General features: G+C 42.9%; 2 protein-coding genes across 2 annotated transcripts in view; one reads left to right on the top strand and one right to left on the bottom strand.

The window, feature by feature from the left end:
* Nucleotides 1-24,607: 24,607 nt before the first annotated feature.
* Nucleotides 24,608-88,570, bottom strand: LOC145404402 (uncharacterized). Its single transcript, XM_080275918.1, has 10 exons — nucleotides 88,269-88,570; nucleotides 74,682-74,792; nucleotides 52,505-52,647; nucleotides 45,597-45,679; nucleotides 39,683-39,851; nucleotides 37,615-37,794; nucleotides 35,690-35,702; nucleotides 25,939-26,042; nucleotides 25,298-25,410; nucleotides 24,608-25,030 (listed from the first exon to the last, which is right to left on the bottom strand). The coding sequence occupies exons 2-10, from the start codon at nucleotides 74,780-74,782 to the stop codon at nucleotides 24,608-24,610; spliced, it is 1,329 nt and encodes a 442-aa protein (XP_080132044.1). The 5' UTR covers nucleotides 74,783-74,792; nucleotides 88,269-88,570.
* A 551-nt stretch (nucleotides 88,571-89,121) lies between these two features.
* The window catches only part of LOC145404401 (tyrosine-protein kinase CSK-like), a 402,657-nt gene continuing 347,599 nt past the window's right edge, over nucleotides 89,122-144,179 (top strand). The window contains exon 1 of the mRNA XM_080275917.1: nucleotides 89,122-89,503. The gene's annotated coding sequence lies outside the window, so the exon portion shown is untranslated. The remainder of the gene's footprint in view (nucleotides 89,504-144,179) is intronic.

The following is a 144,179-nucleotide window of genomic DNA, read 5'->3' as shown; positions in this document are numbered from 1 at the left end:
TGGTTCACAGCTGTGATTTTCAAAGACTGGTTTCACCATCACTTCGTCAAGGAGGTCATACATTACCAGACGAAGACACTGGGAATTCCTCGCGACCAGGTAAAGGCTCTCCTTCTCCTCGACAATGCACCTGCCCACCCGTGCGACAAGGACTTGGTTGCTGAGAATGGCCGTATTAGGTGCATGTTTCTGCCACCTAATACGACTGCTCTCATTCAACCAATGGACCAAGGAGTGATCGTGGCAACAAAGCGCCTGTACCGTCGGAAGTTCCTGGACGAGGTGATGGTGGTTCTCGAGGACGAGGACGAGCGCAGGGAAGGACGTGACACTCGAGGCAAGCGGACTTTGGAAAACCTTCGCCGCTACAACATCAAGTCTGCGCTGTACAACTGGGCTAGTGCATGGAAGGAAGTCCCTGTGAAAACTCTTGAAAATGGTTGGTCTCGTCTGCTTCTCGGAACAGATGTGGAGTACGATTTCCTAGGGTTTGACGTGGATGACTTCCATGCACGGCTACGTACGCACGGCGACGATGTTGATGTGGACGATGTTCGTGAGTGGTTGGACGACGACGAGGGCGATCCTGGGTATCAGACGTTGTCTGATATCGAGATCGCGTCTTCGGTTGCTGGTGTCAGTCCCGAACTTGAAGATTCCGACGATGAAGGCGATGATGATGCAGACTCCGCCCAGCAGGACACTACTCCAGCCATCCCCAAGCTGAGCGCACTCCGGGAACATCTAGAGTTCGTCCTAGACTACCTGGAACACCCGGACTGCGACAGGGAGATGGGGCCCTTGGGACTCGTGGAGGAAATGCGTGCTTTCCGGCAGCGCATCATCAATCGCCAGAATCGTCGGTCCTTGCGTCAGTCAACGATTGACAGTTTTTTCAGGCCCGTGACCCCCGCTGTGCCAAGCCCTGGTTCCACTCCGTTGCCTCCCCAAGACAGGCCCTCATGCTCCGAGCCACAGCCCAGCACATCAGCTACAGTGGAGTCACCGCTCGACGTGAGTTTGCGGCTGTCTTCAGAGTCTTCTGTAGTCGGTACGCCATCACCACTACCCACCGATGCACCCCTTGGACGCCTGCCAGTGATACTCTCGGGCTCTGACAGTGAATAAACAGCAAGAACTTCTCCACTAGACCACACGGGAATTTTGAGTGTTGTGCAGTGAAAAAAACGGTGTGTTGTGTTAAGGTTTTCAAGTTGGGAGAAAAGACTAAGTAGAAAAGAAATTTAACGTAACTAACCTTCTTTGTTTTGGCTTTGGAAACTTAAAAAAACTTGGGAAAAGTTAATGTGCAACACTTAAATTTAATGGAACATTATTTGGACTAAAGTGAACACTGTGAAAAGAACGGACTTCTGTGTGTTAGTGACTAAGTTCAGTGCAAGACTTCAGGAAGAGTGTAGTGCAAGTGCTTCAGGAAATCGTTCTTACTGTCAGAGTCCGAGAGGAGGCGGTTATTCATCGAGGTGGCCAGGGACTTGCTGTAAGTAGCCAAAATGTTTCATGTTGTACTATTTTCCATACTATATTTACCAGAATGTTTCATATTGTATTTTTTCCCATACTATACTTACCAGAAAGTGTCATACTGTACTTCTTTCCATACTAAACTTACCTCACGCATGTGCAGTAGGAATGTGTTTTTCAGAGTTCGGTTAGGTTCGGTTAGGTTAGGTTCGGTTAGAGTCCATAAGTACCAGAATGTTTATTAATGTATGAACATACTTCTAAACCCACATTTTGTGTGTCTATTGCATTTATTTCAGTCATTTATGTGCCTTATTGGTGTGATTTGGGTGTTAAATAGGTGCTATGCATGTTCGGAGGGAGTTGTATAGGTGTTTCTCTGTGTTAGGGTCCGTAAGTACAAGTCCATAAGCTGGGGCCCAATATCCGGACAAAACCAATATCCGAACCTACTGATGGCTCTATTGATCCGGATATTGGAGTGATTACTGTATATAGTTATATATAGAGTTACATAATTATATAGTTACATATATATATATATATATATATATATATATATATATACAGTACAACCTCGATATAACGGACTTCAATACAGCGGAATTTGCCTTAATTGGACTCAAGGAGCTACCAGACTAAATGCCTATATATCGGAAAAAGTCCGATAAAGCCAGAAGCAGTCCGGACTGCCTGACCACTGCAGCTATGTTCACCACATTAAGGTAAGTAAAAGACATGTTTATCAGTGTACAGTACAGTATTATTATATATATTGTGCCATGTGATTAATGCTGTGAAGTTATAATACATTACAGTACCGCAATGATAGTCAAAACAGTTTAAAAACCATTCCCACGATCCGGACTAATGTCTGATATATTGGAAAGACTACGGGTTAGCAGGGGGAAGTCCGGATATTGCTTTTATCAGACTTTTGCATTTTTCAGAATGATTAGGGCCCCAATTAGTCTGTTACAGTGAGGTCTTACTGTATGTATGTGTATATATATAAATTCCGGATGTTGCTTTTATCAGAATTTTGCATTTTTCGGAATCGTTTGGGCCCCAATTAGTCTGTTATAGTGAGGCCTTACTGTATGTATGTGTGTGTGTGTGTGTATATATATATATATATAGACCAGGTATATACACACACACACACACCAGGAAACTATTTACAATGCCAGGTGGTAACCATATATTCAAATTATGGCACCTGGTGATTTAGTGGATAATCAAGGCACTCCAGTCGGACTGAACCTGTGCAGGATTATATCCAAGGAGTGGTTGGGGTTTATTGCTTACATAATGCTACTCAGCGATGAGTGAGGCTGGTCAATTTCATCTTAAATGTCAGGACCAACTTGCCTAGCCCCTGGCCCCTAAGCTCCTCATGGGGCAGCATGAGAGTGGATGATGGAATGGAATGGAAATGCTGTATACAGTATATGTACATCTCATCTCATCAGCCGTTTGAGTGTCCACTGCAGGACCGGCCAATCTCGACCGAAGTGGGGACGATACAGCCAATGTATCTCTACCAAGTGGCTTAGGTTGTCTGGTAGAGATTGTATGTAAGGTGAGAAGTGCTTGTAAGTGTAATTGTTGTGTTGGAGTGGCTTTGGATGTGTGTGTAGTCTGTGAACCAAGTGTAATTGAGCCACGCAGGCTGACTGGGTGCAAGCATACATTACAGTATGCAACAATAGTTCAACCACAGCACCCCTTGTGTCCGCCAAAGCAGTACATGGCCAGAAGAACGCTCCCAAAGTTTATTACCATCGCGGAGCGCGAACCCTCGTTCTTCAGTGTACAAAAACGCACACTTCACCAATGTACCACAGAGACTCCATACACATATATATATATATACACAGTAGACCCTAGTTATCCGCGGGGATTAGGTTCTAGAGACCCCCGCGGATGGCAAATTCCGCAGATAATCAGATCTATCTATCTATCTATCTATTGCCAGATGCCATAATCCCGAAAGGGGTGGCCATTTGACTTTTGAGTTACTGTATTTGTTTTATGGGGAGGGGCAGTAACCCTCCACCAACCCAGTTGCTGACATGTAAGGAGCACGTATGGCTTGGTTATATGGTTACCACCCAGCATTGTAAATGGTTTCTTGGCTTACAGGAAACCATTTGGCTTGTCACTCAATGTAAAGCCACCTGTAAAGGAGAGAAAAACAATAAGATGTGACAGGAAAGATGGGAGAAATAGGAACAGAGGAGGGCAGGCACAGAAAAATAATGATAAAGGCTAAGGAAGAAGTATGCAGCAATGCCCAAGTCATCATCACAAAATGGCATATTATTTCCACATAAGCTAAGCACATCCCTGAAAAAATAAAAACATACCTTAAATACCTTAAATATTATTACAAATACATATTAACACTCACCAAAAGACTGTGTGTTCTCTTCGTAATCTTCGTACAATGATGACGATTGCTGTATGATGACGATGATTGCTGTATGACGATGACGATGATTGTAGTGCTGTTCCCACAGTGCCAATGTGGCGAGGTGACGAGATGTGTGTCGGCACTGCAGGTAAGCTGTGAGTCTAGTCTGACCCTTCCGACAGGACGCCAAGTAATGCTTTACGTTCTCTCTTTGGTTTAGAAAGATTGCTTTTATCCTTTACTTGTTTCTTGGGAGCCATTTTTCACTTACACAATGAAATACAGTAGAGTTGTAAACAAGAAAAGGGCGACAACGACGTAAGTAACAAACTGACTGGTGTTCACAATAAGACTGGTGGAGTGGCGGGAATGCCTGTGGGTGCGGATGTGTTAACTGTACCTACAGATGAAGTGCGAGCTGCGCGCCAATTTCAAATTAAATTACGGTGTATAGTACAGTATTATAATAAGTTTGATCCGCGGAAACTTAAATCTGCGGATGCAAATTCCGCGGATGAGAAGGGTCTACTGTATGTATGTATATATATATGTTTATATATACAGTATATATATATAAGGGCTGTGCGTGATGATAAAGTGGCAACAGATGAGAGGTGGGGTAGGCGGCTGACAGAGAATTTTCAACAGAATAAGAAAATGTTTTGGAAGGAGGTGAAAAGGGTGCGAAAGGGAGAGTCTGGGAAGGAAGAACGAGTAAAATCAGAGGATGGAAGGATGTTAATTGAAATGGATGCAGTAAGGAAGAGATGGGCAGAGTATTTTGAAAGATTGTTAAATGTAGAGGAGGAAAGGGTGGCTGAAATTGTGGCGGATGGAAGGGTGCAAGGAATAAATGTGTTGGGAGAGTTAAATGATTCTTTGATCACGAAGGAGGAAGTGGAGAAGGCAGTAAAGGAGATGAAAACAGGGAAAGCTGCAGGTATGGATGGGTGTGCTGTGGAATGCCTGAAGGGTGGTGGAGTGACTATTGTTGACTGGTTAGTAAGATTGTTGAATGTGTGCTTTGAGAAAGGTATGGTGCCAATTGACTGGGCAAGTGCTTGTGTGGTCCCATTGTGTAAAGGCAAGGGTGATAAGTATGAATGTTCTAGCTTTAGGGGTATAAGTCTGTTGAGTGTTGTAGGTAAGGTGTATGGTAGAGTGTTAATTACTCGTATGAGAGTTAGAGAGGGTACAGAGGGAGTGGTTGGTGATGAGCAGTGTGGCTTTAGGAGAGGGAGGGGATGCGTTGATCAGGTGTTTGCTGTGAGACAAGTGTGTGAAAAGTATTTTGCGAAAGGCAAGGATGTGTTTTGGGCATTTATGGATTTAGAGAAAGCGTATGATAGAATTGACAGGGAGCCTTTGTGGACTGTTTTAAGATTGTATGGACTTCATGGTAGGTTACTAAAAGGGGTGAAAAGTTTTTATGTAAATAGTAGAGCGTGTGTAAGAGTGGGAAATGCTGTGAGTGATTGGTTTCCCGTATGAGTGGGGCTGCGAGAGGGATGTGTGATGTCGCCTTGGTTGTTTAATATTTACATGGATGGTGTTGGAAGGGAGGTGAATGCAAGAGTTTTAGGTGGAGGTCTGAGTCTGGTGAATGTTGATGGTGGAGAGTGGAATCTGAAGCAGCTGCTGTTTGCAGATGATACTGCACTGGTGACTGATTCAGAGGAGAGATTGAGACAGATGGTAGAGGAGTTTGGAAGGGTGTGTGAAAGGAGGAAATTGAAAGTAAATGAGAATAAGAGTAAAGTGATGAAGTGTACGAGGTTGACAGATGGTAGGGGGATGAATATAGTTTTGAATGGTGAGTTGCTTGAGGAGGTAGATTGTTTTAAATATCTAGGGTCACATGTTGCTGTGGATGGAAGATAGATGCAGAAGTGAAGTTTAGAATAAATGAAGTAGGAAAGGTGCTGGGAGGAATGAAAAAAGTGTTTAAATGTCGTTTGCTTAGAATGGATGTAAAGAGAAGGCTGTATGAGGGTGTTGTGGTATATACCGACTGCGTTATATGGGGCTGAAACATGGAATATGGGTGTAGCAGAGAGGAAAAGTTTGAATGTAATGGAGATGAGGTGTCTGAGGAGTATGTGTGGAGTGACGCGTATGGATCGGGTGCGAAATGATGAAGTGCGAAGGAGAACTGGAGTTGTTCGGGAGATGGCTGGTAGAGTTGAGCAGAGGGTGTTGCGATGGTTTGGGCATATGGAGAGAATGGATAATGAGCGATTGGTGAAAAAGATAAATAGATCTGATGTGAGAGGTGTAAGGCTGAGAGGAAAACCACGAATAGGATGGATGGACAGTGTGAAGAGAGCGTTGGATGCGAGAGGGATGTCTGTTGAGCATGGAAGAGTGGCTGTGCGTGACAGAAATTAATGGAGAGAAATTGTGAATGAATAAGTGATGGCACAGCCCTGAGGGGATATTCTCCCGCATTTGGTCTGATTAGCTAGTCAGGTCAGGTGCGGGTAAGGGGATGGGTCTGTTATGATGTGGCAGGGGTAAACCAGTTCTGCTGTCGGGCCCTGCTGCGGATGTCACTGATTGCATTGCGCAGTTGACCCTTGTGCGGTGAGGATCTGTCAGTTCTCCCCTTTGGGGCTAAGATGCGAATGAATGTGTTTGAATGGATGAGTAAATGGGGAGTGTGTCGTCCTGTCTCGGCTACCTCCCTTTCCTTGGTGGAAGCAGCCTAGCTATATATATATATATATATTTTTATGTGTCCGAATCTGGGCATAGGCCTTCACAGCCTGCTCTCAAGGCCCAGCAGTCCTCCTACATACCAACACCTCTACATGTCACCACTTCGGCGCTAACGCTCACTGTCCATACTGAATACATGCTAGGGCTGTCTCATACAGTATATACAGTATATATATAATATATATATATATATACACTCAATCTTCGAGTACCGCAGGCAATAGGGACTGGACAAGGACCGTGGTACCCAAATCCGTGTGACTCAGACAATATGTTTGTGTATAATGGTACAATGTGTTCTGGTGACTTTTCATAACTCACTTTTACCCCTTTTTACAACCTAACCCCATGTAAATTAACCGTTACGTGCACCCACCATCAGGTAAAACAATGAGACGTAACTATTGTTATTTAAAAAATCAGTGGTATTAAAAATAGCATTAACAAAAACAGAAGTTGGGCTGGGTACCCTTTAATTGATACGTAGCTCCATGGTATTTTCCTCCCTCCCCTCAACCCCAATGTTGTTGTCAAAGTTTCACCATCTCTTGTATCATGTGGCCTTCAGGAGAGACGTTAGGCCATATGGTTAGATGAAAATTCATGGGTTTGACGGCTTTAGGGGACGAAACAGAACAAAAATGTGTGCTAACCAGAAAAAATTACATTCATCCTTGTGTTCTCTTGAGTTAGCGTTCCGTTTCACATTCTTCATTTGTTATCGCGCTTCCCTACACTTTTCTGACAGACTAAGTATATGGCTAAACTGCTCAGTCAGTCCGAAATGTGTTGGGAAAAGCGATGTCGAACGAAGAATGTGAAACGGAATGCTAACTCACAAGAACACATGGATGAAAGAGTACTTTTTTTTTGGTTTGCAAACATTTTCGTTCCATTTTGTCCTCTAAAACTGCCAGACCCATAAATTTTAGTCTAACCATATGGCCTAACGTCTCTCCCGAAGGCCACATGATACGAGAAGGCGAAACTTTGACAACATTATCGGTGGGGGGTGGGGAATGAATGCCGGTAAGCTACGTATCAACATAAGGGTACCTAGCCCGACTTTTTTGTTAATGCTATTTCTAATATCATTGGTGATCTTAATTACAATGATTATATCACTGTTTTGCCTGATGGTGCATATAAGTGGGGGTAATTTATGTGGGGTAAGGTGGTAAGGAGGAGTAAAAATGACAATTTCTCTGACGCTCCACATAACGCCCTATAGGCCTAAGCTTCTCAGTCAGCCTCAGGACAAATATAAACTTTCAGTGCTACAAGGTTTGCATCACTTCCTTCGCATGATCTTTATCTTTTCCTGGTCCTTCCAAATCGTTATGATGGTGCTTTCATGTACTCTACACCTTTTTGCCATTTCGGTAAACGTACGCTTTACTTAAAGCAATAGAAGGACCTTACTAATTCAATTCATATTCCTCCAGTTTGTTTTTGGTGTTTTTCTGACTATTTTAAGGGTGATAAATTACAACTTCCTACGGAAAAACTTCCCACACTTTATCATCACGTTCCTTAAGCCGTACCTATGATTGTCTTGACATACTCAAAGGTGGTTTTCATCTCCCAATTTCCCAACTGGATGCTAGGTTAGATTAGGTTAAATTATTAGGTATAGTTAGGCTAGGTTAGGTCAATTGTAGTTAAACATTTAGGACAGGCCCTTTCGCTGCAACCCTGACGAGTCAAACGAGTTGACACAGTGTAACACAGCTAAAGACAACGGGGAAACAGATTTAGCATGAAACGATTATTTACCTCCCATAAGTAATCTGAAAAATACAAGACTATCAGGAAGAAGATCGAAGAATGTGGAAATGAATGCTAACTTGTGAGAGAACATGGATGGAAGTAATTTTTTTTTTTCTGGTTAGCAAACATTTTCATTCAGTTTTGTCCCCTAAAACTGCGAAACTCATGATTGTGAGGTAAAGTCTGTGAGATGCGAGAAAGGATTTTATAGCCGTATGCTCAGTCGGTCCGAAACGTGTTGGGAAGCACAAATTCGAACGAAAATGTGGAACTGAACACTAACTGACGAGAACCCATGGATGAAAGTTTTTTTTTTTTTTTCTTTTTTTTTTTTTTTTTTTTTTTTTAAAGGAAACATTTTCGTTCTATTTTGTCCCCTAAAACTGTGAAACCCAGTATGAGCGTGGGGTAGAATTAGGCGAGGCGCGAGAAAGGACATAACCGTATGCTCAGTTAGTTGGAAATGTGTTGGGAAACACTAAATCGAACGAAGAATGTAGAACTGAACGCTAATTTACAAGAACACATGGATAAAAGAGTAACTTTTTGTCAAGCAAACATTTTCATTCCATTTCGTCCCTTAAAACTGCAAAACCCATTATGAGTGGGTAAGAACTAGGTGAGACATGAGAAAGGACTGATAACCATATTCCCAGTTGGTCCGAAATGTGTTGGGAAGCATGAAATCAAATGAAGAATGTGGAACTGAACCCTAACTCACGAGAATACATGGATTTTTTTTTTTTTTTCCTGATTAGCATACATTTTCGTTCCATTTCGTCCCCTGAAATTCCGAAACCCATAAATTTTGTCTAACCATTTCGCCTTGAGTGTGCCCATGAAGCATATTTCCATTCTGTATGCGTATTCATCTCACCACCAGGAACCCTCAGCCAGGAACGATGCTCACCCAGTTGTTTCAAAACTAACCATAGGTTTTTCTCAAAAATATGCTCAGTGTGTTTCCCAGGCAAAAATTTTTCAACCTAACACCTAACCTATCCCACTAGGGCTGCTTGGCTTAGGTGGCTGGGTCTGGTATTGAGATCAATACCCATACAGAATGGAACTATGCGCCCAGGAAAAGTACCCAGAGTTTAGAGGGTGACGTCATCACGCACGACTTTCAAATTTAGTCGCCAGGCCAGCTGACTTCCCGCGTGAGCTCGAGTTTTTCCATGTGTTGACATGACTTGTCTCATTATGCTGACCGTGTTATAACAAAAACGTGTTACTCAACCACGTGTTACTCAAGGATTGAGTGTATATACATATATATAGATAGATATATATATATATATATATATATATATATATATATATACTCAAACCTCGATTTAAGGGACCTCCATTTAAGGGATTCGGATTTTAAGGGACTCCATATTCTACCTTACAAACAGACAGGACCATTCAAAAAGTCCGCTGCTTGAAACATTAATATGCTTCTTTATTCAGTACCTGTAAAATAATATTCCTAATTGTATAATAAGTAAGATAAGTGAAACAATCACTGCATTTCATAATATGATTGTCTTTATATGTGGTAAAACAATGGACATTTTCAAGTAAGAGACAAGTTGATTCCCCATTTAGTCCCTTAAATCGAGGTTTGAGTGTGTGTGTGTGTATGTGTGTGTGTATATATATATATATATATATATATATATATATATATATATAAAATGATTAAGTGTAGTCGGGAAGGTGGAATGAAGTGCTTGTTGGAGATATATAAGATGGCAGGATGAGTAAAACTGTGCCAGCAGCGTGGAGAAAGGCTGTGATTGTACCCCTGTACAAAAATAAAGGTGAGCAAAGTGAGTGCAAGAATTATCATGGCATAAGTTTATTGTGTATGGTAAGGAGGGTATATGGAAGAATTATTAGAAAGTACGAGAGATATCAGAAGTCCTTTTCAGTGATAAACAGGGTGGCTTTAGGAGTGGCAGAGAATGTGTGGATCAAATATTTGCAGTAAGACAGATAGCAGAGAAGGCTTCTGAGAAGGACTGGGTGTTTATGGCATTTATGGATATGGAAAAAGCATACAACAATGTAGACAGAGAAGGATTGTGGAAAGTTTTGCACAAGTACGGTAAAGCTGTTAGGTGCCATCAAGAGTTTTTACAATGGTAGTGAAGCATGTGTATGGTTAAATGGGCATCTAAGCGAATGGTTCACGATCGGTGTGGGCGTGCGACAAGGTTGTGTGATGTCCCCATGGTTGTTACATATATATATATATATATATATATATATACAGTATATATATATAGTGAGTGTAGCCTATACACTGTATATACACTGTATATGGCTAGTGAGGGAGTGATCGCCCTCTACCTACACAGATCAAAAGCCCTCGGGAGCAGGGGGGTGGTTGCTTTCTCAGGCAGAGGAACTCCTTAAGAGTGAAATGGCTGGGAAGCATGCCGGCACGTGACTGGCTACAGCACAGCTGGGTCTTTCGGGTGTGGGCAATCAGGCAAGTTAGCTGCCTACTGCGACTGCAACACAATGGCGAGGTGTTCAGGAAGTTAGCCAAAGAAACCTTGATGGACTCTGAAAGAACAATAATGGCCCCCAGTCCCGTGCAGCCCTTAAATGGGCAGGGGGTGCTAAGAATCTCACGGTTGCCTCAATTACAATCTAATTCCTTTGTCAATGCAAAAAATACAATTAAAATTGGTAACTGGAAGGTGAGAACGCTAAATCATGACGGTAAAATCAATGAGTTAGTGAAGGTTTTTCAAAATTACGGACTTGATATTTGTGCTCTGACAGAAACTAGATTAACTGGAATCGATAAGTTGGATTTGGAGGATGGTATACGTTTATTGATATCTGGTCGACAGGACGGAATGCATTACCAGGGAGTTGGATTGTTGCTGGGTTGTAAGGCAAATAAGGCTTTATGTGAGTGGGATCCTATAGATGAGCGATTGTTATACGCACGGTTTAAATCAAATCATGGCAACATCAGTCAGTTTGTGTGTTATGCACCTACTAATGATGCACTCGATGAAAGGAAAGACACATTTTATGAAAAGTTGCAAGAAGGAGTAGGAAGGGTACCTAGACATGATGTTTTGATCTGCGTTGGAGACTTTAATGCAGTAATGGGCTGTTCAAATGAGGGATTTGAGGCATGTATGGGTAAGATGGGAGCTGGTAGTAGGATGAGTGAAAATGGAGTGAGGTTTGCAAGCTTCTGTCTAGCAAATGACTTAGTCATCGGGGGCACACTCTTTCAGCATTGCAATATACACAAGACAACTTGGGTGTCGCCGTGTGGAAAATATAAAAATCAGATTGATCACATCGCTATCAGTAGGAGGCATAGAAGTTCTCTGCTAGATGTTCATGTTAAACGGGGAGCGGATATTGGTAGTGACCATCAACTCAGCATTGCAAAAATAAGGTTTAAACTTAAAAATCAGAAGAAGGAAAAATCTGGTGTTGGTAGATACGATATTGTTAAGCTTAGAAGGGAAGGAAAAGAAAAGGAGGAATTCAGATTAGAATGCAGAAATAGGTTTTTGGTGTTGGAAACGTTGGAAGAGGGGGAGAGAAGTGTAGATGAGATGTGGGAGGATGTGAACAAAGTTTTGCATGAGACTGCTGAATGTACGATTGGAAGGAGACATAGATTCAGGAGAAAGAAATGGATATCAGAGGAAATGTGGGATATGATAAAAAAGAGAGGTGAGGCTAAATTGAGGAGTGAGATGCAATGCGTTGATGAACGAGAGATTGAATTAGCAAGAGCTGCGTACTGGAGTTTGAATTCAGAAGTAAGAAGGTTAGCTAGGAGAGATAAAAGAAGATGTGTGGATGAAAAGGTTGCAGAGACTGAAATCTTAATAAACAAAAATGATGGACAGGGTCAAAGAATAGCATATGAATCGATTAGAGAACTGAGTGGTAATGCAGGTAAACGCAAGGAAATACCAGTTAGAGACAGGGAAGGAAATTTATTGACCAAAGATGGAGATATTAAAAACAGATGGAAAGAGCATTTTGAGACAGTTCTTAATAGACCAATACCACCAGAAGAGGATATACCGTCTGCTCAGGAAGATTTAAATATAGAAACAGGAGAGTTGAGGCTTGCAGAAGTGAAGAAAGCAGTAAAACAGTTAAAGAATAATAAGGCACCAGGGGAGGATGGTTTATTTCCGGAAATGTTTAAAGTGGAGGGGGATAGATTAATAATGATCTTGACCAAGCTATTCAATAAGATATGGGTGACGGGGTTACTACCATCAGTTTGGAAGAATGGTGTAATTGTTAAAGTTCCGAAGAAGGGAAACCTTAGTGAATGTGGTAATTGGAGGGGAATCTCTTTGTCATCGATAGCTTTGAAAGTTTTCAGTAGAGTGTTGTTAAATAGGTTGGAGCCGGTGGTTGAGGGTATTCTGAGGGATGAACAGGCTGGTTTTAGAAAGGGACATGGTTGCAATGATCAGATCTTTATAGTTAGGCATTTGATGCAGCAAGTTAATGAAATGAGAGTACCGTAAAGTCTTTGTTTTGTTGATTTTGAAAAGGCTTTTGATAGTGTTTCGAGAGAGACTATGGGGAAGATCATGAGACATTATGGAATACCAGAGGAGTTTGTGAGGGTCATTATGAACATGCATGAGGACACATTTTGTAAAGTGATGGTTGATGGTTGTCTGAGTGATTCGTTTGAAGTCAAGTCCGGAGTAATTCAAGGTGGTGTTCTATCGCCTTTACTATTTATATTGGTCATTGATTACATTATGAAACGCGTTGGAACAGAAACCGGTGCAGGTATACTTTGGGGAGAGAACAAGAAACTTTTGGATTTAGATTATGCAGATGATATAGTTTTGATTTGTGATGGGCCAGAAGAGATGCAGAGAGTGTTGGACTGTTTGGTGAGTGAAGGTCGCAAGGTGGGTTTGGTTATTAATTGTGGAAAAACTGAAATAATCAATATGAATATGGAAAATGCGCAGGAATGTGTAATTGGAGGTATGGTTGTAAAGCAAGTTGATAGGTTTAAATATTTAGGTACTTATTTAACCAAGGATGGTTCTTTGAACTTTGAATTCGAGGAAAGGTTAAAGAAGGCTAATCAGGCAATGGGAATGCTTAAAAATATTTGGAATAATAACAATTTCTCTGTGCATACAAAAATCAAACTTTATAAGGTAATGGTTAGGAGTATCTTAATTTATGGACACGAGTCTTGGTACAGCACAGTGACTATGGAAAATAAATTCTTGGTGTTTGAAAATAAAGCACTTAGAAGAATATTAGGAGTTAAGTGGTGGGAAAGGATACCAAATAGTAGAATTAGAGAAATAACGGGAGTGCAGCCGATCGATGAATATGTTAGATTCTCACGATGGAAGTGGCTAGGACATGTGTATAGGAGACAGGGAATAGTACGAGGTACACCAGGGTGGGTGGCACTTGGTAGGAGAGGTAGAGGAAGGCCAAAAGAGACGTGGGTGAGGACAATGAGGCGGGAAGCTGGAGATGAGTGTTGGGGAGATCTTGAGGAGTTAGCACAAGATAGGATGTGGTGGTGTGAGTTCATCGAGGCCCTATGCATCCCCGAGGGTGCCACAGGAAATGATTGATTGATTGACTGATATATATATATATATATATATATAAATGGATGGGGTGATGAGAGAAGTAAAAACATGACCAATGGAGAGAGGGATCGCATTGATAATGAATGGTGATGGATGGAATATCTCTAATTTGTTGTATGCTGATGATGCAGTACAGCTTGCAAATATCGGAGAAGAACTTGGTAGACTAGTGCACAGTTTTGCTGATGTCTGTGAGCATCATGCATTGAGAGTAAATGTAGAAAAGAGTAAAGTGCTTGTAATTGAGATAGAAGGTGACTCCTAGTATGATGCTACAGTGAATGGAGAGAGACTAGAATTGGTGGGAGAGCTCAAATACCTGGGTACAGTGATGGAAAATGAGAGGAAAATGTGCAAAAGAAGTGGAAAGTAGAGTGACACAAGGAAGGAAAGTAGCTGGTGCTATGAAGGCCTTGATAAGAAACAAAGGCTTGAATGTTGCAGCTGCACGAGGATTACATGAAGGCATGTTAGTGCCAATTTTAACATAGGGATATGAGACATTGGTGTGACATGAAAATGAAACGTCAAGAGTAACAGCAGTGAAGATGGGACAGCTGAGGAATGGACGTGGAGTACAGAGAGTGGATAGGATTCGAAATAATGTGATTCATGAAAGATGTGGAGTGAGGAAGTCTGTGGACACCAGAATCGAAGAGAGTGTAGTGAGATGGTATGGTCATGTGGTGAAAATGGATAACAAAAGAGTGATGAAAAAGGTATATCTGAGTGAATTTGAAGGAGGGAGGAGGTGAGGTAGGCCAAGGAGAAGGTGGAGGGATATGGTGGATGAGTGTGTGAGGAAGAGAGGTATGGAAGTTAGTGAAGCTAGGGGACTGACTGATCAATCTGGCTGGATGAATGTTGTGAGAAGTGCATGATCTGGGATTTGGCACCCCTTTTTAATGTGACAGTGTTCAGATAGACTCTATCAGATTTTTTATTTTTTTAATTAACAGAACAGAGGAAGGAAAAACAATTGAACAAAAAAATAATCCATACACCAGATTACTGACATCCTCAACCTTACATACCACATTCTTCCTTTCGGCACTATTTAGGTTTTCCAGTAAAAGTCTCTGAGACTCAAATTTTGCTCCATATACCTCCTCTCTGGCCCTACACTTGACAGCCTATTTATAAATGCAAATACAGTGGAGTCTATGTATAACATGAGATAGGTTATGTGGAACTTCATGTTAAATTGATTTCATGTTAAATGGTGACATATATTTACATGTAAAATAGTGGGTTTGGTTCTGAAGACCACATATTTTCCCAAAAACATATGATATTCTTCAGGAAATGCCACTGGCATTGCATCCAAGTCCATGAAGTGAACTCTGACCATCAACTTTGTATTTATTAATGCCTTTAAACAGCTAATAAGTAAGTCAACGAAGCACTACAATTTGTGTGAAAACTTAATTTACCAGGACTCAACTATTAAAATCAACATGTAAACTCGTCTCATACTGTATGAGCCAAATTATTCTGATCCCGAGTCATCAGCAAATCACTATAGTCTTCACAAATGCTGTTCACACTTACTGCACTGAAGTTGGCTATATGTAAAAACTCTTGAATACTGCTGTTCCCTCATCACATAATTTGCACCGGAATTATAACAGCCACACTGTACCTCCCCAATATCTATCTCTTTGTGCTAAACCCTCACACCCATTACCACACCTGTCCAACCCAACCCTGATCCCATAATTACTACCAACGCAAAGTTCTTTCCCTCTACTCCATACCTACTTCTGTGCTATCCTTTCTCTCTCTCTCGCTCTCTCTCTTATACAGATTGAAGTCCATTATTGTCTCCACTCATCCACTTATCCCCTACCCTTTCCCAAACAGCAATCATCACATTGTCAGTGTCTTCACCTGACCCCCACCCTTCCTTGGTATGACTGACCCCCACCCCAAAAACGTCACCCAGTCTGGCTAGAACATGCACATCTGGCAACACTGTAAAGACCCGTGGTGGCTGGGGACAAAAGCACGATGCACATGTAAACAAACATGGCCAAAAAGAAAGTGGATACTAAACATACCCATTTTGAGTCTCGCGTAACTGTCATATTAGTGTTATAATAAAATTCTGGGAGAAATTAAATGTTCGTGTTGATGTAAGATCACCGCTTCAATTTTTCTTAACCCATAAATGCCGGGGGGGTTTCCGATGTCGCCCAATCCTCACTACGGGAGATTTCTATGATTTTGGCAAAATACCCTAACTTCAAACCCTAATATCTGCCAAACTAAAATAGCTAGAGAAAAAATTTAAAATACATACATCTCAACAAACTCTTCCTCTATCAAATGAAAGTATCCCCATGTCTCCAGGTGGTCCCATCGATAAGTAAGGATAAGTTAAAGATGACTGGTTTTCTGTGTTTTGGCGGGCTGTTTCCAAGTGCATGCCACTGGCAGTGATCATGGACTTGCTAGCTTGTGCTGATAGCACTGACCAGAGTGGTGATTGTAACACTGCCTGTCCTTCCTTTGATAAAACCTGGAATTTTCCACTCAATCTTTGACTTTTCCTTACTCACAGTCATAAGGATGAGCCATCACTCTGTTCATGTGGCTCCCCATAGGGTTTTCTGCCCGTTTAATAGGGCCACCATGCCCCATAGGTGTGTGGGAAAAGAGCTGCTCTTTGATTTTCTATACTCACTTCTTGCACCGATTATAATAATTTCCCTCTACTATGGCACTTATATCTGCCCTTGACATCACAATTACAGGTAATTGCACTTTGAGAAGTAAATGCTCTGACGGTTTCACACAGTATGGTTGAGTATGAGGTAATTACTTGTACTAAAACTGTGACTAATTTGTACTAATCAGGGGCATCATGAAGATATTACTAATGTTACATCCATCCATCCATCACCCAATCTTACGTTGCCCCATGAGGAGCGTAGGAGCCAAGGGCTAGGCAAATTGGTCCTGACTAGATGAGAGTGACCAACCACACTCATCCCTGAGTGGCATTATGTAAGCAATAACCCCAACCACCCCTTGGATATAAACATTCACTGGCTTAATCCGAATGGAGCGCAGCAATTACAGTACACTCAACCCCCAGCTATCACATGTTCAGCTATCACGCATATCTGCTATCACGCACACATCAAATGCACAACCATACATGCTATCACGCACCCTAAGACCGCTATCACGCATCAAGTTTGAAGACAGGCTAAGCGAAACTTATTTACACGGCACTTCATACGAGGTTTGCATAGGATACGATGGTTAATCGGAACGGTAACGTGGTAAAATTCCCGATTATAGCACGGGCATTTGGAACGCATCTGAACGGATTCCTGCCGAGGACACGACGGGCAAAACAGTGACCAAAACCCATTCGGCTCGAAAAATATATCGTACTACAACATTGAAATTTAGCCGAACACTGAATACTTATTAATATTGTATTTTAGAATAAATATCAATCATTTTGAAACCCTCATAAAGAGTTAATATTTCTTATGCCGAAAAAACTGTGATATCGATAAAGTAATCACGTGTTTACAACTGAGACGGTGCTCTGACGACAATGTGAGGAACGTGTGTGATAGCGTCCAAGTTTTGTTCCACTTAAATGTTCTTCAGCCATTCCTGATATAAGGTACCATGTGATACCCCCTTTAGGAGTGGACACTAAAGAAATGGAGACAGCCAAAGAAATCTGGCGGCAACTAAGCCACTCCCAAGCCTCGGAACCCATCAAACCACCCAAGCCGTAATCCTTATAAAAGTTCGATGGCCTTTTATGTTGTTTATTTATTCATTATACTGTTATTATTAATATAATAATGCTTTATTTCATGTTAGATGAGAGATTGGCAGGAAATCGTAGGCATAAAGTTGTTAAAAGTTAGAAAAATGGGCCACCGGAAAACCAATTAGAAATTTTCCCATTGATTGTTCAGTTCAGCTAACGCGTATTCAGCTATCACGCGCGTTTCTTGTGACCAATTAGGCACGATAGCAGGGGGCTGAGTGTAGAACCTCTTTGGTCCGGACCCCTTTAATCCGGATTTCTGTTAATTCGGACAAAATTTAAAAATAATAAGCTCCAAAAATATGTTGAAAGTAATTCTAAAGTCATATTCAGCATCGGCGCAGAAAGCGATCGTCATTCGTTTAGTCTCGGATCACACTAGGTCGCAACATGGGCGCCTGTTTAAACAAAAGCTAGCATTCGTTCCATCAACTAGTTCACCAACCATTTATATTTTTACGCTGTATTTCAAAAGTTAATCCTCCTTACCATGCCGCTTAATGCAAGTGTAGCTTCTGCAATGAATAAAGGTGTTAAAAGGAGGAGTTTGCTTACACAAAAATGGGTCAGAATATTCTGCAGTGTTTAGTGATTACTGTAGGTTATTTTTTGTACTTAAATGTGCTTTACTTGTACATCAAACATTAGCTTCTTGCCCATATGGGCGTTATCAATATGCCAAAGATGACAATGTATTTTTTGACTACATAAGTTTTATTTTTATTCCAAGTATTAGTTAATTAATTAATTAATTTTTTTTTGCCTACACGGGCCTTAGTCACTTACTACAATTTAAAATGTAGGCTAGTTTCTTGTCATGGCCTTACCTGTAAATTATGCAATACAAAACTATCGTACATGATTAGTTTGGTTATTTTAGTATCCTTTCATCTTTTGCAGTTATGTAGGGTTGACATATGCCACATATGTTAATAATTAACAAACATACCATATGTAGATAGTTTTTGGTATGAACTGGAGATTACCCCGATGGTCCGGACAATCTGCTAATTCAGACAACCCTTCCCCCTACATAGTCCGAATGAGAGAGGTTCTACTGTACCTACTAAACCACCAGGCACCAAAATTTAGTTATGTGGTTACCACTCAGCATAGTAAATGGTTTCCTGGTGTACAGGAAACCATTCGGCTTGTCTCTCAGTGTAGAGTCACCCACAGGCAGAAGGAACAGGAAAGAATGAAGGAAAAACAGACAAAAGAGGGAATGTAAAGACACCCATAGGTAGAAGGACAAGGACAGAATGAAGTAAAGAAAGACAGAAGAGGAAGGAAAGGAGGGAGGAGATATACACAACTTACATTTTTAATACTTCACATCACAAATACACTTATTCTCAGATATTCCCCATTATTTTCTGAGTAACGATGGAAACAATTTAGTTATAACCAACCAGGTCATTTTCTTTCTCTCCTGCACACTCCTGGCTTTCTCTCACGCAGCAGGTAGGGTTACTCAAGGTATTTTCAATCATTGTTTCACAAATAACCATAAACAGTAACACTTATTGTATTGCACCTGTAAAACTTTATATAAAACACTTATAACACTTACTAGATATAACTTATATCTTACATTTCTAACTATCTATCTATTGCCAGATGCCTCAATCCCGTTCGGGGTGGCCACAAACAAATCGTCTCCACGTCACCCTGTCCCCCGCCATTTCACTGCCCTGCTCCCAACTCACACTCCCCTCTCTCATATACCACTCCACCCCATCCCTCCATCTCATCCTCGGCCTCCCCCTCCCTCTTCTCCCCTCCACCTCACTCACATACACTCTCTTCGTCAGTCTTTCACCCTCCATCCTCTCCACATGGCCAAACCACCTCAGTGTATTCCTCCTAATGCTTCCTATCACATCCACATCCACACCACAATGCTCCTGTATATCCTCATTTGTCAGCCTATCTCTCCATGTGACTCCACAGGCTCCTCTTAAATAACTCATTTCCACTGCTCTCACTCTTGACTTGCGTCCTTCCAACAATGTCCAAGCTTCACTTCCATACATTAGAGTTAGTATCACAATACTGTCATGTACAGTACCCTCGCGTCCAGCACGGTAATATTGTCATGCATGGGTCACGTGTTGGACCAAAAACGTGTTGGACTAAAAATAGAGCTTATGGAGAAAAATTAATTATGTCAGCAACCCTAGGAAAAGTCACCCTAAATACCTACCATATACCTTTACATATATTGGTACTATTGTAATTATAATAAATGGTACTGTACTATGAATGATAACTAACCTTTTAGGATAGTGTTGGTGGGCTTGCTGGGAATGGAAGGTGGTATCCAAGGCTGTAGGTAGTCCTACTGGGTCCCCGGAGGATGGCTGCTGGCGTCACTAGCAGGTAATGGCTGTTGCTCCTCCTCAACCTCCCTCATAAATCCTTCGAAATCACACTCAGAATCACTATCTTCGTCCACAGCCATGGAAGGTCCTGCTTCTGCCTGTCCTAGCACTCTGTAATCCTCGGCAAAGTGCATGCTTCTCACACTGTTGCCAGAGCCCCATCTCGTGACTGTGGAAAGTGATCGCTGTCGCTGACTCGGTAGAGAATAAGGAGAAGCAACTTTGTTTATAAACTGGTACACACGCCGATGAGAAGGGTTTCAAAACGATTGATATTTATTCTAAAATATTAATATGTATTCAGTGTCAGGCTAAATGTTCAATGCTGTAATACAATACATTCTTTGTTGAGTCGCCTGGGTTTTGGTCACACTGTTTGGCTGTCGTATCCTCGGCAGGAATCCATCCAGATGAAATCCAAATGCCCGTGGTACCGTCGGCAATTTTACCACGTTACCGTTCCGATTTACCATTGTATCCTCGGCAAACCTGGTATGAAGTGCCGTGTGATAGCCTTCGGCTGCCAGGATCTTGTCTTAGTTTTTTATTATGATCCTCACGTTGGCTTCATTCATGTCGTAGGCCTTGGCAATGTCAACTTTCCTCTCCCCTTTCTTCTTCCTCTCGATGCTTTCTAGTTTGGTGGCCTGAGGGAGGTGCCGATGCTTCTTGGGGTTCTCAGAAGGCTTCCTAGGCATCGTGAGCAGGGTAAAATGCAGTAACAAGGGCAGAAAATGCAGCAAGAAAAAAGCACCTTCCAATGCAATTATGCGACTGAGTGGCACTGTGGCGGGAGAAATTTAAACAAAACATCACGTGACACCAGAAGCGTTTTTTATTGGGCGGCATCACGATCACGTCAAGATAGCGGGCGGGGAAGGCTACTTGATCAGAAGTTTTCATTGGCTATCATCATCATGGGAATGTCCAGTATGACTGTGTTGGACCGGGGGTGATCATGCTAGAGTGAACTCTGCGGATTTCGCTCACTTCTCGGAGCTCTGTGCGTGTTGTGCTAACACACTCATGTTGCAGTAAGTAAATCGTATTAAATAATACTAAATAAATGCTCTCCGTGCTGGACCCGAATCGTGCTGGACTAACGCATGTTGGACGCGAGGATACTATAGTAACTTTTTCACTTCCATGCTCACTTCCCTATTTCTTATCACTGCTTTCAAGGAATCAGCAACCTTTCTTCCCTGCCGAAGCCTTTCAAGCACTTCACCCTCCAAACCTCCATCCTTACTCATCACACACTACTCAAGTACTTAAACGTACTCACATTTTCCAATTCCTCATCATCCAACCTCGCTGTACATTCACTGACTTCACCTCTCTCAAAGACCATCACTTTACTCTTCCCTACATTCACCTTTAGATTCTGTTTCTTACACACACTCCCAAACTCATCCACCAAGCCTTGCAGCTCCCCTTCGTCTTCACCCAACAACACAGTATCATCTGCAAACAACAGTACAGGGAGTTTCCAAACACTACCCTCTCTCACCAGGGCCACTCCAACATCCACTACCCTACCTTGTACCTCTTTTATTACCCCATCCATGTACAGATTGAACAACCATGGAGACATTACACATCCCTGTTTCAACCCAACCTTCAAAGAGAAAAATTCGCTCAGTTCACCATCCACACGCACTGCAGCCTGAGCACCATCGTACATACCTTTCACAGCATTCAGCAAATTCCCATCTACTCCATACATTCTTAATACTTTCCACAATCCTTGTCTATCCACCCTGTTATATGCTTTCTCCAAATCCATGAAAGCCGCATACAACTTCTTTCCCTTCTCTAGAAACTTTTGCACTAAAGATCTAAGAATGAGTATCTGATCTACACAACCTCTTCCCTCCCTAAAGCCTCCCTATTCTTCTCCAACAAATTCCACTATTCTTTCTCTCAATCTGACAGTAAGTATCCTACCATACACTTTTGCTATTATACTAAGACAAATGCCCCTATGATTACCACACACTTCTTTTTCCCCTTTTCCTTTGTACAGGGAATTATACCCGACTTCCAATCCTTCGGGACTCTACCTTCCTCCCAGGCCAATCTGCACATCTTCCACATCCATTCTACTACTATCTCTGCCCCATGCTTCAGCATTTCACCACACACTCCGTCAATTCCAGGGGCTTTCCCCATTTTGACTTTCTTCTTTGCTTCCAGAACTTCTATCCTACTGATTTCTTCCTGTCTTCTCACCTCCCTTCTGCTCCCAGCCATTCCCCAGCCACTTATACTCGCATTACTTCCATTCTTTATGATCAACAATTCCTTAAAGTGTTCTCTCCATCTGCTCACTTTTTCTCCCTTCTCACTAGTAATCTACCATTTTTATCTTTCACTCCCCTGCTAACTTCTCCGCCACCCTGTCTTACTCTCTTCACCTCATTCCAGAACATTTTCTTACAGTCCCTCCACTTTACACTCAAACTCCTTCCAAATTCCACATCCACTCTCTTCTTACTCTCTCTTACTAGTCTTTTCACCTCTCTCTTTCTTTCTACATATAACTCTCTCTTTCGCCTCTCAACTTCTTCCACGCCCCTATTTCTCATCCATTCATTGTATGCTTTCTTCTTTTGTGCCACAGCCTGTCTCACCTCTTCATTCTACCACGCTGTTCCTTGCACCCCCCTCCGTCTTCTCTTCATCCCACACACCACTTCACATGCTGCACATATTTCTTCCGTGAATATCCTGCACACACCTTCCACGTCCCCCACCTGCTCCATTTCGTATTTGCCCAATTGTTCCTCCACTTCTCTCCTATACTCTGCCTTTTTCTCATCCTCTTGTAACCTTTCCACTCTCCTTGCAACTACTTCTTCCAGTCCTTCCCTTCTTCTATTTCTCCATCTTATTTGGATCTTTATTCTGCCCACCACCAAGTAGTGGTCAGAAAGTCCACTCCCCCAACCTCTATAAGCTGTTGCATCCATTACACATCTTCGCATCCTTTCATCCACACGCACATAAACAATCATTGCCTTCCTTTCATTCAATTCACCACCCACCCTTCTCATCACTCACCATGTATACCTGTGGATCATTTTGTGCCTGAAGAGGGTACTGGCTATCACCAACCCCCTCCCAGCACAAATTTCCACTAACGCACTGCCATTCTCATCTATCTCAGCAGGCACGCCCCACTCACCAACTATTCCATCCACTTCCACATTCCCTACTTTACCATTCATATCACTGATCAAAAACTCTCTCATTCCTTCCAAACTTTTCCATGCACACTTCCACATTTGTCCAGAACTCCTCTCACTCTGCTTGCACGATCTTGCATTGGCGCATACACGCACACAATCGCCCACATTTGTATTCCAACTTTCAATGTTACCCACACAATCCTTGACCCAAATGATCCATACTCTCTTATGTTCTTCTTCCATCTTTTACTCACAACTATACATACTCCTTCTTTTGCCTTCTCATTCTCACCTACTCCTGCACATATATCCCATCCATACTCCCATTCTCTCACATTCTCACCTCTCCATTTAGTTTCAGTTACTCCACATACATCAACTTTCGCACCCTCAAGCACCTGGACAATCTCTCTCTCTTTTGTCTCATCATTTGCACCTTTTACATTCCATGTTGCTATTACCATGTCCTTTGTCCAGTCCTTGGTCGTCATCTTTTGGTCAGGCCTTGTCCGAGGCTTCTTGTTCGTCTTTTTAGTTAGTTGTTTTCCTGGGAGGGGCACTAACCCTCCGCCAACCCTTTTAGTCGCCTTGTACGACAAGCAGGGATACTGGGGAAATATTCTTGAAAAAAAACCCTACCCCCAGGGGAGGTACCTGCAAAAACATTTAGGGCATAGGGGGACCTTCCACTCCACACATTGGTAGGCTGTCTCTTTTCTTGCAGGTGTTGCAGACATGGCACCGCCTGTACGCCTGACAACCTGCTGTGGTATGGCCAATCTCTACCAGCCTGACGCCAGAAATAATCAGCACAGCTTAGCCTGTCAGCTGTGGGCACTGTCTGTGTCCCCTGTGTCGCACCTGGCACCTGTGCAGTTGAATACTCTTCAAGGAGTTTGTGCGCAAGCTCTCTCTCAAACTCTCACTGAGAGAGAGGTTTCTTGATGACCTTGAACAGTTTGAAACTGTTCAGGATGGTAATATCTGTAAGGTGTAAAAATGCCTTCTTGTATCACCAGCAGGACTTAAGAAAGGCAATCAACCTCATCAATCTGCATGTCTGACTTATCAACAAGCCACATGTTGATATTATAGTTGTTGACAGCATCGGACTTGAACACAGGTTCCCTGGTTCTGTAGTCTGTCTTTCCTGTTTCCTCAAACACACCCTTATATACTGTTGACGACATGTTAACCCATCTCTTGTCATATCAGAGAAGGGCTAACATGTTGGCACATTTCTTGGGAAGGAGGACACCTTTCTCTGTATTTTCTGAGAATTCAGGGAAATTTCTTTTGTTTGCCCGGACGATACAAAGGTACCCAGTAATGTGTTCAAGCAAATACTTGGTCAATACTGGTGCTGTGTAATAGTTAGCCATGTACAGAATGTGGTGCTTGCTGAAGTATGTTTCCATCAACACTTTCATGACTGATGCCGAGAAACCGTGAGGATCGTCACTAGGTATATCAACATCCATTGCAGAATAAACTATCGCATCAGGCACATATCCAGTTTTGCAGTTGCAAAGGACAAAGAATTTTAGTCCAAAGCACTGATGCTTGGACGGCACATACTGAATAAATGCCAACCCGCCCTGGAATAACACCAGCGACTTGTCAATAACCACTTTCTGAAAGGGACAGAAAACCCTGGAAAATGACTCCTTGAGCATGGTCAGGATGGGTCTCATTTTCTATAACCTGTCATTTGGTGCAGGCCCATAATTTCTGCTGAAATGAAGGAACCATAAGATTGCCAGGTACCTGTCACTGGCCATATACTTACCAAAGACAGGTGTGCCCACGACTTCATCAACCGACCAATAGTCATGGAGCACATGTTTTCTTACATGTGCCATCAGCATGGTCAGGACTAGCCACACAAACAACTCCCCCACCTCCACAGGTATCCAGTCCCTCATATGCTTGCTCTGGCTGGCAGCCATGTCCAGCCACCAGACACTCATACCCATGTGAAAGTTGATTCCCTCCACCAGGTATTGCATGATGGCTGTTGTAAAAATAGATCTAAAAATACTGTTTATAGTCCAGGGCCTGGAGGAAAGCTGTTCCTCATGAACATCTGCTCCTTCCTCATCAAAGACAGGCACAGAGGGCTCAAATCCAGCTCCTTCCTCTCATACAAACGTATCAACTCTGCTGACACCTGGTAGAATTGGCTATTTTTCATGGCCAGCACGTCTTTTCTGAGTGCACGAACCACCACGTGCACGACCATGGGCAGGGGGTGAGGGGAAAGGAGAGGGAGAGGTGTGGGAGGTGGGGGAATACGAGGTTGATGACTCACCTGACGTGGAGCTTCCTTGGGGAGATGCTGCCTGCTGAGTAACACCACGTGAGGCCTGTGTGGAAAATTCCACTCCTGAAGGGCCCAGTTGTGGTGACCTGGCCCTTTAAGTAGTAGGCAGAGGTAATGCTGGACGTTTGAGGGCAAGACAGCTGCGAGCAGGCTGCAGGAGTGGTGGTGAAAGAGCTTGTCGGCGTTTATGTACGAGATGACCGTCAACTCCATGCTCACCTGCCCGGTATGCTGGGTCATCAACCTCCTCTTCTTCAGTGAAACTGTCACTGTCAAAGGCCCCTGCCCTCCTCTTGCAGCAGTATGAGAGCCTTTTCAGGCGTCTCTGAATGGGAAGGGGTCAAAGGGCAAGAGAGTTCACTCTTGACATCATAACTTCTTCTCTCTTCATAAGAAGTACTTTCACTGAAAGTGCGTGAGGACAGTCTTGTCCAAGACACGACCGATGGCACTGTCACTAAGCCCCTTTCCCCGACGGTATGGGCAGAACTTTTGTGGGGCTCGATGGTGCGGAATCAGATTAGGAGGATGAGGTAGACATCACTCTACACTCTACCAGTGCCGTGTACAGGCTGAGCTAAGTGTCAGTGGGGTACCTACGGTTGTCACAGAAAATGGTCGTGAGTTCAGAGGGTGGGGAGAAGAAGCAGCTATACATGTCAACTGGTGTTGCTCCAAGCCCAAAATCGTAACAGCCATACACATCAACTGGCGTGTAGGTGTTAAATTGCAACCTTACTGTATGGTAGATTTAAAGTGTTTACTCTGAACTTTATAAAATGGTGCAATAACTAAATATCATCATCACCATCATCTGGACTTCCTTTCCCAACCTAGGGCAGGGTGAGGAGTAGCAATGTCCAGACAGCCCAAGTTTGCCCACTTCAATGGGCCACGCTTCCATTCACTCATCATTCAAGCCCACGGAATCCTGGCTCTATCTGATACGCCAAAAACATCCACCACATTCTGTAGCTTCACATAAATGTATCCGATAAAGTCAATCCCAACACCATCATGTTAAAAAAGGGTGTCAAATCCCTGATCAAGCACTTCTCACAACATTCACCCAGCAAGCTCGATCTCTTGTCAGTCTCCTAACCTCATCGACTTCCATAACTCTCTTCCTCACACACTCATCCATCATATCCCTCCACCTTCTCCTTGACCTGCCTCGCCTCCTCTTTCCTTCAATTTTGCTTCACTACTCTACTGTTATCCATTCTCACCACATGACCATACCATCTCGGTACACTCTCTTCAATTCTGGTGTCCACAGACTTCAATCCGCATCTTTAACGAATCACATTATTTCGTATCCTATCCACTCTCTGTATTCCACATACCGGTACACTACTCAGCAGTCCCATCTCCACTGCTCTCACTCTTGACTTTTCATTTTCATGTCACACCATAGTCTCACATCCATATATTAAAGTTGGCACTAACACTCCTTCATGTAAGCCTCGTGCAGCTGCAACACTCATGTCACTGTTTCTTATCAAGGCCTTCATAGCTTACTCAAAAATTCATCAGAAAGTTCTGTGCTGAAGGAATAACAACTGGCTGGTGTGTGTGACGATGCCGGAAGAAGGAGGAGGAGGAGGAGGAGGAGGAGGAGGAGGAGGAGGAGGAGGAGGAGGAGGAGGAGGAGCATTACATAGGAAAGCAAACAGCAACAGACCTTATGGTCCTTTCGAGGCTGCTTGTTACAGAGAAAACTATGACTACAAGATCTAACTCTACATGCTGAAGGATAAGGATAGTAAAGCAAGAAGGCTCCCCCCACCACCAAACCCTCCAGGAAAAAGTGAGAAAAAACACCATGCAGCATGGAAAAGCTGACATGGAAATTTCACAGGAAAAACTGGAAAGGAAAAGTCTCATTCTTTAATACTTTGTCTATAAGCTACCCGACTGAGTAACCTGAAAGAGAAAGTAATCAAATCCACTAATAGTTACGGCATGACATTATAAATCGGTACATTGAGTTTATGGGAAGTCTGTGGACATAACGTGGAAACTACACACTGCACAGCGTGGAAGTTTAGGGGTGGTGCGGCAGCCTTGCCTGGCGCTTTTGAGGTAGGCAGCAGTCAATCAGGCCCTAGCTCCATTCACTCAACTGAGACAAGGAACTCTCCCATGTGGGACAAGTACACAAATTTCCTCCTGAAGCAGTGACCCTTGGTACATTAAAAAAATCCCGATGGTGGTCACTTGACTAACAGGGACCCTCAGTGATCCACAGCCCATCACAGGTCGAAAGTGAGAGTAGTGACCATTAACTCAGGGTTATCTGTGCAGATCCTAATCTGTGCTTATATCGCTTTCTTTGCATTGGGGAGATTGAAATATATACGATGGGTGTCTTAGATAAAAGGGGGCTGCACAGTGTGGATGTGCAACGCACAGAGTGGATGTTTAGGGGTGATGTGGCAGCCTTGCCTGGCGCTTTTGAGGTAGGCAGCAGTCAATCAGGCCCTAGCTCCGTTCACTCCACTGAGACAAGGAATTCTCCCATGTGGGACATGTACACAAGTTTCATCCTGAAGCAGTGACCCCTGGTACATAAAAAAAATCCCGATGGTGGTCACTTGAGTAACAGGGACCCTCAGTGATCCACAGACCATCACAGGTCGAAAGTAAGAGTAGTGACCATTAACTCAGGGTTATCTGTGCAGATCCTAATCTGTGCTTATATTACTGTACTTTATTTGCATCAAATAAATTGAAAAATGTATAATGACGTGACGCGACACTATGTACAGGTACGTTGTTTAAAGGGTGTCTTGTAGACAGAAGGGAAATGAACTTACACGTAGCTATAAAAGAAAGTTATTCGGACAGAAAAAGAGTCGGCTGAGGATTCTTGTGCAAATACTTGTCTATTTTGTTTCTGAATGTCTCAATTGAGATACTGTTCACGGTATCTGAGGGTAATCTGTTCCACATATATACAGCTCTGTTAAAGAAGTATTTTGCTTCATGGGATTGGAAATGCTTTCCCATAATTTTGCAGCCATTACTTCTGGTTTGACTCGACCAGTCTATATCAAAATATTTATTCATGTCTAAGTTGTCATATCCCTTCATGATTTTGAAAACTTCAATAAGGTCCCCTCTTAACCTGCACTTCGTTAAGCTAAATAATTTAAGTTCTTCAAGACGTTCCTCATATGGTTTGTTGCTAAGTCGTGGTATCATTTTTGTGACTTGTCGCTAAATTTTCTCCAATTTTTTAATGTCCTTTCTGTAGTACGGAGACCAGAATTGCACACAATACTCAAGATGGGGGTGCACTAGCGAGCTGTACAAGGCAAGTATGACTTTTTCTGATTTAAACTCGAAAGTTCTTCCAATAAAACCCACCAGCTTGTTTGCAATTTTAACCGCCTCGGTACACTGCTTACTTGGTTTAAGGTCATTTGATATTATCACACCAAGATCTTTTTCATTGTCTGTACTTGATAACTGGATATTGTTCATTTTGTAGTTCGCATGGACGTTGTTCCTTCCAATATGAAGTACTTTACATTTTTCTGTGTTGAATTTCATCTGCGATTTTTCTGCCCAGCTTGCTAAAGTATTAAGGTCATTTTGTAACTCCTGCCACTGTGATTTTGAAGCTACTTTACTGGTTATTTTAGTATCATCTGCAAATAAAGCGCCTCGGACCCGGACGGACCATACGTTGACGACTAAGGAACGGACAAAGGACATTCTGAGAGTAGGAACGTGGAATGTGAGAGGATTGAATGATGAAGTGAAAGAGAGAGAGATTGTCCAGGTGCTTGAGGATGCAAAAGTGGATATATGTGGATTGACTGAAACTAAATGGAAAGGTGAAAGGATGAGAGAATGGGAATATGGTGTAGGTATATGTGCGGGAGTCAGTGAGAATGAGAGGGCAAGAGAGGGAGTATGTCTGATGATAAGCAAGAAGTGGAAGGAGAATATAAGAGAGTATGGAACAGTGGGTGCAAGGATTGTATGGGTGAGGATGAAAGTAGGTATACAAGCATGGGCGATTGTATGTGTGTATGCTCCAACAAAGGATCGAGTGGCAAGAGTGAAAGATGAGTTTTGGGCGAGAGTAGAAGCATGTATGGACAAGTTTGAGAGGAGCGAGAGAGTGCTGTTGATTGGAGACATGAATGGCAAAGTCGGGAATGTACGAGTGGATGGAGTGGTTGGTCAGTGGGGTGTGCCAGCAGAAGTAGATGGGAATGGTAGTGCTTTGGTGGACATCTGTGCTGGTAAGGGGTTGGCAATAGCCAACACCTACTTTCGTCATAAGATGATCCACCGGTATACATGGAGAGTAATGAGGAGGATGGATGGTGAACTTGTTGAACGAAAGGCAATGATAGACTACGTGTGTGTGGATGAGCGAATGAGAAGACAAGTGTTGGATGCAAGGGTGTGGAGAGGGTGGGGGAATGGAGTCTCGGACCATCACTTAGTGATGGCCAAGGTAGAGCTGCAAAGAAAGTGGTTGAGGAGGCGTAGGGAAGACAGGAGGAAACAGATCCTGTGAGAAGAGTGGAGATATTGCATGATAGTGAGAAGATGACAGAGTATAAGAGCATAGTGGAATTAAGATTGGGAATGTTTGTGATAGAGCAGATGGAAGGGTGGAAGACGTATGTAAGATATTCACAGAAGAGAGAAGCGCAGCGTGTGAGGTGGTTTGTGGAGTGAGGAGGAGATGCAAGGGTGTGCAAGGGACAGCATGGTGGAATGATGAGGTGAAACGAGCTGTGGAACAAAAGAATAAGGCATATGGTGAATGGTTGGCAGTAGAGGTAGGGGAGAAGATGAGAGAGAGAAGAGAGAGGTATATGTGAGCAGGAGAAGGGAGGTTAAGAGACTGGTGAAGGAGAGTAAGAAGAAAGTGGATGAAGAGTTTGGGAGGAATCTGAGTGTGAAATGGAGGGAGAGTAAGAAATTGTTTTGGAAGGAGGTAAAGAAAGTAAGGATGTGTGAAAGGGGGAAAGAGTAGGGGAGTGAAAGATAGGAATAATAGATTGTTGGTAGAGAAGAGAGAGAAATTGAGGAGATGGAAGGAGCACTTTGAGGATTTGTTGAATGTAGAGAGTGAGAGCAGTGTGAGTATAAGTGGTTGGGGAATGGCTGGGAGAAGAAGAGATGAGAGGAGGGAGGAAGAGACTCAGTAGGTCGGAAGTAGTGGAAGCGATGAAGAAGATTAAGCTGGGAAAGGCCCCAGGAATTGATGGAGTATGTGGTAGAAATGCTTAGGTATGGGGGTGAGATTGTTGTGGAGTGGATATGGAAGTTGTGTAGATTGGCTTGGGAAGAGGGAAGGGTTCCAGAGGACTGGAAATCAGGTATAATTGTTCCTCTGTACAAAGGAAAAGGGGGAGAGAGAAGTATGTGGTAACCATAGGGGTATTTGCCTTCTTAGTGTGACTGGTAAAATATATGGTAGAATACTCATTGATAGGGTTAGGCATATGACAGAGGGAGCTAGTTGGAGAAGAACAAGGGGGATTTAGGAAGGGAAAAGGGTGTGTAGATCAGATATTTGTTCTAAGATGTTTAGTGGAGAAGTATCTAGAGAAGGGAAGGAAAGTGTACGCTGCCTTCATGGACTTGGAGAAAGCTTATGACAGAATAGATAGGAAAGGTATGTGGAAGGTATTAAGAATATATGGAGTGGAGGGGAAATTGTTGAGTGCTGTGAAGAGTATGTACAGGGAGCTAGGGCTACGGTGCGAGTGGATGGTGAGCTGAGTGAGTTCTTTGATCTCAATGTGGGACTGAAACAGGGGTGTGTAATGTCTCCATGGCTGTTTAATATATATATGGATGGGGTCGTAAAGGAGGTACAAGGTAGGGCAGTGGATGTGGGGGTGGCCCTAACAAATGAGGGTGAGATTTGGAAGCTTCCGGTGTTGCTGTTTGCTGATGATACAGTATTGTTGAGTGAAGATGAATGGGAGTTGCAAGGTTTGGTGAATGAATTTGGGACAGTGTGTAGGAGGAGGAAGCTGAAAGTTAATGTAAACAAAAGTAAAGTTATGGTGTTTGAGAGGAATGAAGTCACAGAGTGTGCAGTGAGGTTGGATGGTGAGGATATGGAGAATGTGAGTGCATTCAAGTACTTGGGTAGTGTGATGAGTAAGGATGGAACTTTGGGGGATGAAGTGCGTGAAAGGGTACAGCAGGGAAGGAAGGTTGTAGGCATGCTGAAAGCAGTGATGAGAAATAGGGAAGTGAGTATGGAAGTTAAGAAGTCTCTGCATGATGGTATTGTGATCCCTACCCTGACGTATGGAAGCGAGGCGTGGACCTTGCAAGAGGGGAACAAGTCAAGAGTGAGAGCAGTGGAAATGAGTTACTTGAGAGGAGCATGTGGAGTGACATGGAGGGACAGGTTGACGAATGAAGAAGTGAAGGAACGTTGTGGGGTAGATGTGGATGTGGTTGAAAAGATTAGGAGAAATACACTGAGGTGGTTTGGACATGTGGAGAGGATGGAGAGTGAAAGACTGACTAAGAGGGTGTATGTGGGTGAGGTGGAGGGAGGGAGTGGAAGGGGTAGACCGAGGATGAGGTGGAGGGATGGAGTTGAGAGGTATATGAGGGAGGGGGGGGTGTGTTGGGGGGAGGGGAGTCAAATGGTGGGTGACAGAGTGACTTGGAGGCGTTTTGTCTGCGGCCACCCTTTGCGGGATTAGGGCGTCGGGCTATAGATAGATAGATAGATAGACAATTTAAACCCTCATCAATATCATTTATATAGATAATAAAAAGTATCGGTCCAAGTACTGAGCCTTGGGGAACGCCGCTGATCACATTACGCCATTTGGATTCCTTTCCGTTTATCACAACTCGCTGTTTTCGGTCTGAAAGCCAGTCTTATAACCATTTCTGCATATTTTCTTTTATTCCATGTGCTTCTATTTTGCTCATGAGACACTTGTGAGGGACAGTGTCAAATGCTTTCTGAAAGTCGAGGTAAATTATATCTACTACTCTTGAGTCACCGTTTGATTTGTAAACATCATGGAAGAAGTCCAGTAAGTTAGTTAACCCCTTAAACGCGGCTGTGAACAGTCGACCCCCCCCCCCCGAGTGGCGGGGTTGTATCGCGGTCTGAGTACCAGTAGGAAAATATTAGCCAAAAATCAGAGATTAACCCTAGAACATTATACTTGGTATGGCAGATAATACTTACATTCAGCTTTCTCCAGAGACAGGTGTTGAGCCTTCGTGGACTACCCAAGGACTTGTGGAGATTTGCAAAGTTGGGTAACCAAATCTTCACTTTCACACCTCCAGCAACCCGGTTTCCCCTCTACCACAGCCTCATTCTGTCACAGTAAACTTTATACTACAACGTAAAGGTAGTTTGGAATCCATATTTGTACAATAAGCACTAAAAATAAGGTTAAAATCAACGGAGAGTACACCCGACAAGCAGCGTGGTGGCGGTCTTCCTGTCACTCAACAAACATTTCCATTTTCACAGCTAAAAACATGTATACTACATTATTTTCAATCATATTACTTCCCAAAAGATCACCGCGGCGCGCTTTTTATTCTGCCTTACACCCGTCACTTTATTCTCGTTCCTGTTGGCCGCTTGCACTGACTCGGAAGAGCTAGAACTCGCCATAATGTCACTTTGAAAGCCTGCGGTAAACTGACGCTAAACAGGGGCAAACCGTGCGAAAAAAAGCTAGCGTTACAACTGGGGAAACAAGCGTTTCCTATTAGCATAAACTGCTTGTGAGAGGAGAGCGCAGATTTACAGTTCTGAGCAGTCAGAGCGCTGGCATGTATCACAGCCAGGCTGGCCGGGCCGTGGTGGGGGGGGAGGGGGGAAAAAAAAAGCGATACTTGGCAACAACAGAGGTCAGTAGTACAAAGGTAAAGTATGCTAATTGTAGCTAAAGAGTGGTGGTACTGATAGACAATACCAGCTGGAGCCTGCTTGCCCGCGGTTATTCAAAATTTACTAGAATAGCAAACGCGACACTCCGCCGCTGTCCTTTTCGCCGAGCATCGCAAATGCGACGATCCGCGTTTAAAGGGTTAAGCATGAACAACGATGTCTGAATCCATGCTGCGAGTCTTTAATTATATTATTTTCTTCTAGATAATTAACTATTTTATCTCTTATGATTTTTTCCATCAACTTGCACACTACTGATGTTAAGTTGATTTGTTCGTAATTTCCTGGGTGCGACTCATTTCCTTTTTTGAAAATAGGTGTTACATTTGCTAGTTTCCATTCGCATGGAACTTTCCCAGTACTTAACGATTTATTGAATAAGACAGAGAGTGGCAGCAGTAACTCATTTTTTGCTTCTCTGAGAATTCTCGGTGATATTTTATCGGGGCCAGGGGTTTTGTTTATGTTCGTACTATTTATGGCTGAAAGGATATCGTTATTATGGATAGCATAGTTACTAAGGACTGTGCTATTTGCTTGGTTTGTGGGTAGCAGTAGGTTTCTGGTGGTGTTTTCAACTGTAAAAACAGACGCAAAGTAATTGTTAAGAATGTTTGCCATTTCGACCTCATTTTCTGTGTGTTTGCCACTGCTCATTTGGACCTATTGATGTAGTCATAACCTTTTTCTTTCTAATGTAACTGTAAAATTCTTTAGGATTTGATTTGCAAGTATTAGCAATGTGGATCTTCAGTGCTCTTTTGCTTTGTTTAATAAGTCTTTTCGATATGCGGCATAGATTTTCGTACTGTAATTTATCATCATTATTTTGTTCATTCATTCATTCATTGCCAGACGCCATGTATCCCAAACGGGGTGGCCAAGGGCTTAGAGTTAATTGTTTTACAGGGAGGGGCACTAATCCTCCACCAACCCCACTTGACACGTGTAGTTTTATATTTATGGTATGCCTGTTTTTTGGCTATTGAGTTTCTTTTATTTTCACTGGACCACCACTTTGGTTTACTATTACCAGTTGGACGCCTGTTACATAGTGGCACACATGACTTTACCACTTCGTTAAATTTTTTGGTGAATATTTCCCATGCTTGGTTTATGTCATCGGTTTCAGACATTTGATTCCAATCCGCAGTTGCAAGTAGCGCTCTGAGCCTAGTGAAATCAGCTCTACGATAATCTGGGACCTTTTCTTTGCTCTCCATTTCTTTTACTTTTTCAGTAGTAATATTAAACTGTATAATTCGGTGATCACTTGAACTAAACTCAGGTCCTATTTCAACGTTGTTGACTAGGTTATCATTTGTAGTCAAGATGATGTCTAGGATATTGTTTCCTCTCGTTGGGTATTCTACGTGTTGGGAAAGAGCACTTTCTTGAAGATTCGTGTAAAGGTCTTGTCCTGAGTGTGCCATTAGCGGTTCACCCCACTTTGTTACCGGTAGGTTAAAGTCTCCAAAAATTACACTATCCTCTTGACAACAAATTTCCACAATTTGATCATAAAGTTTTTCATCTATCTCAGATGACTGTGCTGGAGGACAATAGAAGAGACATATATTTATTTTGTGTGAATTAATATTTAGCTGAACATAACTGGCATCTATGTTGGTAATACTGGGTTTGGATAGCACACAGGGGTGGAGACTAGTTTTCACACATAGTAAAACACCACCACCAGCTCGATGTGGTTGCTCACAGCTGAAAATATTGTACCCTGTTAATGAGTATTCTGCCAGAAAGTCCCTCGTTTGATCAGGAGGAGGAGGAGGAGAAGGAAAGCAAACAGCAACAGACCTTATGGTCCTTTTGAGGCTGCTTGTTACAAAGAAAACTATGACTACACGATCTAACTCTACATGCTGAAGGATAAGGATAGTAAAGCAAGAAGGCTCCCCCAACCACCAAAAACCCTCCAGGAAAAAGTGAGAAAAACCACCATGTAACACGGAAAAACTGACATGGAAAATTCATAGGAAATATTGGAAAGGAAAAGTCACATTCTATAATACTTTGTCTATAAGCTACCTGATTGGGGAACCTGAAAGAGAAAGTAATCAAATCAACTATTAGTTACGGCATGACATTATAAACAGGTACATTGAGTTAATGGGAAGTCTGGACATAACATGGTAATTACAAACTGCAAAGTGTGGATGTTTAGGGGTGGTGCGGCAGCCTTGTCTGGCGCTTTTAAGGTAGGCAGCAGTCAATCAGGCCCTAGCTCCATTCACTCCACTGAGACAAGGAACTCTCCCATGTGGGACAAGTACACAAGTTTCCTCCTGAAGCAGTGACCCCAGGTACATTAAAAAAAATCCCGATGGTGGTCACTTGACTAACAGGGACCCTCAGTGATCCACAGCCCATCACAGGTCGAAAGTAAGAGTAGTGACCATTAACTCAGGGTTATCTGTGCAGATCCTAATCTGTGCTTATATTGCTTTCTTTGCACTGGGGAGATTGAAAAATATATAAGAAGGGTGTCTTAGACAAAAGGGGACTGCACAGTGCACAGTGTGGGTGTTTAGGGGTGGTGCGGCAGCCATGCCTGGCACTTTTTAGGTAGGCAGCAGTCAATCAGTCCCTAGCTCCATTAACTCCACCGAGACAAGGAACTCTCCCATGTGGGACAAGTACACGAGTTTCATCCTGAAGCAGTGACCCTTGGTACATTAAAAAAATCCCAATGGTGGTCACTTGACTAACAGGGACCCTCAGTGATCCACAGCCCTTCACAGGTCGAAAGGTAGAGTAGTGACTGTTAACTCAAGGTTATCTGTGCAGATCCTAATCTGTGCTTATATTACTATATTTGCATTGAATAAATTGAAAAATGTATAATGACGTGACGCGACACTATGTACGGATACATTGTTTATGGGGTGTCTTGTAGACAAAAAGGGAAAGAACTTACACGTAGCTATAAAAGCAAGTTATTTGGACAGAAAAAGAGTCAGCTGAGGATTCTCGTGCAAATACTTTTTGTTTTTGAATGTCTCAATTGAGATACTGTTCACGGTATCTGAGGGTAATCTGTTCCAGTTATTTACAACTCTGTTAATGAGGAAGTATTTTGCTTCATGGGATTGGAAACACTTTCTCATAATTTTGCAGCCATTACTTCTGGTTTGACTCGACCAGTCTGTATAAAAATATTTATTTATGTTTTAAGTTGTCATATCCCTTCATGATTTTGAAAACTTCAATAAGGTCCCAGCTTAACCTGCGCTTCGTTAGGCTAAATAATTTAAGTTCTTCAAGATGTTCCTCATATGGTTTGTTGCTAAGTCGTGGTATCATTTTTGTAATTCTTCACTGAATTCTCTCTAATTTTTCAATGTCCTTTCTGTAGTATGGAGACCAGAATTGCACACAATACTCAAAATAGGGGCGCACTAGTGAGTTGTACAAGGCAAGTATGACTTTTTCCGATTTAAACTCAAAAGTTCTTCCAATAAAACCCACCAGCTTGTTTGCAATTTTAACCGCCTCAGTGCCCTGCTTACTTGGTTTTAGGTCATTTGATATTATCACACCAAGATCCTTTTCACTGTCAGTACCTGATAACTGGATATTGTTCATTTTGTAATTCGCATGGACGTTGTTACTTCCAATATGAAGTACTGAGTACTTAACATTTTTCTGTGTTGAATTTCATTTGCCAATTTTCTGCCCAGCTTGCTAAAGTATTAAGGAGGGTGTGCAAAATGGTGTGGCCCAGTTTTATGAGCATACTGTTAAGAGTTCTAACACTTTCATCCTTTTTCCTTCTGAACCCTACCTCACCCCATCCTTATGAGAGTACAATGTCAGGATAATGATGTGTTGGAGATGAAATTTTTGTAGGCATGTTTTTAGGTCATCCTTTGACTTTTGAACAGTTTCTCTGATCATTTTCTGATGAAATGAGAATACAAAGGAGGGAAAGGAAAAAAAAGAAAAAAGTGTACCCTTGCACATGCTGAGTGAAACAGGATGGGAGAGGCCAAGATGGTCCCCTGGGGGCAAGGCTGAAGTCAGGGTACGCAGAAGAGCCAATGAATGACCTTGGCGTCGTGCACAGGGACGTACATAGAGTGTGTCCAATGTGTCACACGCATACACATCTTCACCACCCCATATACTGGTGCCTGAAACATACATGTATGATAAAAACAATTAGGTACTATGAAAAACTTATTTAACCCCTCAATGGCCGAGGGTTCAGAAATTTGTCGAATCCCCTGACTGGCTCCAGGGAACATTTTTAAAAAATCCTACAATTGATTTCTTTTTCTTACAGATGTGAAGAGAATCATCTGGTGCACCTGGCAATATGTTTTTAGCTTCCTAAACCCATCCTGTGATTCGCTTTGATTCATGGATATCATAAAATTCACAAAATTACTTGTCCATGTGCCATTAACATGTAAACATATGGGCAAAGACATGAGAAAAAGTAATCGCCTGATTGCTTGGGATTGTAGAGCAGGGTTGGGTAAACATACCAGTGACCTTTGTTCCCTCCCATAATTGTTCGCAGTTTTCTGTAGCTCACACTAATTCGACATCATCAGCACCGTTACGGTAAAGCATCACTCAACACCGGTGGCCATTGAGAGGTTAACTGCCTCAAACTTAATTTAGGGGAAATATGGATATTACAAACAGGTAATGCTAACATTCTTACAATATTAGTAGTACAGTACAATCCCAGCTATCCGGTATCCAGACAAACGGAATACTCAGAAAAACGGGAAAATTCAAGGGCTGGTAAAAATGTCAGTAAGTTATAACTGTGCGCCAATTTGAATGGACCGCCAAACCGCCGTTTGATCGTGTCACGCGAGGCTGGGTGAAGTCAGACAAAGCGAGGTGAAGGCATTTCCGGCTAATGTAAATCCCTAGCAAATCCTCTTAACCGCCCCTCCTCTCCCCCTCTTTCCCCTACTTGAATTCAGTCATCCTCCACACCCTCCAAAAATCACCAGTCTGCTTTTTGCCACCAGACAGTAAACAAGCTCTCTTGCTATTGTGTTCCTCTGATAGACAGTAATTTGTACACTCCAAAATGCCTAAAGTGCAAACTAAACGTAAGTGTATCGTGCTTACCTTGAAACAGAAGCTGGACATATGCAACAGACTTGAAAAAGGCGAACATTATAAAACATTATAATGGCTGAATATAAATGTTAATAGGAATGAAAGTTTACTTTGTTGGAAGAAAAATAAATAAATAATATGCCTGCATTTCATACGTACATCATTTATTTTATTTTCTGCAAAACAGCTGAGCGGCGGGTGAGGGGTGGAGTGATGGAGGTCAGGTAGGGAAGAAGAAGACCAGTCGGGGTCAGAAACGTAAACAAACTCACGTGGGGGCACAGGTGTCGTGATAATTCTGCAGTGCAGTCTTAACACATCATCAGTTCACTAATAAATGTTCAAGCTTTTATTTCTTTATTTTATTTTTCAATTTTTATGAGTACAGTACATATAATGAATACAGTAATTCGGTAAACAATGGACTGGTGCAATTTGCAGTACTGCAAATTGCTAGACATTGCACACGTGCGTTATGACCATGGTGTGTGTTTACAAGGCAGTTTTTCAGGCGGAATCTCTTAGTGTAACCCCTAATGTGACTGGTGAGTACCTGAACTGTATTTACTGCTGTGATAGCCTTTGTATAGATTTGACTTGAAAATCAGATATACGGGAAAAATCTGTAACCAGGAAGGTAAATTCCCCAAGCCACCCGGTTAACTGGGATTGTACTATAGTTTACAAAAAAAAGGGGGGGGTAAAAAAAAGGTATTGCTATGTACAGATCACAAATGATGTTATGGGTAAAAGAGTGGAAAAGAGCTACTGTATTATGTATACTGAAAGTACATTAAAGGCAAATGCGAAACTACTGAAAATAAATACATCCATTATGTTCAATAGGAAAGATACAGACAATGTCATATTGACCTGGCTGCACAAACTTAAGTTGTGAGACGACAGGAAAAAGTAAGAGTGAAGGGAAGCACTGACCCTTACGCTTGAGGGAGCACATGCCTGCAGGGCGATGCATGTGCCACAAAAGATAGGTTGGGTCAGGTAGTGGGCAGCACCCATACGGTACTTCTGCCTCAGCTTCACGGGCCGCGTAGTCCAGCTGTGTCAATATCAGCACCAGCAGCCTCTCTCCAAGCACCTCTGTCTGCACCACCAAATAATTTCATCTTAAACTAATCCCTAACTATGATGACATCATTTATATTTTATTTTTCCAGCCACTACTTTACTTTATTTTGCTTAGGAGAGCCCTCTTGTGTCTGAGAGATTTACGAAGTCTGTATCACATCCTTTCAACATGATGTCTCTCTTAAACTGAATAACACTGTCTGTAAATAGCAAGAATAAATGAAAGAAGAGGTCACCACATTGCATGGTTTAAAGTTACATGTTAAGCCTACTCAGTTGCTAATACAGAAAGTCCCTGTTATGGCATAGGTCACTTTGTTTTTTAATCATTTTTGCTATCACAGTGACAGGAACATATCTAAACACTGCCCATAAAAGTTCCAAACTGGCTGGCAACCTTTTTTGGCTACCTAATCACCTTTACTTCCCTTACTAATTTCAGAAACCTAGTCACATTACTTCCCTTACTAATTTCAGAAACCTAATCACCTTTACTTCCCTTACTAATTTCAGAAATCATGAATAGCTGCCTGTCTATGCTAAGCTTGTCATACATAACCATTTATTCTATCACAACATGCACATCAGTGTTTTAGCTGTCCTGAGTAAACTCTTCACAACAGTTTATAGTAATCACTTGGGTACCTTCCCAGTGATGAGATGCTTCCCAGACACATGCTGGGAGATTAACGATGAACCTCTGTACCATGCATTAGCACTATTGCTCTCCAACAATTTCTTTGATGCATGGTGTTCTAATAAGTTGTGGTACTCCAACTGGATGTGGATCTTAAGGGTCTGCTTCTGTGGGGTGGCTTTGGTTTACTGCTCATGCCACTAAGGGAAGGGCAACTGGTCACTCTTGCCTCAACCCCTATGTGGCTGTGGGTCCAGAAATTGTCAGGACTCAGTGGCCAGCGCTGGCACCATTTTTTCAAATTTCGAAAATTAATCTTTTTTCTTTACCAAACTGAAAAGAAACATTTAGCACATCCGGGAATCTTCCTAAACCCATCCTGTGCTTCTCAATGAAACACAAAAATTTTGCAACACGACCATGTATATACCAGTGAAAACTAAAACGAGAAGTGATAAAAATCTCACTAAGAAATATCCATATTATCACCTCCCCAAAATTTCAGTGGTGCTGAAATGATTTGAAATGACTAGATATGTGTATTACGAACAAAATCAGCATATAATATGGGAGGTTTCATGAAGAAGTATAATTATTGTGAATTTTTTCACACTGAAATGGTTTGAAATGACTATATACTGTATGTGTATTACGAACAAAATCAATACATAATATGGGAGGTTTCATGGGGGGGGGGGGATTATCATGAATTTTTTCACACTCTTTGATGTTTATTGCGTTCATGCAAGTATCGTGTCATTTCTCTTGTCTGGGTGGTTTAGTGTGTGTCCAAAGAGAGGCTAGAGATGATACTTTTAAACTCTGATCAGATATGGTTCTCTTTTGTGTGTACAGGCTGAACCACAGCGGCTTAAATTTGATACAATCAGCAATTAGCACCTCACACAAGGGGATTAGGATGATGGGAAGGGAAGGTTTTCCCCCCACCTATACACCATTTGAACACGGCAAATGTTGCTAAAATGTTTGTACAAAGCAAGAAATATGTCAAATAATCTGAATCAGTAAAATATATGTTTACCTATAGGTATAAATACCTTTATTATGACTTATCCCCCATATTCTTATGTTTTGTTTATTCTTGTTTTGATTTCTAATTGCACTCTGCGTGGTATTGTGTGTGTCGCAAGGGAGGAAAAAAATTATATTTTCTGTCTGTTTCCAGATAATACGTGCAGCTGTGTTTAGGCACATTTCTTGCAGTCAGAAAAAGATAATGCCAGAGATTAGCATGGAAAGCTGGGGATAAAGCTGTAGGGAATGGTGAGGTTGTAAGTTACTGTTGTTATAACAATACACACTGAATACTGCTAATTCTCCTGCAAATACAAGAGAAACATAAGAGGAAAATGGTACAAGGCAAAGAAATAATGGCCCAAAGAAAATGATTGACGGAAAAAAAAAATTACTTACTTCTTGGGCTTGCTGGGCTGTAAGTTGTGACTTGTGCAGTTTGCGGTGGGCGAGAGGGATGCTTATCTATCCCTCTCTATGCCCCCTTCGCAGGTCAAAAGTAAACTCTGATATGTAGTCACTGTCTGGGAAACACACTCACTTTTTTTACTTACTTTTCCTCACTTACACGAACACATACATCAGTCGTACACTACCGCACTTCCTTAGTTATACTGTACTTACATTATCACAACCATAAACCTAGTTACATATATATAGTTCCTTAAAAAATATGTTCCTATTTACTGGATTTTCCCTCCACACTCAATACTTCACTATGGAATGGAACTCAGGGAAGCAGGATGGGCCAGAGAGCCACCTGGCATCCACGACACTGCCAGGTGGTGAGTTTTCTCTCTCATGGCCGTCTGTCGGTGGTTCCACATATGTGGCAACGAACCTGTGCACTCCCGCCTACTCTTGTAGGTCCTTGTCCTTCTCTGGCTGGTGGCATCGTTTCCAGGAAATGCAGGGCAACTCATTCCTTTGCAGTCTCTCTGTTTGGTCCCAAATTGCACTTGTATGCCCCCATGGCGACTGTGGACCATACTCCTGAAAGATTTCGAACAAACAATCATGACCGAACTTCCCCACAGAGTTTGTCTGTCCAGTTTCTGGGAGTAGTAATGATGTGCATTCAGAATGCACATGTCTACTGAGTGGAAAAAAAAGTTTCTTATACCACCTGGCACAATGACGAATGCACTCCACACTACCAATTTGCATGTTGCTCTTATCAACCAAGTGTATATTATGATTGTAGTCTGTGACTGCATCTGGCTTTCGAATGCATTCACCTGTCACACAACCTACTTTCTGCGGGTCAGCGAGAGCTCCAATGTGCACAGTTAATATCAAGTCAATGTACACATCACACCTGTTGTGCCAACACAGGGCAAGAAGATCAGTGCTTCGTTACATCTCCACAGTGCCTCTCTCTTGCTCTTTACTGGACATTGACATGCCACTTCTGTTTGATCACACTGTGCCACACAAGCCAATGTTCTTGGCAAGCAAGTGCAATGCCAGTTCTTAAGAGGTTTACCAATTATCTACGTAGAGTATGTGACCTCTACCCACATAATTTTCCATCATTTGTTTCACTACTGCTCCAGAAATGCCAAGACGATCATTATGTGGGATTTCAGTCACTATCCCGGTGCATATTATCATATCCAAGACAACACCTGTATAACAATCATACAGTACAAATAACTTTATGCCAAAATGATGACGTTTCGATGTGATGTACTGTCTGAAAGAAACATGGCCACGGAATAACGAGCAACTCATCGATCACAACCTTCTGAAAAGCCCCCAAGTAGCATTTTGCTTTGCCTTCAAGGTTCTCCCAAACAGGCCTGATCTTGCCCAAACTGGCTAACAGATCCATGGTAGTGCTGTCTTAGAAATGATGGAACCACAGGATGTTCTGGTACATGTGTTTGCCGAATACATTGACATGTGTCAGAACATCAGTCATCTAGTAATCGACAATGGAATGTTTATTCACCACAGGCATCAACATCGTCAGCGCCAAGAACACGTACTGTACAAGGAAGGCATTGTCATGTCAATTCAAAATCGTATCATGTAGGTCCCTTCTTGTCCTTCGTCAACAGCTGTCTTGTAGAAAAAGCAGTTTGCATCCGTCTCAATCAGCATCATTAATGCTCATCAAAGAATAATAGAAACAAACTTAGCACTGAACTGTTGGCCGTCAGTTCTGCTGTGTCAAGTACTGTACACCCGAGTAACTGTCATCAAACGTAAATGTGCTCAGTCTGATGTCAGTGGTAAGTGTCCATGTGACGCGTAGGCTGCTCAGAAAGGGGAAGCCTGTACCTCCAACCGCTGGTTGAAGTGCCTTCTGAGGTGGGCACGTTTTGCGACAAGTTTTCACACCTGCCGTGAAGGCCGAGGGACTGACATGGTTACCGGTGCTGAGGAGGATGGCTCTGGTGCTGGCTCATGTGGTGCAACAGCGTGGGATGGTAAGAGGGCGCGTGAGGTAGAGGGATGCGATGGTAACAGTGGAGCATGGGAGGAGGAATATGCACACTGCTCCTGTGCCTGCGGCACATCTTGCTGTGATGTGCTTGTCTCCTCCTTATCCTTTTCGGCAGGAAATAATTGCATTGCCACCTTCTTTTTCTTAGGAGGTGGCGCAACAGGGAAAGAGGTGGAACATCATTGCCAGTGTCATCAGAGTCATCGTCATCATCGTCTTCCTTTGGTGATGTTTCATACCACTTGTCAGTGTCCTAGTCAGGCATGTCATCAAGGCTACTCTCAAGTTCTTCATCCATGCTAATTCTGTCATCGTCATGCTTACCACCCCTAGCGAAGAGTTCAGCCCTGATTTCAAGGCCTGTAAGGGTCTTGCGCGAGTGCGCTGAGGGCTGCCGTGCAAGGGAGTGGTGGCCATGAGAGGAGTGAGAATCAGACATCCACTCATCACTGTGTCACATGCTGAACTGACAGCTTGGGTGCTTGGGAGGCTTGGGTAGGTCAGTGTCAACATGTCCCAGACATTCGTTCACTTTCCAAAATTCTTCAGTATTTTACTGGTCACGCTGCATCAACGCTGCTGGAAACGCTCTGGTAAAGCATCGTTTGATGCCGGCGGCCATTTAGTGGTTAAATGTCTGCACTGAGTAGCCCAGCCCCAGGTCCCTATGCTCCTGATGTGGCAATGGTGAATGGATATGATTCCTGCCTAAAAGTGTTTGGACCAATTCTGCTTTATGGGAGTGAAATACAGACAATATTTGGAGGACACAAGAATAGTTATCTGAAAATATGGAGTTACTGGGAGATGCACAAATGAAGAATAAATATGCAGACAATACAAAAGTGAAGGTCAAAGAGTGTTAAGGGGACATACTGAATATATGAGGAGTGTACGGAAGTGAAGCTTTTGGAATAGAAAAAGATCCCAACAAGGATAAGTTTAGAGACATTTTTGTCATGGCCAGCCCAAACGAACATTGTGATATGTCGTCAGGGCATTTAAAAATAAATAGTCATAATAATAAAAATAATAATAATAATAATACAGTAATTATAAGAGTAAGAGTAATAGCAATAATAATAATCCATCCACCTATTCATCACCCAATCCTACGTTGCCCCATGAGAAGCGTACGAGCCCGGGGCTAGGCAAGTTGGTCCTGACATTTAAGATGAGAGTGACAAGCCTCTCTCATCCCTGAGTGGCATTATGTGAGCAATAAACCACAACCATCCCTTGCATATAAACCTTCACCGGCTAAATCCGACTGGAGCACCGTATTTACCCACTAAACCACCAGGCGCCAAAATTTGGTTATATGGTTACCACCTAGCACAGTAAATGGTTTCCTGGTGTACAGGAAATCATTTGGCTTGTCACTCAGTTTAGTCACCCATAGGCAGAAGGAAGAGGAAAGAATAAAGGAAAAAAAGACAGAAGAGGGAGTGTAAAGTCATCTGCAGGCAGAGGACGAGGAAAGAATGAAGGAAAGAGTGACAGAAGAGGATGGAGTGAAAGAAGGATGGAGGAGGGAGACATCTGAGAGCAGCACTACATCGAGTGAGTGGATGGTGAGTGTCCCCACCAACCACACAATAATAATAACAATAATACTGTAATAATAATGAACTTACTTGGACCCATCCAGACTTTGGTGATGTGATGTTCAGTACCCTCTCCAAAGGATGCCAGTCTCCTTTCAACCATATATATTTATCTAAGTGGAAATAATCACTCTGGTTATAAATCTGTATGACTCCAATGTATACAGAACTTTTATGACAGCATAAAAATATAGTTACTGGATGCACCAGTTTCATAATGAGAAGAAGAAAAAAGTGTTATGTATATTTCATCTAAAGGAAAGAAGGCACTGTAGAGAGAAGTGTCTTTTCAAATTTATATGCACTTGTGCTTTGCATTGGAGCCATGATGGTTCAGCAGTAACATGGTCATCTCCTGATCTGCAGTGCCCAAAGTCAAAGGTTCAGAACCAGAGTTGTGGTGGACATTTAAAGTGCCAGTAAGCACTGACTCAAGCATGTCCAGACTCGAAGGCACATGTAGACTGAAAGACAAATATGTTACCAGTGAGTACACATGACTCCAAGGTCAAAGGGCAAAATCCCAATCCTATTTCCCCTGCTTGTGTCCTGAACTGTATAGCCCAATAAATGATGAGTATTCAGTTAACTATATCACAATACAATACAGTAAATGTCCTTTAATCCGACCATCAATAACCTGGCTATCCCAGTACAGGGAGGTATACCTCGATATATGATACCCTTAGATGCGATGCCCTGGCTTAACGATCGGGGTAGAAATACCACCATACCCCACCTAACGACAACCAAACCCCGGTTTAATAATAATTTTTTTTTTTTTTTTTTTTTTTTTCAATTTTGATGACATTTTATACTAAAACTGTCTGTTTAGGTTGATTTATAAACAGTTTTTTGACTTAGATTAATGTGTTTTAGCCATGGGTGGGGTGAACATTGTAATCTGGGGATACATTTTACTAAGCTTCATTTTTTCCAGACTTAAATAACTCATTTCCACTGCTCTCACTCAGGACACAAGTCAAGAGTGAGAGCAGTGGAAATGAGTTATTTAAGAGGAGCCTGTGGAGTCACGTGGAGAGACAGGCTGACGAATGAGGATATAAAGGAGCGTTGTGGTGTGGATGTGGATGTGATAGGAAGCGTTATGAGGAACACACTGAGGTGGTTTGGCCATGTGGAGAGGATGGAGGGTGAAAGACTGACGAAGAGAGTGTATGTGAGTTAGGTGGAGGGGGGAAGAGGGAGGGGGAGGCCGAGGATGAGATGGAGGGATGGGGTGGAGAGGTATATGAGAGAGGGGGGTGTGAGTTGGGAGCAGGGCAGTGAAATGGCGGGGGACAGGGCGACTTGGAGGCGATTTGTTTGTGGCCACCCCAAACGGGATTGAGGCGTCTGGCAATAGATAGATAGATAGATAGACATTTGACAATTTTCAGATTTTATTTGTTGGTTTTAATGAGTTACACTATTTACAAGTGTTAGGCTTAAGCTAGCTTCTTTTACAGCTATTGGGCCATTCTGATTGGCTTTAAACTTGTTTTTAGACTCATTTGGGTGGGTTTAGGACTTGGTTAGGGAGGAAACCCAACGCTCAAAAACGCATCCCTATACTTTACATATTAAATCTACCCCGAGATATGATACCCTGCCTAACGATGGGGTTTTACTTTACCAATTGCATTGCTAAACCGGGGTATTCCTGTACTCCGAAGTTTTTTAGGCAGTGCTGAAATCCCCTTTGCGGCGAGGAGTGGAAGCAAGTGGGAAGGACAGCACTTGCCCACTATTTTCAGTTTACACTTGTGCCCAGTCTGACGCCCTTCCGATAATTCCACTTGACTTTCGGACCAATAAGCGACTACAACAAAGTAGCAGTGGCTCCCACATCTTCTACTAGTTATGGTGGGAAAAAAACTGCTACACAGAAGCCTGTGACTAACAATAAGTGATAAACTCAAGGTGATAACACAAGTCAAGCGTGGTGATGAACGTTGGAAGATAATGGAGCTTTAACACTGGGGCCTCAACAATCTCGAATACTGTGGCAGCGAAGGATAAACTGACAAAGTTTGCAACAGGTAGAGGGTCAATGGTTGCTGGTTAGGTAAAAAAAAACTATGAAACTACCAAAATTTGGAAAACCAGATGAAGCAATGTACACATGGTTTACAGCTAAACGTGCTGAAGGCATGCCTAGGCCCATATCAGGTTTAATGATCATCAAGAAGGCTACACAGTATTGCAAAGATATGGAAATAGACACTGATGCAAGATTCCCTGATGAATGGCATCACAATTTTATACTTCGGCATGGGATCTGGGTGATTGATGTGACTGGGGAGAAAAACTCATTAGATCATGAAGCAGCAGCTAGCTATGGCAGCTCCCTCCAAGCAGTTAAAAAAAAAAAAAAAAAAAAAAAAAAAAAAAAAAAAAATTAAAACCCTCAGTTCCCTGTCGTTCAGATTATGGGACTTTTACTGTACCAAGATAATATAAGCTTCAAGCAGCTCCTCTCATTCCTTCTAGATTTCCCCCCCCCCCCGAGTCTGGGCAAAGGCTTCAGGGCCTATATCTCGGGGGCAGTAGCCTATCCCAAGGCATTGTAGTCCTCCTACACCTCCACATGTCACCACTTTGACTCTAACACCCACCATCCATATTGAATACATGCTAAGACTGTCTCATACACGACTGGTGTATTGGTATTAGCGGAGGTATTTTTACGACATGTCAGTGGGTTCTCTGGTAGATCAGGAAAGTCTGCTTTTTATGAAATTCAAATCTTTAAACAGTTCCCTGCCCCAGCTGGGATTCGAACCTAGGTCCATCAGGACTGCAGGCCGCCTCTCTACTGATTCAGCCACCGCCACCTGCTGGGAATACATATTATGTAGTATATACTTCCTCTCCCCAGTCCCATGGAGTAGTTGTGATCTTTTTAGAGTCTGAATGATGAGCAAATAATTGTGCTATTTATTTTAATGGGCACTGCTGAGTGTCCTCATAATCCTCTGTTTTCACTTTCCCATTTAAGAATACCCACCCTATACTTTTTGTGGGAAATACAGTTCGATCTACCTATCTACTGCCAGATGCCTTAATCCCTTACGGGGTGGCCACAAACAAATCACCTCCACGTCACCTTGTCCCCTGCCATTTCACTGCCCTGCTCCCAACTCACACCCCCCTCTCTCATATACCTCACCACTCCATCCCTCCATCTCATCCTTGGCCTCCCCCTCCCTCTCTCCCCCTCCACCTCACTCACATACACTCTCCTCGTCAGTCTCCTACTCTCCATCTTTTTCACATGTCCAAACCACCTCAATGTGTTTCTCCTAACGCTTCCTATCACATCCACATCCACACCACAATGCTCCTTTACACCCTCATTTGTCAGTTTGTCTCTCCATGTGACTCCACAGGCTCCTCTTAAATAACTCATATCCACTGCTTTCACTCATGACTTGTTTCCCCCTTCATCTTCACTTAACAAGACAGTATCATCTGCAAACAACAGTACAGGGAGTTTCCAAACACTGCCTTCTCTCACTAGGGCCAATCCAACATCCACTTCCCTACCTTGAATCTCTTTTATAACCCCATCCATGTACAGATTGAACAACCATGGAGACATGACACATCCCTGTTTCAACCCAACCTTCAAATAGAAAAATTCACTCAGTTCACTATCCACGTGCACTGCAGCCTTAGCACCGTCATACAAACTCTTCACGGCATTCAACAACTTCCCTTCTACTCCATATATTCTTAATACTTTCCACAGTCCTTGTCTATCCACCCTGTCATATGCTTTCTCCAAATCCAAGAAAGCCACATGCAACTTCTTTCCCTTCTCTAGAAACTTTTCCATTAAAGATCTAAGAATGAATATCTGATCTACGCAACCTCTTCCCTTCCTAAAGCCTCCCTGTTCTTCTCCAAATAATTCCTCTGTTATTTCCCTAACTCTGTCAATAAGTATCCTACATATACTGTACTTTCCCTATTACACTAAGAAGACAAATGCCCCTATGATTACCACACACTTCTTTTTCCCCTTTCCCTTTGTACAAGGGAATAATTATACCTGACTTCCAATCCTCTGGGACTCTACCTTCCTCCCAGGCCAATCTGCACATCTTCCACATCCATTCTACTACTATCTCTCCCCCATGCTTCAGCATTTCACCATATATCTTCCTCCCAGGCCAATCTGCACATCTTCCACATCCATTCTACTACTATCTCTCCCCCATGCTTCAGCATTTCACCACACACTCCATCAATTCCTTGGGCTTTCCTCATTTTGACTTTCTTCACTGCTTCCACAACTTCTATCCTGCTGATTTCTTTCTGTCTTCTCACCTCCCTTCTTCTCCCAGCCATTCCCCAGCCACTTATATTCGCATTACTTTCATTCTCTACGTTCAACAATTCCTTAAAGTGTTCTCACCATCTGCTCACTTCTTCTCCCTTCACCACTAGTAATTTACCATTTTATCTTTCACTCCCCTACTAACTTCACTGCCACCCTGTCTAACTCTCTTTACCTCTTTCCAGAACATTTTCTTACAGTCCCTCCACTTTACACTCAAATTCGTTCCAAATTCCTCATCCACTCTCTTCTTACTAATCTTTTCACTTCTCTCTCTTCCTTTCTACATATAACTCTGTCTTCCATCCAAGTCCCTATTTCTCATCCATTCATTGTATGCTTTCTTCTTTTGTGCCACAGCCTGTCTCACTTTTTCATTCCATCATGCTGTTCCTTGCACCCCCTTTCATCTTCTCTTCGCCCCACACACTACCTAACATGCTGCACAGATTCTTCTGTGAATATCTTGCACACACCTTTCACATCTCCCATCTGCTCCAATTCATATTTACCCAATCGTTCCTCCACTTCTCTCTTATATTCTGCCTTTTTCTCATCCTCTTGTAACCTTTCCACTCTCCATGCATCTACTCCTTCCTCCCATCCTTCCCTTCTTCTATTTCTCAATTTTACTTGGACCTTGATTCTGACCACCACTAAGTGGTGGTCAGAAAGTCCACTCCACCAACCTCTATATGCTCTTGTAACCATTACACATCTTTGCATCCTTTCATCCACACACACATAATCAATCATTGTCTTCCTTTCATTCAGTTCACCACCCACAGAAAGTCCACTCCCCCAACCTCTACATGCTCTTGCATCCATTAAACATCTTCGCATCCTTTCATCCACACACATAATCAATCATTGCCTTCCTTTCATTTAGTTCACCACCCACCCTTCTCATCACTTGCCACATATACCTGTGGATCATTTTGTGCCTGAAGAAGGTACTGGCCATCACCAACCCCCTCCCAGCACAAATGTCCACTAAAGCACTGCCATTCTCATCTATCTCAGCAGGCACACCCTACGCACCAACTACTCTATCCCCCTTCATATTCCCTACTTTACCATTTACATCACCAATCAAAAACACTCTCTCATTCCTTTCAAACTTTTCCATGCACACTTCCACATTTGTCCAGAATTCTTCTCTCACTCTGCTTGCACGATCTTGCGTTGGCGCATACTGTACATGCACACAATCGCCCACATTTATAGTCCAACTTTGAGCCTTACCCACACATTCCTTGAGCCAACTGATCCATACTCTCTTATATTCTCCTTCCATCTGTTACTCACAACAATACACACTCCTTCTTTTGCCCTCTCACTCTCACCTACTGCTGCACATATACCCCATCCATACTCCCATTCTCTCACACTCTCTGCTCTCCATTTAGTTTCAGTTAATCCACATACATCCACTTTCGCACCCTCAAGCACCTGGACAATCTCTCTCTTTCACCTCATCATTTGCACCCCTTACATTCCATGTCGCCATCAGTATCATGTCCTTTTTTCAGTCCTTAGTTGTCAACTTTTGGTCAGTCCTGGTCCAAGGCTTCTTGTTCATCTGTTTAGTTAGCTGTTTTCTGAGGAGAGGCATTAACCCTCCGCCAACCCACTTGCTGTCACATAGGGACACGTGTCGGCTGGTTATAAGGTTACCACCCAGCGTTGTAAATGCTTTCCTGGTTTACAGGAAATCATTTGGCTTGCCACTTGATGTAGAGCTACCCTAAAGTTAAAAAATTAAATATATACTAATATACTAAATCATTTTAGTTCTAATAAAATAACATAAACTATCAGTAGACTAACAAACCATATCAGGTAAATAAATGGAATGACAGAACACAGGTCCTGCCTATGCAAACACTCCAGGCATGGGACCTGAGAACCATAGGCTACCTGCCATGACCAGTGACTGTGGTAGTGGCCTCAGGACACCCTGCCAGGACAGCTACATGGACAGCCACCAAGCGCGCCTAGGCAATTTGGCTGCCCCACCATTGTACACCCACTGACAGGGCAATCTCCTGGGGCACTAATCCCAGGTTCAGGCCCCTCTTTATTGGGTAGAAGCAGCAGCCTGGAACTGCAATGCCCTGTACTCTCTGACAAAGATCCAAGCAGTATCTCATTCCAATCCCAAAACTGTGCTGGCAGAGCCTGCACCATGCCTCCCCATCAGGTCCGCTACTAGGTATTGGGGGAAAAGTTTTCTGGCTGCATGTCCTTGCTGGTGTCAACCCCTGTGATGCAGTGGGGTATTTTGGGTGGAATGTAAAGAATATGTAGAGTAATGCATGTGCCAGTTAGAGAAAAAAACGCATTTTGGAGAGTATGCTCTCCTACTCTTCATGTAAGTGTCAAACTGAAAAATGTCAGCAAAGGGGGATGGTCAGGATATCCTGATGGCTAGTGACATGGAAGCTCCAGCTCTCCCTATCACCAGCATTCCCATTCTCTTCAGAAGTTCCGCCCTGATCAGCTGGTGCTACAATCTACTCCTTTTTTCTTTAGAACAATAAATAATTACATAGTAGCATACAACACACAAGGCAGATTCGTAAAATGTTACCTTCATTGCCATCTGTGTACACCAGGATCCCTTTTTCTTCCTCATGTGACGCCTCTTCGTTCTCAGCACATAATTCTGGAAACAGGCACTCCCCAGGGACGGCCACTGCAAGGTCATCAGCTGTGATCTCTTCAGGCGTTTGTCTAAAAAAACGTATTATGTATGGTGACAAACAAAAATTAGCCTTATTTTTAATTACAGTAACCCCTCAATCATCCAACATAACAGAGCCATTGGTACGTCCAGATATGGACAAAATCTGGACACGGAGCAACATCCTACCTACCTATATCCTATCTATACCTAAACTATACGTACACTCTCCCAAAAAAGTATCGGCACCGTTGGGTGTGATAGTTAAGAAAATGAGCAACTTCTGCAGACACACATGAGTCTATAAATGTGGTGCCTCAAAACATATACCACCCAGTAAGTGAAACTTTTTGCAAGTTTGAGTTCTAATAATTACGAAATATAATATCTGCACTAATAACTACAGGATGCCCCATATATCACAATGCTTCATCCATGTTTCAGAATAATATGTGCTGTAAGAGTGCTGATACTTTTCTGAGAGGGTGTACAGTATCCCTTCTAACTGTGGCAATATTCTTCAGACACCAAAACACACATGGGAGTATCCAATATAATGCCAGACACTAAGAAAACAATGCATAAACAATACAAATCCACAAATAAATAAATGAATTAGAAAGTTGTAAAATGAATTTTAATAAAGTAGTGTACTGTAAAGTAAAAGTCCTTTAATCCGGAATGCACTAGCCCATGGACCTTCCGGATTATCAGATTTTCCTGACTATCAGACAAGTACCAGCAAATGTTCAAAATACACCCAAAAAAAAAAATAATAATAATAAAATAATTAAAAAATGATAGTTTTCTATACTTACCTTTGTAATATAGTGGAGATATAGGCTGTTTGAGGTCACATTAGTGCTAGTAGTGTTGGGGTGGTACAGTAGTACCATTGATATTTTTCCATTTTTTTCCGATTTTTCTTGATTTTTTACTCAAAAAAGCTAAAAATGACCCTGGGCTGAAAATTCCGAACCATTGCATTCTGGTTTATCGGAAGTTCACTGCACTTGCCGATCAGTGAACGGCGGACAGGCGTCGTAACCTGCTGACCTCTGACTGGTGTACAGGACTAATCCCATGTGGTCTTGTGGCTAATAAAATCACGTGACAAATATTAAACACCTCATCCTTCTCCATCTGCTGGAGCTGGGCAATGAGTGGGGACGTGTGGCAAGATGATGGAGGCCCATCCACTCAGGAGACTGAAGACAGCTGCAAGCTCATGTCTAATGGTGACTCAACAGCTGTCGATGTGCTCGGTTGTGGGTCCGAAAGTGAAGACTGGGGACACGGAGGTGGGAAGAACGGGCTCACACACGTGGGGGTGGTAGGCTTGAAAAACAAGTCGATCCTGGACTGGTGACAGGTGCGATGATTCTGATGTAGGATGACAGTGTCCCTGCCTTCCCGCAGATCTATCGTCAGCTTGGGTGGCACCAACTCCCTGTCGCAGTGTGGGTGCTCAGCATATTCGAGCACCTGCTCTATGCCAACACATGGTGCACCAAGACATGTGAGTAATAGGGTGGTGGAGTGCCAGGGTGCTCAGAGTCAGGGTCCTCATCCTTGTCGCTGTCCTCTGTTGGCCCTGCAGAAACAGCAGTGGCGATTTCCTCAGGCAACATCTAGTAACTAGGATTGCTGCTATCGTCATCCAACCATTCCCTCACATGCCGACATCCACATCCTCACCTGCCGTACACAGACGAAGGTGAAAATCGTCCACATCAAATCCCTCAAAGCTGTGTGAGGCCTCGAATCCATGAAGGAGACAAGACCAACCACTATGGGGAATTTTCAGCGCGTTGTCTGCTACTGAATTCAGTCTAGGCAGCTCTTTCCCAGTTACTATGCATGTAATATTTGTGGATTATTTTTACTCCCTTGTCGAACTGTGAGATATAGTAATGGCATATATCATTGAGAATAATAAAATACTACTTAGAAAACTCACAACCAATATGAATGACCTTTTTAATTTGTGCAATTTCATGAGTTACGATGGTAGACTCGCTTCTTAAATGTTAGTACTTCACAATTCTCTTTGCATAAATGCTATTTTGATTGTTGGATACTGTAGCTGATCCCATACATACCTGAGGTCCCGACCATTATTCATTCTTAACACCGATTTTCGACATGACAGTCATTGTCTTACCTGTAATTTAATAGTTTGTAAATTTTACCTCAACATTTCTCCAATACACTCGTGCATGTGCACCAGAGGGACAGTCCCGGATTTGAGAAAAGGCCACCGAGAGTGTTTACAAAAACAGACGAAGGCTAAACATGGTTGGAGAAGAAGTAGAATGTGGTTGGCGAAGGGTCAGGTTCTTAATGTGCTGCTACCTAACGTGTACAGGAAACCATTTGGCTTGTCACTCAGTGTAAAGTCACCTATGGGCAGAAAGAAGAGGAAAGAATGAAGGAAAGATAGAAGAGAGAATGTAGTAACCCGTTGACATAAGGATGAGGAAGGAATTAAATAAAGAACAGAAGAGGAGGGAAAGAAAGAAGGAAGGAGGAAAGGAAAGGATAGACACCAGAGAGCATCACTGCATGCTGTTACCTAATAAATGCTGAATATTGTTTTGTGATAAAAGTGTTTTCTTATCCATTTCTTTTTTCATAAACTCTTACCATTGTGACTACACACTTATTTTGCAGTTGCTACAGTTTCTACATTTCTTATTCCTAGCTACCTGTTAACCTGTAAGTGCATACTTCCAAGAAAATACACATTCAGACCAGAACAAACTGCCTTCCCGGTGGCATGTTTAATATAAGTCGTATGAAGTCTCCTGTGCCATTTAGTATCGTGTATGTTCCTTTAATTTTTGGAAGGGATGGTAAAATAAATAATAAAACATGTACCAAATGATCAGGTAAGCCTCTGAAAGAGAAAATGATGTCAAAGTCTAACTTTTTCAGTCTGATGATATACAGTTTTATTCTTGCTGCCAAACAATTTACCATTTAGAATACTCATACTGAAAGGGGCTAATGAAGCTGTATCATCCAGTTCAGTCTCTCCTGAGCTGAACAAAGTCGTCGGAATAAGGAATAAAATTATTTACGTCCTCATAGTGAAGAAAATAACACGCTCAAGTAGCAGCACTACACTAATTTGTAATTGTCTTTTTTGTATCCTCATTGTATAAATCAAGGTACATCATACGAATCATGCAAATATTGGACTTCGAAACCTTGGTTAATCGCCATAATGGGCTAGTAAATGAACCGTGTACACATCCGCCTTCACCGAGAGGTAGCGAAAAGTGAGCTACTGTATGTTTTATCCCGCCATAGGGACGGTCGCCTATGGCGTGTGGAAACAGATGTCAAGTGGCAGTATTTGGCAAATATTTAATTTCAGAAAACTGAGGCAATGACAAGCTTCAAGAAAGCACTATTCTTACTCAAAAAGACGATACGAATGTAGATATGAAAGCCAATTCCACTGAACTCATCAGTAACACAACGAAATGACTGTGTGTGAGGGATTGCCGGATGGAAGCTCATTGTACGCATATACATAATAGCCAGTCAAAAGTATACATTCATGGGCATGATATTTTTTGTCAGCGAGTATTTTAGTGACTTTAATGGTCTATAGTGTTGCTAACTATTGTAAGTTTATCCAGACATATAGAATAGTCACAATAGTTATGTTACTTTTCTAGGTCTGGGCCGAAATAGGGATCACCAGCTAGGTAGCAGATGACACCTGAAAGTCCCTCATTGAACACAGCAACCTTGATGTAACACTGAAGATTTTCCAAGGTCCGCTCTCCACATTTGTCGACCCCTTGCTTATCCTATAGCACTACCATCACCTCGTCGAGGAACCTCCAATGGTACAGTCTCTTGGCTGCCACAATAACATCTTGGTCCTTTGGTTGAATGAGAGCAGTCGTATTAGGCGGCAAAAATATGCATCTGATACGACCGTTATCGGCAACCAATTCCTTAAACAGATGCGCAGGGGGCACTGTCGACAATCAGGAGCGCCTTCACTTGGTCATGAGGGATACCATGTTTCTTTGTCCGACAACAGATAACCTCCTTGAGGTGGTGCATCCTGCTAGCATTGACGAAGCACAAAACCAAGACACACTGTTTGGACAACTTCCGACCAGGCACAGTCTTCCCCCCTCTCACCTGTCAGGGTGTTGGAGGGGCAAGGAGAGGTAGAAGAGGCCAGTTTGGTCAGTACTGTACACCTGACCAAGAGCAAGGCCCTCGTCCTCAATCAGGCACTGCACTTTCTGACGAAACAGCTCTACATCCTCCGCTGTCGCGTCCAAAATCTTGCCATGTGTCTTAAGGCCAGTAAGTCCATGTTGAAGTTTGAACCGGAACAGCCAACCTTCAGATGCCTTGAAGTCGTGCATATTGTGTAGGCGTGCAAATTTCTCAGCTGCCATCTTCAACTCAGTCCCTTGTACAAGCACGCCGGCATCCCATTGTTGGCGGAACCAAACCGAAGTTGACTGGTCGATGGCAGCATGACGGGGTAGAGACATCACCTTCTTATCAACCTCCCAAGTATCATCACTGTAGTCCAGTCCATACTGAGTCACCTTGGCCTCGTGATTTCTTGATATCAAACAAAGCAGAAAAGGCAAAATCATATTCACACAGAATGCGTGGTGGTCCAGCCAACGTAAACCTTCCTGAATATATCATGTCTCTTCTCCAGAGTCAAAACCTTCCTCTTTCATTTCTTGGGTGGTGGTGGGGCCATCATCATATACACGGATATGCCGCAGAGGAAAATCAAGGCCTGAAGAAGGTAGAGAACCACCACAAATGCAACAGTGGAAGATGCCATGGTTATAACTCAGCCAAGCATGTCCACACTTGAGAGACAAAGGCGGGAAATGAGGTGCGGTAACACCACGTGAACACAGTGTTGCTGTCTCTACCCACGCTTGGCTATGAGCACAGAAGTAACAAGTGTCAAACTGACCTATGAGCGTACGGGTCAATTTCGTTGAGCCAGGCAAATGTTGCCAGGTGGCAGCAACACTGGAGCCACTGTACATCACTACCTCAGGAAGCGTCCGAGTAATTTGGCCAGCCAGGCAACTCTGACCATTCGGTAGGGAAGCGGCCAGCCATGCGTGCCTGGAAGCATCTGAGTGACCTGGCCAGCCAGGGGACTTTGACCGTTTGGTGAGGAGAAGGACAACCATCTTTGCTCAGCTTGTGGGTTAGGGTCTGTATTATTCACAGCAACCTGGAGCATTCGAGTGATTCTGGTGGCTGGGGGACTTTGACTGTTCGGTGAGGAGGCGGACAGCCATTTTTGCTCAGCTTGTGGGTTAGGGTCTGTATTACTCGCGTGAGGCTGAGGGTGTCTGAGTGATCCGGGCAGCCAGGGGTTTGACCATCTGGTGAGGAGGGAGATGGCCATTTTTGCTCAGTTGGTGGGTTGTGGTCTATTACTTGTGTGTGGCCAGAGAGGCCAGCCAGCCACCCAACCAATTTTTTAAATTTTTAAGCTGTCTAATTGGCAATGACGGGAAATTTCATGTTCGAATATCGACAAAGAAATGCGAATACTGCCATAATTAAGGCAAGGCCTAATGTTCAGATACGGAGTGTTCACATAATAAAAAAATTACTGCATCTCTATGTTTAATTCATCAGTTTCTCTCTCTCTTGTTTAACCTTTTTTTATTATTTCTTCATCTTTTTGTCATCAATGTCCTTTTACCCTTCCTCCCTCGTCCGGGATGATTGTTTAATAATTACACTATCTTAAGTACTGGAATGCTAACACTGCAACTGCTTAAAATACTCTACCAATGCCAGTTGTAAAGCAGTTTTTTTAAATATCTCTAATATACCTGATACAGTATCATATTTACCTACCCACACCTAAATCTTAGCCCCTTCAGTACAATGATGTGCTTTTTATTTTTTGTCTCCACATAATTTATAAAGCTTATGAAAGGCTTTTAGAAACTGAAAGAAGATATGGCCTACAATACATTCTTCATACTGAAAAATCTATTCTAAGCATAACAAAATCATTTTGAAAAAAAAAAAAAAAAAAAAAAAAAAAAAAAAAAGTCACTAGCCTGATGGGGGTTATGACAGATTTGGAGGCATCAATGCAAGATTATAGATAATCTACCTCAACCTGCTGGAGATCATCATCCTTTTACAGTTTATTTCCCACAGCTCAATGGCAGAATAATACAACGCTGTATTATGGCTCTACAGCCTTTCCTAATACAGTACTTTATCTTGACAAGCATTATATGCTATTCTAGATATAGTAATCCCTCACTTATCCTGATGCTCGATATCCAGTCATGCTCCTTATAAGGACGTTAGGACTTGGTTCTATGCTCCATATCTGGTCATGCTTCGTATATGCCTTGGCTCTACAAGGTCCATATCTGGATTTATTTGTCAGTAAACAGATGTAAAAGTTCCGGCTTCAGTGGCCAGCCGGCCTACAAAGTCAAAAAAGTCCGTTGGGTGGTTTGCTGGCCTCTCTGTTCACGTGCAGGTAATAGGCCAACACCCATAAGATGAACTAAAATGGCCGTTTAGGTTCCTACTGAATGGTGAAAGGTGTCAGGCCGCCAGATCATTCGTAACGTATATACCACAAGCATGCAAGTACAGTATCCTCGCATCCAAGACGGGTTTGTCCAAGATGTTTCACGTCCAAGACAAAGACCATAAATAATAATCCAATATATTGCTGTAATACGGTTGCATACATCCAATATGGAACCAACGGTTCATAACGGCCCAAATCCAAGGAGAATACAGCTATGACGATATCACCTGGTCCAACACAGTTTCCGCGCCCAGGAGAGTGACATGGTTGCATTGTTGTCCAATAAAATATTGGCATCTGGTCATGTGATGAGCAGGCAAGGCTTGTTTTTGTTTTTGTCTCCCTCACCAGAACATCGTGGACATATTTACCAGGTGTTGCACTCAGCGTTTGCTCCTAGGCTATTGCCTCTCCTTACATAACCATGCCTAGGGAACCATCTGCTTACTCCTTGAAGCACAGCCATCTACCTCGGGCTACTGAGCTGGAGATAATAAGCTCAGAAACACAGACTTTCAAGGTGAGGAAATTTGTTTTGGTGCCAAAACAGGTCTAGGTTGATGTTTTTAGGGTCACTTTTTGAAGAGTTCACGACACTATTAATTTTTTCATGAGGTCTTGTATTGGTCCAAGACGTTTCTCGTCCAAGACGGGACCCTCAGGCGACAATATTACCATCTTGGACGCTTGGGTACTGTAATACCGACTGCAACTCACCAGCTGACTGTTAACGCCTGTCCATCTCCCCATCGAATGGCCAAAGTCGTCCGGCAGCCAGGATCGTTGGTAATGTACAGCCAGCATGTGAGTAATACCAACCACAACCCACAAGCTGACTTAAAATGTCTGTCCGCTTCCTCACTGAATGGTGAAAGTCCTCTGGCCAGTCTCGCTTCTCCCCTCCTCCCCCAGTCCCTCCTACATCCCCTTCCATGCTCCCCGTTGCCAGGGCCCAGGCTTATCTCCCTCCCCTCTCTGTTCCTCAGACCTTTCCCCACCATCGTACCGATTACCATCAACCAGTGAGGTTTTAAAGTTTTTGGTGATAAATTAAAAAACTATTGGTTGTATCAAAATTCCGAAAACATCACAAGAAAGCTCATGAAATTCTGTATCTAGACACATGCTTACTCTTGCAAGGTGGGGGCAAAATTTTATGCTAGGATGTTGGGAAGTTATTTAAAGGTATTTTTTACTTGAACAGATTATATTTTCACTGCATTTCTGTACTTCTACTCATCTGGCTTGTGTGGTTTTATTAGCTTAACTGATAGTATAAACACCAGCGAAGATGATGGTATACAATTTATATCAATATAAGCAATTTCCGGGGGCATATTTGGCCATGGATTTTTTTTTTTCTTGTGCTGCAAAAGCAGCCATAACTTGGTTTCCCAGAAGCTTAACTGTTTTTGCAAAAGTCTTCAGTGATTTTTTGTGTGGATTTTTGTTGCTTATGCATTGCTTTCTTAGTGTCTCGCATTACAATGGATATTCCCATTTGTGTTTTGATGTCAACATGGCTGAAAGACCGAAGAAGACTGCCACAATTATAAGGGGTACTGTGCATTATAAGTAGAGTATTTGTAGGCTTTTTCTTTTTTTGTTTATGCACTGTTTTCTTAGTGTCTTCCATTACACTGGATATTCCCATGTGTGTTTTGATGTCTAAATATGGCTGAAAGACCGAAGAACACTGCCAAAAGTAGGAGAAGTACTATACACATGAGCTTTTTTTTTTTTTTTCTTTTCTTTTCTTTTTTAATGCATTTTTTTTTTAGTGTTCAGCATTATTTTGGATATTCCTACGTGTGTTTTGATGTCTAAATATGGCAGAAAGACCGAAGAACACTGCTAAAATAAGGAGGGGTACTGTGCATATAGGTATGGTTTTGTCCTTGTGGATGCAGTGTTTTCTTAGCATTTAGGATTATATTGCATACTGCAGTGTGTTTTGATGTCTCTAAAGAGGCAAAAGAAAACATAACACTGCTAAAATTAGAAGGGGTACTGTACATATTGGTAGGGTCGTGCATATTGGTAGTTTTGTGTGTGTGTGGGGGGGTGGAGGGGCGTTCATCATCCACTCACTCGATATAGTGCTGCTCTCAGATGTCTGCCCTTTCCTTTCTTCTTTCCTTCCCCTTCAGTCTTTCTTTCTTTCATTCTCTCCTCTTCCTTCTGCCTATGGGTGACTCTGCACTAAGTGACAAGCCAAATGTTTTCCTGTACACAATGAAACCATTTACTATACTGGGTGGTAACCATGTGACCGAATTATGGCACCTGGTGGTTTAGTGGGAAATTATGGCTCTCCAATCGGACTGAGCTGGTGCACGTTATATCCAAGGGGTGGTTGGGGTTTACTGCTCACATAATGCCACTCAGGGATAGGTGAGGCTGGTCACCCTCATCTTAAATATCAGGACCAACTTGCCTAGCCCCGGGCTCCTACGCTCCTTTTGGGGCAACGCTGGATGACGTGATGAATGAATGAATGTTTGCTTTTGTTTATGCATTGTTTTCTTAGTGTTTAGGATTATATTGCATAATGCAATGTGTGTTTTGATCTCTTAAGAGCCAAAAGACTGCAGAACACTGCCAAAACTTGGAGGGGTACTGTACATACAGGTTGGGTATAGGAAGGGTATGGGTACAGTAGAGGATATTACTCTGTATCCAGACACTGTCTATATCCTATGCCTTTGGCTCTATTATGTCAGTTAATTGAGGGATTACTGTAGTTGTTTTCCATGTACTCTCATGTGTTAACATCCTATTGAGATTTCCTCAGCGACACTCCCTCACACACAAACTCCACGGCCAAATTTCACAAGAGCTTCACCTCCAAATTTCCATAAACACTTTCACATCCCACACTTCTAAAGCCTTCCACACCTATGCATGCATCTGAGGTACAGTACTGAGTAGGGGCAGGTCACTTCTCCAATGACAGAAAGTGGCATTTCTTACCTCTACAATTCACTTACTGGTGCTGACAAGGAGCCTAAACATGGAGACACTGTGCACCCTGGGTGGAGCCAAGTAGATGTAGTGACCACCAGGGAGAATAGCTTCCTCATATTTCCTAGCACCTTACCATGCGGAAGGAACCTGGTCAAACCCTGGTGAGACAATGCCTACCAAAAGGGGAAGTCGGTTCCCTACAAAGTGTACGCACTGTACTGTAACCACAGAATGGCCCCACAAAATGCAGTCGCCTAACTGAGGTCGACAGATCTGCTCGGCCAGACAGACTGGTCAGGCAACAACAACAGATGACTTTCCCACCAGGACCAATAAAATAGTGTGAATGTGTATAGTACAGTGGTGCTGCCCAACACTGTGCAAGCTGGCAACTACAATATATATACACAATATTACAACTTACCATTCAAGACAGAGAAGGTAATTTTAGACCAAGTAAAATGTGGACAAAGAATATAAAGTCTGAATGCAGTAAACCCTCTACACGACAAACTAACTGCAAAAAACAGTGGGTTGTCAAATACTACTAAAGTTCATTATATCTGATATTCAAGAGTCATCATAATTTCTAAGCCCATGTTCATCAAATACCTACACTGGTTTATCAGATAGACGTAACTCAATATCTGCATTACAGAAATATATACCAGTATGTGACAAACCCTCAATATAGCAAACTACTTGGGGGAAAAGTTGATGTTATATCTGATGTTTGGTAGGGAGGCTATAATGAGCCTAAGTTTGGTTACAGTGCTAAATTTTCTTCAGAGGATAAGCAATAGATGGACATGTTGACACTACTGTATTTCATTAATCTATGGGTTTATACTGTATCATAATACTGTGCAGGCAACACTCAACTGATAATCATTCATTACAAATAAAAATTTTTTACCCCCCCTTTTTTTAATCTTCAATGTTCACATCCATTATAATGATCATCAGAATAACATGCCTCTCCATGAAAGACTACAACTATTCCACTTCGTTACAACCTGTAAACTTATCTGTTAAAAGTATATATAAAGGATTTAAAGTTTCAAAAATAATCACTCTCATCTTAAATTTCAGGACTGAATTGCCTAGCCCCGGGCTTCTACGCTCCTCATGGGGCAACGTAGAATTGGATGATGGATGGATGGGTGGAAAAATAATAAATTGGTCATAAGTCGGCCATTTGGATTTTTTTCAAAATTTCAAAAAGACGGGCACCAACATCCTATATGGCCCTACAATCATACAAAGTGTGGGAAAATTCTGACAAATGGTTTCTGAGATACAGCGTGGAACGGGCGAACGGACACCGTATAGATAGACAGACATCACCTAACCTAAAATTCCCCTTCATGAGAAAAAAAGTGGAATAACTCAGTACTCTAAAACAACCTACTGAACCCCAAACACAAACTGGCAATCTCTCTGCTTCTAAATGACTGCCTCGTGTGCAGAATGCATGGTATGATGTCACTGCCAAAGCACTGACACAGCCATTACTCTGCTTTGTATCACTCATGTTTTATTTCATAGTGTTTAGACTGGTCTCGCCTTCCCACTTTCTTTCATCTATTCTGGGCAAATGTGGAAGTGTGCACATTAAAGTTTGAAAGGAATGAGAGAGTATTTTTGACCGAAGATATGAACAGAAAAGTAGGGAATGTGAAGGTGGATGGAGCAGTTGGTGAGTGGGGTGTGCCTACAGAAGTGGATGATAATGGCAGTGCTCTAGTGGTCATATGTGCAGGGAGGGGGTTGGTGATAGCCATACTCTCTTTAGGCACAAAGCGATCCTCAGGTATACATGGCGAGTGATGATAAGAGTGCGTGGTGAACTGAACGAACAGAAGGCAATGACTGATTGTGTGTATGTGGATGACAGAGTGAGAAGGTATGTAATGGATGAAAGAACATACAGAGGTTGGGGAAGTGGACTTTCTGACCACCATGTGGTGGTGGTGAAAGTCAGGGTTCAAATGAAATGGAGGAATAGAAGGAGAGAAGGACAGAAAGTAGTAGTCCATACAAGGAGGGTAGAAAGGTTGCAAGAGGATGGAAAAAAGGCAGAATACTGAATTAGAGAGAAGCTGAGGAGCAACTGAGTAAATATGATTTGGAGCAGATGTGGGAGGAGGAAGGGGTGTGCAAGATATTTACAGAAGAAATCTGTGCAGCATGTGGGGTGGTATATGAGTTGAAGAGAAGATGAAAGGGGATGCACGGAACAGCATGGTAGAATAAAGAGGTGAGAATCTGTGGCCCAAAAGAAGAAAGCATATACAGTGCTCCCTTCTTTGACATGGATAATGTTGACTGGCCATATGTCGCAGTATATTTTCCGCAGTGTACATTCCATATGTTTCCATTATAAAAGGCTTGACCTAGGCTGGACATATTCAAAAGTCCCGTTTTTCACACCAAATCCCACTCAAACCCTCCAAAAAACACCCTACTGACATTCACTCTAGTACTTGAACACAGGAAGTTATTAGAAATACCTAAGAAAGGTCCCTAGACATTACAGTAAGCCCCCCAAATTAACAAGGGTTATGTTTTAAACCCCCTCACTAATTCTTCAGATTTGCCAATTCTTGCTCCTTCCTGAAAATGACATTTACCGGTAACTGCATTGCCTATGATCCACTGATACTGTAATGAATTACCCATAAATAAATGTTTCTTGTTAAATCTGTTTCCCCGTTGTTTTTAGCTGTTCGGCTGTGACAACTCGTTTACTTCGTCAGCGTACTGGCGGAAGGAACTGTCCAAGTGTTTAATCAAACCTACCCTAATCTAGTTTAACTACCAAATGATTTAACCAAACCTAACCTTACCTACAGTTGGGAAACTGAGAAACAAAATCCATCTCTGAGTACGTAAATAAGTTTCTTCCATTGTACCGCAAACAAACAATCATAGGTATGGCTTAATTGCTTAACCCCTCAATGGCCATGAGTTCAGAAATTTGCATGCACCCCTGGCTGGCCCCAAAGCAATTTTTAAAGAATTCTAAAATCAATTAACTTTTCTTAAAGATGTGAAGAGAATCGTCTGGTGCACCTAGCACCTAGGAATGTGTTTTTTAGCTTCCTAAACCCATCTTGTGGTTCACTATGATTCACAGAAGAATTCATAAAATTACGGTGCATGTGCCGTATGGGCGAAAACATCTAAGATTAAGTGACCAGATGACTGCTTGGGATGGTAGCGTGGAATCGTGTAAACATACCAGTGACCTTCGTTCCCTTCCCATAATTGTTCACGGTTTTTTATAGCTCACTGTAACTCAACGTCACTAACACCGGTACTGTAAAGGGTTGTTCAACACCGCGGGCTATTAAGGGGATAATGGAATACATTTCTGTTTGCATCATCACTCTCTCTTTCCCATATACTGTACACACAAAAATGAACAAAAGAATGAGCGCTAAATGTACGTTTAACTTTTGGCAGAAAGACCTTACCAATTCAATTCATATTCCTCCAGTTTATTTTCTGTATTTTTCCCACTATCCTTTTTAGGAAGATATCACTAATTAGTGAAGTCGTTAATTAAGAGTGGCAATTATAGGGTTCTATTTTAATTAAAAAAAAAAAAAAATTTAGGTTAGTAACGGGCACTGACAGAAGTAACATTGCTCTGTACCACAGGAGTAACTAACTCAGATGTAGGTACAAGGAGGGAGACCGCCAAAAAACAATGGTGACACCCTCAACGGCCAATGGGGATAAATATGGTTGTGATGTCATGCAACCAATCACAGTGCACCGATCGCCTGACGTCATCACGTGCGACATTTGACTTTTGGCAGGCAGTGTGAGAGCTCTGACACCCGACAATTCACCATGGTATATCTGTTTGTGACCGCGGTATATATTTTTTAGTCAGACTGTTGGTTACCACAAACGTACAAATCTGTGTTACTCGATACCACGTTACACGAGGGAGCACTGTAGTGAGTGGATGGGAAGCACAGGTGTGGAGGAAGTTGAGAGACAGAAAAGAGTTATATGTAGTGAGGAAAGGAGAGGTGAAAAGATTAGAGAGAGTAAGAAGAAAGTGAATGAGGAATTTGGAAGGAATTTGAATGTAAAGTTGAGGGAATGTATGAAAATGTTCTGGAAAGTAGTAAAGAGAGTTAGACAGGGTGTTGAAGAAGTCAGTCTGGGAGTGAGAGATATCAATGGTAGATTGACAGTGGAGAAGGGGGAAAAAGTGAGCAGATGGAAAGAACACTTTCAGGAACCATTAAACTTAGAGAATGAAAGTGATGCAAGGATAAGTGGCTGGGGAATGACTGGGTGAAGAAGGAAGGTGAGAAGAGAGGAAGAAATCAGTAGATGGAAGTAGTGGAAGCAATGAAGAAAGTCAACATGAGAAAAGCCCCAGGGACAGATGGAGTGTGTGGTGAAATGCTGAAGCATGGGGGAAAGATAGTAATGGATATGGAAGATATGCAGATTGGCCTGGGAGGAAGGCAGAGTCCTGGAGGATTGGATATCAGATATAATTATTTCCCTGTACAAAGAAAAGGGGAAAAGAAAGTGTGTGGTAATCATAGGGGCATTTGTCTTCTTATTGTAACAGGAAAAGCATATGGTAGGATACTTATTGACAGAGTTAGGGAAATAACAAAGGAATTAGTTGGTGAAAAACAGGGAGCTTTTTAGGGAAAGAAAAGGTTGTGTAGTTCAGATATTCATTCTTAGGTCTTCAGTGGAAAAGTTTCTGGAGAAGAGGTAAGAAGTTGTATGTAGCCTTCATGGATTTGGAGAAAGAATATGACAAAGTGGATAGACAAGGAATGCATGCGCGCGTGCGTGCGTGCATGTGTGTTCTTACCTAATTCTATCTTTACAGGAATGAGTCAAGCTCGTACCGTCCCTTGTCTTAAACCATTTTTATCATACATATCCTTAAATTTGTGAAAAGTTTTGGCACACAGTATTTCATATAGCAGTGCATTCCACTTATCAATTGCCCTATTTGGGAAACTAGATTTCCTTACGTCTTTATCGCCTCTCTTTTTATGCAGTTTTTTGCAGTGTCCTCTTGCTGTTGCTTCCCCATAGGTTATATATTCATTTATGTCTATTTCTCCTTCCCTGATATGCATTTATATAGCATAATCATGTCTCCTCTTTTCCTTCTCTCCTGTAGTGTAGGTAGATTTAGTTTTTCTAGTCTTTCTTTGTAGCTTAGATCCCTTAAGCTTGGTACCCATCTTGTAGCAGCCCTTTGAACTTTTTCAGTCTTATCAGTGTTTTTTGAGATGAGGATTCCAGACTACTGATGCATACTCATGCGCTGGTCTGATGAATGATGTTATTATCTTTCTCAGCATGTCTTCATTTCTGTATGTGAATGCTATTCTCATATTTGCATGCAATGTATACATGTTCCGTACCTGTTCACTGATGTGGTGAGCCGGAGATAGTTTGTTATTGATAATCACACTTAGGTCCTTCTCTCTTTCTGATGTAAGTAGGTTTTTACTTCCTAACTTATAATCCCAATCAGGTCTTTTCCCACTTTTACCAAACTTGATTACATGACACATGTCCACATTGAATTCCATTTGCCATATATTACTCCATTCAAGAAGTTTATTTAATTCTTCTTGTAGCTCTTTACAAGAGTCTGTGTTAGTAATTCTCCTTTGTATTTTTGCAGCATCAGCAAACATATTTAGATAGCTTCCATTTCCAATGTTGCTAACTATGTCATTTATATAAACTTAAAACATAATTGGTGCCAGCACTGAGCCCTGTGGAACTCCACTAGTCACTTCTTTCCATGATGAGTAATTTCCCCTTAGTACTGTTCTCATTTCCCTTTTTCTGAGAAAATCTTGCATCCAACAGTACAGTTTGCCTTGGATTCCTCCTTCATGGTACAGTTTCCATAAAAGTCTTTGGTGTGGTACTCTGTCAAATGCTTTCTTGAAATCTAAATAGATACTGTCCACCCATCATTCTCTTTTCTGTTATGTTTCTGTTACTGTATCATAGTAGCTCAACAGATTAGTAACACAGGATTTTCCTTTTCTACAACCAAACTGTCTTTCTGTTATCATATTGTGTTCTTCTGGATGATTTACCCAAGCTTTTCTTACCAGCTTTTCTATCTTGCTTACAACACTGGCTAGTGATACTGGTCGGTAGTTGTGCAGATTTTGTCTATTTCCTTTCTTGAATCAGGGAACAATGTTCGCTTTCTTCCAAATATCAGGTAGTTTACCTTGATCTAAGGATTCCTTGAATATTAAAGATAATGGTCTACTTAACTCCTCTGCATATTCATGTAGCACCCAACATGAAATTTCATCTGGACCATTTGCTTTCCTTTGTCTAATTTACTTAACTCCTCCTGTATTTCTTTTTCTGATATTTGTTTATCTGGTAGTGTGTGTGGGCATGCATGTTCCATATCATCCCTTTCAAATTTATTTTCTTCTGTAAAAACTAATTGGAAATTCTTATTTAGTGCTTTACAAATATCTTTCTCTTGTGTATAGGTGATCCCCTCATCTATAATGGATTGTATTTTATCTTTTACTTTGGTTTTACTTCTGACGTAGCTGTAGAATAGCTTCGGTTGATCGCTACTTTTATTTACGATGTCTTCCTCAAACTGTCTTTGGGCTTCTCTCCTTATTCTTGTATAATCAATTCTTGCCTGTTTATAGCTGTTATATGCTCTCTCACTATTATGTCTTCTGTATCTGTTCCAAAACAAGTCTCTTTTTTCTTTTGATTTTTTACATTCTGTATTAAACCAATTCTTTATTTTCTTTTCTGCTTCTTTGTGCCGTGGGATGTAATTTTGGACTCCTATTTCATAAAGTTCACAGAATTTTTTATACATAACATTTAGATCTTGTCCTCTAAGCGCCTTTTCCCAATCTGTTTCTAAGAAGTACTTCTTCAGTTCATGATAGTTTCCGTTTTTATAATTTAGGCTCTTTTTGTAACTTTCATTACTGTTAAGTATGTCATATGCAATCCTGAAGTTGCAATTTAATACAGTATGGTCGCTTTTGCTGAATGGAGGTTGATACATTATACTGTCAATATTGTTTTCTTGCCTGGTAAATATAAGATCTAGTACTGGTGGTACATCAAGTCCTCTTTTTCTTGTGTTTTCCTTTACATGTTGCATTAGGAAAAACTCCTGCACGAGGTCCAGGAGCTTTTCGTCCCAACAGCTTTCCTGACTTTTTATATCTAGTGTATTTCAATTAATATTTGTACTAAAATCTCCAGTTAATATAAATTCTTTCAGATTTCTCTTTTGTTCTGTGTAGTAAAGCTCTTAAACTCTGAATTGTACTCTCTGCCAGATCTTCATATTCGCCTCTTTCTCATGTATTCGACTTGGATGGTATGTATAAATTTGTGACAATTATTTTCCCTTCAGATGTATTTATCTCTACTGCAATCAGTTCTACTTGTGAGGGTATATCTAGTTGTATTTCTTTGACCTTCAGATTTTTCTTCATTAATATTATAATTCCTCCTCCCTTTTTTAAGTTCCTATCTCCTCTCCATATACTATATTCCTCTAGGTTTAAGATATCGTTTGATATCCTTGGTGTTAATTTTGTTTCAGTGAGGCAAACAATATGTGGTTCATTTTCTTTGATATAATCATTCATCTCTAATAATTTAGATACCATTCCATCTACATTTGAGTACATCAACTTAATCATCTTGCTTACATACTTGTCATGACTTGATTCTACTACCTTCCTCCTTTTTATTTCCTTCTGTTTATGTACCATTTTCGTACCTGCAATCCAATTACTTTGTAAAAAAAATGTATTCTTCTCCTCCTCTGATCTTTCCTAATTTTTTGTTTTTGCTTCCTCCCTCTTCTCTTTTAGTAATTCCAGTTCCTCTTGTGTTAGGCATCTTTTTATCCACACATTTTTTAATTCCTCTTTTTTCCATAAGTTTCTTTATATTTTTTAGTATCTCCTCCACAGTGTTTACACTCTGGAAGGTTACCTTTAGGGGCCTTGACTTATTTCTCTCATATTTCCCTAGCCTTTTGTGTTCCTCTATGTCTTTATTACAGATTTCTTCTGATACTTCCTTCAATATGCTCATTACATTTGCCACCTCCCTTTTGTCTCTCAAGTCTTGTTTTTTCTTCCTCTTCTATACCAGTGATTACTATAGATTTGTTGGTATCTGCTGAATCTTTGACCAGTTTGGGATTGTTTTGGATTATTCTTTTCACTTCCTTTATAATGCTTTTATCTTCAACTCTTGTTTCTGAGTCTTTCTTTACTTTCAACATTTCAGCATGCGAAGTTTCCACATCATTTTTGCTTTGCATTGCTTCGTTCACCTGGGTTATCTTCTCCTCAGAGTCACTGCTCTGATCTATCAGATTGCTTACTTGCCTAATTGCCTCTGTATCAATTCTGAACTCTTCCATGATACTCTCCTGGTTGACAACAGTGCTTGCCATTTCACTAATCTTCCTTCTAAGTGCTCCTATCTCAACAGTCAGCTCATCTATTGTTGTGTCTTTCTTACTGATTTCCTTTACTAATTTTTCATTTTCCTCCTTCTTTTTGAGCAACTGTTTCTTGATTTCATCCATTTCACTCTGAAATGCCTTTTCTAATCTGCTTACTCGTTCTAACAGCTTATTGTACGTCCCCATTTTCACCAGTTCCTGGTAGAAATCATCATCTTGCTTTCTACCTTTATCCCTTTTCTTAGCTCCATCCAAATTTGTTTTACTAAAGTAGGTGGCCATCCTGTGATACTGAGAGCAAAGAGTCTACTTACATTCCGTGGTGCACAGACTAAACACAATCAGCTGACTCGGCGCATTCCTGCAACTACAGTACTTTGTTTTATTCCGTTACTTGACCAACACTCTTACTTAAAACTTTCTCTTTTATATTTGGACACCATTTAGTTGAACCTTGTACAAAGCTTGACTCATATAAAGATACTTTAGGCATAGCCAGATGCTGGCCAAGTGCGCAGTGATGTGTCGCACATCTTGCCTGCCTGTTTTGTGTGTGTGTGTGTGTGTGTGTGTGTGTGTGTGTGTGTGTGTGTGTGTGTGTGTGTGTGTGTGCAAATGCAAAATAACTGAGAGTTTTTATCTGATTTTATCCAAATTTGGTGTCATGGCAGAGGCAGTGGGACATCCAAGGTGTTGACTTGTTTTTGAATAACAGATCAAAGTCCAAGGTCACTGGGTGAGGTAAGTTTGACTGAGCAAGGTCAGCTTAGACAGTTTTTACCTAAATGGACTAAACTTGTTGAACTGTTGACAGTTATGCAAGAACGAAAGAGGACGATTTCGAGAACAATCAACCAAAGGTCACAGTCACATGGCAAGGTCAAAAAGTTCAATCCATGTGAACAAAATAACTAAAACAGATGTAGTATGAATTGGTGGAGAGGTTGATGATCACACAAGGGGTTAACCTAGTGTTTTTGGGTACAAAAGGACAAAGGTTAAGGTCAACTTAGCTAAACAGATTTTTCAAGGTCAACTTAAACATATTTTATCTGATTTACACCAAACTTTGTGGAAGGGTTCTGGGTCGGGCAATGAAAAAGCGATTTAATTTTGAAAACTATCAGTCAAAGGTCAGGGTCACATTACAAGGAAAACTCAAACAAATTTTATCTGACTTCGCCCAAACTTGATGGAACAGTTAACAGTAAGGAAAGAATAGGAGACTTAAAATTCTGAGTAAGAAGTCAAAGGTCCAGGTCATAAGGCAAAGTCAAATGTTTGGGTCTTACACCAACTGCAGGGTGAAGGTGTTACAATCTCTGAGTGCTTGTTGCTGTATTGACCTATTCTTTTTTACATTCATTCACCATCCAATCCTACATTGCCCCATGAGGAGTGTAGAAGCCCAGGGCTAGGCAAGTTGGTCCTGACATTTAAGATGAGAGTGACCAGCCTCACTCATCCCTGAGTCGCATTACGTGAGTAATAAACCCCAACCACCCCTTGGACATAAACCTTCACCGGCTTAATCCAACTGTAGTGCCGTAATTACTCACTAAACCATCAGGCGCCTTAATCTGGTTAAATGGTTACCACCCAGCATAGTAAATGGTTTCCTGGTGTACAGGAAACCATTTGGCTTGCCACTCAGTGTACAGTCACCCACAGGCAGCAGGAAGGGGAAAGAATGAAGGAAAGAAAGACAAAAGAGGGAATGTAAAGTCACCCGTAGGCAGAAGGATGGGGAAAGAATGAAGGAAAGACAGAAAAGGATGGAAAGAAAGAAGGATGGAGGAGAGGAAAGGTCACCCAAGAGCAGCACTACATTGAGTTAGTAGATGGTGAGTGCCCCCATCTACATTTCTAAATGAATTCATGTGTGTTTTTGTCTCACAGAAGTACAGTAGGTACCCACAGTACGCGAGTATACGGGCGGCAGAGGAGGTCGCTTACAAGGAATTTGCTTACTCAGAATACATAAACTTATGTGAAAAATTACATATGGGCGGCACCCTCCTTCATCAGTAACCCTTGAGACTCCTTTCAGACCTAAGTACTGTACTGTACAGGGAAACTAAGACCTATTACCTAAGATAAAGTAAACCAACAAGATTATGGCTTAACTATGTCAATGAAACTAAACCAACAAGAATATGGCTGCTCACCCTAACCGAAGAGGACAACAGGCAAATTGTCTCCTGCACCACTCGGTTTCAGGACAATTTGGCATCAAGTCAATCCACCGTCACAACAATAACAAGACAATTCGCCGTCATTAATGGAGACAGCTATGGGAGACACTAGAATAATTCAAAGGCAACTACAGCGAGGAAGAAACAAGTTAATTAAACCACCAGTGGTGGAGAGTGGAGACTTGTCTGTAAGCCATATCCTGGGGAGGATGAAGAGGATGATGCAATGTCTGAGGTGTCAGAAATAGCCTTTGAAGGGTTTATGAATGAAGTGAGTGCATTAGCTAGTGAAAGTGTTGAAAGTGCTGGTGACAAGAGTGGTGAGGAAGGTGGTGTGTCGAATGGTGCATGAGACAATTCACAAGCCAATTTGCCGTCAGATAGTTCCCCGTCAAAACATGGACAATTCCCCGTCAGGACAATTCGCACTCTGGACAGTTCCCCGTCATTCTATAAATACAGTATACTTATTATTAATTAATCACTACTTTAATAACCATCAAAGTCTATGTTCAATAGCATAGGCTTTGGATATTATTTATTAGTTGCACCTTTAGTTAATACTGACCAAAGGTGCAACTAATAAATAATATCCAAAGCCTATGCTACTGAACATTGACTTTTATGGATCCCCCTGAAATAAAGTTATTAAAGAACTGATTAATTAATAAGTATACTGAGGGGGAATCGTCCATGTTTAGACGGGGAATTGTCTGACGGGGAACTGATTTAACGGCGAACTGTCTCAGAACCCTAGCGTGCAACTCCTGCACCACTCGACACATCACCTTCCTCACCACTCTAGTCACCAGCACTTTCGACACTTGCACTAGCTAATGCATTCACTTCTTTCATAAACCCTTCAAAGTCTATTTCTGACACCTCAGACATCGCATCATCCTCTTGATCCTCCCCAGGAAATGGCTCATCGATAAGTCTCCATTCTCCATAACCGGTGGTTGGCACTTCTTGGGGCGGCAATTTCGCCCGCTCGGGGTAAACCTCGGATTTGGGCCACTGTTCGCTGCCGTCTCGCCTATTACGAGTTCAATTTGTGTCACTATTAAAATATACACTAAAATTAAATGAAAAATAGGTCCTCGCGTACAGAGGATCGCGTACTCTGCATTCGTGGACTATGGGTACCTACTGTATCTTGTGGAGCAGAGGTGGGCAAGGGAAGTGCTTTCTATACTAGGTCCTTGGACTGGCAGAGACCAGGAATGAACCTCCACTGAACTCATATTAAAATCCATTTGATATACACTCTTTCATTATCCGGGTTTCCACGCATGTATCCCGATCATAAATCGAGGGCTGTCTGTATACTGTCGATAAATAGTGAATACTGTATTTCAATTAATAATATATTAGCTGCAGAATATATTTGTTTACAGCCACTCACATGGTCACTTGATCAGCCACTGTGTTTATTTGTTAGGGTCGATGTGGTCATTATGTCCAACATTCAGGTTACTGAGGGTCAGTTTAGTGAGGGTTTTCTTTGCACTACAAATTATTATTTTAATCAATAACAAATTACAGAACACAGAACAATAAAATTAACTAGGAAAGAAATTGCAGAACAATGGCAGGAGTATTTACATGATACCACAGATCAGTCAGTTGATTGCATCTGCTGTACCATATACTACCAAACCTTTTTCAGCATATGAGGGGACTGTTCAACTGGTATGATGAGTTTCTTACCATAAAGCTGAAATCTGGTAAATGAGGGTTTATCATCAAGAAGGCTTATTGTATGGAATTTACTGTCAGCTTGCTAACTAAATTATGTCCAAACAATGTATGTGAGAAAGGACTTACTGAGGTCCTGCATGGCTGTGGGTTTCCAGCCAGATGGCAATATTGGTGATGCTCTCATAAACTTCACCATCTGTTGGCAGGGTAAGTGTGTCTGAGCTCATCCTCAATCACCTGTTGGAAAACATATTTCCCTGATAGTAATGGACTGCATCATAGCAATCATGTTTCAAACACAGTTCAGGAAAGGTTCAAATTGGTAAGGTAATTAAATATTCTGTCACTTTTTACTAGAGTAGCTGAGTGAGCATAGCCAGCTACTTGACCATTTCGGTTATTCATAAGCTAATGAACCATTTCAAAAATCATCATCATCATCATCATCATCATCATCCAGACCTCCTTTCCCACCCTAGGGCAGGGTGGGGAGTAACAATGTCCAGACAGCCCAAATTTGCCCAATCCAATGGGCCACACTTTCATTCACTCATCATTCAAGCCCCCAGAATCCTGGCTCTATCAGATACGTCAAAAACATCCACCACGTTCTGTAGCTTCACATAACTGTATCTGACAGTCAATCCAGACACTGCCATGTTAAAAAGGGGTGCCAAAATCCCTGATCATGCACTTCTCCTCACAACATTCATCCAGCCAACTCGTTCTCCTGTCACTTCCCTTGCCTCACTGACTTCCAAACCTCTCTTCCTCACACATTCTTCCACCATATCTCTCCACCTCCTTGGCCTACCTTGCCTCTTCCCTCCTTAGAATTCACTCAGATATACCTTTTTCACCACTCTGTTGTTACCCATTCTCTCCACATGACCATAACATCTCAGTACACTCTCTTCGATTCTGGTGTCCACAGACTTCCTCACTCCGCATCTTTCACGAATCACATTATTTCATATTCTATCCACCCTCTGTACTCCACATACCTTGCTCAGCAGTCCCATCTCCACTGCTCTTACTCTTGACTTTTCATTTTCATGCCACACCATAGTCTCACATCCATATGTTAAAGTTGGCACTAAAACTCCTTCATGTAAACCTCGTGCAGCTGCAACACTCAAGCCTTTGTTTCTTATCAAGGCCTTCATTGCACCAGCTACTTTTCTTCCTTGTGTCACTCTACTTTCAACTTCTTTTGCACATATTCCTCTCTTTTCTATCACTGTACCCAGGAATTTGAACTCACTCACCAATTCCAGTCTCTCTCCATTCACTGTTACAATGCACTGGGAGTCACCTTCTCTCTCAATAACCATCACTTTCCTCTTTTCTACATTGTGTGGGTCAGACTGAAAGTTGGAATACATATGTGGGCGATTGTGTGTGTGTATGCGCCAACACAAGATCGTGCAAGCAGAGTGAGAGAAGAGTTCTGGACAAATGTGGAAGTGTGCATGGAAAAGTTTGGACGGAATGAGTGTTTTTGATCGGTGATATGAATGGTAAAGTAGGGAATGTGAAGGTGGATGGAATATTGGTGAGTGGGGTGTGCCTGCTGAGATAGATGAGAATGGCAGTGCATTAGTGGACATTTGTGCTGGGAGGGGGTTGGTGATGGCCAATACCCTCTTCAGGCACAAAATGATCTACAGGTATACATGGCAAGTGATGAGAAGGGTGGGTGGTGAACGAATGAAAGGAAGGCAATGATTGATTATGTGTGTGTGGATGAAAGGATGCGAAAATGTGTAATGGATGCAAGAGCTTATAGAGGTTGGGGGAGTGGACTTTCTGACCACTACTTGGTGGTGGCCAAAATCAAGATCCAATTAATATGCAGAAATAGAAGAAGGGAAGGACGAGAAGAAGGGGGATTTGTAAGGTGAGTGGAAAGGTTACAAGAGGATGAGAAAAAGGCAGAGTATAGGAAAGAAGTGGAGGAACGATTGGGTAAATATGAATTGGAGCAGATGGGGGATGTGGAAGGTGTGTGCAGGATATTCACAGAAGAAATATGTGCAGCATGTGATGTGGTGTGTGGGATGAAGAGAAGACGGAGGGGTGTGCATGGAACAGCGTGGTGGAATGAAGAGGTGAGAAAGGCTGTGGCACAAAAGAAGAAAGCATACAATGAATGGATGAGAAATAGGGGCGTGGAAGAAGTTGAGAGGCAGAAGAGAGAGTTATATGCAGAAAGAAAAAGAGAGGTGAAAAGATTAGTAACAGAGAGTAAGAAGAGAGCGGATAAGGAATTTGGATGGAACTTGAGTGTAAAGTGGAGGGACTGTAAGAAAATGTTCTGGAAAGAGGTGAAAAGAGTAAGACAGGGTGGAAGTGAAGTTAGCAGAGGAGTGAAAGATAAAAATGGTAGATTACTAGTGGAGAAGGGAGAAAAAGTGGGCAGACAGAGAGAACACTTTAAGGAATTGTTGAACGTAGAGGATGGACGTAATGCGAGTATAAGTGGCTGGGGAATGGCTGGGAGAAGGAGGGAGGTGAGAAGACAGGAAGAAATCAGTAGGATAGAAGTTATGGAACCAATGAAGAAAGTTAAATTGGGGAGTGTGTGGTGAAATGCTGAAGCATGGGGGAGAGATAGTTGTAGAATGGATGTGGAAGTTGTGCAGATTGGCCTGGGACGAAGGTAGAGTCCCAGAGGATTGGAAATCAGGTATAATTATTCCCTTGTACAAAGGAAAAGCGGAAAAAGAAATGTGTGGTAATCACAGGGGCATTTATCTTCCTAGTATAATAGGAAAAGTGTATGGTAGGATAATTATTGACAGAGTTAGAGAAAGAACAGAGAAATTAGTTGGAGAAGAACAGGGAGGCTTTAGGAAGGGAAGAGGTTGTGTAGATCAGATATTCATTCTTAGATCTTTAGTGGAAAAGTTTCTAGAGAAGGGAAAAAAGTTGTATGTGGCTTTCATGGATTTGGAGAAAGCATATGACAGGGTGGATACACAAGGATTGTGGAAAGTATTAAGAATACATGGAGTAGATGGGAAGTTGTTGAATGCTGTGAAGAGTATGTATGATGGTGCTAAGGCTGCAGTGTGTGTGAATGGTGAACTGAGTGAATTTTTCTCTTTCAAGGTTGGGTTGAAACAGGGATGTGTCATGTCTCCATGGCTGTTCAATCTGTATATGGATGGGGTAATAAAAGATGTACAAGGTAGGGTAGTGGATGTTGGAGTGGCCCTGGTGAGAGAGGGTAGTGTTTGGAAACACCCTGTACAGTTGTTTGCAGATGATACTGTGTTGCTGAGTGAAGACGAAGGGGAACTGCAAGGCTTGGTGGATGAGTTTGGGAGAGTGTGTAAGAAACGGAATCTAAAGGTGAATGTAGGGAAGAGTAAAGTGATGGTCTTTGAGAGAGGTGAAGTCAGTGAATGTACAGCAAGGTTGGATGGTGAGGAACTGGAAAATGTGAGTACGTTTAACCCCTTAACCGCGGGCTTGTTTTGCTTTTTCTTGCAGCTCCCGCAGGCATATTCGCGCTCCGACAGATTCTCTAAAAATATTTGCCAAAAAATCAGTTATTAGTCCTAGAATATTAAAATCACATATGCTTATGGCACATACCTTCAGCTTTCTCCTGGGGTGTTTGTTGAGCCTTCGTCGAGTACTGTAGGACTTGTGGAGACCTCTGAAGTTGGGTAACGAAGTCTCCACTTTACACTTCCCGACAACCCGTAATATGATTACCACAGCCTGATATTATCACTAGAAACACTATTCTATGATTCTCAAACAGTTTGGAATCCATACTCCAAAAAAAAAAAAAAAAAATCACTGTGAAAGCAATGAAAATTACGAGGGAGTATAACCTTCCCACTTGACATCATTTGCCGCTGGTGTTCTGTCATTTATTATTCATAAAAACACTGACAGTTTATATTTCTATTACTATATAACACTTACATATATCTACAGTCTTTATCCATAAGTTTCCTTCAATAATAGTAGTTTATTGTCACTGCTGGGATTCAATTTCTTTTTCAGTAAAATACGTAGCATTCACTTTCTCGTCCTGTATACTAGCATTGAGAGTGAATGTCACTTTCACCTTCACTCTCATAACTCATAGTATTCATACATGCTAGAGTGAAACTTTCATTTTCATTACTCCTAGTATATATAGTCGTATTCTTATAATACTACTCATTTACATTTCTATTTATGTTCTCTATTTTATTTACATTATTTACATTTCTATTTTATTTACACTGTGTTATGCACTGTCACTTGAAGTAACTTATAAAACTATTTTCCACTGTTCACTTATATTTACATTCATTGCTTTCACTTGCTGTTTACACATTATTTACACAGTAATCCCTCTAATATCCGAATGCCCAGTATCCGAACATCCCCACTAACTGGACATAATCGTCCCGGGATCCAATATTCCCAATATGGTCCAGGGGGGTATTCCCGCTTGTAATTTGAACTTGGCGCGCGGGGCAGCTTTGTTGTGGCGCGTCATTCCTCCGACGTCTGCTAGAGCGCCCCTCCATCCTCCCCACTTTCGGCCTGTCTCTCGTCGCAAGTGCACGCTCGTTGTCTTGGCTGCCTATGTGCTCACTTTTGTGGTGGTGTCTTACCTGCTGCAGGCACTCCTGCTGCTCTCGTGCCTCTCCTTCGTGTGTGTGATGATGGCCCCGCCGCCTGAGAAGAGGAAGAGAGTGGTGTTGACTCTGGAGAAGAAATGGGAGATATTGGAGAAAGTAGATGCGGGATGGTCTTCTTCCCGCATCCTCCGCGAGTTCAACCTGGCCCGATCTACTTTGTTTGATATTAAGAGATCCCGAGACAAACTCATGCAGTACACGGCCGACTTCTCGTCGAGAAGCGAACGCAACGTGGAGAGGAAGGTGATGTTTACTCCAAGTTTGCTGAAGTCGACCGCTCCACGTTGATTTGGTATCAACAGCAACGTGCTGCTGGTGTGATGGTATGTGGTACGGAGCTGAAGGCTGCTGCTGAGAAGTTTGCCAGGCTTCAAGATGCCCTAGACTTCAAGGGATCCGAGAGTTGGCTCTTCGTGTTCAAGTTACGGCATGGCCTTACCAACCGTAAAGCTCACGGCGAAGCTTCGGATGCTAACGAGGATGGAGTTGACAAGTTTCGGCACAAGGTGAAGGGCTTGATTGACAGGGAGGGCCTCACTCTCGGTCAAATCTACAACGCTGACGAAACTGGTTTATTCTATCGCTCTTTGCCAACGAACACTCTAGCCGAGGAGACGGAGAAGCGTGTACCTGGTCGCAAGCTCTCCAAGGAACGGATATCTGCATTGTGTTGTGCCAATGCTAACGGCATGCACCGGCTTAAGCCCGTTATTGTTGGCCATGCAAAGCAGCCTCGGTGTCTTCGTGGGGTGATGGATGTCCTTCCTGTCGTCTGGTACCATTCTTTGAAGGCATGGTTTACAGCCCAGATCTTCAAAGACTGGTTCCACTGCCACTTCGTCAAGGAGGTCATACATTACCAGATGGAGAAACTGGGAATCCCACTCGACCAGGTAAAGGCCCTCCTTCTCCTCGACAATGCACCTGCCCACCCGTGTGACAAGGACTTGGTGGCTGAGAATGGCCGGATTAGGTGCATGTTTCTGCCACCTAATACGACTGCTCTCATCCAACCAATGGACCAAGGAGTGATCGTGGCAACAAAGTGCCTATACCAACAGAAGTTCCTGGACGAGGTGATGGTTGTTCTCGAGGACGAGGACAATCGCAGGGAGGGACGGGACACGCGAGGCCAGTGGACTTTGGAAAACCTTCGCCGCTACAACATCAAGTTTGTAATCTACAACTGGGCCAGTGCATGGAAGGAAGTCCCTGTCAAGACCCTAGAAAATGGTTGGTCTCGTCTGCTTCTCAGAATGGATGTGGAGTACGATTTCCTAGATTTTGACGTGGATGACTTCCATGCATGTCTACGTACGCATGGCAACTATGTTGATGTGGACGATGTGCGTGAGTGGTTGGATGACGATGAGGGCGATCCTGGGTATCAGACCTTGCCTGATATCGAGATCGCATCTTCAGTTGCAGATGTCAGTACCCAGCTTGAAGATTCCGACAAGGACGGCGACGATGATGCGGACTCCTCTCAGCATGACACAACTCCAGCCATCCCCAAGCTAAGCGCACTCCAGGAACACCTAGAGTTCGTTCTCGACTACCTGGAACATCCGGACTGCGACAGGGAGATGGGGCCCTTGGGACTTGTGGAGGAAGTGCGCGCTTTCAGGCAGCGCATCATCAATCGTCAGAATTGTTGTTCCTTGCGTCAATCAACGACTGACAGTTTTTTCAGGCCCGTGACCCCCGCTGTGCCCAGCCCTGGCTCCACTCCATTGCCTCCCCAACGCAGGCCCTCATGCTCCAAGCCACAGCCCAACACATCAGCCACGGTGGAGTCACCGCTCAACGTGAGTTTGCGTCTGTCTTCAGAGTCGTCTGCAGTGGGTACGCCATCACCACGACCCAGTGACGCACCCCTAGGTCAACTGCCAGTGATACTCTCGGACTCTGACAGTGAATAGACGCCAAGAACTTCTCCACTAGACCACACGGGAATTTACAGTGTTGTGCAGTGAAAAAAACAGTGCACTGTGTTAAGGATTTACAGTTGTGAGTGAAAAGACAATTTTTGAACTAAATTTAATGTAAATAGACTTGTGTGTTTTTGCTTTTGAAAATGTTTACAAGAGTGGAAAAAGTTAAAGTGCAGAGTGCAACACTTATTAAGTTACAATGGAGCATAAGTTAGACAAGAGTGTGCACTGTGAAGAGAATGGACTTCTGAGTGCGAATGACTAAGTTCAGTGCAAGACTTCATGAACAGTGTACTGCAAGTGCTTCAGGAAATCCTTCTTACTGTCAGAGTCCGAGAGGAGGTGGTTATTCATCGAGATGGCCATGGACTTGCTGTAAGTAGGCAGAATGTTTCATACTGTACTCTACTGTATTTTCCATACTATACTTACCTCAAACACCTCATTTCACTCGTTTATGTCCCTTATTGGTGTGAATATGCTGTGTCTTAGGTGCTATGCATGTGCAGTAGGGAAGTGTTTTTCTGAGTTAGGCTAAGTTAGGGTCCATAACTACCAGTCCAGGAGCCAGGGACTTGTAAGTACCCAGAATGTTGAATATTGCATGAACCTACCTCAAAAACCTCATTTTATGCTTCTTTTTAATTTATTTCAGTCTTTTATGTGCCTTATTGGTGTGATTTGGGTCTTAAATAGGTGCTATGCATGTCCAGAGGGAGTTGTATAGGTGTTTCTCTCAGTTAGGGTCCTTAAGTACAAGTCCATAAGCTGGGGTCCAATATCCGGACAGGACCACTATCCGGACCTGCCTATGGCTCTATTACGTCGGATATTGGAGGGATTACTGTATATATATATATATATATATATATATATATCAACTTAAGCATCACAGTAGTCACTGAGCTCCCACGCATTCATTAAACTTACGATGCTGGTTGTAATGTTCCCAAAGTGAAGGGAAAAGAGGCTTTTAATGAATGGCAATAGCTGAAAATAACCTAGTGTGACATGATGCCAGTAATGCACAATGAATTTCAGCACAATATGCATCTTTACTAATATACAGTAAACAATTCCAATACTGATAATGTAATTCTATTCACAGAATATCCAAGTGCTGTCACTTAACTTGATAATATAAAACTGAAAACTACAGTATATGACCATCTATAAGTTGGATGCATTGTGAAGAGGACACATTCAACATTTTCATGAGATTTTGCCTTGGAAACATGGATTTCTAAAGTGGTAGTGGTTGTGTTAACCATGTAAAGATTTAAGGTCTAGCACCTTACGTGCAGCACAAAGTACAGTAATCCCTCTAATATCCGGACGCCCAATAACCGAACATCCCCACTAACCGAACCTTATCGTCCTGGGATCAAACATTCCCAAAATGGTCCGAAAATCCAAAAAAAATGGAAAAAAAATCGATTTTTTGCCGTCCGTAATTTGAACTTGCCGCGCGCGCCGCGTGAGAGCATTGTTTTGGTTCGTCATTCCTCCGACGTCCGATAGAGCGCCGCTGCATCCTCCCCACTTCCCGCCTGTCTCTCACCGCGACAAGACCTACGCTCTTCGTCATGGCTGCCCACGTGCTCGCTTTTGTGGTGGTGCCGTACTTGCTGCAAGGCCTCCTGCTGCTCTCTGCCCTACTCTTAGTGTGTGTGATGATGGCCCCGCCTCCTGAGAAAAGGAAGAGAGTGGTGTTGACTCTGGAGAAGAAACGGGAGATATTGGAGAAGGTTGATGCGGGTTGGTCTTCCTCTCGCATTCTCCGCGAGTTCAACCTGGCCCGGTCGACTTTGTTTGATATCAAGCGTTCCCGAGACAAGCTCATGCAGTACACGGCTGACTTCTCGTCGAGAAGCAAACGCAACGTGGAGAGGAAGGTTATGTTTACTCCCAAGTATGCAGAGATCGACCGCTCCACGTTGATTTGGTATCGACAGCAACGTGCAGCTGGTGTGATGGTACGTGGAACGGAGCTGAAGGCTGCTGCTGAGAAGTTTGCAAGGCTTCACGACGCCCTAGACTTCAAGGCATCCGAGGGTTGGCTCTTCGCGTTCAAGTTGCGACATGGCCTTACTAACCGTAAAGCACATGGCGAAGCATTGGACGCTAACGAGGATGGAGTGGACGAGTTTCGGCACAAGGTGAAAGGCTTGATCGACAGGGAGGGCCTCACTCTCGGTCAAGTCTATAACGCTGACGAAACTGGCCTATTCTATCGCTCGGTGCCAACGAACACTCTCGCCGATGAGACGGAGAAGCGTGTACCTGGCCGCAAGCTTTCTAAGGAACGGATATCTGCTTTGTGTTGTGCCAATGCTAACGGCATGCACCGGCTTAAGCCCGTTATTGTTGGCCGTGCAAAGCAGCCTCGGTGCCTTCGTGGGGTGATGGATGTCCTTCCTGTCGTATGGTACCATTCTTTGAAAGCATGGTTCACAGCTGTGATTTTCAAAGACTGGTTTCACCATCACTTCGTCAAGGAGGTCATACATTACCAGACGAAGACACTGGGAATTCCTCGCGACCAGGTAAAGGCTCTCCTTCTCCTCGACAATGCACCTGCCCACCCGTGCGACAAGGACTTGGTTGCTGAGAATGGCCGTATTAGGTGCATGTTTCTGCCACCTAATACGACTGCTCTCATTCAACCAATGGACCAAGGAGTGATCGTGGCAACAAAGCGCCTGTACCGTCGGAAGTTCCTGGACGAGGTGATGGTGGTTCTCGAGGACGAGGACGAGCGCAGGGAAGGACGTGACACTCGAGGCAAGCGGACTTTGGAAAACCTTCGCCGCTACAACATCAAGTCTGCGCTGTACAACTGGGCTAGTGCATGGAAGGAAGTCCCTGTGAAAACTCTTGAAAATGGTTGGTCTCGTCTGCTTCTCGGAACAGATGTGGAGTACGATTTCCTAGGGTTTGACGTGGATGACTTCCATGCACGGCTACGTACGCACGGCGACGATGTTGATGTGGACGATGTTCGTGAGTGGTTGGACGACGACGAGGGCGATCCTGGGTATCAGACGTTGTCTGATATCGAGATCGCGTCTTCGGTTGCTGGTGTCAGTCCCGAACTTGAAGATTCCGACGACGAAGGCGATGATGATGCAGACTCCGCCCAGCAGGACACTACTCCAGCCATCCCCAAGCTGAGCGCACTCCGGGAACATCTAGAGTTCGTCCTAGACTACCTGGAACACCCGGACTGCGACAGGGAGATGGGGCCCTTGGGACTCGTGGAGGAAGTGCGTGCTTTCCGGCAGCGCATCATCAATCGCCAGAATCGTCGGTCCTTGCGTCAGTCAACGATTGACAGTTTTTTCAGGCCCGTGACCCCCGCTGTGCCAAGCCCTGGTTCCACTCCGTTGTCTCCCCAAGACAGGCCCTCATGCTCCGAGCCACAGCCCAGCACATCAGCTACAGTGGAGTCACCGCTCGACGTGAGTTTGCGGCTGTCTTCAGAGTCTTCTGTAGTCGGTACGCCATCACCACTACCCACCGATGCACCCCTTGGACGCCTGCCAGTGATACTCTCGGGCTCTGACAGTGAATAAACAGCAAGAACTTCTCCACTAGACCACACGGGAATTTTGAGTGTTGTGCAGTGAAAAAAACGGTGTGTTGTGTTAAGGTTTTCAAGTTGGGAGAAAAGACTAAGTAGAAAAGAAATTTAACGTAACTAACCTTCTTTGTTTTGGCTTTGGAAACTTAAAAAAACTTGGGAAAAGTTAATGTGCAACACTTAAATTTAATGGAACATTATTTGGACTAAAGTGAACACTGTGAAAAGAACGGACTTCTGTGTGTTAGTGACTAAGTTCAGTGCAAGACTTCAGGAAGAGTGTAGTGCAAGTGCTTCAGGAAATCGTTCTTACTGTCAGAGTCCGAGAGGAGGCGGTTATTCATCGAGGTGGCCAGGGACTTGCTGTAAGTAGCCAAAATGTTTCATGTTGTACTATTTTCCATACTATATTTACCAGAATGTTTCATATTGTATTTTTTCCCATACTATACTTACCAGAAAGTGTCATACTGTACTTCTTTCCATACTAAACTTACCTCATGCATGTGCAGTAGGAATGTGTTTTTCAGAGTTCGGTTAGGTTCGGTTAGGTTAGGTTCGGTTAGAGTCCATAAGTACCAGAATGTTTATTAATGTATGAACATACTTCTAAACCCACATTTTATGTGTCTATTGCATTTATTTCAGTCATTTATGTGCCTTATTGGTGTGATTTGGGTGTTAAATAGGTGCTATGCATGTCCGGAGGGAGTTGTATAGGTGTTTCTCTGTGTTAGGGTCCGTAAGTACAAGTCCATAAGCTGGGGCCCAATATCCGGACAAAACCAATATCCGAACCTACCGATGGCTCTATTGATCCGGATATTGGAGTGATTACTGTATTGCATTAGCCTAGCTGAAAGAGAACACTGTATTATTCCCCCTCATACAAATGATCAAGTCCATCTTTGAATGCCATTTATGGTTGGAAGAGAATTCTCACTGAGCAGTTTATCGGTGGTACTTAAAGTAATTACTGTATAGTATACAATACCTATGAACTTTCCCACAATTCATTAGTCAAAAAAATTAATTATACCCTATTTGATCGACCTGTGCACCTGAGATGTAGCTATGGGGCGAGTAGGGTGTGCTTGATTTGCGGCTGCTGATTGGCCGCCGATGATGTAAATCTACAGCTCTTCTTATTTTAACATATTTATATTTTTCAACTGCCTGCAATATAAGCAGCCATTTTAAATGTGGAATAGTTTCCGAAGCTAAAGAGGTCAAAATTTAGCTTTAAATGCTTACTGTAATCAAAGAAAATTAAAGCTGATTATAAAGTTTTATAAAACGATGAGTGACGTTTCAAGTAAATTATCCATCCACGGTGTACACCCACATCCGCATGTTGCAATACATCCACCCATGGTGTACACCTATGCCTGCATGTTGCACTATAATATCCACCCACAGTGTACACACACTCAAAAAAGTATCGTTACAGGGGGGTGCAATGAGTTTCATACTGAACAATCCAGCTGTCTCAGTAGGGTTGGAGGAAGGCTGTTATCAAACATTTCATCCGTGGTGTCAGTTTGTATCGCGCATAAGGTGTAACGATACTTTTTTGAGTGTGTGTACACCTACATCCGCATGTTACACTACAATACCTGCCTCCATTTACTTCAATGGCATCATCGATGGCCAATCAGCAGCCGCGAATCAAACACACCCTACTTGCCCCACATATCTCAGGTGTACAGGTCAACATATAAATTATGGTATCCTTTAAACAGAATTGCACTCACAATGACACAACTCAAACTCAATAATGAAACCACCAATATTTTGATCTAACTATCTATCTATAGGCAGATGCCATAATCCCACAAATGGTAGCCATTTGTCTGTAAGTTAGTGGTTTTACAGGAAGGGGTACTAACCCTCTGCAAACCCACTCGACACGTAGGGAACACATGTGAGTCAGTTATATGGTTACCACCAAGTGTTGTAAACGGTTTCCTGGCTTAGCCTAAAGAAAACCATTAGGTTTGTCATTCAGTGTAACACTACCTGAAAAAGAAAGAAGAGTAATAAAAAGCTACAGGAAAGATGGGAGAAATAGGAATAGAGGAGGGCAGACACAGAAAAAGAATGATTAAGGTGAAGGAAGAAGTAGGCAGCACTACATCAAGTGAGTGGACAATGGTTACCAATATTTAAAATGATGATTATCTAAATGTCAGATTATGATTTTTGACTGAGCTAAAATGTGCAAAATCCTAAATTCACCATGAAAAATAAAAATGTCATTTAGCTAATCAAAAGATCCAAGTAAACCAAAATGGATGTTGTGAGCCATTTTATAACAAAGCGAATTTTACTTCAATCAATTTTGGAAAATTTACACAATATGAACAATGATGCATTGCATTATTACAATCTGAAACACTTTGTAAGGAAGATGACAGTATTGGAGGGCAACTTTACACACAGTCAATGCAATTTTCTTGGATGATTACATCTGCATAGCATTAACTGGACCACATAAAATACAGCCATAATGAGTCCAGTGTATTGAGGTTTTACTGCACACACATAATAAAAAAAACAATATTTGTGGTTAAAGCAGAGAACTTACTTTCCTTCGTACTGACTCTCCCATTAATCCACACTTCATTTGAGTGGTAACAGTAAGTAAGGGAACCTATAGGCAACAAATAAGCACCCTGACTGGTTTACACAAACCAGGTACTTCATCATGAAGCAGCCACTGCATATGGTTTTATACTCACATCTTATTATGATATTATATTGTACACTCACATCTTATTATGGTACAAAATTAAAGTACTGCACTGAAAGAAAAATAAATAAACAGGGAAATGCACAAACAGCTGAGGTGAAAGTTAGTATAATGAATGTGAAGAATATCCAAGGTATGGTAACACAAAGGTGATTCTGTATAGCCTATCTTACCTTGACCACAACTGACAGCATTTAGTGACAGAAGAAACAAAAATCTCCTTGTTTAAGAAATCTACACAGAGAAATATCTGACACAATCAATGCATCTACTGTCTAGCTGCAGTACATTTGGCAAAATGAAAGGTTATCTATCCAAAGATCAACCATGAATAAATGGGAAGGCAAAGTGGCCAACCAATCTCAACTTTGGCTATGTTCACTCAGGTATGACAACCTGGAAGTACTTATTCCCTATGAAAGCTTCATAGGAAGTTCCAAGACAGCAGGTAATTGAAGAAAATAATCTATCTATAATCACACATACATAAACCAGAAGTAACTTACAATTTTCATCCAAGAGTAGAACAGAGATCTCAAGAGTGTTGCCCTGTACAACAGCAGGTGGCAAGTGCAAGAGAACTACCAGCCTGGAACCTAGCAGACCTTCAAGATGGACACTCTGGACATGCTCACTGCCTACACGTAAATTTGTGAGCACACTGACCATGGTAATCCTGAACATCCTTCCCTCCCTTCTTCACTCTCGAGGACACCGCTAAGGTTTATCGCAATTTCCAAGGTACACCTTTGCAGAATACCAGATTATCATGAATGGATAAACTGTTTGTACCTTAAGGTTAGGAGAAGCAGCAATAAACGTGGACTAGGTGTTGGAGAGGGTGGAGTGTAAGCCACAGCAAGTGAGGTGTTCTGCTCCAGTGCACCCGAGGCTCGCCGTCCCTCCTTCATGCTGCCCGATTATGACCCCCCGGTTACGCTCCATGGCTTTCTGTCAGCAAATAACTTACACATTAATACATTCTTATGGAAATTTAGTTTCATTATGTACTACAATTAACACATTTTTCTTAGGCAAAGGTATGGAAATTCTGCAACTCGCGCTTCCAAATTCGAGAACAACAGCTCTTGTTGACAGCTGATGGTTCCAACAATATCTCTCTGCCCAGAAATATACCAATTATTGCATTAACGTATGAACCAAACATTATATGATCATAGAGTTTTGCAATTTAATTAATGGTATATACGTTATATTAAAAGTATGCCACAAACCTGTTTCCTGAGACAATAGTGCTGAGTTAAAGTTTTTAGTTTTCCGTTTCAAAATATAGTAATAAACGTCTTATGTAGAGGCGCAAACATTACAACTCTTGGCAAACTGTTTGATCAGATGGAAGGAATAAGTGGGGAGGGACCCACCCCTCCCTCCCTCAATCTTGCAACCCCATCAAACAGTTTGCAAAGACTTGAAATGTTTGATCATTGGCGGAAGATGCCTCTAGGGTGAACTGAGACTCTAACATTTACTATAAGCAAAAGTTGACTTATAAAATCTATATAAGAAGTAAAAGTGTATACAAATAATATTAAAACAAATATAATACAAAATTGAGGACTTCAACTTTACAAAAAAATTTAATGGTAGTATATAAGTATGTAGTGATGGTGGTGGTTGGGGCAGTGGGGAGACAGTGGTGTAGTCAGTGTTTATCCAGCAGAGTGGTGAGGGTGTGTGTACTCTACCACTCGCCTCTAAATCCCTTGCTGTCTTCGCATTGACTCAAATTATTGTATCAACACCTTCCTGAGAATCATCTTGACGGGAAGAGAATGTATGGCAAGTGTCTTTAGACTAAATACCGGCACAATCTGGTATGTAGACGAGTTACTACATACGTCAAAGCAGTCGTAGAAAGTTATGACAATCTTGAGGTTCAGTGAGAAAAGCTGTGGTAATATTCCAAGTTTTAGAACTGTTTAGATCCCAGACGTCAGATACCAACGCTATAGCATTGCTGTCGCCAGGTGGCGGTGCTATCAGTAAATAATCGGCGTACAACCAAGGTAAGTATCTTAATGATTTGCATGTGTAAATCTTACCTTAGCAGCTAAGAAAATGACTTGTGACCTTACGAGCTAGATCCACGTTTCTTTTCATAAACAAATGATAGCACTGAGAACTCTTCAAGCGATCTGTCATATTCGATTAAATTATGCAGATATATCCAAAATTCTTTAGACTGTAGGCCTGATTTGTGATTATCGAAGTAGGAAATACGGAGACCAGCTTTCGATAATGTTGAATAAGTGAAAATTTTACGTAGTGGTTTTTATAGTAGTAGTTGGTTATTGCTGTAATTCAGAATCATCGTGGACTTTTTATCAGACGCACGGTGTTTATTACTGTAAATATTAATGTCTTTTAATTACCCGTAACCAACTAGGTTACTGTCAGTTGTCAATTGAGATGTGAAAAACATAAGTTGAATAGTCAGTTAAAGCCGTGTATGTGAAAATTGTGCCCATTTCGTAAACTGAAAATCTCGTTTGGGTAGGCCTAATTGTGACCATATGCTGTAGAAAGCAGGCGTCTCACGATGCATATGTTTAATTAGCACCAGTCTAAAATTAGGTATAGAAGTCGTTGCGTGTTATACATCTGGCCAACGCGAATTTGGCCACTGCTGATGTACCAGGGAGAACTGACATTAATACCGTACCATACGAAGTAGGTGTACAGTGTTGGGAAAATATACTTTAGCAAACATTCAAATACTATATTTCACTAGGGTTGCCAGGACATTCAGAACATATTGTGTAGGTATACACTGTAAGTAACTTGTATAACTTGTAGATTGCTGGTATTTTTTTTTTCTTTTTTACAGTGACACCCTTTGCAAGTGCTCGTAAGTATTGCAGGTGTTTAAAAGTGTGGTAAACGTTAATGATGTTGGCTATAAATTAAGTGACTACATATGACAAGTTTTCACTGGTTGATACAGTAACTATTACCAGTAAGCCATGTAGGCTACTGTATAGACTGTGAACAGTGAAATGCAAGTACAAGTATATAGACCTAGTGTATTAGTTTGTATGTACGGTTGTAATTGTAAATATTGTATTAATTATCACTTGGGCTAGGCAGAAGCCAGGGACGACATTCTCTTGGGATTAGGAAGCTCCTTAGCACCTCTTCCGTACTAGCATGTTTCCACATAGGTCGGTGACATGCTTATTCTCGTGTTCGTTAGCCTATACCACTATGAAAAGATCAAAAGAACTGGTACGAAAGACATGTAATAATAATAATAATAATAATAATAATAACAGTAATAATAATAACCGTTGTGAAAAGAAAAATAACTGATCCGGCATAATAATAATAATAATAATAATAATAATAATAATTTAACAACAAGAGGGTGAGAGCCTGCACAAGTTGTTGATTCCGAAGAAGTTCAGCAAAAGAAACTAAGACTCATGCAAACAGCCCAGAAGGAGGTGCTGTGGTGCCTTCTAAGGTCACTAGAATACGGCCCTTTTGTAAAGCTTAGAGAAATGCTTTAATTTAAGAAGGCGGTTTGCGTGAAATTTATTAGAACATAAGAGGTGAGAACGGCATTGGTAAGGGGGAAATAGAAGTCATTGTAGGCTATACTGATTAAGTATACCGGTATAAACCATCATTCGAAAGGATACCGGTAGCCCCAAAATACTACAAATGTTTTTAAACAGTGAGATAGTTTTACAATTAGACATCAAACCAAGACGGTACCAGTAACCAGAAGAATGTTAATAATGTTCACAGGCAGTGAGACACATGCAGATGTTGAGCGATTGAATATTTTTCGATTTAATGTTGACATTCGATTTCCTAGAAGCGACTAGAATATACGAAGTTGTTGAGGTGAACAGGAAGAGTCTGAACACAGTCTAACGTGAAGAACAAAAGTAAGGAAATTTGTTGGACTATGTAAATTTTAATTTACGGGCATGAGTCATGGTACAGTACAATTGCAACTGATCAGAAAGTATTAGGATTTGAGAATAAAATACTGAGAAGGATTCTTGGGGTAAAGTGGCAAGACAGAGGTACAAATGAAAGAGTAAGGGATATTACGAGAGTGGAACCAGTTAATGAATATGTGAGACTGTCTCACTGGAAGTGGCTGGGGCACATATACAGAAAAGAAGGTTGTTTAATACAGGATGTGCCAGAGTGGATTGCTAGAGGAAGAAGAGGTAGAGGTAGGCCGAGGGAAACCTGGTTAAGGACAATGAAAAAAGAAGCAGGAGAGGAGTGTTGGTGGGACCTGAAGGAGATGGCAAGAGACAAATATTGGTGGAGAGAGTTCATTGAGGCCCTATGCATCCCGTGGGGTGCCACAGGAAATGATTGATTGATTGATTGATTTGATGTTAGTTCCCTCGGTAAAAATAGTTTCCCTAGAATATGTACCGTACGGCATACAGTGGATATATATATATATATATATATATATATATATATATATATATATATACCGGTATCTATAAGACAGTGAAACCTCGAATTTCTACTCCTCAGTGGCAGTCGGCGGCATCCCAGGGAGGGAGCAGGGCGTAGATCAGCGGTTCGCAGCCTTTTTCATATCAGTACTTGTATACCGACTTCTGCAACTTTGTGTTACCGTACCCACGTCATCATACACACTGTAGTAGTTGTATAATAAATAGGCTAGATGTGGTTTATTGAATTAATAAAAAATGGCTTGATGGTAAATCTTTGTTCACATAATCTTAGGTTTTATATCCACTGTATATCCCACATGGTTTGTTTAAGAGTTTAATGAGTGCGGTTTTCCTTATATAAATATGAAATACATATAAATAAATTATATATATATATATATATAATTTATACCATAATCTTATTGCTTAAGTTCTTGAAAACGTTTGCCCACTGTGGGGGGGGGAAAAATCTTGTGTACCGGTACCATGAACAACCTTTGATAGTAATTGTCCCATTAAACAGCCATTCGGTGTTGTGTTTGGCAGAGCACATGGAAGACCATTACCCCTCAGTCTGTTGCACAGCTTTGCTTTGGCAACTGAGAGCAGATAAAAGTCACCTTGCTGCGATAAGTACGGGTAATGGTGAATGGTAGCAAAGGGAGCAAAGCACTGTTGGAGGGACGAGGATATTCGGGCAGCAAAACGGGAAAAAAATGCCAAAAATAATTTCTTGAAACCCCTCTTTGAGCGTCGTTGAGTCAAATCTCAGTTATGAGAACGATTTTTTTTTTTTTTTTTTTCAGGGTCTGCATTGCATCTTCTGTGTTGTTGCAGCAAGGAAGCTTGAAGGTTGTGGAATCCATGCATAGTGGCTAGAATCCAAGTCTTTATATTTTTTTTTTTTTTTCTAATCAGGTATCCTTTCGGCAAGATGGCAAGATTTTTTTTTTTTTTTTTTTTTTTTTTTTGAGTGAATGGATGAAGGAAACCAACTTGGGAGGTGCACTTCACACATCCTTCCGTAATTGTATTCTTTAAACACTATTGGTTGTTCTGCATTTATATGCTCTTCTTTTTCAGAGGATAATCTGATCAAAGATGCACGTGCCTTATCAAAAAGGTAAACAGAGCACTTGTCTCATTAGAGAAAATGATTGTTTATTCATCTGCTGAGAGTACAGCAGTCAAGTAACACATTGTTGCAGGCGTCTCAGGCAGCCATGCCAACTTTGGTTTCAAACATGGTTAGTCCGTTCACAAAGTTTTCTCGCATTATAGGAAGTCTGACATACGCCAACCTAAATATGGTCTGAGGTACCGCTATTCAATATTCCATGGTCTACGTTTCCTCTAGGTTACAGGTAGTTTTGTCGGACTTCTGGTACCGGTAGGTGAGTTTTTTTTTTCTTTCTCTCTCTCAACCTTCCATTACCCACATTAAAACATCCAAATTACCCACTGATGGGTAATTACGGCACCAGTAGGTTGGGAACCACTGACGTAGATGATGGAACTATAATATTACTGGCGATAATGGATAAGAAGGAAAGCTTCTTTGGTAAAGGTACAGACGAAAGTAGATGATATAGGTCTAATCATAGAACAAGAAGTGTACTTGCCGTATAGACAGGTTACCATACGGTACGTCGCCAGTTTTATTGAACAGACAAAAGATGCTTACAATCAGCGTTTCGTAGTGTGAGTGGCAGCCTAAAGATGGAATGAATGGAAGAGTATAAAAGAGAATAAATTAAGATAAATTTTAGAAATATGCCTGGTTAAGAAATAACGAGCAGTAGGTCAAATCGAGAGTGATGCCAGAGTTTCTCAGGACATTCGCGGATTATTGTCTTAGGTGATTGTGATTTGTTAATAAGATATTTACAAGACCTCATTTAAATTGGTTACATATTCTTCTCCATTTGTTTGCTGCAGGGTGTAGTCTGCCGGTGCATAACATTTCACTTCCCCTTTCAGTCAGTATTTCCACACTATCGAATAGCACGTCCTAGTATTTCCGTTGGGTTGGTAGGAACCGCAAGTAGAAAAACACAAGTTGAAACCCGGTGTCCAGTATAATGGGTTAAACAACCATTTAGCAGTCATGAAAGTGTTGGCAATTGTAGGGCTTCCAGTATGTGGGAGTATCTCTCAAATGTAGGCTGCTGGCGTTTAGTCGAATATTAGGGATGTCTCGCAGTGTGGTATTGATGTGTTATTGCAGTAGTGTAATTCGTTGCTAACCGTGACCCTTTCGGTAGTGCGTATGGAGCAACATTTTGTCGAAGGGTAGCATTACACGACAGTGTAGTGTGTGTGCAGCACCAATGCCGGTAAGCAGTTGACAGCTATGGGTAGGCTCTAGCAAGTATCATTGCTAGTTAGCTACTAGACGACATCTTTATTACCAGTTACCTGGACTTGTTGTAGGTATTCGTGAGTAAACTGTAAATGGAGTACTTAGGACCTTTTTTTTTTTTTTTTGGGGGGGGGAGGAGGGGCTAATTTAGACCCTCGCTACATCCATGCGGTACCCCAGCTCAGAAAGCACATCTCACTGGGTGTACTGTAGCTACCGGTAATGTAAACTACCCGTGCCGTGCCCCCACTAGCCCCACTCATCATTTTACCGTACTGTCCTTCCTGTAACTTCTTCCCTTACCCTCCACATAAAATATCTTTGAGGAATTTCCAATTTAAACGCTCCGCCTCCAACACCACTCCACCCACAACTCCCGTCTTCACAGGATGTACTCCATCCTCTTAGTTCCGACTCCTACCTAGTCCACCCTGCATATTTGCACACTTCTTTACTGAATAGTTTCAGCCTTCAGCAGGGAATGTAAATTGTTGCTTGAACCGGCAGCCTTTGGCCTATGCCCAAGCGTTGTCACTGTCAGTTGCACTATTAACGATGATATGCCCTAGAAGTAAGCTGGTAATCAGCTTAGATTAGGTGTTTGCCAAAACGTCATGCGCATGAATTTCTAAGCTTGCGATACCGTACAGTACGGGTAGGTGGTATTACTATATCTGACAGTAGGCTATCGTAAAGGTGGTATTACTATATCTGACAGTAGGCTATCGTAAATCAGTTGAGATTTATACAGTACCAGGTACGGTAACTGGTGTTATTATCGGCTTACTCTCATTTCATTAAAAAATACATGCCGGTACCGGTAGTACCATCCCCCTGAGCTTCCAGGTGCCCTAGTAATCGTCACAATAATTATTTCTTTTTAAATAACAGAACAGAGGAAGGAAAAACAGGTGACCACAAGAAATAATCATACACCATATTACTGGCATCTTCCATTCATAAAAAAAATCTGTAACAGTTGGACTTGAACAACTGTAGGTTGAAGTTTTGGGGGAAACAACTCCGGAGAAGCGAGTTCCAGAGAGATGCAGTTCGGGGAATAATAGAATTCTGATAGGCAGAAGTTCTGCAGTATGGCTGTGTGACATTCCAGTCATGAGCGCTACCAGATGCCCATGTAACACGAGGGAGGGCATGGAGACGTGGCACAATGGTCCCAACTTCGTCGGAGCATTTACCATAAAAGTATCTAAATAATGCAAGGAAGGCAACATTTCTTCTTACTTATAGGGGAGGTAGGTAGTTTATTTTTAATAGCAGGGTTATTAGTAATTCTAACAGCTTTGTTCTGAATTTTGCTTGGTAGTTTTAGTGCAACCTCTCCACATCCATTCCACAAGGGTGAGCAATATTCAAGCTGAGAACGCACATGACTCATAAATTATAGCTAACTGCTCGTCAATTAAGAAGTTACGGACTCCGTACAATAATCCAAGTGTCTTTGAGGCTGTTTTAGCAAGTGATCTGATATGAGAGGTCCAGCTGAGGGCATTGTTAAGTGAAACACCGAGAAGTTCAGTACATTTGGAGATGGGAATATTAGTAGCATTGAAGGTAATATACGAATCTGGCAATATCTGTCTGTTAGTAAATTGTACATATTTGGTTTGACTAGCATTAAATGAGACAAGGTTATTTTGTCCCCATTCAGTGATCTTAAGTCTTTATTTATGGAGATGGCTGCACTGAGATGTTAATTTTTGTGAATGGGTGTTTGAGTGTGAATGAACTGTGAAGTGTTGAGCCATCTGCATATGAATGGATGGGATTGTGAGTGACAGACAAGAGATCATTATTATGAACTAGGAATAGGGTTGGCGCCAGAACTGATCCTTGTGGCACGTTGGCATTAAATGAGTGGAAATTGGAATATACATCATCTACTTTTATTCTTATATTTCTGTCGCTGAGATATGAGGAAAGCAGAGGGACAAAAGACGTTAGTCCACAGCAAAGGAGTTTGGACAGCAGGGAATGGTGCCACACTGTTGAAAGCATTAGAAATATCGAGGACTACTGCATGTGTTTTTCCATGTTGGTCAGTTGATTGATGGATGGTATGAGTCGGGAGATTGAGTATATCAGTGGTGGATCTTTCGTGGCGAAAACCATATTGTCTGTCACTAAGTTGTTGGAGTCAAGGTGTTTAGCCCTGTGCCTATTAATTACTGTTTCAAATATACGAGTATACTTTACCAAGTGAAGACGTGATAGCTATTGTTCTATAATCAGAGGGGTCAGAAGAACTTCCTTTCTTTGGAATTGGGTGGATATTGGCGTCTTTCCATTACGGTATGTTAATAAATCGATGGAAAGATATCACTATATCGTATTGGTCATGTTTGAAATATTGTATATAGTGAATGTGTTACGGTACACTATAGTGTATATAGTGAATGTGTTGCGGTATGGTACACTATTTAGCAATATAACACGCATCGCACAGTGCTTAACTAAGTCGTGGCTACCGTACGGTACTGTACTAAGAAAGGGTGTTTCATCCAGCGGTCAGCGAATCGGATAGCTGCTTTCCATATTTGTTAGTAGTAGTTAGTAGTAGTAGTAGTAGTAATAGTAGTACCGTAACCCCAGACTCATCTGGACATGAACCCGGTGGTTTGCAGGTTAAGTTACCATTTTGCCGCAGTGTACCATCCTCCTTTGGGGTACAAGGAGGGATTTAAGAGTTGTTGTATAACCACTTCTCCTGCCCTGGTATATCTGCGCCACCACCTGAAGGCACCTTCTCCAGCACCTTGTCAGTTGCCTGTAACGTAGCCTACTTATAAAGTGAATATCGATGTAGGTAGCACTGATATTTAATTTTTCGATGCTGACAATTAATTTTTAGTCAGCAGTACTCGTGTATATCTATATATCTATATCTGTCTGTCTGTATCTATCCATCTATCTATCTGCGTGTGTGTGTGTGTGTGTGTGTGTGTGGTAGTAGGTGGGGGCGCTCACCGTCCACTCACTTGATGTAGTGCCGCTCCTAGGTGTTTGCCCATTCCTCTTCTCCATCCTTTCCTTCCATCCTCTTCTGTCTTTCCTTCATTCTTGCCTCGTTCTTCTGCCTATGAGTGTGACTTTAGACTTCCTCTTCTGTCTTTCCTTCATTCTTTCCTATTCCTTCTGCTTGTGGGTGACTCTACACTGAGTGACAAGCCAAATGGTTTCCTTTACACCAGGAATCCATTTACTACGCTGGGCGGTAACCATATAACCAAATTTTGGCGCCTGGTGGTTTAATGGGTAATTATGGCGCTCCAGTTAGATTTATATCCAAGGGGTGGTTGGGGTTTATTGCTCACGTAGCCTAATGCCACTCAGAGATGAATGAGGCTGGTCACCCTCATCTTAAATGTCGGGACCAACTTGCCTAGCCCCGGGCTCCAACGCTCCTCAGGGGCAACGTAGAATTGGATGATGAATGAATGAATGAATTATATATATATATATATATATATATATATATATATATATATATATATATATATATATATATATATACTGTATATATACCGTATGGCCTGTGTACACACACACACACACACACACACACACACACACACACACACACACACACACACACACACACACACACACACACACACACACACACACACACACACACAAAACCTTCGTTACTTTTAGTCGTTTGGCTAGAGTCTGTGAATGTATGTACAGAGTAGTTGGTCGTATTATTATTATTATTATTATTATTATTATTATTATTATTATCATTATCATTATTTACGTATGTCATCTTTTGTTACTCTTGTGTAGTGTACGTTGTAAGAATTCTACTGGGAATCATTTAGCAGTTTTCATGGCTTATGCGTCATATCTCACCCTGTTAATAGCGCACTTTACTGCCTATGTACGGTAGCTCCCCAGCCTGATGTTAAGGGTCAGGCAGTGACTAATCCTCCTCAGGACGCATTATGCATTAGGGAGGAGTAAGCCGTGCCGGTACCTCATGATGAATCAGAACGGCTTGGCATGGCGTGGGGGAGGGGGGCTGATGTTTCCGGGTGAAGGTGATGCTGCCGCTACTGCTGTCATTTTCCCTTGCCCTATACAGATGGAACTTCACACTCCGTTGTCATTAGCTGGCCACTCATCAAGTTATCGAATTGCCTTATGGTTTGGTACAGGGAAGGCATGCGTCGGTGGCTTTGCCCATTGCATAGACAGTACACAGCTACATATCCTTATATGTTGATGTTGTTGGTGCTGAACAAGACAAGGTGGTTAAATTGATTATCATGTAAAAACGATTGCCGGTGTAGTGTTTCACATCACTGATCAGACATCAAAGTTTCTGCACGGAATCTTGGTAAAGCTGGGATTACATCATCAAGGGCGATGCAACTGTGGCCACGCACTGTTCCATATTGGCAGGTTTCTCAGTATGGGACTCTTTAGCTCCTGAACTGTAGAAGTTGGATAGATCAGGTAGTAGAGTGATAGCCTATGTGGATTAGGAAAATAGCTTTTTAAAGTCCATCTCCGAAGGTGCTTGTCACCACTTAACGTGTCCATCTTGTACCGTATGTATGGCCTGCATAGGCTATATATGGTTAATGTCGCCACCTTGAGTGACGACCTCAGCCATAATGACGTAGACTGGACTCAGTCTCTGTGTTGTCATGGAGGAACAGTGGAACTGACTTGTCATTTGTCACAGCCAGCGAGGTACTTGAGAGCCTTGCATACAGTATGAAAGCCAGGCACCGATTTGCCTGACTATTTATTTAGACTCGTTTAGACGCCAGAGGCGAGATAGAGCACACTTCTGGTTTTGGCACGTAAGCATTATGCATCGGGCTGAATTACAAAAGTGAAGATATCCATCAGTATGAACATTTCATAGAACCTAAAGTAGGGGAGAGGGGCACCCACCACTCACGTAGTTGATGTAGTGCTGCCTTTATTGTAGTGCTTACCAAGGAACCACTTACTAAGTTAGGTGTTAATCGTATAACCAGATGGACGCCTGGTGGTCTAAAGGTTAAGGTACTTCAGCCGGTTGTGGCCCATATGGGTTTTCATGGAATGGCTGGTTAGGGTTACCAAGGTGTGTGTCAGCGGTATTTCCCCGTTCAAAGAGGATTACTTGGTTGTTCAAATTTTCATTGCTAATGGATGTTGACGTCGTGATTTTTCCAACAATTTATTAAAGAAAGTGAAAGAACAAAAATAAGATATCGCTAAAAAAAAAAAGTTGCTGGTCGTTAGTAACAGACGACACTTTGGTGACCCCAATATGACAGATACTGCATGTTCATCAGTTAAGATCTGGTCGTGTTAGGTCAAGGGTGATAGGCGGGTGTGTGGCAAAATAACTGCTCTGCTTAACTCTGTGTGAACTTTTACCTTTCAGCTGTTATGCCGGTGAATACGGTACCCTATGTCTGCCATCTGTCTGCCCAGTACGTCCTGAAATATTACACTGATTTTTCGGAACATTACGAGAGGGCATTCATTCACTTTCATTCACTCCATTATTCTCTCTCTCTCTCTCTCTCTCTCTCTCTCTCTCTCTCTCTCTCTCTCTCTCTCTCTCTCTCCTCTCTCATTCCCTTATAATATTCTGTACGTTTCACTGTCCTTTTTAAATAACATGTCTGTGCGCCGTAAAATTATTCATTGCTTTCACTTTGTCGGGAACGTTCTAATTCTCCCCAGGAAATAAGTCATCTAATATTCCCGGTACAAGAGAATCTGTGTGTGTGTGTGTGTGTGTGTGTGTAAATGAATTGTAAATGTGAAAGGGAAAATAAATCAGTAGCCTAGTGCACCGGTACTGAATATTATCGTATAGCGGTACCTGAAATTAAATTAGGTACTGTAGAATATCGTCTGGTGACTGCTGCTGCTGCTGCTTTTTTTTTTTTTTTATATCCCCTCCATCCATGTGGGAATAGTATTGTGAAGATCAGTACCGTCCTTCTAAATACAGTTCACGATTTGGAGTTGTAGTGTGAAGTTTAATACTAACCCTCATATTACCGTCCGTTGGCCCCAAGTACGCCAACGGCTGTGGTTACCAGCCATTATTACTACTTTCATTATTTATTACCGGTAACGTTACAATATTAATGAAGACATTAGTCTGTTGGAGTAGCTGGTCTATGCGACTCGATCACGGTAGCTTCGTAATCCATACCCGCCAGAGAGAGAGGCCTGAGAGCTAATGATCTTGTGCCCCTGAATGCTGACCTCACGAGGGAGAATGTCGACATCTCATCCACGCCATAACAGAACTCTGAGGTTGACCCTTCTTATAAAGACCCTCTGCCAGTCTCAAGTAGAATCTCACCGCCTCTGGACCCATCCCACCTGATGCTGGGAACACAAGGGGAGTGAATCGACCGTGGTCCACACGTAACGGTTGGATTCTTTCTTGATATGTTCTGTTTTTTTCTTGTTCATTCCTTGTGTGTGCAGCCTCGAGAGACAGTTCACGATGACATGCTGCCAAAGGATCAAATTAATATGTCGAAGAAAGCCCTCTGGCCAGTTGTCCAGAAACCTCTAGCACTGACATCTTCTCTTGCATCATTTGATGTATTTGCTGTTCTGTGGATGAAGTGCTACTTCTGCTGCAGCTACAACTACTATACTACTACTACTGCTACTATTACTATTACTGCTGCTGCTGCTCCTGCCGCCGCCGCCGCCGCCGCCACTGCTGCTGCTGCTTAACTCCTTCTCCTCCTCCTCCTCCTACTACCATTATAATGTACTCTACTGTATTGTACTCTACTTCATTCTACTACTACTACTACTACTACTACTACTACTACTGCTGCTGCTGCTGCTGCTGCCGCCGCCGCCGCCGCCGCCGCCGCCGCCGCTGCTGCTGCTGCCTAGTAAAGATGGTGTGCGAGAAAGCTAAGTTGGCTGGTGTCAACTCAGTCCCCTCATTACGAGCCTGCTAAGGTAATGAACATCGTGTGGTAGCGGGAAGAATGAATAGGCAGGGGAGAAAATCGTAGTGCACGGGAGACTCCTTTAAACTGAAGGGATTAGCCTGTTGGAGGTTACTCTGAGGGTCGTATTGCTAGTGGTTTTGAAGACCGCGTAGCACATTTTTCTTGGGGAGTTATTCTGCACATTATACCTCAGCACCCTCCTGTACAGTACCGGTATGTTATTGATGCCAACTGTGTCGATATTACAGTGGTAGAAATAACGTAGAAGAGGATGTGGAAGTTTGATACGCACAGTGAATAAATCGCCAAGGAAGAGTTGCTACCAAGCATTTCTTGCCGCCTACAGTACGGGCCTAAATCATCTCTAATTCCATCCATCCATCATCCAGTGTTCCATTTTTTCCCCATCAGGAGCGATGGTATCCGGGGCTAAGCTACAGGGTCCTTGAGCTGAATAAAAGGGCCAGGGATGATCAGTAGCTGCACTGAAGGGGTTAACAGTACCGGTGTGGGAAAGCCAGTAGGGTAGACGAAAAGTGCATGAACAAAGCTGATACGATGATAAAACTCTTACCGTGTAGCCCAGATTTTGATTGGCACAAAGGACAGGAGACATGGGAAGTTTCTGCTCTCTCCTTTCCTTGTCCCTTCTCCACACACACACACACACACACACACACACACACACACACACACACACATGGTGACGTGGTTGATCGAGCATTCAGCTTCCATTCCAAGTGGCCCGAGTTCGAGCCCCGCGCAGACCGCGCTACTTGCGTGGGTGAGCTGAGCTCTCAGTTGTCAAGTGTAGCTCAAGGCCCACTGTGGTGGAACACTCGCAGGGGTTCGAAACTCAGAGGGGTAAAGAGTGGGCGGCGTGTCCCCTTGTGCCAATGCCTCACTTCAGCCTCGGTGAGGCATGGTAGTGTGTCGGCGCTCCTCAGGAGCAGCCAGGGTCAGCCTGTTGACCCACTTAGTGTAGGAAACTAAATTAAGGACTATAGTCGCGGCGCGCGGCTCTGAGGTTGTTATTATCGTGCCCTGGCAACCTACCACTCAAAAGTACGTTTGATTCCGTGTATAATATGAGACGCATGTGATTCGTGTATAATATGTTCGTGTATAATAATGTTCGTGATTAATATATATGTACATAATAATATGATTCGTGTATAATATGATACGAAATCGGACTCACTTTTGAATGGTAGGTTGCCAGGGTACGATAATGACAACCTGAGAGTCGTACGCTGCGACTATAGTGTATGTTCAGCCACTGGCTGCCATGCATAAATAAACCGAAAATTATATTATTATTATTATTATTATTATTATTACACCCACACACACACACACACACACACATACACACAAAAGTTATATAATTTTCCTTTCGTAACTAACATTTATTTTTGCGGAAAGTACGTACGGGAGGGATGATTGTACGCCGTCTTTGTCATTCCTGCAAAAACTTGTCTGTGTTACAAGAAAGAGTTGCTGCAAGTTTGTTGGACTCGCGCCTCTACATCTGGGGGTGAGAGTACTACTGTGGTTAACCATTGCAAGCCGTTGACGTATTTCCACTAACCGTATATTTTTAATGTTTCCAAAGGATTTTATTCTGGCTAGGAAACACTTTGAACTTGAGAGGTTCGATGTATTCATTAGTCCTCCAGTACGAGAGCGCCCTCCCTACAGCTGACTGATGTCGTCTTGAGGTACTGGAAACAAGAATTAACCAGAAAAATGCACCACAGGATTTAAGGGTTTAATATTGGTACATCACATCAGAATCGTGTCCAGATCTATTTATATCTAACTAAACTACCGTAACCTCCAGTTTGAATCTCATGTTGAAGTTTTGTTGACGGCAGCTGCACATAGGCTGGCTATACTGTTGTCATACACTCAGCTGCACATAGGCTGGCTATACTGTTGTCATACACTCAGCTGCACATAGGCTGGCTATACTGTTGTCATACACTCAGCTGCACATAGGCTGGCTATACTGTTGTCATACACTCAGCTGCACATAGGCTGGCTATACTGTTGTCATACACTCAGCTGCACATAGGCTGGCTATACTGTTGTCATACACTCAGCTGCACATAGGCTGGCTATACTGTTGTCATACACTCAGCTGCACATAGGCTGGCTATACTGTTGTCATACACTCAGCTGCACATAGGCTGGCTATACTGTTGTCATACACTCAGCTGCACATAGGCTGGCTATACTGTTGTCATACACTCAGCTGCACATAGGCTGGCTATACTGTTGTCATACACTCAGCTGCACATAGGCTGGCTATACTGTTGTCATACACTCAGCTGCACATAGGCTGGCTATACTGTTGTCATACACTCAGCTGCACATAGGCTGGCTATACTGTTGTCATACACTCAGCTGCACATAGGCTGGCTATACTGTTGTCATACACTCAGCTGCACATAGGCTGGCTATACTGTTGTCATACACTCAGCTGCACATAGGCTGGCTATACTGTTGTCATACACTCAGCTGCACATAGGCTGGCTATACTGTTGTCATACACTCAGCTGCACATAGGCTGGCTATACTGTTGTCATACACTCAGCTGCACATAGGCTGGCTATACTGTTGTCATACACTCAGCTGCACATAGGCTGGCTATACTGTTGTCATACACTCAGCTGCACATAGGCTGGCTATACTGTTGTCATACACTCAGCTGCACATAGGCTGGCTATACTGTTGTCATACACTCAGCTGCACATAGGCTGGCTATACTGTTGTCATACACTCAGCTGCACATAGGCTGGCTATACTGTTGTCATACACTCAGCTGCACATAGGCTGGCTATACTGTTGTCATACACTCAGCTGCACATAGGCTGGCTATACTGTTGTCATACACTCAGCTGCACATAGGCTGGCTATACTGTTGTCATACACTCAGCTGCACATAGGCTGGCTATACTGTTGTCATACACTCAGCTGCACATAGGCTGGCTATACTGTTGTCATACACTCAGCTGCACATAGGCTGGCTATACTGTTGTCATACACTCAGCTGCACATAGGCTGGCTATACTGTTGTCATACACTCAGCTGCACATAGGCTGGCTATACTGTTGTCATACACTCAGCTGCACATAGGCTGGCTATACTGTTGTCATACACTCAGCTGCACATAGGCTGGCTATACTGTTGTCATACACTCAGCTGCACATAGGCTGGCTATACTGTTGTCATACACTCAGCTGCACATAGGCTGGCTATACTGTTGTCATACACTCAGCTGCACATAGGCTGGCTATACTGTTGTCATACACTCAGCTGCACATAGGCTGGCTATACTGTTGTCATACACTCAGCTGCACATAGGCTGGCTATACTGTTGTCATACACTCAGCTGCACATAGGCTGGCTATACTGTTGTCATACACTCAGCTGCACATAGGCTGGCTATACTGTTGTCATACACTCAGCTGCACATAGGCTGGCTATACTGTTGTCATACACTCAGCTGCACATAGGCTGGCTATACTGTTGTCATACACTCCCTGAAGCTGGAGCCATAGGGGCGTATTTTAAGTGACATTGTAGACTTCATAATACCTTTCTGAGATTGAATATGGCTGGTGTCCCTTGATGTTCTTTTTTATATTATTTACAGGTATATAATTATTGTGTTTTAGTGCCCACAAGAGGATATTGATGTTAATAAGCAGATTAGCTAAGAGAGAGAGAGACAGAGGGGAAGGGGCAACGAGATCTCCAAAGTCGCTTAGAATCCGACGAATAAGAAATACAGTAGAAGATTAATATGGACGTTGCACCCCACCCCACCCAAGTAGCATGATATCAGTAGACAGTATTGGAATGTGCTGCCGGGATTATACAACTTTTTTTTTTTTTTTTTTTTTTTCCCAGACAGTTGCAGTTTTTTTTTTTTTTTTTTCTCAGACAGTTGCAGTCTGTGTGGGAGTAACTTTTGGAGCTGGAGGAGTTAAATACAGACTTCATTACCCACTTCATCCTTTGTAAAAAAAAAAAAAAAATCATGTGGATGGGTGGGTAGTGCGGTGGTAGCAATAATAAAATAGGTACTCTACTGAAGGGGTTGTTTCTTGTAAATTATGCCCGGCCACTTAGAACAGCAGTGAATTTACTTTTTTTTTTTTAATAGAAGAGTTTAATGTTTGTTGTATATTCGGGAGTGATACGTGACTAGACCGTAACAATCATCTTAATTGTGAGGCCTAATGTACACTTTTATTAACTTCCACAATACCATCATGTTCGGTGATTTTAATTTTTTGTCTTTCTTCCCAAACGGCATTATTAAGCCTAGGAGAAACTTTTCAACCGGAAGAGCTTGGGTATAACTTACAGCTATAAGTCCTCTCCAAGTTGAATAAAGTCGTCTGGAGACATCCTAGAATGAAAAAAGATGCAAAATACTGTACCGGGTACGTCATTAAATGTATTCCGATGAAGTATGGATCTGTGGATTTGATCTCGTCAGTTGGATGCGTTGATAAGACACTTGTAGGCTGGTCCTACATGGCAGTGTGTATGTTGTTGGGATGGAGAATGACAGGTGACATGAAGGGTTGTTCACATAATGAACATTCAATCACCTTTACCTGCCACGTCATGTCGACCCTACCGTCGCAACCATAGTCTGTCTTTCCTGAACCTACGATACCTACTCTGCGTCATCTCAACATCGGCGTGTGTGTGTGTGTGTGTATATATATATATATATATATATATATATATATATATATATATATATATATATATATATATATACTCTGCGGTATATATACCGGTATATATATTGGGTATCATGTGATCGAAGTAATATGTAATGCATAGCCTTGTTGTATACATTTCAGTTTAATTTTCTACCGAGTAATTGTATACATTACAGACTGGATGATGGATGAATGGACATATATATGTACGTATGTATATACTGAATTTACTTATAACTGGTAGAGCTTCTATTTACGGTCTGCAACTGTAAGCTTCTCTTACAACCTGGTCATTTGATCACCCATAACGTTATTACGATGGCTGAGATTCCAGTCCAAGTAGGCCTATGGTAACCGAGCCAGGAGCTGTCTTGTCAGACCATCCTAACCTGAGGTAGGCTGATGTGAGACCCCATGGTTTACTGCACCTCATAGGTAGGTTTCATTCTGCAGGGATGCAATCATTAAGTGATATTGACGTATTTTAGTAGGCTAGTGAAGAACACATGCTTTCATGACACAGTATCGACGACGTGAGGGAGGCAGAGGGGGCTGTGTGACGTGGGAAAGTGTAGCGCCTGCTATTGGTGCTTCCACGGACCTCTGCACCGCCCTCTTTAGCCCCCGCACTCCTTGCTTCAGTCATCACCTCCCTTTCCCCCCCCCCCCACGTCCCCGTGGAAGCTTGTGGCCGTGATTGATGGTTGGTGATAAATTGATTAAGGATGGCTGTGTGGGGTGCATTGTGCAGGTGTGTGCGATGGGCCAACTGGCCACACTCCCACAGCGCCGCCCATCCTCCATTATGCACGCCACTTCACCCCCATGTCATAGTGCTATAATTGCTCTTATAACACACCTGGCCGAGGTGACAGATATTACCAGTGTGCAGCACGTAATAACACTGCTATTGTTAGGGTTTTCTGTGATTACAAAACTGATAATTGTACCGACTCTCATAATTACCAAATGTCCATTAGGTACGGGTATATTACGGCTAATGGGATATAGGCTAATGTAACATGATGTCACAGACTGTGTTACTGGTTACGGTATACTTACTGTACAGCTTCCATAGCCTGTTCTTTCCTCCACTATCGAAACGCTCGCGCGCCTTCGTTGTGCTCATCTGCATACCGTACGTGTTTAATCCTGTCGTTGAACTTAGTAAGATGGTTTCAGTGTTGGCCGAAATAAAATAGTAAGTCCACAATTCTCTGCCAGGGCGTTTAATCATGATGGTTTTAGCCACCGGCAGCCTATTTGCAGCGTTTGATTTCTAGGAGCATAATAATACTGAATGACTTTTATTTAAGCTATTTAGGCATTTGAAGGCGAATTATTACCAAAACTGTAAGGATTTTGATGGTAGTGGACGTCTTTCGTTACAAGTTGTAGCTGTGTGTGTGTTTTAGACTCTGCTGTTGGAGGATGTATTTTGTACTTTGTTCAAGCTCTCATTCATTAATTCATTCATCATCCTATCCTACCTTGCCCCATGAGGAGCATAGGAGCCCGGGGCTAGGCAACTTGGTCCTGATATTTAAGATAAGAGTGATCAACCTCACTCATCCCTGAGTGGCATTACATGAGCAATAAACCCCAACCATCCCTTGGATATAAACCTGCCCAGGCTCAGTCCGATTGGAGCGCAAAAAATGGATATTTTATTGGGCTTAGGAGGTATCGTATTTGTGAGGAGGTTAGGTATAGCCTTCCCTAACCCTTCTGTACGAGAGGTATTTCCCAAGGTGATTGAAATTGCGTGGAAGTCGGAAGAATTGCCTAAAATAAATTTCAAACGGACGGTATTAAGAATAACTATATAGCCTAACTGGCGAAGATTCGAAACCTCCTTGCTCCTAACTTCCCCCTCGCCCTCTGTAGGGACCTTGCCCTCTACTGTAAACATTAACATTTTGTAGTTGTGCTTTTACGGTTATTAAATTCTTTAAGGTTAATGTCGTGGCTCAGATGGTGCATTTGTTGGTATATGCTTGTGGCTTCCAGATGGTTTTATTCATCTAAGGAAGGCCTCTTGTATTACAGGACATATAGAACCCTTCCAGCTGGAAATCTGTGCAGAATTACATTATTGGAAAGAAAGCTGAGATGTAAAGATGAGAGTAGATGCCATGAGGCACTCAGCCGCGGTACTTATCTCCATGACTTGGCCTTTGAGCCTGTACCGGGTTATTCACCCAATATCCTGGGATACAAGGCCAGATTAGCCTACTACAGGTACGGGTACCTCCCCTAGGTGTTACTCTATAGGTCTAGGTACTCATGTTTACCCATCAACCCCAAAAGAGTGGATGGACACCTGACTACGTCATCTGCTCACGCCAGAGTTCCAACCCTGGTGCTAACGCTGACCACTGTTACCGCATCTGAAAGAAGTAGGGATACAGTCAGAAACGCAGTCGTAATGAAGTGGTTAATTATGGTATTTGGAATCGTGGAACACTATTATCCCTATCTTTGAGCCATTTTCTGCCTTACGTCACCCATGTGTTGGATGAGGTGTGTGGGGGGGGGTACCAAGTGCTTGTTTCTGTATTTCTAGGGTATGGGAACTTGAACTTTTTGTTATTGTGTTGCTTTAGAGAAGAATATAACTCTTTGTTCTTTATGTAACTTTTCTTTTTTTTTATGGAAAGTGACGGAATGTGCTAACTTGGTTCCTCCGACAAAGATAAGTTGGTGAAGGAAAGATAAAATCAAGATCGATCATTGAAATTGCTGGACGACTTGGGTGTGAAAGATGAGGTCCTGGAGAGTGAAGTATATGCCCGTATTAAATGAAAATGCTCCAGGTTATCCAGGGTGTCCCAAAGCTCTGGAACCAATTGATAAAAGATGAAAATGATTTGTATGCACTGAATGCGTTTAATTTGTCCACTATTATTGGTGATACACACATGCTGCCGAGATATAGCCTTTGTCGGTAGGGGTGGAGGAAGGCTGTTAGCAAAAGTTTCATTTGTGGTGTCAGGTTGTGTGGTGCAGTAGGTGTAACATTTTGAGTGTTTACCTTAATATTGACTTGTGTGTCACTGATACCAACTGTGTTGATATTAAAACGGTATATGTCAGTAACGTACGAGAGAATATGAAAATGCAGTTTGTAAGGTAAATAAATCGCAAAGGAAGACGTGTTACGGTCTCCATATACGTCATCTAGAATATAATCCAAGGTAAGGGTATGTGAGTTGAACCACGGCAGTGAAAGGTTGCCGTAGTGAACCATGAATTTTATCATGAGCGTATTTGTGGAAGATATGACTACGAGTTAACCCTGCGACACAGTGACATGGTTTTATATCTAAATTATTCTTGCAACACCCAGAGAATGTTATTTAACGAAAGGAGTGATTTTGTTAATTCTATCAGCAAGATATTTCTTAAGGTTAATGAATCATCTAAAGGTACTAAGAATGAACTAGGCATAAAGTAGACTCAGAAAATTAACAGTGGCTACTATTATTGATTTTTTCTGGCCATTTTGTTATTTTAGTTATTTATTTATATTTATTTATTTCCATGAGAGTTTATAAATACGGTCCCTGAACGGAAGGACACTGGCAACGCTACAGATCAGCACCAAACTCATTACAACACCGCAATGGCCCTTGGTGGATTCTGGTAATAATTATAATGTTTGGACCAGTATTGCCTACCACTGTCATATATCACCACCGGCTGTATACAGTACCCTCGCAGCTGGGATGGCGGGGCACTCTGGGATACTGGAAGTGTTTAGTGAAAATGTATACGGCTGGTCTGTTTTGATCCCATGACTTTGGTGACTTGCCATTTAGTGTATCCTCGCTATCTTCTGACGATTTTACTGTTTGGAACCCTAGAAGTGGTTGTAATCTGTTTTAACCCCCTTGAAATTAGTGATGTCCTTTTTTGTTTAATCTTGCTGACTCCTTGACGATTTTAGTATCAGGCAAATACCTAAGAACAAAATGATTTAACCAGCTGAGCGTGACTTTATATTATACTTTTGTCTTCTACTGACGATATTATTTTATTAGAAGTATATTGCTGTCGTCACCACTGTAACCTGTTTACTCATATCAGTTCGATTGATGTCCAGCTTTAGCCAGGTTGGAGGTCGTCTGACTTGTAACGAAGATGGCTCACTAACCCATAACTCGGTTCACTGAATTTCTCGCTAGTGTGACATCGTATCATAGTTGTGGGAATGGGCTGGAATTATTGGATACCGGTACTCTTATTACAATAAACTAACCTGATGATAATGATCCTCCAGTCTGACTACACTTGGCCATAAATTTAGCTCAAAGGGGTTATTTGTCACATTAAACGCGCTGTAGCTGTACCGTATACCCTCACAGTTTGAATGCTGGCTGGCTGGTTAGGCGCTCTGGGATATTGAGAAGTGTTGATGTTATGACAAGCTGTTTTAACATCTTCAGAACTATGAAGTTCATTTTTGTGTCATTCTTGTTACTGCCAGACTCAGCTTAGGAGAAATTTTTTAAACTGTACCGTAGAAATTATACTGTATATTTCCTTAATTTCCCCTCCACTAAGACGAGGTCTGCATTAAGCAAAATAATATCATAAGGCTGTAGCAAGAATAATACAAAACTACTTATTTAGGCCGAAGAGGTTTTAAAGGATTCCGAATTATGACTAGCCAGCGATTGATTTGCCGATTCAGTTGATTTTTTTTTCTCTTTTTTATATATTACGTGAACAGGTTTCAGAATATTTTGATTTTTGATTAACAGTTCTATAGACCGGTATGTTTCGCTCACCCTAACTTGTCCCAGATTTTAGTCCTTTTGCAGGCTAGTTCACTTGGCACAATGCTAGAAAAAGGCAACACAAGGGCTTTACGTCCATTTTAGCATTTCATCGTGACTAACACCAGTAATGTAATCCGAGTGTTGGTATATTTCACAGCCAGCATTGAAGATGGAGAAATGGAGAATATTAAGTGAGGAGTTTAATGCACCCATATCCGGTGGTATCATAGCTAATATCAAGGGCACAATTCCACTTTAAAAACTTGCGGTCACTTGCCTCTAACTCAGATTTGTTTGGTTTGGTTTTCAGGAAGAACGCTATTCCCTGGAACGTGTACTCACTCTTTGCCTGTCATCCCGGCAAAAACGATCTTACAAATGGTTGTGCTGGGGTTAATCATAAAAGTGTAGGGTATTGACATGCCTAACTCCACCCTCACAGTACTAAACCTGTGTGATGGCCTTGTTAGTATGTTGTTCCCGCTAACACCACACGATAATGTCATCTGAGTGTGGGTTATAGCAGCCTGTGGGTGTTAATGCAGTCACCAGTACGCCAAACGTCTGGTGTTCGGCACAGCTCTAATGCCGGGTGATTTTATTTACCTGAAACTGAACGGAAGGGACCTGGAAGTGTTAACCCCTTCATTGACGCCGGCCTGTATGAGACAACCCAAGCATGAATATATTCAATATGGACGGTGGGTGTTAGCGTCGGACTGGTCACATGTAGAGGTGTACAGTATGGTATGTAGGAGGACTACTGGGCCTTAGGAGCAGGCTGTGAAGCCTATGCCCAGAGTCGGACACATAATATATATATATATATATCTATATATATATATATATATATATATATATATATATATATATATATATATATATATATATATATAATAATATACGGTGACTCCTTTCTCTCTCTCTCTCTCATTCTTATTTCAGACGATTTATACAAGCCTAAGAAGCTTCTGGAAGTGTAATGGTTAGGTGTACAGTATTCTTTAACGCTCTCGCTATAAAGGGATTCTTCTTATGTAGATAAAATCGTGCATCGGCAGCAAGACTAGGTTGAAGTAAATAGAACTGTACAGTAGGATGGATGTGTTGGTGGAGTGTGGCGTAGAGTGGCGTGAGTTGTGTTGTAATTTGGTGTGGTGGGCTGGAGCCTTGACACAGTATCTGCTGCTGTGATAACGTTACTGCCCTCTCTTGTTAACACAGGATGTGTGTGTGTGTGTGTGTGTGTGTGTGTGTGTGTGTGTGTGTGTGTGTGTGTGTGTGAACGCACACGCTTGCCTCACTCCACACACACACACACACACACACACACACACACACATTCTCTCTCTCTCTCTCTCTCTCTCTCTCTCTCTCTCAGTGACTCTTATTGTTGCTGTTTTGAGAGTGCCAGTGGTAGTTAATTGTTGTAACTGTGGTAGTAGTGGTGGTGGTGGTAGGCAGCTGTGGTGGAGGATTTGGTGGGTGATTGTGGTAATGGTGGTGGTTTGGGTAGGTAATTGTGCTGATTGTGGTTGATTTCATACGTAGTGTTGGTGGATTTGGTGAGTAATTGTGGTAATAGTGAGGGATTTGGTGGTAATTGTGGTAATGTTGGTGGATTTGGTGATAATTGTGGTAGTGGTGGTAGATTTGGTGGTAATTGTGGTAGTGGTGGTAGATTTGGTGGTAATTGTGGTAATATTGGTGGATTTGGTGGTAATTGTGGTAACGTTGGTGGATTTGGTGGTAATTGTGGTAACGTTGGTGGATTTGGTGGTAATTGTGGCAGTGGTGGTAGAGGTAATTGTGGTAAAGTTTGTGGATTTGGTGGTAACTGTGGTAGTGGTGGTAGATTTGGTGGTAATTGTGGTAACGTTGGTGGATTTGGTGGTAACTGTGGTAGTGGTGGTAGATTTGGTGGTAATTGTGGTAGTGGTGGGTTTGGTGGATGATCGTGGCGCTGGAGGGTGATTGTTGTAATGGTGATGGTACCCTGATTGGTGGTTCTTTTGTTTATGGTTGTGGTAGTTGTTGTGGTAGTTATGTTAGAATGGTGGTTGGTCATGGTTGTGATGGTTGTTGGGTAGTAGCCTTGAGGAGGAAATTACATTATGCCGGTAGTCCTGGGTGGATGTTGTGGTGGTTGTGATGAGTGAGACGAGTTGCGGAGACGTTAATTAGGTAACTTATATGAATTATCTAACCAGGCGATTGATGTGGTGATGTTGGTGGAGTGTTGGTGTTGTTGATGTGGTGATGTTGGTGGAGTGTTGGTGTTGTTGATGTGATGTTGGTGGAGTGTTGGTGTTGTTGATGTGGTGATGTTGGTGGAGTGTTGGTGTTGTTGATGTGGTGATGTTGGTGGAGTGTTGGTGTTGTTGATGTGGTGATGTTGGTGGAGTGTTGGTGTTGTTGATGTGGTGATGTTGGTGGAGTGTTGGTGTTGTTGATGTGGTGATGTTGGTGGAGTGTTGGTGTTGTTGATGTGGTGATGTTGGTGGAGTGTTGGTGTTGTTGATGTGGTGATGTTGGTGGAGTGTTGGTGTTGTTGATGTGGTGATGTTGGTGGAGTGTTGGTGTTGTTAATGTGGTGATGTTGGTGGAGTGTTGGTGTTGTTGATGTGGTGATGTTGGTGGAGTGTTGGTGTTGTTGATGTGGTGATGTTGGTGGAGTGTTGGTGTTGTTGATGTGGTGATGTTGGTGGAGTGTTGGTGGTGTTGATGTGGTGATGTTGGTGGAGTGTTGGTGTTGTGGTGGACTTGGTGATGAAGGGCCCCTATCACACCCACCTGAGCCAGACTACCTCGTGTTTACCTTACTCTTGCCACCACAGGACTGTTTGGCCAGACGTGGTAAAATGGAAGAGTTATGTGAGTGTTTCTAACCCCTTCACCGCCTGAGATTTCCAGTAATTGTGTGTGTGTGTGTGTGTGTGTGTGTGTGTGTGTGTGAGAGAGAGAGAGAGAGAGAGAGAGAGAGAGAGAGAATTATAAGCACCGTTATCTGCCCATTGTAGGGAAGGGAGGAGGCTAATCCCTTCAGTCTCCTGAAACTCATGGCCTTACTCTTGCTATCGTCAGACGCTTGCATTTGCCTTAAGAGAGATTTTGTGAACTATAGGGTATAAATATAATTCTCATTAACGCATTGGCTGCGAGAGGCCTTCCTGTAGTCGTATAAAAATCATCTGGTAGCAGGGCAAATAAAAAAAATATATGTATGTCATCATATTGAAAGGATTGATTAGTAGTTGTGTCATGGTATTTATCCAGCACTATGAGAAGTGTCCTTTGAGCCTGAATTGAACAGAGTCGTGTGGCATTAGTAAGAATATAGTGCAAAGGGCGACATAGGTTACCCAGGGGGATTAATAAAGTTGTTCCCAACCTCTCCACTGCCACAGCTGTCCCATGAATGCTATACGGTATTTTTTTTTTTAATCTAACGTTTTCCAAAAATTACCGCATGAACGCTAGAATATGATGCAAGTTACCAGAAGTGCAATAGAAAGGATGTAGAGCCGAAACACTCTTTTTTTTTCTGTCCCTGAGGTACGTACATCTGCAAAGGGACGAAACTCTGGACCAAATGGAGAGAACCATACTTATTGTTGTGATGTGGGGAGAGGAAATGTACAGGTAGCAGTAGTGGTAGTGGCTGTAAACGTAACAAATGGTACAGTATGATAGGGTTGATGGCTGCGATGGTGGTGTTTGTGTTTGTATAATGGCTGTAGATTTTAGTTGTTGCGAGGGTAAGGGTGAATTATGACTGATTTGGTGGTAGTTGTTGTTATGGTGTCGACAGAGATAAAAATTAGTCCATCTATATTGGTGGGTGTAGCCGTGACGAATGATTTAATAGGATGGTGTTGATGGCTGCGATGTGTTTGTGTAATGGCTGTAATTTGGGCAGTGTTGATTGCCCACTGATTGCGGTCGTTGTTGTTAGAGTTGTGGCACGTATGTATGCTCTTGGCAGTTGCTGAAATTACTGTTTTGGTAGGCATCATCATCATCATCATCATCATCAACGTTATCGGCGTCATCATCATAATCATCACCACCATCGCAACAGTAACCACAACAACAACCTCAACAAAAAAGCGCATGTGTTGTTCTTCGTTTATGTAAGAACTGTCTGTTGATTAACTTGTTTTTCTTTTCGCAGGTAAGAAGAACACAACAGGAGGCAGTGGTGTCTGAGTCAGGTGGTGAGGAAGACGATGAAGCAAATGGAGGTGAGGCAAGGGAGGCGAGGATGGCCGTGTGCGTAAAGGTTGGTCTGGATTTTTTTTTTTTTACTTGTGCTGGTAGTTGAGAGAGAGAGAGAGAGAGAGAGAGAGAGAGGACTTCCCATTTCAATGATATATCTCAAGCATACTCCCCTTCTCCCCCCCAGAATAAGAGAGCATTGTTGTGTATCAGGCATGTGAAGACGGAAGGGAATGATGATGATGATGATGGTAAGAGTGAAGTATCGTCATTACATACCGGTATAGTGTGTATTATCCCATTGGACAGTGGGTGCAACGCTTAAGCCATTTTAATCAGGCTGGATTTGAGCTGTGTAATATTTAGGCAGTTGTCAATGTTTCTCTTCGGTGAAAATTATTGATGTGTAGATCAGTTTCCTTCATGTGATTGGACCTGTCGTTAATACTCCAAGGAGCTTTGTATGGTTAGTAACACCCCTTCTTTTACCGATTTATTTTGCAAATTACAACTGAACATTCTCTGGTTTTATATTTTTATCATGTTAATATCCATACAGTTTCCATTTGTATCATGAGGAGGATGCTGGAATGTGCAAAATAAGCCGCTATGGAAATGTGTTAGGAAATCTTCAAGGTCACATAGAACATGACCTATAGGCCCATTGTACAGTGTATTGTATTGTTATGGCGGAAAGTACTGGATGCTGAGTCGAATTTTTCTCTGGTGTTGTGGTTGTTACAGTGACAATGTTGTGGTTGTTACAGTGAGTGTTGTGGTTGTTACAGTGAGTGTTGTGGTTGTTGCAGTAACAGTGTTGTGGTTGTTGCAGTAACAGTGTTGTGGTTGTTGCAGTAACAGTGTTGTGGTTGTTGCAGTAACAGTGTTGTGGTTGTTGCAGTAACAGTGTTGTGGTTGTTGCAGTAACAGTGTTGGGGTTGTTGCAGTAACAGTGTTGGGGTTGTTGCAGTAACAGTGTTGTGGTTGTTGCAGTAACAGTGTTGTGGTTGTTACAGTAACAGTGTTGGGGTTGTTGCAGTTACTGTTGTGGTTGTTGCAGTAACAGTGTTGGGGTTGTTGCAGTTACTGTTGTGGTTGTTACAGTAACAGTGTTGGGGTTGTTGCAGTTACTGTTGTGGTTGTTACAGTAACAGTGTTGGGGTTGTTGCAGTTACTGTTGGGGTTGTTGCAGTAACAGTGTTGGGGTTGTTGCAGTTACTGTTGGGGTTGTTGCAGTAACAGTGTTGGGGTTGTTGCAGTAACAGTGTTGTGGTTGTTGCAGTAACAGTGTTGTGGTTGTTGCAGTAACAGTGTTGGGGTTGTTGCAGTAACAGTGTTGGGGTTGTTGCAGTAACAGTGTTGGGGTTGTTGCAGTAACAGTGTTGGGGTTGTTGCAGTGACAGTGTTGTTGATGTACAGGGTGGTCCGTACAATGCACATCCATGGCAGCTCTCGTTAAGGAATCTTACTGTGTTGCGGAAGCGGCACGGTCTGCTGGTGTGGGTAGGCGTGAAGAGAATTGTAGAAAAGAGTAAATGAATGGTAAATGGTAACCAGTGATAATGGTGATGGAGCCGTGCCCGCAACACACGAGAGATCGCCGGGCGGAGTGGAAGAGGAGTGTTAGCGCACTTCTTTAAGACAATGAATAATAGCGGGTACTTATCATGTGTTTTATTAGGCTGCCGCTAAAGGACTAAAGGCAGACATATTAAGAGACAGCCTTGGACGTGACAGAGCTGCACGTACAGTCGGTGGTGTTGGCCAGTGTTCATTTTGTGGTTGTCGTGGTTAGATGGGATGCGCTGTTGACCCTTTGAATACGAGCGACAATCATTGTAGTGTATTGTGAATCCGAGTGACTTTCGTTTTTAGCGTCCTGTGAATCCTAGTAGCGTCCTTTTATAGTGTACTGCTGCTACTGCCTGATGATGCCATGCAATTTTGGAAGCATATCTTGTATTGAAGTGTTTATTAATGTTATATTTAATTCTTCCAGTTGGAATAGTTCACCTTGAGTTAAATAATATAGTCAGGAGAGAGCATAAACAAAACGAACATGTACAAAAGTATTAGATTTGTGCGGGAGCTTCAGGGTCCTAATTTAGGGTTTGGCTGAAGTCACTAAAGCCAACAGACATTAAGCAGGAGCGTCAGGACCAAATTATAGAGCTTCATTAAGTTGGTGAAGCCTGCAGACGCTAAAAAGGAGAGTCGCTGAAGTCTACGGTTGTGAATTACCAAGTTTCCAGAAGACATTAGTAGGTGACACAACGACCAGAGCTGCATCTAAGAATGCAGGCGGCATCTATAAAGACATCCCTGGGCTAACTACGGTGATGACAGATTTTTACTAGGACTCTCATGGACGCGGTTGTTCTGGTTACACGGCCTCGTTGTTTTGCTGTGACTCGACACACTTGACACCTAGGCGTTGTGATAAGTGTTGGTGGTGATGGAGTTTTCATGGCTGTTGATATTACTGATTGGTGTGTGTGTGTGTGTGTGTGTGTGTGTGTGTGTGTGTGTGTGTGTGTGTGTGTGTGTGTGTGTGTGTGTGTGTGATTGCAGGTGAGAGCAACAGGTCCAGGGGATCAATAGTCCTCAAGGGAGCTCTCAGGAAGTGAGAGAGAGAGAGGGAGGGGGAACTGTGATGATGGGAGAGATGATGAGAAGAGGAGAAGCTGCAAAGGAGAGGTGAGATTGATGGATGGAAGAGAAAAAGAAGAGACGAGGAGAAGGGAGAGAAAAGTAGAAGAGAAGAAAATAAAGAGGCAGCGGAGGTGGAGGTTGATAAGGTAGTGGCGGAACAAAAGAGACGAGGTGAACTGATTGACTGGAGGGGGACGGGGAGGCAGTGGATGTTAAAAGATGAAGAGGGAGGAACAAAATTGGAAGAAAGAGAGGAAACAGGGGATTGATTGAGTGTTGGAGGGAGGGGGGAAGAGAATGAGATCAGGGGAGTTGGAGGAGGGGAGGGGAAGGATGAGAGAAAGAGGAATGGAGAGAGATTAATTAAGTGGTGGAGGAAAGGAGGACGAGAAGAGAAGAGGAGGAAAAAGAGATGACTGAAATGGAGGAGGGGAGAGACAAGAAAGGAAAAGAAAAGGAAGGGAGGGCAAGATGATAGGGAAGAGGGTTGAAGGAGGATTGATCAAGTGGTAGAGGGAGGGAGGGAGGGAGGAGTACGAGAGAAGACTGAATGAATGAAGGAGAGGTGGAGGCGGAAGAAATTGAGGGTTAGAGAGGATTAATGATTGAGTGATTGAAATGGCAGAGAGAGAGAGAGAGCGGGGGAAGATTGATTGATACAGGAGAAGAAAGAGGGTCAGGAAATTTGTTACAAGTCAAGGAGAGGAAGAGTCTGAATGGAGAAGTAAGACTGCTAATTGAGAGAGAGAGAGGGGGGGAATCAAAATGAGAGGAGAAATGAAGAAAAGGGGAGATGAAAAAAGGATTTTGCAAGTGTATACCGTTTACATAACGTGTGTGTGTGTGTGTGTGTGTGTGTGTGTGAGAGAGAGAGAGAGAGAGAGAGAGAGAGACCTCTGTACGCCGTATTAAGACTAAAAACAGGATTGTGTGTGGAGAAGGACGAGGAAGAGAGAGTGAGTGAGTGAGTGAGTGAGATAGGCTTAGGCACAAGACAGGAAGCCGAGGAATACAAATGGGACCCTCAAGGCTGCTGGTGAAAGTAGAGAATAGTAAATGCAAAGAAGTATAATGCGGGAAGTTAGTCAGGGAAGTGTATGCTGTTAACTTGTACGGTGACATTTGTAAATTTTTCCTTCTTGCGTCCGCCCAGATAGTTGTATTAATTAAGAGGCCTCGTGGATTAAAATGGATGGGAATAAATCTGTACATCTCACTACAGTAACCTCTCATTTGTTGTAATCCTACTGCCACCAGACAAAACACCTGCCCCCTTCCTATCCTTCAAAGCTGAATAAAAATGAATTCAATGCAAAAACAGTCGCTGGGTTAACAGATTATTGTTTTGCTCCGTTCACCATGTAATCTAAAAATGAAATTTTAAAAGTAGCAACAAAAAAAAAAAAAAATGGGGAGGGGGAAGAGACCTTGTAATGAAGAGGTTAATAAATCTCCACGATCGATTAGTTGGTCTACCTGCATTTCCGAGGTAAAAAATTATTACTTGCTTCTTATTTAACCCCCTTTTTTTTCTCCTTATTTATCTGCCTGTTAACTGTAAGTAGCCGATGAAATGTATTAAATAGTAATCATGTGCCAAATTAAAAACAAAAAATCTTTATAGGTTAATAGGTCCATCTTTTCGTTTTTTTTTTTTTTTTTAAATCTCTTTGTACTCTTTGTTAAACCCTCACTCGTGTATTGATCAAAAGTCAGGAGGTGGAGGAAATTGTGTTCAGGAGCAGAGAAGACTGGCATGAAGAGAATGGAGTCCCACCCCCTCTCTCTCTCTCTCTCTCTCTCTCTCTCTCTCTCTCTCTCTCTCTCTCCTTTAACAGTCAGAAGGATTACCTGGGGAGCCTACTGGGAGTAACCAGACCGTCAGAGGGATTCAGGGGGCAACGCTTCCTTCGCCTGAGGGATTCAGAGGGGGAAGACCAGTCCCCCCTCCAAATATCCTACACTGTACTGCTGTTCTCTGCTTCAACCCTCTCTACCTCCGCCAACGAAGCTGGACGTACTGTACGTGTAGGTTGTGGCTTCACGCATGTCTGTGTATCTGTTTGTGTACAATATATCTCGACAAATTATTATCGGATTTCAGTGAAATTTAGGAGATTGGTGGGTAGTGGGTTAAGGAAGAGCTGAATAGGTTTGGAGCAGGATCCGGATTTGGATACAAAAATAAATCTTAACAGTTTTATTGGTGTTGGCGGAGGTATGGCTTGTGTAACAGTGTAAGAAGGCAGGCCGAGACAGTAGAACAAGAACATAAGAAGAGAGGATAACTGCAGTAGGCCGGTTGACCCATGCTAGGCAGCTCCTAGAAGAGTAACTGAACTACTAGAATGAGATAAGGATAGCAAAGAAGAAGGCTCTCCCCCGCCCTCCAAACCCTCCAGCCGAAGCCGGCAGGAAAAAGTCAGAAAGAACACCACGCCGTATAGAAAAACTGGCGTGGACATTTTACAGGAAAGTGTGAAAGGAGAATAGAGACTATCATAGTGTAACCTGACTGTGTTGTACCGCAAAAGTGTTCGTCTGTTAAGAAAGAGGAATAGGTCTAATGGTTGTAGTGGTGTCGGTGAAGGTGGGCGCTGTGGCAGTGCTTCCTCGTTTTTATTATTTATTATTCCCGTTCTCACCTACACTGCCTTGATTTCATTACATTTTCTTTACCCATCTTTTACCTACTTTCCGTTCGTTATTATCTGCTTTACTTTTTTTTTTTTTTTTTCGCGCACCGTAGGCTACTTCCTTTTTTACCTAGTGTACGAGTACCTGCCCTTTCATTACTTTTACCTTTTCGCCTGCCGCACTTGGCTGTCTTTCTCACACAGTTACTCTTCTTTTCGCCTACGTTACCCCTCTTTCCAGCTATCTTTCTCACACAGTTACCTTCCTTTTCACCAACTTTATCTTTCTTCTCGCATCTCATCCCTTCCCTCTAAAACGCATGATTAACCCGTTCATTACGTCGATTTGTATACCCACACGTGTATCGCGAGAGGGTTTTGTGTTTGGTTTCGTTTGTCTGTCTGATATTACATTTAAAAAGGTGTTTGGAACGGCAGCAAATTTGGCGTAAGGATTTTAGACCATCAGAGAAACAGGTGATTAATTTTTGGCTGAAACAGGTCGGTCATAGGTCAAAGCTAAGGTCAGCTCAGTTTTTATCCGATTTTGACCGAACTTGGTGGGAGGGGTGAGGGATGCATGGTGGAAGGGGTGAGGGATGCTTGTTGGGAGGGTTGAGGGATGCATGGTGAAAGGGGTGAGGGATGCTTGGTGGAAGGGGTGAGAGATGCTTGGTGGAAGGGGTGAGGGATGCATGGTGGAAGGGGTGAGGGATGCTTGGTGGGAGGGGTGAGGGATGCATGGTGGAAGGGGTGAGGGATGCATGGTGGGAGGGGTGAGGGATGCTTGGTGGAAGGGGTGAGGGATGCATGGTGGGAGGGGTGAGGGATGCATGGTGGAAGGGGTGAGGGATGCTTGGTGGAAGGGTTGAGGGATGCATGGTGGGAGGGGTGAGGGATACTTGGTGGGAGGGGTGAGGGATACTTGGTGGGAGGGGTGAAGGATACTTGGTGGGAGGGTTGAGGGATACTTGGTGGGAGGGGTGAGGGATGCTTGGTGGGAGGGGTGAGGCATGCTTGGTGGGAGGGGTGAAGGATGCTTGGTGGGAGGGGTGAGGGATGCTTGGTGGGAGGGGTGAGGGATGCTTGGTGGGAGGGGTGAGGTATGCTTGGTGGTAGGGGTGAGGCATGCTTGGTGGGAGGGGTGAAGGATGCTTGGTGGGAGGGGTGAGGGATGCTTGGTGGGAGGGGTGAGGGATGCTTGGTGGGAGGGGTGAGGGATGCTTGGTGGGAGGGGTGAGGCATGCTTGGTGGGAGGGGTGAGGCATGCTTGGTGGGAGGGGTGAGGGATGCTTGGTGGGAGGGGTGAGGGATGCTTGGTGGCAGGGGTGAGGGATGGCAGAGAGTGAGTCGGTGTTAAGGACAGTCAGTCGTAGGCGACGGTCACAGGAAGAGGTTAGAGGTACGGCCTTTATCTCAGATGGGCTGGATTCGATTTGGATTAGACTTAGTAGAAGAGTTTAAAGGTTATTCTAGGATGAAATTATTATATTTTCATAACTAGATCAAAGGTCAAGGTCACATGATAAGGTCAACTTTAGTACCTATCATCCCATATGAACCAAGCCTGATGGATACTTTAGGGTCAGGAAAGTATGAATTGATTCGATTTTTACAACGGTTAAAGTTTACTAGCGAGACATGACATGGTCAAAGGTTCGATTATGATCCTGTCACCTGGTACTGGGCCGGCCGTGGTGTCCCGGTACACTGCATGGATGCATGGATGGTGACGAAACAGTAGCGCAGAACCAACGAAGGCGCCTCACTTCACGTCTACACGATTATTTTCGAACAGAATTTCTGTTATACTGCAGAACCACGTATAACGTGGACGGGCCCTATGAATGATTTTACAGCGTAGACGTTGCACTGTGTGAGTATTTATTGTTGTGTATTAGTATTGTTGCCACCCCCAGCTACATTCAGTCTTGGAGAGCACAAGAGTAGTGAAGGGGTTGGTTCTGGCTACATCTCACCCATTCGGTTGCTGATGGTAGAAATAAACTGGAAATATGTCATCATGCTGAAAGGGACGCAAACGTAAGGACTGTATACTGACTGGCATTGGAGATACCCTAACATCTTTTTCGTAGCGATTTATTCGTAGCATTAGACCTCAGTACCCACTTGTAGGCTACGTTATTGGTGCAAACTTTGTCGATATAGACGCGTACAAATGGCGTACGAGACAGCGTTCAGGTGTATTAGGCAGAATTAATCGCCAAGGAAGAAGTGCTACGAAGCCTTCTGTGCCGCTTTGAATGCGCCTCTGATTCCCAGGGGGCGGATTCTGAAAGGTGTCTGGGTTACGAGAAAATCTGCGAGAACTTTTGCGATGTGCATACGAGGTTTTGATAAGTGGTATTCTGGAGAGTGTTGTACGACAATCTTATGACCAACACCAGGTTGCGCCAGGGCAAGTGTTGGCCAATCAAGGAGCGGAAAGTTTCTCTATTTAAACCTGAGTAACCAATCACAGTACACCGGAGTATGGCGTCATAGTGGTAGCAGACGATGTTTCCACACCGCCAGTCATAATTTCTTAGACAGTATTGAAGCAGTGGAAGACCACCAAAATATTATGTACAGAAGGGCAGTGAACTTCTCTGAGGAAGAAATAAGTGCACTGATTCATTATTTTTTCGACATTGTGTCATGTAGGCTATCACCATATTTTAGATGAGTTTCTTCTTAACAGTGGCTTGTTTAATCGAATTTTTGTGAACATTGTATCAATAGGCTATAATTTGTTTGTAGTAAAGGCAATATTGGCCGACAATGCTAGTTTTACCACATGTCGAAGTAGTACTTGTTCCGTTATAGTATTCTGGCATCGTCTACGACGGTCTTCTGCCACTTGTACTTATTATTTTTGGAAAAATCGCAACAGTTGTATGCACTTAAGGATTAATTGATGCATGATTTAATTCTCAGGATTTGAGGGATGTTTGAGCTACAACATTTGTAAAAATAGGTGAGTTATAAGGCTTACGATGTACTTAGGGCTGCCCCTCACATGGCGCAACTCTACGAGGAGAATTGACAACGCCGCATAGGTTTTTGCTCGTTTTCTAAGGCTCCAGAATATGCACTTAAGTGAAAAGTTGCTCTTACGCCCAAAGATGGTGGATTTGCGAGGATTTTTGAGCTTTCAGAATCCGCCCCCAGGCCTGTATTCTCGGTCGGGTAAGAAGGCTCCCCAGCACCTCTTCCTAAGCGATTTATTTTTGGATGTGGCTAGTTAGTATCCCTTTGTACGTTATACATATGGAGAGTATGGCGGTGTTGGAAGGATTTACTGTATATAACTCAAAATAGGACAGTAATGTTTAAAAAGTAAAGTAAATCGCTAAGGAAAATGTGTTAGGGAACTTTCATAACCGGCAAAAAATACGACCCCCATCATTCCTATATCCTTCACAGCCTGTTGACTTTCACCGTGAGAGCGGAAAAAACTGCCCTGCATTGAAACTTTGCCATTCTGTTGTACCGTATGGAAAAATGGTAAGGAAGAAGCTTGTGTGTGTGTGTGTGTGTGTGTGTGTGTGTGTGTGAGAGAGAGAGAGAGAGAGAGAGAGAGAGAGAGGGCACACACACACACACACACACACACACACACACACACACACACACACACACACACACACACACACACACTGAGAGAGAGAGAGAGAGGTAGCGAGGGTATAATTTTAGCCTGTGAGTGTGAAGGGCAGCATTGTGTGTTGTTGTTGGTGGCTCCTGTGTGTGTGTGTGTGTGTGTGTGTGTGTGTGTATAAAAGTGAGTTATATATAGTGCTTATTGCGTATACTGAGAGAGAGAGAGAGAGAGAGAGAGAGAGAGAGAGAGAGAGAGAGAGAGAGAGAGTGAGTCGCATATTACGTGTAAGAGAAAAGTGTTTATACAGTAAGTGGGGTAAATGTGTGTGTGTGTGTGTGTGTGTGTGTGTGTGTGTGTGTGTGTGTGTGTGTGTGTGTGTGCTTATCGATGTGCACAAAATGTCTGTGTAAACGAAATCCACCTCTGTGTGCGTATCTCAGTAAACCAGTGTATGTACAGTATACCCGTGTATCTTGATCCTGTGTATCTTCCTGTATGTATGTGTGTGCGTTTGTTGTTTTATTTCCGTGCAAAAAATATATATAAATCCACACTAATCTCTTCCATCCCTTTATTCATTCATGATGTGTGGAGAGCTTTAGCCTCCCCTCTGATGGTCTCTCTCTCTCTCTCTCTCTCTCTCTCTCTCTCTCTCTCTCTCTCTCTCTCTCACACACACACACACACACACACACACACACACACACACACACACACACACACACACACAGCTGTATACTCTTAATCAGCAGTATTTATTCTTCTTACGGTCATCATCATCACCATCACCATCATCATCATCATCATCATCATCATCATCATCATCATTTTTCAGCGGACTACCTTTCTTGCAGGCCTTCCTTGTCTCCTGTTTTGCACTCTTATCCCCTGCATTCCTGCTTTCATTTTAGCTTAGTTAACTTCATCAACGTGTTATTCTCTCCATCGTCAGCTCCCGCGCCTCATGCCTCCCTCAATTCGTACCCCTCCCTCCCTACCCCTGCCTTCTCCCCCCTACTCCCCCTCCCCTACTGCTTGCTCCTCACCATCTCCTCTCCTCCTTCCCTTCCCCGCCTTCGTTCTGTTTACCATGTCTCCCTCCTTCCCCCTGACCAGTCTCATTCTCTCCTGCCTCCCTCCTCCCCCTGCCCCTCACTACCACCCTCCCCTGTACCTTCCTCCTCAGAGTCTCTCCAGTTTTCCATCCTTTCTCCATCAATTCCTCCCCCCCTTCTAGCCTTAGCTCTCCTTTTCCTCCCTCCAATTTTCCCTCCCGTCTCTCCCCCCCCCTCGTCTTCCTTCATGTGTGGCGGAAGTGGTGTGTATGTATGTATGTATGTTTGTGCGTCCGTGGTAGGTAATGTAAGCTAATGTAACCTTAATTGTGTGGATGGCTTAGTGTGTGTGTGTGTGTGTGTGTGTGTGTGTGTGTGTGTGTGTTTGTGTGAACTTGATGATCGAGTGTCGTCTCTTACAAAGACACATTTTTCACTCACCTTCGCCACTCAGTCTTTTCTCCGTTCTCTTGTAACTCAACTCATTCTTGTCTGTCATCTCAAACACATTCGTATATTCACCGTACCATACCATTCTTTTGTCTCCATTTTTCCAACAGGTTCACACATCTCTCTCTCTCTCTCTCTCTCTCTCTCACACACACACACACACACACACACACACACACACACACACACACACACACACACACACACACACACACACACACACACACACACACACACTGCTTACTCAAGTTTTTCAGATATCTTTGATCTGTTACAAACCTTACGGTACACATTTGCAATAAGCCAACACTTTCGACGCCATTTTTAGTGAGAATTAGTAATGATCGTGATAGTAATGTTGATAACGATGGTGGTGATGAATAATTAGGGTCAGGATGATGAGGATCAGTTAGTTTTAAGATGATGTAAATGACGAGAGTGATTGTGGTGAGGATAAGGAGGAGGATGGTGAGGACGATAATAATGATGACAATAATAATGGTGTATGGTGTTGCCGGTGATGATTATGTTTACGTTAATGATGATGATGAGGAGGAGGAGGAGGATGGCAGTAATGGTTCTGATGTTGACGGTGATGATAATTATTTACGACGGCGATGATGATGATGGTAATGAATTGTGTTGTACGGTGGAATGCCTCCTGAGTCACGCCCTCCTTCCCACATGATGTCAACAGGCCTGGAGTGGTAGTATGTGCTCTGGAGGGCACTTCACTCGTGCACTGTGTTTGAACGATGGAGATGGCGATAATGATGATGATGGTGGTGGTGGTGGTGGTGGTGGTGGGAATGGCGTTTTTGTTGCTGCTGCTGATGATGGTGATGATAAATAGGGTTGCAGTGTTTGATGAGTCCTGAAGCACGTCTTCCTGCCCACCTTATGTTTACACGCCTCTAGTGGTGGTGGTATGTGCCGTGGAGGTCATTTCACTCATTGTTTGTTAACCCTTTCCACTGCAATGACGCCTTTCCGCTGCTGGGGCCCTATTCTGCCTACCACAAGAAGCTTCCTAATGCATTCTCCTTACCGGTTTATTTACTTCTTACACCTTACTTTCTCGTGGGTTATTTATTGGTTAACATAGGACTCTTCGTGGCACCTCTTTCTTAGCAATTTTATGTACCGGTATCTATCTATCTGTCTATCTTAACCATCGTTCTGTTATATGTTGTGGTGTATTCTGGTTGGCACAGGAGACTTCGTAATGCTTCTTCCTTAACGATTTTCTTTCCATTCTACACATTACTTTCCCCTATCTGTTGACTTTATCTTTGCACTATTGACACAATTTTTCAATAAGAGCCGACAGGATCTGTAAGTTAATAGCGTGCAAAATATATCGCAGGAGAAGAAACGTTGCGAAGTCTCCGCCAGTTAATAGTGTGCAAAAAATTCGGTGTGTAAGAAGCGTTAGGAATATCCGAAGCCAGCTAAAAGTACCCACGGTGTACTAAGTCACTCAGTTTTGTTCCAGTTAGGAATTATCAAGGATCTCACGGACTGAAGTTAGAAAAATTCTTCAGCTTCTGTATGGCGATAAGGATGTTTGTGTTGTATATATCAAATAACTTCTTCCGTAAGATTACTTCTCATATTCTCGTAAGCCATCCCAGGCTGTTTAATACGTCTTAATAGGAAAGGGAGCACGGACTGAAGGGTCGAAGAATAGAAATTATTTTGGTAAAAGACAGGAGTGGTGCAACACCCAAGCCTGAAAATATTTAGTTTTGTTGAGAGCCTGGCTACGCTTACCAGATATTCTTAACCCAATACAAGTTGGAAAGTGCGCGCTAAAACAAACACTTTATTGGATATCGAGGCAGGAGGCTGTGGCCGGGTTTATCGGGGGTACAACTTATCGGCAGAAAAATATAACCCCATCAACTGGAGGATATAGTGCGTTTATGATTGTTGCTGTTACATGATTTTAACTTAGGAGTGTCCAGTACGGTAGTGTTGGAGATACTGAAGGTTATATCACACTCTTCCAGGTCGAAAAGTCTCTTGTGAACCAAATAATAATCTGTTAACAGAAAAAATAGTTATAAATAGACGTCGTGTGACTACAGGTGACGGACTTGGCGCTTGCTTGCTTCGTACCATATGCACTACCTGTTCAGACATACATTTATTATTTCTTACCTGAATTTTTGATACCTTTCTTGCTTTTTGTAGTCTTCCACTCATGTCATATATATTTTTTTACCCTCTACACTCCCCATTCATCCTTGCGGTGGTCTTATTTCTTCCCTTCACTTTTGTTATTTCTCTTCTTTGTAAAGTATTCCGGTAACTTTATCTTATTTACCATATGCACTGCAGGGTAATGTGTACTAGTTTTGTTTTCCTTTATTTTTTTTATTTCTCATCTTTGTAACCCTGCACTCAATCTTGTTTTTTTCTGTATTAAACCCTTGATTCATATGAAGGATAGTAGTATAAACTCTCTCCTCCTTTTTTTTTTTTTTTTCCTTCATTAACCCTCCAGCCACTTCTTCCCTTATTTATTACAACTTTCAGTCATGTGCTTTTGGTACTCGGATGTACAGTTAATCATTCGTCCCCCATTATTTATATCTCATGTATTTCCACATCATATGCAAAATCAGTATATAAAAAAAAGGTACCTAGCGCAAAGAAAAAAAAATCTGTGGAATTGGGAGTGAGTTGGCTAATAACTATAGGCTAGCTAGCTTTTTTTTTTTTTTTCTCCCAATAGGAGGACCCTACCCTTTCTAGCTTAGTTAATGGACAGATGTAGTTAGTTTAAAGAGTTAGGTTGACCAGTAACCAAGGAGTCTTATTCTTACACCATAACTAAGGCTCATTGAATTTCATGCAGCCACGAGCGTTGTATTCAAGTTGTGCCAGTCGCCCATTACTGTCCCGTTAAAATAAAATGGCCACACATACCGTATAGTTTTCTCATTTTTCGTTCCATGTTGCATATTGTTACGCGCCTTAGTGCCCCATAAGTTTTGTATGGACTACTTTTGTTTTTAGCCTCTTCTTTGGCGTTAGTCATTTCTTCGTTCCCATTACCTTCCTGTCACTACTTATTCTTGTGCGATACCTGCCCACCATAGGCTGTGCACTTTGTTTTGTATTTGATATCACCTTATCTTTCATGTACGAGTCTCTCTCTCTCTCTCTCTCTCTCTCTCTCTCTCTCTCTCTCTCTCTCTCTCTCTCTCTCTCTCTCTCATTTTTCTTCTCATCTTCTTCCCAGTGCCTCTTAAATCTTCACGTCTTCCTGTTTTAATATACAAGAAATATACTCATCTCCCCTTTATCTTTCATTTGCGTCTGTCTCCTCCCTTATCTTCCCTTCCTTCCTTCCCTCATCATCATCTTGCTATCGCCACTTAGTCTCTCTCATCTCCTCCTCCCCTCCTCCATCCCCTCTCTTTATCCTTCACATAATCCCTCTCCATCATCTGCTACTCTCTTATTGCCTCTTCGTCATTGGTCCCTTTATCCTCTACCTCCCCGCCTCTTCTTCTCTTCCTGCCTTCCTCCCCTTCTCTTCCTGCCTCCCTCCCCTTCTCTTCCTTCTCCTCCTGTCTTCCTCTCCTTCACCTCCTTCTTTGCCTTTACCCCTCCCACCTCCCTTTCCTCCTGCCTCCACACGCCCTCCTCCGTAGTCATTCATTTTCTCTTCCATTCTTTCCCTTCTCCCTTTTCTCCATACCTCCGCTCCTTCTTTCCTCCCTCTATCCCCTCCTTTCCCTCTTTTGCTCTTCTTTCACCTCCTCCTCTCCCTCCTTTCCTCTTCTCTTCCCCTCATCTTCCCTCTTCTCCTCCCCCTGCCCTTCCCTCTTCTCCGTCTCACCTCTTTGCCTCCCCAACATTCTTCTTCCTTTCCCTTCCCTTCCTCCTCACCTTTCCCTTTCTTTTTCCCATCCGTTCCCCTCCCTTTCCTTCCCTCTTTCCTTTCCCATCTCTTCCCTTCCCTTTCCCATCCCTTCCTTCCCTTCCCTTCTCTTCTCTTGCCTTCCCTTCCCTTCCCTTCCCTTCCCTTCTTTTCTCTTCCCTTCCCTTCCCTTCCCTTCCCTTCCTCTCCATTCACCCCTCCCCTCCCCTCCCCACTCCATTCCTCTCGTCATCAAATGTCTTTCATCACCCCATCATTATCTTCTTGTTTCCCTCTTCCTCTCACCACCCCTGATTATTTGCTCAGGTTATACCATTGTTTAAGTCTCTCTCTCTCTCTCTCTCTCTCTCTCTCTCTCTCTCTCTCTCTCTCTCTCTCTTTTGGGTTTTTTATTCCTCCTTTCATTATTCCAACTAACTTTTTTTTTTCTTTTCGCCTGTTTTCACTGTCTTTCCTTTCCCACTCTCTCTACCATTCTGCCTTTATCTGGCCTTCTCCCTTTCTCACTTTATTATTATTTTTTTTTACCATGCACTTTCTCCAGCTTTCCTGTCTCACTTTCTAGCTTTCCTGTCTCACTTTCTAGCTTTCCTGTCTCACTTTGTCTAGCTTTTCCCTGTTTTCACTTTCTCTTGCTTTCTACTATTTTACTTTCTCTAGCTTTCGTTTCTGTTTTATCTAGCTTTCTCCTGTTTCACTGTCTTTCTCCTGTTTCTCTTTCTTTAGCTGTCTCCTCTTCCGCATTCTCTAGCTTTCTCCTGTTTCACTTTCTCTTTCTCCAGTTTCTCTTTCTCTAGCCTTCCTGTCTCACTTTCTTTCACATTCCCCTGTCTCACTTTCTCTAGCCTTCCTGTCTCACTTTCTTTCACATTCCCCTGTCTCACGTTCTCTAGCCTTCCTGTCTCTCTCTTTAGCTTTTCTGTCTTATTTTCTCTAGCTTTCTCCTGTTTCACTTTCTCTAGCTTTCTCCTGTTTCACTTTCTCTAGCTTTCTCCTCTTTCACTTTCTCCAGCTTTCTCCTTTTTTCACATACTCTAGTTTTCCTGTCTCACTTTCTCTGACTTTCCTTTCTCACTTTCTCTAGCTTTCCGTTTTCACTTTTTCTAGCTTTACTGCCTCACTTTCTCTGGCTTTCTTCATCTTTCACTTTCTCTAGCTTTATCCGTTTCTCACTTGTTGTCTTCCTCACTATCTCTACCTCTCACTATTTCTCATTCTTTTTCCTTCATTCTCTGCCTTTCTCCCTTTCTCACGTATAATTCCTCACTTTCTCTCTCTCCCAAGTGTCCTCCCTTTCTCATCCTTTCTCTCTTTCCTTTTCATCTTTTTCACTTTCTCTTGCCTTCTCACTTTCTCTGCCTTTCAGAGTCTTCCGTTCTTAGTCTTTCTCCTTCTCTGTTCCTCTGTTTCACTCCTTTTTCTCTTATTTTCTCACTTTCTCTACCTCTCAGTTTCCCATGTTTTCAGTATTTCTCTCTTACTTTCTCTTTTTCTCTCCTTTCTCTCTTGCATTCTCACTTTCTCTGTCTTTCAGTTTCTTACGTTTTCAGTCTTTCTTACTTTCTCCGTTTCTCTCTTTTTTCTCATTTTTTTTTTTCAACTTCTCCCTGCTTTTCTCCGTTAATCTTAGTTTCTCACTTTCTTTCAGCTTTTACTCGCTCCCTTTATCCTTCTTTTTCCGTGCCGTCTTCCCCATTTTGTCTGCCATTCCCCCTTTCCAATCTCTGTCCTTTTCTTTATCCTTTCCCTCTTCATGTTATTTTTTACTTCTCTCCCTCGTCCCCATATCACTTGCATGTTATTCTCTTATCCCTTCTGTCTCCTTTCGTATTCTTTATTTAGGTCTGCTTTCCTGTTCCTGGTCTTCCCTCTTTTCCTGTCCGTATTTTTCCATCTCATTTTCATTTTTATTTTTTTCCTGTTCTCTTATAGCATCCTTTTCGTTTTGTAATTTTGATCTTCTTTATTATTATTTTTTTAACTTACCTTTCCTTTCTTTGTTATTTTCTCTTCCTTCCTCTTGCTCTTTTCATAATGTATTCCACTTCCTTCTCTGCCGTGCCTCAGTCTTGCAGTTTTCTCCCTGTTCCTCTTGCATTTACTCCTTTTCTCTTCTCCGCCACTCTTCTCGCCTCCCACTTCTTCTTTCTCGCCTCCTTTTCCTTCCTGTATCTTGAGTTCTTTTCATCTGCCTCTTTTCTTCTTAGTCCACTCCTCTCATTTCCCCTCATCCCTTCTCGGCCCCCCTTCTCTCCCCGTCTTCTCCTCTTGTCTCTTCTTTTTCCATTCCCTTTATCAAACTTTCCTCCTCCTCCTCCTCCTCTTCCTCCTCCTCCTCCTCCTCCTCTTCCTCCTCCTCCTCCTCCTCCTCCTATCGTACAGCTCATTATATGTCGTGACGTCACCAAGAGGATTTCCTGTGAGTTGAACCTTCTTGCCTGCCTACCTTCTGTCTCTCTGTACACACACACACACACACACACACACACACACACACACACACACACACACACACACACACACACACACACACACACACACACACACACACACACACCATACATTTTGTGATGATCCTTATCCCCCTCTTCCCTCTTTCCTTCCTCTTCTCGTTTTCCGTCTTTTTAAACAACGCTCTTTGTTCCCCCTTTTTCTACCGTTCCTTATAAACACAAGTTACGAGATAAATATAGTTCAACCGCCTGTAAGTAAGGCTGGATTTTGCGTGTATTTACGGAGTCATTTTTTTTCATTAACAATTTTATGTTGATGGTAAGGGGTCATTGAAGGCTGTACGTAACGCCTCATGGAAATATATATCCTAAGCTGAACATAGTCGTCTGTGGATTGCAAGACGGATGTTAAAAATACGTCCTTAGACTGAAAAGGTAAACACTGTCAGGTTACAGAGTGCTGAATAAAATCGCATACGGTTGGTGAAATAAAATACTGAATAAGCGACTGTGGGAGAGTTTATGATGCTAATATTATCACGTAGCCTTTGTGACTCAGCTGAATGAAATCGTGAGGTGAGCTGGTATAGAATAGCAAGAGTTGTGCGTGCCATCAGAGGGTTGGTGAAGGTGGTATGTCATCCTTATCCTTTCCAGAAGAATAAAGAAATCAGAAGAAGAATAAGTCAAGTCAAATCGTCTGGAGATAGCAACATAAAATCGTCTGACTGAAGGGTTAAAAAAGAGTCTGACGAATGAGGAAGGCACCCTGAAGAAAACAAACTGCTGGAAAGCTGGAAAACAAGAGTACTGGAGCGGGTGATCTTAGGCCTTTCGGTTAATGCCCTTAGTGTGGTGTGCTGTAGGAAGGTAGTTTTGTGTGGTGTGGTATGATAGGCTGGTGTGGGTAGTGTGTTGTGGTATGATAGGCTGGTGTGGTGTGGTGTGGTATGGTGTGGCTGGGCTAATGTCGGGAAAGTCTACGGGAATTACATACAAGTCCGTAAATTATTAGAGAGAGAGAGACGGACTGAGCCGCGCCTACAGATACCTCCGTTTCTAACAAAAAATCAGTAATAAATAAAACATAACTTAGGCTGTGGTTGGTGTCTGCTATAACGCCGGTAAACTAGGCCGGGATGGTAGGCTGCCCGTAAGATTTATATGCCGTATTATTCCTCTCGTTTGTGGTAGGTGGTGGCGACCATCATCCACTCACTTGATTTATTGCTGCCTACTTCTTCCTTAGCCTTTTTCATTCTTTTTCTGTCTGCCCTCCTGTCTTCCTATTTCTCCCATCTTTCCTGTCACTTCTTATTGCTTTTCTTTCCATTACAGATGGCTTTACATTGAGTGACAAGCCAAATGGTTTCCTGTAAGCCAAGAAACCATTTACAACGCTGGGTGGTAATCATATAACCAAACCATACGTGCTCCCTACGTGTCAACAAGTGGGTTGGTGGAGGATTAGTGCCCCTCCCCGTAAAACAATTAACTCAAAGTCAAATGGCCACACCTTGTGGGATTGTGACGTCTGGCAATAGATAGATAGATAGATTATTCCTCTCTCTCTCTCTCTCTCTCTCTCATTCTGTGTGTGTGTGTGTGTGTGTGTGTGTGTGTGCGTGCGTGCTTGCGTGCGTGCGTGCGTGCGTGTGCGTGTGTGTGTGTGTGTGTGTGTGTGTGTGTGCGTGCGTGCGTGCGTGCTTGCGTGCGTGCGTGCGTGCGTGTGCGTGTGTGTGTGTGTGTGTGTGTGTGTGTGTGTGTGTGTGTGTGTGCGCGCGCGGAGTGGGGCCATGGCATACTTGTATTCAGTATGTGGCCGCTTGTGCCAGTAGTGTGCAAAGCGGCCGCTACATATATGCATACACACACATCCATCCATCCATACATACGTGCATTTTTCAGTCTGTTACACTTGTTTGTGGCTGATGCTTAATGAAGGAAATTGAGAGGTAAGGAGGTTATTCATTTCTTCATTTTTTTTCTTCCTTGTTTCAGGCTTTCCCTTATATTATTTTTAAAGCTTATTTTCTGTCCTGGGTTCTCTTATGCCTTCAGTTCTTGAGTGTTTTTCTGCTTCCACCTCTTTGCCATCTCAGACACTGCGTAGTTTAACCCTTCTGCTTCCTTCCCATGACTTGCCTTGGTTTATCCTCTCCTTTGATTCTGCCTTTTTTTTGTTATCCCTTACTCTGCATGTTTCCCAAACTCTGCTTATTGTTATCATTTGCTTTGCTTTCATTTACAAGACTTCTTTTTGTCACTGCTTCCTTTGCTTCCTCATCACACGTCTTGTTATTCCTGCGTCCACATCCTGTCCACACACTGCTTGTTTCTCTCCTTTATTCTCCTCCATATTCTTTTCCCTTCTGTTTCCTTCCCAGTCTTTGTTTACTGATTCCTTCCCTTACTTCTTCCCAGACACTGTTATTCCTTCCTCTGCCTCCTTCCCAGACACTGTTATTCCTTCCTCTGCCTCCTTCCCAGACACTGTTATTCCTTCCTCTGCCTCCTTCCCAGACACTGTTATTCCTTCCCCTGCCTCCTTCCCAGACACTGTTTTGCCTTCCTCTGCCTCCTTCCCAGACACTGTTATTCCTTCCTCTGCCTCCTTCCCAGACACTGTTATGCCTTCCTCTGCCTCCTTCCCAGACACTGTTATGCCTTCCTCTGCCTCCTTCCCAGACACTGTTATGCCTTCCTCTGCCTCCTTCCCAGACACTGTTATTCCTTCCTCTGCCTCCTTCCCAGACACTGTTATGCCTTCCTCTGCCTCCTTCCCAGACACTGTTATGCCTTCCTCTGCCTCCTTCCCAGACACTGTTATGCCTTCCTCTGCCTCCTTCCCAGACACTGTTATGCCTTCCTCTGCCTCCTTCCCAGACACTGTTATGCCTTCCTCTGCCTCCTTCCCAGACACTGTTATGCCTTCCTCTGCCTCCTTCCCAGACACTGTTATGCCTTCCTCTGCCTCCTTCCCAGACACTGTTATGCCTTCCCCTGCCTCCTACTCAGATCCTCGTTATTTTTATCCGTCTCTTTCTTCGCCCTGGCCAGCTCCTTGCCTCATAACGCTGGCTTAGCTACCCCGGGGCCAGTGTATATATTGACCCTGGCCTAACTTACCCTACTTCAAGTTCACCTTCCTCCCAATGATTTTTTTTAGCCCCCCTCCCCCGCCCCACCAACACTCACTGCCGTCTCCTTCATGCTTCTCCCTCACCCTTTCCCTTCCCTTATCCCTTTCCTGTTTTCCTTCCCCCTCTTCATCCCTTCCCCCTTCCTTCTCTCTCGTCTCTTCCTCCCCCTCCTTCCCATCTCTCATCGCTTTCCCGTTTCTATCCTTCATTCTTTCCCACTGTCTCTTTGTCATTCCACATCTCCTCCTCATTGTCCTTCATCCCTTCCCCCCTTCTCCTTCCTTTCCTTCATCCTTTTGCCTTCCTTCCTCCCTTGCTTTATCTTTTCGCCCTTCTCCATCCCATCGTAACATACGGTTGCTTCAGCTTGATCTGTGAATGGTTATTTATTTATTTATTTATTTGTATATTTTAATACACTTCTCACCGCCCTTGCCTTCACCTCCTGTCCCATACCTTGTTTCCATCCATACCCTCATAGTTTTCCCCTTCCCTTTTTCTTCCACTTTCTCTCCCCCTCTCCCTTGTATTTTCTCTCCTATTCCCCTTGCCATTCCTCATTCAGACCTCTCTCCCTTCCCTCCCCTCCCATTCTCATTCTTCCTCCTTCCTGCTGTACTTCTCTTTGCTGTCCATCGTTCCCATTCCATCGTCTCCTCTTTCGTGTATAATTTCTCTTCCTGTTTTTCTCCCTCGTTCCCTGTCTCCTCCCCATCCTATCCTTCCCCCCCTTTTCCTCACTCCGTCCACCCTCTTTCCCTCTTGCCCTTCCCTTTTCCCTCCTTCCTTCACATTTACTCGTATTCCTCAATCATCATATTTTCCCATTTTTTCCCAGCAGTCTTTTCTCCCTTCCTACCCACTTCCCTCCTTCTTCTCCCTTTTCCTTCATATTCTCTTTTTCCTTCTTTTTTCCCACCAACTTCTCTCCTCCTCCAAGATTCATTCCTCTTCCCATTTTCCTCTCCCCCCCCCCCTTTTCCTACCCTGTTTAATCCGCCATCCCTTTTTCTGTTCCTTCCTTTCCTTTCCCATCTCTCATATTCCTTTCCCCTTTCCGTTTGGTCTTTTATTCTCCCATTCCTCCTGTTCTTTCCAGTCGTTATTCTTCCTTTCCCCATTCCTCAGCCCAGTTCCCACCCCCAGTAGAAGTTAACCCCTTCAGACTGGTGACATGATTTTTTTTTTTCTTTTTCGTACCTCCAACAGTTAGCTTCAGCTTTGGAGAGATATTTATGAACTGTAGGTGTTTGTTATGCTCTGCCCTTCATTAACACCTTCACTACCAGAGGTCTGTCCTAAATCGTCTTGAAATAGTAAGAATAAAGTCCCATAATGCGTCATCGGAGTGAAGGGGTTAATATGGGCTGGAAAGCTGCCTTAATCTCCCCTCATTAACTTCCCTCCCCTCCCCTCCTCTCCCCCACCCCACATCCTCCCTGTCTCCCCTCCTTTCTCTTCCCTTGATCGTATTCCTACCTTCTTTCTCTCATTACTTCCTTACCCTCCCCTTCCCTACCTCCCTTTGTCTCTCCCTTCCTTCCATTCCCTCCCTTTGGACTCGTTCCTTACCTCTTCCTCTCATTAACCCCCTCCCTTCCTTTCTCCCTCCCTCTCTCCATTTCCTTCCCTTTCTCGCATTCCGTACCTCTTTCCCTCAGTAACTCCCCCCCCCTTGCCCTCTTTCTCCCTTCCTTCCCCCCCTCTTCCTTCTCCCCCTCTTCCTTCTCCACCACTTCCTTCCCATTCTCTTCCCTGCCACTTCCATTTCCTGTTCCATAATCTCCCTCCCTTTCTTTCTCCTTCCGTAATCCTCCCTTATCAGCTCCCCCAACCTTTTTTTTTTTTCCTTTTTACCTCCCCCCCCCTCTTTCTCTCTCTCTCTCTCTCTCTCTCCATTCTTTTCCACCTCCGTCTTCTGGTCCATATTTTTCACATTCCCTATATCCCCGTTGACAGCCTCGCCCCCTCTCCTGGTCACCCATTCCTTTCTGAAGAGCTGCCTGTAGAGGATTATATTCCAGCTTTTGGGAGGCTTTCAGTAGTAAAGGGTAAATGAAGGCTGTATCTTACCTCTGAGTCGAAAAGGTCATCCAAAGCAGAGAGAGAGTCACAATATAAACAGGGACAAAATGAGAAGTACGTCATTAGATTGAAGGCGTTAAATAATTGGTCGAAAGGAACATACAGTGTAGAGTCAGGGTGCTGTGTGTGTTGGTGGAAATGGTCACGAAACTCTTAGATGAAGTTACCCAGAGTTGAACAGAATCACACGAAGGTACCATGAATAACTAAAAAATGTAAATAAATAAGTAGTTAAGAATATATCCTAATAATGTGAATAACTGATTGTATTCCTTCACTACAAGAGGCTTTCCCTTGCCGGAGTAAGTGTGTCTGGAGGGAGAAATAATGGTGATGAAAAAAAAGACGTCGTTGTGGTGAAGAGGTTAATATTGGTGAAGAGCTACGTTAATCTCCCCTCATTAGCTTCCTTCTCCCCTCCCCACCATCCCTCCCCGCCCCCCATTCCTCTCCCCTCCCCCCATCCCTCTCACCAGTCCCCTCCCTTTCCTACCCTCCTTCCTCCCAATCACTGCCTCTAATTCCTCCCATATTTTCCTACCACCGCCTCCCCTCTCCCTCCCCACTTTTTCACTTTCCCTCCTTCTCCCTCTCCTCTTCCTCTCCCTTCCTTCTTTCGCTTCCTCTCCCCCCTTTCACTTCCTCTCCCCCCTTTTACTTCCTCTCCCTCCCCCTTCTCTTCCTCCCCCCATTTTTCTTCCTCCCCCCATATTTCTTCCTCCCTTCCCCTTCTCTTCCTCTCCTCATTCTCTCCCTCCCATTTTTCCTCCTGCCGTCTCCAGTTCATCCTTCACCCTACCTCTCTCCACCCCATCCCTCCTTCTCCTTCTCTTCCTCCTCCTCCTCCTCCTCCTCCTCCTCCTTATCATCAGTCATCATCATCATCAACATCTTCCCCGTTCCTCCTCCTCCTCCTCCTCCTCCTCTTCCTCTTCCTCTTCCTCCTCCTCCTCCTCCTCCTCCTCCTCCTCATCCTCTTTTCCCATCACACCTCCCCCTACCCCCTCTCTCCTCTCGCCACCCTTATTAACCTAACCTCTTCAATCAGCTCCCTTCCCCTTTGCCTCCCCCTCACCCCCCCCCCTCCCCGCAGCCGCCTTAATACGTGCGCTTCTATAATGTACTCAGCTTTATTTTGTTTGTCTCTTTATCCTTTCATCCTGACGGTTCTAAAGGCTAGTATATGCGAATTGTTGATCCAGTCGAATAATGTGGCGTGTTTTTGTTCTTGCCGCCACTGTACTGCAACGGCCGCCTTGCATACGCATGGCATTGGCGGGAATACACGTTCAAGCCATGTTTTACGGGTTCTGAAGGGCAGCTGATCCATTAGGCCGAGGAACACCACCTTGTCACAGGAGCAGTGACCCACCACCACCCATTTCCTCATGGATGGGTACAGATATGGAAGGATTTTGCAGGGTATGACGAGAATTGCGTATGGAAATTATGATGCAGTGATTGTTTGTGACAGAGTGAGTTTAAATTTCATCGACGGATCCTTTATATTAAGATATAAAATCACAGAAAAGGACTTACTACTTCATCCTTGTATATATCTGTCCCGTGGTGGAATTGAATTCATATCAGGGGACTTGGTAGACGCGCACTCTGCCACTCGACCACCTGAAGCTCCCTTCTGGTCATGAAGGGGCTATTCAGTTGGTATCGTTAACGGTTAAACAACAGTCAGAACCAGTACCTTGTCCCATGTGAGGTGTTGTGGCCTGAAGCTGAGCCACCCTGATCCAGAACGTAAAAGTTGGGAGACTTACTTGTCTCGGGCATGACTAACTTCATCATTTGATGGCAAGTCCTGTCACCAGGGAGATTCGAACCCGCACCCGCAAGGTATGGCTGTATCTTTAGCCGGGTGTTTAGTCCCCTGACCACAAGGCCTTTGTTTAGATGAGGTATTTTTCAGTGTAGTGTTACTGTTTCCAGACAACATTTTTCAGAGTGAAGGGGCAAGATAATAGTTCCATTAACGCCTTCAGTATACAAAGGGTCATTCGTTAATTGAATAATCTGGAGGCATCAATAATGACTGATCCAGTACGTCATTTGAGTACAGGGGTTATTCAGTTATTCTAATAACGGTACATTGGTTTGTCTCAATTAAAAGTATTTGTGACCACGGATTTATTCCCAGTTAATAAAAAATGATAGCAGTACTGGCAATTTAATCCCTAATACTGACGGTACATTAGTCAGCCACGTGCCTTGCGTCCACTGAAACTGTAGCTCATATTTACTCATTAATGTATTGCCAGCAAAACTAATATTAATGGTTTATTGAAAATTGGATTTGTAACCTTTTCACAATGATTTTGTGTGTGTGTGTGTGTGTGTGTGTGTGTGTGTGTGTGTGTGTGTGTGTCTCGCTACCATCATACGATACAAGTCAGCTTAAGAAACTCTGGACTGTAAAATGAGCAAGAGATAGTGTCCTGTACTTCCTTCAGCACGATGATGCCTTACAAACTTAGTTGCCTCCGTCTGGTGATATTATTCAGCCTCAGTACTGTATCCTCACAGTAAAGGAGGTACACACAGCTGATTGAAAGAACTGTACAGGCTAGTCCGTATGTGTATTCGCAATGCCAACTTTACCCTCGCTATTATAGGCCATAAAAATGTGGTGTAACAAAAACTATTAGCTTTCAGCAACCAAGTTTTAAAATCACGATATTGCTGCAATTTTGATACTGGAAGGCTCGTTTTGGGTCTGCAATTGTTGAGAAAGTTTGTTAATGCTGGTCGTTTATATCGCCAGCCCTGGCGTCCCCCTCCAGAGAGCTGTGTGGGTGTGCAGTGGCGGCAAACTGTGGTGCTGCTGTGTCCGTAATGAGCCCCCACCCCTGCTTCTGCCACCATTCCAAACCACTGAATTATACGCTACGGATATAAAGCCACACTAGGCCGAAGTAGTTTTATCTCTGTGTTCCCTGTGTGGATGTGAAGCTCTGGGGCGGGATGGGTAGCGTCCTCGTCTCACGAAACGTTTACCACCAGTCTAGGGTTCGAACCTAACCCATAACAGACATAATTATAATGTGGTTGCTGGTAGTGTACTCTTTCTTATGCTTGTGTATGTTGGCACCCTGTCGGCTGTATGGAACATAACCATCACAACACTTCGACTTTCTTGTGCGTCAGTCTTCCTGACTTTATTCGTACCTAGCCATCACTCTCTCCACGAGGAGAAGGTCCGGTCCAACAGTGAGGGACCTGATATGGACTGATCGAAAGAATCCAGATTTGTTTGTCATCACTACCACCGTCACCGCCGCCGCCACACCAGTACCGCCGCTACCATCGCCACCATCACCTCCACCGACTGTGGTGATGATGATGATGATTTGTTTTCCCATCTAAAGATGATGAGATATGGTACACAAAGCAAGGAAACAAAACACAATAAATTAATATCTAATTGTAATCTGATGTCTTACCATTCTGTTTAATACCATTACGTAATAAGTCATCAGAAGTTACTACCGGTAACTGTATATATATATATAATGTTGGATTGATAAATGTAAATAAAAAACACTTGTTTTTCAAAGTTCAACCCAACAGCCATGCCATACTTTTCTGTTATGGTTGTCAACAAGCCATCGTCATAACGCCACCCCCATAAAAGTACAGTGGAGGACAAAAGTTCGCTTAAAATTTAATCTTTTCTTGTCACTTTCCTTGTCAGGTTAATATTTCTAAGCTAAGAGAGGCTTGGTACCCTATATTTGTGTAGCCGTAAATGATACTCTTTGATAATATGCATCAGGGAGGAGAGTGACGAACATGCTCTTAGTATTAATTTAACGTGGTGGAACAATAGGCCAACTTTTCCACCCAACTGTACGTAACCAGAGGCCGCCCCTGCCAGACCACATCAAACCCTCCTAACCTCTTTGTAGTGCCCTGAACATTAAACCTCCCTCCCCTCCCCTTCCCTTCCCTTCCCTTCCCTTCCCCTTCCCTTCCCTTTCCTTTCCTTTCCTTTCCTTTCCTTTCCTTTCCTTCCCTTCCCTTCCCTTCCCTTCCCTTCCCTTCCCATGTGGTAGTGTTAGCTCTTATGAGATTCGAGCAGACCTCAGCCAGATCCAGCTCAAATTTTCCCTGTGCCTGTGTGTGTAGCCTCCTTTGATGCTCAGCTACACCCGGCCATACTACCTCTTCCTGTCTGTTTGTAGTCCTAAACATACTATCTCTCTCTCTCTCTCTCTCTCTCTCTCTCTCTCTCTCTCTCTCTCATGGTGACCCCAGTCAGACCTTCCCATTCCCAGTGTTCGTAGTAATCCAGCAGCAGTCCCCGTCTTAAGTTCTAGCCATACCCTTTATTTCTGTACTCAAACTCCATCATTATGTATCTGTATTGTGTAGTGTATCTGCATAAGTCATAAGGTCTGCAGCAGGATACGACCTTCTTCTCTGTGGGAGTGTGAGAGATAGAATTAACCTTTCCTCATGCTGGCGAGGTACTAATGAGAAGGGATGTCTGTAAGAAGAGTGATGCTTGTGAAATTCGATATGTTGCAGTGGCTGTATTTGTGTGTGTTAGAGTCTATATGCTATCAGTGGAGCCGATTGGGTGCGACCATAATTATCCAAGCACATGAAAGGACATACCAGCAGAACCAGCTTTAAATATCCGACAGAGTACACGCATCGCAAAATGAATACGCCTCCGATCGAGTTACCGTAGCACCGTCCAAGCTTCAACCAGACCTAAATCCGAGCGTCCCTTTCCCTGTGTCTGTGGTCCGACCAGCAGCTCCCAAGAGACCCACGATAGTCAGAACAGCAGGACCACCAGCACCAGTCACCTTGTTAACTGGACCCCTCGTGGCCAGCGCGGCGTGCGGTCAAACTTCTAAAAGCCCCAAAGAGACTGACTCGATTTCCCGGGAGTGGTGATCAAGAGGGGTAGCTGAGAGGGGTGGAGTGGGGATGAAAGAGAGAGAGAGAGAGAGAGAGAGAAAGAGAGAGAGAGAGAAGTAATAGTAGTACCGGTGGTAGTACCGGTAGTAGTTATTAGCTTGGGCGAAGCCCTCGTGAGTCTCTCGCCAAGGGGAAATCTAAACTCGTAGAGTTAGAGTACGGGAAAGACGATAGTGGTGATCGTAGACGAGGGGGTTGTAGAGAAGAAAGTTACTAGACAATGATGGATAGTGGTATGGAACAAAATGGTGATGGTAATGGGAGAAGAGAGGAAGGAGAGAAGAGGGATTATAGACATAGGTACAGACGGTACTGGTGGCAAGAAATGAGAGGGATCTGACCAGGAGGGAGGAAAAGTAGTGATTAAGATTAGGGATAGTGATGGATGGAAAACGATAGTAATATGGAGGCGTTGGAGACAAATAGAAAGATGATGATGGTGTTGATGGAAGAAGAGAAGAATCGGAAGAGGATGGGGTAAAATAATGAGGGAAATGTAGAGAGGGTAGATGGTAATGGTGTTGGAAATGAAGAGGGATATGTAAGGGAGAGATAATAGTATCGAGGTGAAGATGATGATGATAGATATTATTGCCGGGGGGGCAGGGGTTAGATCAGGACGTTATAAGTGTGTTGTTGAAGGATGTATCTGTAGTCTTCTTACTCCAGCTTGGCCCAAATTTTTGTAGCTGCTTCACATTCCTTAGTGGCAGAAAAAGACATTACTATAGCTCAACATCCTTTTCATAGGACTTCTTCGTGACTAGCATATATTGTGCTGTTAATCTGTTCCTACAGCTGTACGATTAAGATGGAGAGATGGCAGTTTTAGACCAAATTTGAGTGAAAATGGTATTGATCCCTTACGATATGTCACTCAGTACTTTTAGCATGATGGAGTTTTTTTTTTTTTTTTTTTTTTTTTTCCCAGACTGTTTGATTTCGGTTCAGATTGGCCTGTGTTGCTGGCATGGTTAGATGTATTCTTCACTAACCAGTTCTGTAGAATGACTGTATAAATCCCCGCTACCACAAGGCGATGATATTTAGCTTTAGAGTCAGCTGGTCTGGACGAAATGGTCTGATGGAAGCAAGAATAAGTTATAAATCGCCTGGCAGTAGATAAAAATAGGAGCGGCGGGGTATGATGGTGTGGAGGATGGATGGTGGAGAGGGAGGTGGAAGGATGATGAAGTATATTTGAAAATGGAGAGAGAGAGAGAGAGAGAGAGAGAGAGAGAGAGAGAGAGAGAGAGAGAGAGAGAGATGGCGGAATGGAGATGGGTGGGTGAGGAGGATCGATAGTGATAAACGAGATAGAAGGATTAGGGAATAGGCAAGAAAAAAAGGAGGAGCGGTGTGGAGGAAGTAATGAGACAGGGCTAGCGGAATGGAGATGGGTGGGGTAAAGGGTGAGACAGTTATGGGGAAAGGCTTGACACTGGTGGGGGGAGATTAGCCACACTGATGGAAGATGATGGGCAGCTGGGTTGGGGGGTGAGGGAGGAGGGGGCAGGAATAGGGAGACTGTGATGGTGGGGGAAGCAACTTTGGAAAAATGGCAGTGGAAGGGAAGTAATAGTGACAGTGGTAGGGGATGTCGAAGAGAAAAAGTGGGGTGAGTGGTGGGGAAGTAGCAGGGGAAGTGACAGTGGTGGGGGAAGTAGCAGGGGAAGTGACAGTGACAGTGGTGGGGGAAGTAGCAGGGGAAGTGACAGTGACAGTGGTGGGGGAAGTAGCAGGGGAAGTGACAGTGACAGTGGTGGGGGAAGTAGCAGGGGAAGTGACAGTGACTGGTGGGGTAGCAGAAGTGACCGTAGTGGGGAGGTAGTGGGGAGTGAGTGACAGAAGCCTATGAACAGTGGTAGTTAAGTATGTCTCCTTGTATTGTTGCTGACTGGCAGTAATGAAAAAAAAAAAAATCCTGACGTAGGAGGAAGAGGTATACTGTGTTCACATTAACTTTGCTTAAATTGCCGTCTCTCCATCTTAATGCTGGGCTGTAACAAGAGATAACACCAGAACATTGGGCAAGTCACAAAAAGATGCTGTGGAAAAGATGCATAGCCGTAGTATTGTCGTTTTCTGCCAGTCAACTATGGGAAATACACCAAGTTAAGTCACAGGCTGTGGCATTGTAAGGCCACAGAGTTTTGATCAACAAACCCTGGTAAGAACACAGAAATAGAAGAGAGGAATGGGACGGAAAAAGAACAAGACAAAAAAATACGTGAGGGAGGGAAAAGTTGGAGAAG

This window comes from Coenobita brevimanus, chromosome 63 (genome assembly GCF_032717465.1).
Source record: "Coenobita brevimanus isolate Jiangsu-jjx chromosome 63, ASM3271746v2, whole genome shotgun sequence".
In the NCBI taxonomy this organism is placed as follows: domain Eukaryota; kingdom Metazoa; phylum Arthropoda; class Malacostraca; order Decapoda; family Coenobitidae; genus Coenobita; species Coenobita brevimanus.
This window is presented reverse-complemented; position numbering and strand designations above follow the sequence as displayed.

Coding starts and splice junctions, on each gene's coding strand:
- LOC145404402 (XM_080275918.1), bottom strand. CDS start 74,782: ATGAGCTCAGACACACTTACCCTGCCAACAGATGGTGAAGTTTATGAG. Junction 52,648..74,681: donor CACAGCCATGCAGGACCTCA/GTAAGTCCTTTC, acceptor ACGTTTTTTTAG/ACAAACGCCTGAAGAGATCA. Junction 39,852..45,596: donor CAAAGTCTGGATGGGTCCAA/GTAAGTTCATTA, acceptor TTGGTGGTGCAG/ACAGAGGTGCTTGGAGAGAG.